General features: G+C 47.2%; 1 protein-coding gene and 1 long non-coding RNA gene across 2 annotated transcripts; one reads left to right on the top strand and one right to left on the bottom strand.

Moving 5' to 3' along the window:
- Nucleotides 1-26,787: 26,787 nt before the first annotated feature.
- Nucleotides 26,788-36,937, bottom strand: LOC115085848. Its single transcript, XR_003854971.1, has 3 exons — nucleotides 36,506-36,937; nucleotides 27,022-27,187; nucleotides 26,788-26,937 (listed from the first exon to the last, which is right to left on the bottom strand). It is a non-coding gene; the product is annotated as an uncharacterized LOC115085848 (long non-coding RNA).
- Nucleotides 31,861-93,522, top strand: LOC115085847 (E3 ubiquitin-protein ligase TRIM39-like). The gene is made up of 8 exons (XM_029592350.1): nucleotides 31,861-32,277; nucleotides 35,163-35,258; nucleotides 35,716-35,946; nucleotides 39,900-39,922; nucleotides 60,471-60,579; nucleotides 88,900-88,905; nucleotides 89,006-89,035; nucleotides 93,382-93,522. The coding sequence occupies exons 1-8, from the start codon at nucleotides 31,864-31,866 to the stop codon at nucleotides 93,388-93,390; spliced, it is 918 nt and encodes a 305-aa protein (XP_029448210.1). The 5' UTR covers nucleotides 31,861-31,863; the 3' UTR covers nucleotides 93,391-93,522.
- The last annotated feature ends 50,657 nt before the right edge of the window (nucleotides 93,523-144,179 follow it).

The following is a 144,179-nucleotide window of genomic DNA, read 5'->3' as shown; positions in this document are numbered from 1 at the left end:
ACAAACCCCCCCCCCCACAAAAAGTAGCCAGAAGCTAGAAATAAGCTAGGAGCAGTGTATACCTAAGTAAAAAAGTTGAGTAGTTCAGCTCAGTTACTCACCTTGGAAAGGTGTTGAGGTAGTGTGATTGGGTTTGAATAGGGACCAACATTTGTTAATCAAGAGAGCAGTGAGTCACACTGGCTGACTAACTGAAGTTAGACTGTTTGTATTTCCCAACCCTCCCACCCCTCGCCCATCCACCCCTAGCTCATCCCTTAATTTATAGGCAGGTGCCACTTTCACAAAAAAAAAAAATCAACAAAAACTTTATTGAGAATTTGATCGGACCCCGGTAGGCCATTACCAGACACATAGTGAATTCACTAATACATTTAAAGGACGTTAGACACATTCCTACTCCCTTAGCAACCTAAAACTTAACTAGGAACTGATCAAAATTGAGATGAAGACAGCAGTCCAGCAGCAAGAGGGGGGCTTCCCAGTCTTTTGCATCAAGTGTCACATGTATGATTTTTTACCCACCGGTGAGAAGTTGTACATGTGCATGCGATGCAAAGAGCTCCTGGCTCTCAGAGAACGAGTCCGATCTCTGGAGGCTAGAGTGGCAGACCTGGAGGAGCTGAGGCAGACAGAGAGGTATATAGATGAGACCTTCAGGGACATAGTAGTCAAGTCCCAACTTCAGACTGGCAGCCCTGGTGCTGCCTTGGAGGAAGAGGGTCTCATGATGGGAGAGCACCAACCAGGTGCAGCAGGAAAGGATCCTGTAGCAAGGACCTGCTCTCCAGGTGATGCATTGTCCTTTCGCACTGAGGATATCTCCCCAAGGCCTACTGCCCAGGAGGGAAGGGTTAGGTCGGCCGTCATAGTTGGTGATTCGATTATTAGGAATGTAGATAGCTGGGTGGCTGGTGGGCGTGAGGATCGCCTGGTAACATGCCTACCTGGTGCGAAGGTGGCGGACCTCACGCGTCACCTAGATAGGATTTTAGACAGTGCTGGGGAGGAGCCGGCTGTTGTGGTACATGTGGGCACCAACAACATAGGAAAATGTGGGAGGGAGGTTCTGGAAGCCAAATTTAGGCTCTTAGGTAGAAAGCTTAAATCCAGAACCTCCAGGGTAGCATTCTCTGAAATGTCAGCCATACCTGTATATAAGACAATGATGTATCTTGTAATAACTGAGCAGGCATTGGCAGTACGTCATGGTTAGATGCTCCAAGCCACTCCCAAGAAACTTGTATCTTTCTTGTATTCTTTTTCTGGCTTTCTTTGCTTTCTATAATAAAGATTATTGAGTAATATAAAGGCTGTGAGTGTTTTCTATAACAAGCCAGCCCGTGCAACGAAACCCCTGAGTGCCTCGAGGCAGTAAATTGGGAACTTCTTGTGAGGTAGGACAGGTAACAACTAAAAAAGTCCCTGCCCTCGATGTGAGGCAGGTAAGGAACTTGGAAGTTGCCAAGACAGCCGCACTCAGGACTTCAACAGCATGGCAGAATGTGTGTTTTGGATGTGCTAGAAAAGCACTCGATGCAATAAGGAGACTAGCATGACCAAAAGGTGCGCCCAAAGAAATGCGTAGTCGCCAGTGCTCATCACATGTAAAGTCCATGTAGATGAGGCTATTAGCAATTACCCCTCACACCCCCCCCCCCCACCCCAGAACACAAAAACTCGCTGGGCGCCCAATGCACACTTTTTAATGTGGCAAATTCAACTCCAGCCCCAGAGGTGGCATTAAGGCAATCCGCGAGTCAAGGACTCATGATAAATTAAAAAATACGTTCCTCGGTGGTTTCTCCTACTTAGTACCATTGTGAAATTTATATTTAGAGCTTGCAGTGTCTAAAACTAAAAGTATATGGGCTGGATTTAAAAAAAAAAAAAAAAAGAAATTCTGGATGCACCATGTACAGCATAATAGCAAAGGGTGAGTAGCTATGGGTGTCCAGGGACCTTAATAAAACCTTCCAGAAGCGGGTTAAAACGGGACACACTTTGAGCACCCGTTGCAAATGTGGATTCCCAATGCATTTGAGCTCTAGGATGCAAAACTCTCCTCTAGCGCGTCCTTTTTTACGCAGTCCCTCATTTGCATGCGCGTTAGCAACACGGAAGCTCAATGCGAGCGCCCGATTCTATGCGCGTCTTGTTGCATCGGCCCCAGAGTCTTCCACTTCCAGTCCTGGAATCTGCACTGACTCAAGCCTGCGAGGCGGCCATGTTGAGCTCCGGGGAGAGGGTCTTGTCATGAAGGTGCCTGCAAGATGCCGCTCTTGGGTCTTGGGGTAGCGGACTTCAGCAGGGAGATGCCCGGGGCTTACTGGCCTTGTGTTTTATCACACTCACACTGTGAACCTGGAACCCCTAGGAGAAGGGAAGATTGCTTAAATCTCTCTTTCCTCGGAGGGGAAGATGTTGCTGACTTTACGGGGCAGTTTGGCAGCCTGAATACAGAATTTGTTCTGTAGTGTAGCATCAGGCTGTGAAATCTTGGTGATGCTTCAGACTGGAACCTGAAAATCTTGATAGTCCAGCCATCGCTCACCTTGCATCAAGGATCTGGCCGGCGAGTGTCCCACCGATTCTGCAGGTGACTGCTCTCAATGCCTTAGGAGTTGTTACGGCAGCTTGGGAGGATGATGGGGACGTGAGAAGAAAGTGAGGAGGACTCTACCAGCCATGAGTAGTTTCCATTTCTTTTCCATGACGTGTTGAGGATTTCCTGCCTCTCGCTTCTGGTCAGAGTGTACATAGATTGTGCTTTTGTTTCATGTTTGTGATCCTCTGATTTGTAACCCATCTGAGTGGTGTGTGGACTGATTTTTCTATGGCAGAGTAAAAGTACAGCATGTCCGACTAGAAGGGATCAAAACATGGGTCTCTTCCCCCCCCCACACACTCTCTCTCCCCCCCCCCCCACACACACTCTCTCTCTCCCTCCATGCACAAAACCCTGAAAAACCTGTCTCCTAAGGGACTACAGTGAAAGGGTCAGATATGTTGGCCCTGAGATCTTCCTGAAGGTCACATGAATACTGACAGAGTCAGGAGAACTGAGGTGGAGGAAGACAGAGAAATTGTTCACCTTAATACAGAGAGACTAATCCCACCTCCATCACTGACTCTGTGTGACCGTGCTTGAGTCAGGTTCTCTCTCTCTGTGCCAGTTCTACAGCTGGGATTAGAACCCAGACACAAGGAGATAAAGTGAGTCACCCAGGATCCTACAGAGAGGCAGTGACAGAGCTGGGATTAGAACTGAGACACAGAGAGATAAAGTGACTCACCCAGGGTCACACAGAGAGGCAGTGACAGAGCTGAGATTAGAAGTGAGGCACAGGGAGATAAAGTGACTCACCCAGGGTCACACAGAGAGTCAGTGACAGAGCTGGGATTAGAAGTGAGGCACAGGGGCATAAAGTGACTCACCCAGGATCAGAGAGAGTCAGTGACAGAGCTGGGATTAGAACTGAGGCACAGGGGGATAAAGTGACTCACCCAGGATCAGAGAGAGTCAGTGACAGAGCTGGGATTAGAACTTGCAAGCATGGATTTTTCCTGCTTCCTAGGTCAGAGCAAACAATTTCTCTCCTTCACTTAGAAGTCAATGTCTGTGACCTGCGAAGGCTGCTGGGATTACAAAGGGATTTTCCTTTTCTTAGCCTCCTGATTCTGACATTTTGTAAAACTGTGTTTATCCTTTCAGGACCTCCCAACGCTGGAGCGAATCAGGACAGGCTCCCACTCCCTCAAGCACTCAGACCTCAGGTTGGAGGGAAAGAAATGCACTGGAGAAAGCAGTTCTCCTCTCACCTTTAATACCAAGCTTTAGAGGGAATAAATGTTTGCAATAAAGCACTAATACCTTTAAGTGAAGCAGCGATGTCTGAACAGCTGAATCAAGCACAGGGCCAGGGCCAGGCACAAGAAGGCAGAGCCGGAGGGGAAAAGGCGGGTTTTGCACTCTAAACGGGAGGCTGCTCCCCCCCACAGTGATGAACGTTTAATTGCATTAATATTAGAACGAGATTTCCCAAGTCCTCTCGAGCCGTAAAAGCTGCAGAAATGGACGTCCCTGGTGCTCAGGGCTCAGTCCTGCTGGTGCTCATGGCCATCGTCAGGGTTGAGCTGCTGGGCTCCTGGTCGGTCTTAGGCTGCGTCCGGTTGCTGTGGCAGATCGAGAGGGAGGACTTGGCCGGGGGGTCTCCGAGCAAGGAAAAGTCAGAGATCAAGGCCTGCAGGAAGCCGGCGAGCTTCTCGTAGTGCTTGTAGGAAGGAGCTTCCCCTGCTTTCATTTCCGCTTCCTCGGCCCGGAACTGGTAGAGGTACTGCCAGATCTGGGACAGGTCCGGCCTGCGCTCCTGCTCGCCTTCCTCCCCGTCCCGCTCGCCGGGCGGCCGGTGGCGCACCCGCAGGATGCGCACCAGCTCCCGGTCGTAGTCCAGCTCCTCCCTCAGCACCAGGTTCTGCTCCCGCAGGCGCGAGCGGTGCAGCTTCAGGATCTGCGCCTGGCGGATGAGCTTCAGGATCTCGCACCTCAGCTGGCAGTTCTCCTTCCGCACCTGCACGATGCGCTGGGCCAGGGAGCAGCTGGCGGCCCGGGCCGCCCTCCTGATCAGGAGCTGGATCTTGTGGCGGGACTCCTTCTCGGACGTGGACTTGTCCTGCATGAACCTGCTCTTGACCCGCTGGACGTTGTCTGCGTGCATGACCCACATGGAGAGCACCTCCAGCTCCAGCTCCTTGATCCTGCTGTTCTGCTCGGCCTGCAGCTCCCTGAAGGGCTGCAGCTCCTCCACCTCCTTGCACGTGGCTGAGAAGCGCATCTGCCTCTCCAGGAGCTGGCTCCTCAGCTCGCTCTCCTTCTCCTTGAAGTGGGCCAGCACCTCCGCCCTCTCGCCCTGGATCCCCTGCAGCATCTGCTGGTTGTAGTCGCTCAGCCGGATGATGGAGGCGTCCATCTTCTGCGCCCGCTTGGCCATGTAGGTGGCGAACACCTTGTTCTCCTCCTGGATCCTCTTGGCCTCCTGGTCCAGGAAGTCGTTGTCCCGCTCGAAGTTCCTGACCCGCGTGCGCAGCATGACCAGGTGCTCGCTCAGCGTCTGGTACTCGCCCTGCAGCGCCAGCTCCCGCTCCACCTCCGTGACCTTCTGCCCGTTCCCGTTCTTGCCCGTGCCGGCCGTGGCCAGCTTCTGGCTGCTTTTGCTAGCGGTTTTGGGCTCGTTTGGCTTTTTCTTCTGAGCCATCGTGCTGTGCGGTCCAGAGCAGCGGCTCCTGCGTCAGAGCTGGACAAAAAAAAAAAAACACCGGAAAGAGTGAGGCAAAAAAAAACAAACTGGGAGGGAAGTTGTAAAGAGAAAGCTGTGACGGATGAATCTGCGTCCTTAACACTCTCGGGGGCCGATGCTAAAACGCTGAACGTGCATGACCGGCGCTAAAAATAACGACCCTGGACGTGCACGCTCACGCAGTCTCTAAACACGTTAACCCACGCGCGCTGAAATTAGCACGCAGCCAGATGTTAACGAGAGATCACAGCATAGTATGCAAATTAGTTCTCACTAAAGCAGACCCCACTATTTACCATGGCCTCATTAACCACTAAAATGTGACCCCTGCCTCAGGCCAGGCCCAATGCCAGGAACCCCCGCCCCTCCCCCGTTAACTGGCTCACAGGGAAAGGGTCGGTAAAATAAAAAGAGGGGGAGATTTCTACCCCCTCCTCACCATAAAGATTTCACTCACCCCTCTCCCCACTCCAGGGGCAACCCAAGAGCCTCTCACGTGATCAAGAGGGGCCCTTACTGTCCTGGAGGTGCCCCCCCCCCCCCCGTGCACAGAGCAAAGAAAGAAGCCGCTCAGATTTTATGAGCCGTCTGGCTGAGCCCTGCTGCCTCCTCCTTACCTGCCCGAGCCCTGCTCTCTCTCTCTCTCTGCCCGAGGCTGAGCGGAGCCCTCCAGTCACTGTGACGTCACGGCCGCCCCTGGGCTCCCCTCCTGTTCTCCTATCTCCCTACTGCCTCCTCCTTACCTGCCCGAGCCCTGCTCTCTCCTTCTCTCTCTCTCTGCACGAGGCTGAGCGAAGCCCTCCAGTCACTGTGACGTCACGGCCGCCCCCGGGCTCCCCTCCTGTTCTCCTATCTCCCTGCTGCCTCCTCCTTACCTGCCCGAGCCCTGCTCTGTGCTCTCTCTCTCTCTGCCCGAGGCTGAGCGGAGCCCTCCAGTCACTGTGACGTCACGGCCGCCCCCGGGCTCCCCTCCTGTTCTCCTATCTCCCTGCTGCCTCCTCCTTACCTGCCCGAGCCCTGCTCTCTCTCTCTCTGCACGAGGCTGAGCGGAGCCCTCCAGTCACTGTGACCTCACGGCCGCCCCCGGGCTCCCCTCCTGTTCTCCTATCTCCCTGCTGCCTCCTCCTTACCTGCCTGAGCCCTGCTCTCTCCTTCTCTCTCTCTCTGCACGAGGCTGAGCGGAGCCCTCCAGTCACTGTGACGTCACGGCCGCCCCCGGGCTCCCCTCCTGTTCTCCTATCTCCCTGCTGCCTCCTCCTTACCTGCCTGAGCCCTGCTCTCTCCTTCTCTCTCTCTCTGCCCGAGGCTGAGCGGAGCCCTCCAGTCACTGTGACCTCACGGCCGCCCCTGGGCTCCCATCCTGTTCTCCTATCTCCCTACTGCCTCCTCCTTACCTGCCCGAGCCCTGCTCTCTCCTTCTCTCTCTCTCTGCACGAGGCTGAGCGGAGCCCTCCAGTCACTGTGACGTCACGGCCGCCCCCGGGCTCCCCTCCTGTTCTCCTATCTCCCTGCTGCCTCCTCCTTACCTGCCCGAGCCCTGCTCTCTCCTTCTCTCTCTCTCTGCACGAGGCTGAGCGGAGCCCTCCAGTCACTGTGATGTCACGGCCGCCCCCGGGCTCCCCTCCTGTTCTCCTATCTCCCTGCTGCCTCCTCCTTACCTGCCCGAGCCCTGCTCTCTCTCTCTCTGCCCGAGGCTGAGCGGAGCCCTCCAGTCACTGTGACCTCACGGCCGCCCCTGGGCTCCCCTCCTGTTCTCCTATCTCCCTGCTGCCTCCTCCTTACCTGCCCGAGCCCTGCTCTCTCTCTCTCTGCCCGAGGCTGAGCGGAGCCCTCCAGTCACTGTGACGTCACGGCCGCCCCCGGGCTCCCCTCCTGTTCTCCTATCTCCCTGCTGCCTCCTCCTTACCTGCCCGAGCCCTGCTCTCTCTCTCTCTGCCCGAGGCTGAGCGGAGCCCTCCAGTCACTGTGACCTCACGGCCGCCCCCGGGCTCTCCTCCTGTTCTCCTATCTCCCTGCTGCCTCCTCCTTACCTGCCTGAGCCCTGCTTTCTCTCTCTCTGCCCGAGGCTGAGCGGAGCCCTCCAGTCACTGTGACCTCATGGCCGCCCCTGGGCTCTCCTCCTGTTCTCCTATCTCCCTGGCGACGGCAGGGTAAACGGCGCCCAGAACATTCCGTTTGCCTCGGCGAGTCCTCCCGCGGAGCAGCCAAGCAATGCCGGGGCTGTTATTCTGCACGCGGGGTCCTTAAAAGCACGAGAGGGCGTCACCGCGCAGAAACGCAGCCCAGCGTACCACCCGTCCCACTCTCACCCCAGAAGGGCATCTCCCAGACAGGCTCACTCGCACTGTTAGGGGTCACCAGCTCTCCGCTCGGCTCCTATAGACAGGAAGCCACCTCTTATATCAATAAGAAGGCCCGAAAGCACCAACCATAGGTGTAGCGCTGGGATTTCCATGCAGGGATGATTGCTCAGATCGTTGCAGGCAGTCAGCAAACTGCAGAGCAGTTACAGTCCGCAGTGCGCCCCCTCCGCAAAGTTTAGATGCACTGCTAGGCCACTGGACAGGCCTCAGTCACAATTCCTAAGGAAATTCAGGAGATGCAAATCGCATCCCAAAATGTCGTTCGATCTTTCTTCAAGGAAAAGAAAAAGCGTGGAGAGGGATTTTCAAAGCACGCGCCCTGCTGCAAGGTCGCTAGGGCCTTTGTACATTTTGCTGGCAGGCTGGATGGGCCATGGTTTATAGCAGTTTTCCCAGGGGATAGGAGCTTGCAGAGATCTGCCCCTGCTTTCCCTGCTGTTTGTAAAGTGCACGCGTGCCCTGGAAAACCCCCAAAACTCTCCGGGTGGTTTCCTCCCGCGTGCTGAGTCGCCTCCGCTGCGGAGTGGGGTCAGGGAACCGTGTGTGTACCGGGAGGGGGATGTTCAGGCGACCCGTTTACCTGCGGAAACCCCCACGTGTGCTCCGCTGAATCCTCGCCAGGACTGGAAAGCTGTTTGAGGAACCCGGGTTTCCAGAGGCTGCGCATCTCTCCTCCCAGGATTTTATAATTAAGTTGGGAGAATTGTTAGTATGGTTGGTATGGGGTAGGTTATGAATGAGGTTATGAGTGAGTATGAATGAGTTTTTAGAGAGATCACGTGATAAAATGTTTTAGGCAAAATATAATCATTGATGATTAATTAATGGTGTATAGAAGGTATATTTAATATGTAATTTTAAACATTTTTTGTAATAAATATTTTTGGGTAATTTGCTTGTAATAAAAATTCCATTTATGATACATGTGTTTTTATTGATAATGATATAGAAAATTTAGTCTTGAATATATAAAGTGCTTGTACCCCACTCTGGTTAGTGTGTTCTTAGTATTAATTAGTAAGTACAGTTTAATCTATATATTGCCTGATTTGTGTGTTTTCTATATAGGTACTGTGACTATGGGCAATATGGACATTGCATCTGAGATGTTCAGTTATACTGACACAGCAGGAGCAGTATTATCGGGGATCCGGCTCCTTGATTCCAATTTAGAGTCTGGGGTAGGTGTAACAGATTGGACTTCTTTTATTAAGTTGAGGAAGAGTCTTATTCGCACAGAATTGCATTCAGCGTCCCTAAATGAATATTGTAAGGTAAAACGAATTCTGCGTGGTCTCCGTATTTATAAGGAGCCTTTTCTATATACTCAGAATGAACAGTTTATTAGCAGATGGAATGCAATACTAAATAAATGCTCATATGATTTAATGCTTTTGATAATTGAGACAGCTAATGAGTCAGTGACAGAGTTAAAAACTCAAAGTTCAGACATTGATTGATGATTTAAAAGCACAGTCTACATTAGAATCATTCACTACCCAATTGACATTATATAAGTAATCTATGGACAAATATTGGAATGAACTCAAACTGAATAAGGTTAAAAAATTCCATCAGGGAGGTGGAGGAGAGAAGGAGCTTGAAATTACCTAAAGCAGCGGCCATACCGGAGGTGAGGAGAAATTCCTGGCCTCGACGGGGCTACTGCTGATGTTTCCTGTTTCTGACGTTCATTGGGGAAGGGCCGGCAAGGGGCCTGCAAAACCGGCCCTTCTGCGGTGCGCAGCCGCTGCCGGCACGTTGCCAAAGAGGTGCGCGGCTTTGTTTAACTTTATTGCAACTTAAAAGAGACCAAGTATGGTGGATGTTTAGCTGATTTAAAGTTAGATTGTTTACCCTTTCTCTCTTGAAGCCTCCACTGTGGATTCCAAGATTGTGGAGTAGAAAAAACACGTGTCTAACGCTCTCTTCTTTACTTGGAAGTTTTTGCTTTGTGGCGAAACCAGCTATGCCGCATACCAAGAGGAAAGGTAAACTGAGGGAGGCACTTGTTACATCCTCCCCAGTTAACCCAACTCAATTAAAACGAGAGAGTTTCTTTGGCGCAGATCCCGACAAAGCTCCTGAGGAAAGAAGCGCTGTGAATGCCGCTATGGAGCTAAATGCGGCTTCATCTGCTTCGGTCATCTCTCTCAGCCCGGGAGCGCCATCAACACCCTCCCCCCCCCACCCTTTGTGGAGAAAAACAACGATGAAAAAAAGATATTGGACCCTGAGAAAAGAATTGTTCTTGAAGGTAGAACACCTGAAGTAAGTGAACCAACTTCTTTGATTTTATTGAATCCAGGGGGGGAAGGCTACTCAAGAGGATCTCAGAGTAGCGTCCATGTCAAGGGAAGAGGGAGGAACCCCCAATGCACACTGAGAAGTGTTAGACTTTGTAGGTTTAGAAACAGATATTAATATTCCTGGGGAAAAACTTGAGAAGCCATTGGTTAGAACTCTGGACAGTGTATGGACTGATATTATGACCTTGGAGAAATCAATATCTACATTAACAAATGTGATAATAGATGTGAATAAATGAGTGGTAAAATCAGAACAGCAGACTGAAACACAAAAGGTTAAAATGGAGGAATTAGAACAGAAAGTGATCCAGGTTCAAAACATACAAGGAGGTTTAATACAAGGCGAAATGGAACATGCAAAGAAGATGGAAAGGTTGGAAAATGAAATGAGATATTTGAACCTAAGAGTTAGAAACTTTCCCCAAATTAGATGTATATCAATACAAGATCAATTTAAACGATGCATGAGGTATTAAAAGTACCCCTGGAAGCTATTCCACCTCTATGTATCGTGTGAGAGAGTGAATCAAGAACAAGTACCTCCTTTACATGACGGATCTGCTTACGTTGAAAAACGTGGAACAGTGCTACGGTAGTGAAATTTGTATTCCCATCTGACAGAGATATGGTCCTTAAGCTATTCATGAGAAACCGAACTGTTCATTATTATAATCGGCAGACACTGATATTTCCAGAGTGAGCCAGCAAAGAAGAAAAGAATTCTTGGCATTAAGACAGCTTGCCGAACAGATTGGAGCTCAGATGATTGTACGCTATCCAAGCAAATGTATTGTAAAGTTGAATGATGTGAAATATACCTACTCTGAACCATCTGATCTTAAATTGTTCTTAGAGGCCAAAATATTACTAGGGAATAATTGATAGTGTTTACACATAGAAAAGATGTTGGGATTTTCTAGTTTCCCGTTTTCTTAAAGAATTTGCTTAATTTATGCTCAACTAAGATCTTGGCCTCCATAAATTTCATGGCACAAGGATAACTATAATGAAAGATAGAAGATATAAATGTTAGATTTGATTAGAGATATTCTTACTGGAGAATGTATAAATATGACTATATCTTCAATCGTTATTTTTGCTTTAGTAAATGATTCTTTGAAAATTGCTGATGTAATTAGATATCCGTATTGTTTATTGGCATTTTTATGTCATGAAAATTAAAATTTAATAAAGTGTAAATTAAAAAAAAATTCCATCAGGATGCGGCCAATTATACCAAACGGTACATGTACCCATGGATGAATAAGTACAGGCCTCCGCAGAAGACACAGTCTTTCGATTCTTCTTCTAGTGACTCATCTGATGAGGACACAGCAGTGCCATCTTATACAAAATTTATCTAAGTCAGTATCCTTTAATTTACTCCCTCAGAATGATAACCAGAGTTTACCAAATGCTTTTTTGCCCCCTCCCAATTCATCAACAGTATAATACTCGTCGGAGACCTGGTATTGTACAGGGTCCACTAGCTCAGTACCCTTTAGATCGGCGGACCACAAGATCACAGCATAAATTGAAAACTAATGGTGCATTTAATCTTCTCAACAGTTTTCAATTTCATTAGTAGAATTATCTCTCCTTCAAAAGGGGTTATTGTTTGTACCTTCCACCAGATATGATGCCTTTCAAACAAGAGTGTCTTTATACAAATTTTTCCTGTTCAATATCTTTGTGAGCAACATCATGGATGGGATAGAAGGTAAGGTTTGTCTTTTTGCGGATGATACTAAGATCTGCAACAGAGTGGACACGCCAGAAGGAGTGGAGAGAATGAGACAGGATTTAAGGAAGCTGGAAGAGTGGTCGAAGATATGGCAGCTGAGATTTATTGTCAAGCGCAGAGTCATGCATATGGGATGTGAAAATCTGAAAGAAATGTATTCGATGGGGGGTGAAGGGCTGATGTGCACAGAGCGGGAGAGAGACCTTGGGTGTTAGTGTCTAACGATCTGAAGTCGGCGAAACAATGTGACAAGGCGCTAGCTAAAGCCAGAAGAATGCTGGGCTGCATAGAGAGGGGAATATTGAGTAAGAAAAGGGAAGTGATGATCCTCTTGTACAGGTCCTTGGTGAGGCCTCACCTGGAGTACTGTATTCAGTTCTGGAGACCGTATCTCTGAAGGGACAGGGCCAGGATGGAGGCGGTCCAGAGAAGGGTTGACCAAAAAGGTAGAAGGTCTTCATCGAATGACTTATGAGGAGAGACTGAAGGATCTAAATATGTATACCCTGGAGGAAAGGAGGAGCAGGGGTGATATGATACAGACTTTCAGATACTTGAAAGGTTTTAATGATCCAAAGTCAATGACAAACCTTTTCCGTTGGAAAAAAAAAAGCAGAACCAGGGGTCATGATTTAAAACTCCAGGGAGGAAGACTAAGAACCAATGTCAGGAAGTATTTCTTCATGGAAAGCGTGGTGGATGCCTGGAACGCCCTTCCGGAGGAAGTGGTGAAGACCAAAATTGTGAAGGATTTCAAAGGGGCGTGGGATAAACACTGGATCCATAAAGTCTAGAGGATGTGAATGAGGAGAAGAGGCATGGGGTGGCTTGCGGGAATGACGGCTACTACCTGGTGATTAATACCCTTATTTAATAAACATACACACGGTTAATGCAACTCCAACATTGTTCTATGCTTCAATGGCAAGAGGAAATGTGGGAAAAAGGATTTGCATTCCCAAGTGTGGGAGTAGCTTGCTTGTTGCGGTAGTTACTACCCCAACCCAAATAAGCCTGATACTTCACTTTCAATGCATATCCAGCATAGCTCTCTGCTTCAATAGTAGGGGGAATGAAGAATAGAGGATTTATATTCAGACAACAACCAACAAGGACTAAATTGCACAGGCTGGGTAAACAAATATGCATGGGAGTAGCTTGCTTATTGCAGCAGTTACTACCCCTAACCAATTAGGCTGGATATTTCACTTTGATGCAGCTCCAACACTGCTCTCTACATCAATGGCAGGGGTGGAAGGAAATTAGAACCAAAAAGTTACCAATAAGGGCCCTGAGCTCAGCAGTCAGAGTAACAGATAAGTATGAGAAAAAAAAGTGTGAAAGCTTGCTGAGCAGACTGGATGGGCCATTTAGTCTTCTTCTGCAGTCATTTCTATGTTTCAATGTTTCTCTATGTTTCTATGTTTAGTTGTATTTCTTTAGAGTTTATTCTTTTGATAATTGTGTTTTGTGCTTGAATTGTTTGTGTTCTTTTCTTTTTACATAGTTTTGCATGGTTAATTGGTTTTGCTTGTGGGTTTGGTTTGGGTGTTTGGTTTGTGTTTGTTCCTTTGTTTCCTTGAATCTTTTGTAGGGTTAATTGTTATGTTTGTGGGTTTAGCTTTTGGTAGTTGTGTATTTTGGTTTGTGTTTGTCCTTTTTGTATTCTTTTGGAGTTAGTAGTTTTTGTTTAGTTTGCTACCTATTTTTGTTTGTTTCCTTCCTCCTATAGAGGCACCACCACCGTGCACAGGACCTGCTAGGCCTGTGCACAGCCTTCTTCTCTAGGTCTTCTGATTGGCCCCCTCCACTGACCACGGTTTACTCCATCCCTATTTTCCCTCTAACCCCTTCCCATCCTTTTATTATTTTATTTTACACAAGCACAATAGGGACCAAGGAGGTTGAGAATCCCAGCAGAGGTATCACTAACACAGACACCATTAAGGCCCCTCCCCATGTCAGCACAAGAGGCTCCACCGCTATCTTGGGGCCAGATTAAAGATCATCACGCCCCGGAAGGGCCCGGCCAGGTGGAGGCACAAGGACTCCAGTGCGCAGCCTAAGCTCACAAGAAAGAAGGAGCCAAAACATGACCAAGTACCTTGTCAGGAGCTGGAGCCCGAGAGTCCAGGGGAGGGGGATCTCTAAAAGATTCCGGCGACTGCCGGAGACCAGAATTACCCAACTGGTCCAGTGAGTACAGTGGGCCCACTGCCAAGGTCAAACTGGAATGGAGGGAGTTCTCTCCATTCCACAGCCGGAAAAGACACCTGTCGTGATGGATCCCCCTCTCCTGCGAGAAGCCCTGCAAGATATGGTCAAGCCCCAGGGAGGACACAGACAGAGACTATGATCCCCAAGAGTGACCCCCTGGGCAAGCAATCCTGGAATAAGGCAAGTGGGAACCTCCTGGGTGATTCCCAAGGTGGACTCCTCCCAGCCTACACCATCAAGGAGCCCATGGGTAGCCCCCATGGTGAGTCCCCCGCAGGAGTCCCCGACCCTCATACTATTCCAAATGCCAGCACATCAAGAGGAGATTCCAAGGCCAGAAATAGGCCTAACCCACCCACCCCTGAACCCCAGGGCAGGATCAGCCAAGACATCAGGGGGTAGAAACCCATGGGGGGAAAGATGAAACAAAAGAAAACAAGAGGGGAGGAACCGAGCTTGAGCATACCAACCATGGCCATAAAATTCAATGCATCTGTCGCCGTTGGAACCCTTCCCACCCATCTCACTGGAAATGATAGAATCAGGCCAGCAACTCTTCCACATATCATCACAGGGGGGTGTTGTGGCCTGAGCCCTAAGCACACCATTCGGTGCGAGATGTTAGTCACAGAAGACATACACGCATACGCCTTGCCACCTGCGCAGATCGTGGGGGCAGAAAACATCCATTCTGCCAGCAAGGAGAGCGGCAGAGCAGTAATCTACCTATGCTCCCTAGCCTCTGTTCACAAAGCCCTGGTTTCCGGGCTAGTAGTGGAAGATATGTTTCACTTTCTAGAGCCCCTTGATGCATAGGGGGTGCGAGTGATTCTTTACAATGTTCCACCGTTCCTGACTGAGGCCGGGCTGAGGCAGCAGTTCAGCTCCCTAGGGGGAAGTGAGGTCATCCATCACAGTACTTCCCTTAGGTTTCAAGACAAAGGCAATGAAGCATGTGGAGTCCCATAGGTGTCAAGCCTGGATAGTGCTTCCCAGGGGGAAGGATGGCATTGAGGGATGGTTTCCTTTGTGGGATGGGGACCACTCCCTCAAGATTTACTACACCACCTTGGAGGACCGGTGCTACCTTTGCAAGGAAGTGGGGCATATTAGACGAGAGTGTCCTTGGACACAAGGACAGCTCTAGAAGGTGCACGAGACTGCCCCCGCACCCAGTCCTCCCAGAGCTGCCGAGCTCTGGGAGGACCCCATTGCCCCTGGGAGAGCCAAACCACCAGTTTCTCTACCAGCCGAGCCAAAGAATCAGCGAGCTGCTCCGTCTCAGCTGGCCTCCAGGAATCACCAACCCCCGTCAGAGGCGAAAGGTGCTCAGAGTGTACCACCCTCTCCTGGAGAGTTGAGTAAAGATCGAAAAATTGGAAATCTTACAAAAAGTAGGGAGAAGAGGACTAAGATGCCCCCAACTGGTAGAGTGGATGTTTCTCCCTCCTTCTGCGAGGTGAGTCAGAGGCTGCTGAGCCCCCACCCAAGAAGGGGAGTAAGGCTTATGCCCTCTCGTTAGGAGGAACATATGGAGGTTGCTTGAGCTCAGCTCCAAGCCAAGGACATCCTCCACACAACCCCTCCTAGGATTCATCGAAGGGGAAGGATAGGATGTTGATTCTAAGTGGGGAGGTGGGTGAAAGGAAAGGTGAGGGAGGGAAGGCATTCAATTGCCCATCTTCTCTGGTTTGGGCAAAGCATGAGGCTACCCCATCCACGCAAAACCCCCCTTCCCCCATCACCTCCAACTGCAGGAGTAACAGGAAGAGGGGACTCCCAGGGCACAGGAGCAACCACGAGACGAGAGAACAGTTGGGTTGGAAGTTTGCCTCAGAGGTTTGCTCTTCCAGCCCAAAGAAAAAGTCCCCACCACCCATATCCAGGCTCCCTGCCCTGGATGCTTCAGGGGCCTCCCTGCAAGGCTGGGATGCAGACAGCTTTCTGGAGCTCATCTGCAGTGGTGCTCTGGAGACCCCCTTCCAATTTGCTCCAGTCCTGGACCTCCCCCTGTATAACCCACTCCCTGGCAAAGACTCCGAGGAGGTGAAGGCCGGAACATCTGCTCTTCCCCACCCGCTGCAGGAGATGAACCCGTTAATCGGGGATGCCTTAGTGGGGGAGAGGAAGACCTCCGGAGTCTGAGCCAGGAGCCGAAGAGAGCACAGAGGCTTTAAGCGCTCTGACTGGGCATTGGCAGGTTGAGCGGTGCATGAGTGGAGGAGCACAGTCACCCCCTCCCGGATGTTCGGTAGCTCCCGTTGTTGAGCGGGGCTTCCGGGTGGAAGAGGATGCAGGAGCTCCTTCTCAATGTGCCCCCCTCTCTGGTGACCCGATGTTTCGCATCCCAGTCCCTAGGGGGAGGTCCATTTCCCCACACAGGGAGGTAGGGAATGAGGTCCACTCCACTAAGGGTGGACTGACGGATTGCGCAGAGTCCCTTGGCCTCCCGGGACCCCTCATTCCCTCAGCTGAGCCGCCCCTCCTCTTACCATCTGAGAGGGGTAAGAGGACCAACATGGGGAGGGCGACCCCTTGTAAGTTGCTGATCCATGTGACCGTACGCTTTGCTGACAGAGAATGGCTTTGAGATTCATTAGCTGCAGGCAGCTGTTTCTGAGCTCACTCTGAAAGAGCAGAGAGCTAAACTTTTCTGGTTCCTTTCCCCTAGGAAGGGGAGAATCTCTCTTTTTCTCTTGTTTTCTTTTCCAGAGGATTTGGAGAGGGATTTGCTGCTGCTACTGCCTCAACTAAGGTAAGCCATTTTCAAACTTTTGCTGAGGAATTTTTCTAGGCTGAGCACCCAGGGGAGGAGCAGTGGCTTCAGTTTTCTCTCTTTTATCACAGAAGCATGAAAAAATATCATAAATAAGACCTATGATTATATCTAATGGTATCCACAACATCTCAGCCAATTGGCATTGATTAAGTATGCCTTTCTATGAGGTCTTTAAATGAATAAAAATTTCAGTATCACACAGTGTATTTCTAATATAATTTTTGGGTCATTAGCTATTTGATGTGTTGCATTAGGTTCTGGCTATTACCCACCTGTTAATGAATGTTTTGAGAGTACAGAATTAGCTGTTACAATAACATTCTACCCAGAAAATACATACTTAACCCCCTCAGACAGCATAACAGATGTACTATACTTAGATCCATGAAAAAGTCAAGGTGTCATCTACAGTTAACATAATCACTGTTTATTGTTATACTGCAAGTTACCTCTATCAATGTACAAACCTATAATGTTATACTGCAAGTTACCTCTATCAATGTACAAACCTATAGTGTTATACTGCAAGTTATCTCTATCAATGTACAAACCTATAATGTTATACTGCAAGTTACCTCTATCAATGTACAAACCTATAATGTTATACTGCAAGTTACCTCTATCAATGTACAAACCTATAATGTTATACTGCAAGTTACCTCTATCAATGTACAAACCTATAATGTTATACTGCAAGTTACCTCTATCAATGTACAAACCTATAATGTTATACTGCAAGTTACCTCTATCAATGTACAAACCTATAATGTTATACTTCAGGTTACCTCTATCAATGTACAAACCTATAGTGTTATACTGCAAGTTATCTCTATCAATGTACAAACCTATAGTGTTATACTGCAAGTTACCTCTATCAATGTACAAACCTATAATGTTATACTGCAAGTTACCTCTATCAATGTACAAACCTATAGTGTTATACTGCAAGTTACCTCTATCAATGTACAAACCTATAATGTTATACTGCAAGTTACCTCTATCAATGTACAAACCTATAGTGTTATACTGCAAGTTACCTCTATCAATGTACAAACCTATAATGTTATACTGCAAGTTACCTCTATCAATGTACAAACCTATAATGTTATACTGCAAGTTACCTCTATCAATGTACAAACCTATGGGGGCGGATTTTAAAAGCCCTGCGCTGGTGCGCCTATGTTCCATAGGCCTGCTGGCGCGCGCAGAGCCCCGGGACTCGCGTAAGTCCCGGGGTTTTTCGAGGGGGGCGTGTCGGGGGCGTGTCTGGGCGGGGCCGATCGGCGCGGCGTGTCAGGGGCGGGACGTGGCATTTCGGGGGCGGGCCCAGGGGCGTGATTTCGGCCTGGGGCAGTCCGGGGGCGTGGCCGCGCCCTCCGGAACCGCCCCCGGGTCGCGTCTCGGCGTGCTAGCGGCCCGCTGGCGCGCGGGGATTTACTTCTCCCTCCGGGAGGCGTAAATCCCCCGACAAAGGTAGGGGGGGGGGGGTTTAGACAGGGCTGGGGGGGGTGGATTAGGTAGAGGAAGGGAGGGGAAGGTGAGGGGAGGGCGAAAGAGAATTCCCTCCGAGGCCGCTCCGATTTTGGAGCGGCCTCGGAGGGAACAGAGGTAGGCTGCGCGGCTCGGCGCGCGCCGGCTACACGAAATCAGCAGCCTTGCGCACGCCGATCCAGGATTTTAGCGGATACGCGCGGCTACGCACGTATCTACTAAAATCCAGCGTACTTTTGTTTGTGCTTGATGCGCCAACAAAAGTACGCAAAGGCGCACTTTTTAAAAATCTACCCCATGATGTTTTGTTACAACGTTTCAGTGTTGTACTGTTTTTTGTTAGGATTTTCAATGTTGCAAACCTCAAATGTTCTTGTTAATACTGTAAAATGTTGTTATAACTGTAAACTGGAGTGAAGGCCAGTACCAAACTTCAGTATATAAAAGCTTACAAATAAAAATAAATAAAATAAATAAATAATGTTTGGGTATTTGCCAGGTACTCAGGACTTGGATTGGTCACTGTTGGAGATAGGATACTGAGTTTGATAGAGCCTTGGTCTGACTAAGTAAGGCATATCTTGGGTTCTTATATGCAAAAGGCAGAGGTGTTCTTTCCTGTTTCTTGAATGCTAAAGGTTGGGGCAGCGTACTGGGAGCCGGTGTCAAATGATGACATCATTCAGTATAATTTATGAGCAAAGTAATATTGGTATATAATGGCAATGGTGTGCAAGCAGTTAGCAAGGTTTCTTTTTTCCAAAATGTTCTGGGTTGGGGAAACCTGACCTTGATCTTTTACATTAAACATATTTTGGGAGGGGCATCACGTGATGTGGTGAGTCTGAGAAGATGCACTTCTCGGAGCTCTGGGTGCCTTCCCCTCAATCATCTGAAGTCTTACCCCGCAATACATCAGAATTGAATGCTTAGCATTGTCCGTGGGATCGTATATGACTATTGATCGCTTTATGCAAAAGTCACCGGGAAGAATGCCCATAAAGGGGGTGAAAAAAGAAAGAGAAAAGCCTGATGAAAGAGGAAGAAATATGGCCACTGCGACTGGGGGAGCTGCTCATTTGGGCCTTCTACATGATCTGATAGGGGAGTTAACTACAACGGTGGTGGCCGCACTGACTGAAAAGCTGTCCACCATCTCAGAACAGATAGCAGAGTTAAAAACTACTCCGACAGACTGTGGCTCCTGTTTGGACACCATGGAGGGCCATCTCTCGGTAGTGGAGGATGAAGCCTTGGCATCCAAAAGCAAAATTCTTAATCTGGAAAAGCAAGTCCATTCACAGTCTGAAAAGATTGATGATTTAGAAAATCGCTCGCAGAGGAACAATATCAGATTGGTGGGACTGCCTGAAAATGTGGAGGATGCTTAGCATGAATGGAATTACAAATGCTGAGACATTTGATGCTAATCAAAATGAATTTACACAAGTTTTGGAAAAGGAGTACTGGCATAGGTATGGGGTTTCACAGGCGTTTTTGGATCATTATTATTCATTTAGGAAGAATTATAAGATAGTATCTATGTTTGGTAGTGGGCGTGCAGGGTATCAGAAAACTAGTGGAGAACCAGGTACACTTGTGAATAATGGAATGGTGTCAAAGGTGATTAGTAATTTCATATTAAGAGGTGATGGGCCAAAAGGGGTAGTCTACAAGGGTGATGACTTTTGTAAAAGGTAGTGTAACTTGGAGGTGAACACAGAAAATATGCAGATGATTGGTGATGCATGTTCATTAAATCTCAAGGTGAAATTAGGAAAAGGGACTGAGTTCTGTGGTCTAACAGCATGTGAAAACAAGGTTGTGCTGTCAATTCCTAGGAGACTGAATAAGCTATCCGGACATAGGTTTAGAGATTACAAACATTGGTGTGAGTATCAAAGTGCTTTAAGAGATTGGACTGCAGTTATTAAGGCTAGAGGTAGTTTAGAAGTGGTAGCAGCAAATGCAGATTTATATGGTATGACTTTTGAGGAGATGCAAACAATGTATGAGACAGTTAATAGTTTTGCACACATAAACAAGCAGCAGTGGAAAGGTATGGTGCAAACATATGTTGAGCCTATAGGAATATCCAGATTGTCGTCATTGGGAATAGAGATGATACATGCAGATTTGATTTCTGTTTTGGAATCATGGCTCCCGGAGGCTCTTAACTTACCTGAGTTACAGGAGCTCAAAGGTTGAGAGATCATCGCCTTGGCATCAGGCAGGATGGGGAGAAAAGGTCCCGGATCACGCTAGCCAAAGTGCTCAACAGACGTTGACCAAACTTAGCTTGCACTTTTACCCCCTCCTCCTCTCTGCCTCTCCTTTTCTCCCCCTTTCTTCACCCCAAAGACTCCAAAATATAGTGTTTCTCCCCCCTAAGCAATGACGCCTAAATTCTCTTATTAGTTTCCCCTCACCCTCCTTTAAGCCTACCCTACCATCCCCCCCCCTCCACCTCTCCCTGTCACTGCCATCACTGGTCTGGTACCTACCAGCCCACCTGTACATTTTGTCTATTGTTAATTTATTTTCTTCAAACGTTCCTATCAAATTTCTCTCTTTCCCTATCCTTCCTACTGCTGTCCTCTCTCCCCTTTCTTTACTGCTCCCCCTTTCCCTTCCCTGTTTATTGTATTTCTCTCTCTTGTTATTTTGTTAGAATGTAGACTGGCATGATTGATTGATTGATTGATTTATTTATTTATTTATTTATTTATTTATTTAAAGTCTCTTCTATACCGATGTCCGTTCGCACATCGCATCGGTTCACAAAAAACAAGAACTATTGGGCGGAGCCCTTACATATAACAGCGGAATACAATTAAGTTTTTTGGGCGGAGCCCTTACATGTAACCAGGTGAATACATTAAACAATATAATGTTAATAAGTCAATAAATATTTACAACAAGAACTATAAACATAACTCTAAAACAAAGTAGCAATGTACAAAGTACAAAAATCAGCGGGCAAAGGCATTCTTAGTCATAAATCGATAAGGCATTCTTCGTCATGGATCGATGTGTAAAATTAAAGAGGGGGTTTATGTAGTGGGGGTGACATGGAGTAGGCTTGCTGGAAGAGCCAGGTTTTCAGTTTTTTTTTTAATTTGGGTGTGTAGGTCTCCAGGCGTATATCATGCGGCAGGGAGTTCCATATGGTGGGGCCGGCGAGAGAAAAAGCTCTGTTTATAGTGGAGGAGAGTTTGAAAGATTTGATGGATTGGGCACGTAGGGTTCCTTGGAGTGCTGGGCGGGTGGGTCTATTGGAGGTGCGGGGGAGGAGGGGGGGGTTGATCCAGTTGAGGTTGGTGTTTAACAGACTTTTGTGGATGATGGAGAGTGCTTTATAGAGAATTCGTGAGTGTATTGAGAGCCAATGTAGTTCGATAAGTGTGGGAGTGATATGGTCTCTTTTTTTAGAGTTTGACAGTATCCGAGCGGCGGCGTTTTGCAATAGTTGTAACGGCTTGGTATGTATTGCGGGGATGCCAAGAAAGAGTGCGTTACAGTAGTCTATTTTAGACAAGATAATAGACTGGAGAACTGTACGGAAGTCAGAGAAGTGTAGCAGGGGTCTAAGTTTTTTTATCGTTTGTAGCTTAAAATAGCATTCCTTAATGATGGATTTAATGTATGGTTTAAAGGTAAGATGATTATCAATAAGGACACCTAAGTTGCGAATGTGCACGGGGAAAGTGGTGGATGAGTATGCAAGTGGGATGTCTGGGAGCGGTTGCCTGTTAGATATGATTAATAGCTCAGTCTTGTTGGGATTTAGAGCCAGGTGCATGTCATTGAGAAGTTGGTTGATGGAGGAAAGACAGGATTCCCAGTTTTTTAGAGCAGTTTGGAGAGAGTCAGAAAAAGGGAAAATGAGTTGCACATCGTCAGCATAAATGAAATGCTTGATGTGAAGGCTAGTGAGGAGAGTGGTAAGAGGAAGCATGTATATATTAAAGAGGGTAGAAGAGAGGGAAGAGCCTTGGGGTACACCTTGATGAAGACTGATGGGGTCAGATTCATTGTTATCCACTAAGACAGTAAAATAACGATTTTGGAGGTACGATTGTATCCAGGAGAGGGCAATGCCAGTGATCCCGATACTCCTTAGTATGTTGAGGAGGACATCGTGATTGACTGTATCGAACGCAGCAGAGATGTCAAGCATGGCAATCAGATAAGAGGATCCTGAGTCGGTTCCTCTGATGAGTGTGTCGTGTAGGGAGAGCAGTAATGTTTCAGTACTTAAATGCTTCCTGAAACCATGTTGGGTGGCTGGGAGGATATTGTTTTGTTCCAGGTGATCGGATAGGCGTGAATTGACTAGTTTTTCAAGGACTTTAGCTAGGATGGGTAGGTTGGAAACAGGTCTATAATTAGACAAAGTGGCGGGGTCCAGATTAGGTTTTTTGAGTAGCGGTTTCACTACTGCTTGTTTGAGAGAGTTAGGTACTGTTCCATGCTCTAGAGAACAGTTAAGAATATTCGATAAAGGCTTGGCGATCACCTTGGGTATAGATAGAAGGAGTTTAGTAGGGATGGTCTCAGAGGGATTGTGAAGAGGGTTTCATTTTTTTTAGGATGTTCTCAACTTCCAGGGAGGAAGAGGAGTCAAGCGAGGAGAGGGAGACTGGCAGGTTGATAGTAGGGAGACAGATATTGAGATTATTGTGAGAAAATTGTGCTGTGATGGCGGATACCTTATTTTTTAAAAATTGTGCTAACTCATTGCAGCGATTTTTCGAGGAATTTGTTGGTTGTTGTGTGTGGGAGTGAGAGGTAAGGTCAGCAACCATAGAGAAGAGGGCCTTGGGGTTATATTGCAGACCATGTATTTTTTTGGCCTAGTAATCACGCTTAGTTTGAAGGATGGAATTTCTATATTCATGCATACGTTGGTAGTATATTGTTTTGGTTGCGGGGGATTGGTGTTTGCGCCATGACCTTTCTGCAGCTCTGAGTTGGGTTTTAAGATTTCTGAGGTCAGGAGTGTACCAGGGTTTTCTATTTCTACGGTTCGGGTTGACAGTTTTCGTTATAAGTGGGCAATGTTTATTGGCAATGCTAAGGGTGAGATTGACCCAGGTAGAGAAGGCGTTATCTGGGGATGTGAGGTCAATTTGATTGTCTATGTCCGAGCATGCTTGTGTGATGGTGTCAACAGTGCAGGATTTACGAAAATTGAAAGATATGGGCTGATGGGGCAGGGCAGGGGAACTTTGGGGAAGGGTAAGTTTGGTCTGAATTAGGGAGTGATCAGACCATGGTACTGCAATGCATGATGGGGGATTGCTTATGTTGAAGGGGGAGTTGATAAAGATCAGATCGAGCGTCTGGCCAGCTTTGTGTGTGGGAGAGTTCACGATTTGTTGGAAACCCATAGCTTCGAGGGAGGTCAGAAATGCTTCGCAGGCCAGGGATTGCGGGGAGGCATCTACGTGTAAGTTAAAGTCTCCTAGGAGAATCGTGGGTAGGTCAGGGGATAATGAGTTTGCAAAAAATTCAATAAGTGGGGATGAATCTTTCTCTAGGAGACCTGGAGGGGTATAAATGAGACATAGTTGTTCCGATGATGTTCCGATGATGATGTTCCGATGATGTTCCGGCATGATGTTCCGATGTTGATGTTGATCGTAACATCGGCATGATGTTCCGATGATGTTCTGATGATGATGTTCCGATGATGTTCCGGCATGATGTTCCGATGAATGTCGGTGTATGAAAATCAACAAATACATAAATAAATAAATAACTTTGCCCATAAAGAGGCAGCGTTGCAAAGATATCGCCAGTAACAGAAGTTAAATACAACAGCACCTCCATTTGATTGTTTCAAGACTATTTCTCAGTCGTATCAGCAAAAAGGAAGGAGTACAACCATGCATGTTCAACATTAGTACAACGAAAAATTAAATTTGCACTGCAATACCCGGAACGGTTAAAGATCTGGCACAACGACAAGAAGAACATAAGAACATAAGAAAATGCCATACTGGGTCAGACCAAGGGTCCATCAAGCCCAGCATCCTGTTTCCAACAGAGGCCAAAACCAGGCCACAAGAACCTGGCAATTACCCAAACACTAAGAAGATCCCATGCTACTGATGCAATTAATAGCAGTGGCTATTCCCTAAGAAAAATTGAATAATAGCCATTAATGGACTTCTCCTCCAAGAACTTATCCAAACCTTTTTTGAACCCAGCTACACTAACTGCTCTAACCACATCCTCTGGCAACAAATTCCAGAGCTTTATTGTGCATGGAGTGAAAAATAATTTTCTCCGATTAGTCTTAAATGTGCTACTTGCTAACTTCATGGAATGCCCCCTAGTCCTTCTATTATTCGAAAGTGAAAATAACCGAGTGACATCTACTCGTTCAATCCCTCTCATGATCTTAAAGACCTCTATCATATCCCCCCTCAGCCGTCTCTTCTCTAAGCTGAACAGCCCTAATCTCTTCAGCCTTTCCTCATAGGGAAGCTGTTCCATCCCCTTTATCATTTTGGTTGCCCTTCTCTGTACCTTCTCCATCGCAACTATATCTTTTTTGAGATGCGGCGACCAGAATTGTACACAGTATTCAAGGTGCGGTCTCACCATGGAGCGATACAGAGGCATTATGACATTTTCCGTTCTATTAACCATTCCCTTCCTAATAATTCCTAACATTCTATTTGCTTTTTTGACTGCTGCAGCACACTGAGCAGACGATTTTAAAGTATTATCCACTATGATGCCTAGATCTTTTTCCTGGGTGTTAGCTCCTAATATGGAACCTAACATCGTGTAACTACAGCAACGGTTATTTTTCCCTATATGCAACACCTTGCACTTCTCCACATTAAATTTCATCTGCCATTTGGATGCCCAATCTTCAAGTCTTGCAAGGTCCTCCTGCAATGTATCACAGTCTGCTTGTGATTTAACTACTCTGAATAATTTTGTATCATCTGCAAATTTGATAACCTCACTCGTCGTATTCCGTTCCAGATCATTTATATCTATATTGAAAAGCACCGGTCCAAGTACAGATCCCTGAGGCACTCCACTGTTTACCCTTTTCCACTGAGAAAATTGACCATTTAATCCTACTCTCTGTTTCCTGTCTTTTAACCAGCTTATAATCCACAAAAGGACATCGCCTCCTATCCCATGACTTTTTAGTTTTCGTAGAAGCCTCTCATGAGGGACTTTGTCAAACGCCTTCTGAAAATCCAAATACACTACATCTACCAGTTCACCTTTATCCACATGTTTATTAAACCCTTCAAAAAAATGAAGCAGATTTGTTAGGCAAGACTTCCCTTGGGTAAATCCATGTTGACTATGTTCCATTAAATCATGTCTTTCTATATGCTTTACAATTTTGTTCTTGAGAATAGTTTCCACTATTTTTCCCGGCACTGAAGTCAGGCTAACTGGTCTATAGTTACCTGGATCGCCCCTGGAGCCTTTTTTAAATATTGGGGTTACATTGGCCACCCTCCAGTCTTCAGGTACAATGGATGAATTTAATGATAGGTTACAAATTTTAACTAATAGATCAGAAATTTCATTTTTGAGTTCCTTCAGAACCCTAGGATGCATACCATCCGGTCCAGGTGATTTGCTACTCTTTAGTTTGTCAATCTGGCCTACTACATCTTCCTGGTTCACAGTGATTTCGTTCAGTTCTTCTGACTCATCACCCCTGAAAACCATCTCCGGAACTGGTATCTCCCCAACATCCTCATTTGTAAACACAGAGGCAAAGAATTCATTTAGTCTTTCTGCAATGGCCTTATCTTTCCTAAGAGCCCCTTTAACCCCTCGGTCATCTAATTGTCCAACCGACTCCCTCACAGGTTTCTTGCTTTGGATATATTTAAAAAAGTTTTTATTATGAGTTTTTGCCTCTATGGCCATTTCATTTCAAATTCTCTCTTCGCCTGTCTTATCAATGTTTTACACTTAGCTTGACAATGCTTATGTTTTATCCTATTTTCTTCAGATGGATCCTTCTTCCAGTTTTTGAAGGATGTTTTTTGGCTAAAATAGCCTCTTTCACCTCACCTTTTAACCATGACGGTAATCATTTTGCCTTCCTTTCACCTTTCTTAATGTGTAGAATACATATGATCTGTGCTTCTAGGATTGTATTTTTAAACAATGACCATGCCTGTTGAACACTTTTAACCTTTGTAGCTGCACCTTTCAGTTTTTTTCTAACTATTTTTCTCATTTTATCAAAGTTTCCCTTTTTAAAATTTAGTGTTAGAGCTGCAGATTTACTTATTGTCCCCCTTCCAGTTATTAGTTTAAATTTGATCATGTTATGATCACTGTTGCCAAGTGGCCCCACCACTGTTACTTCTCTCACCAAATATTGCGTTCCACTAAGAATTAAATCTAAAATAGCTCCCTCTCTTGTTGGTTCCTGAACCAATTGCTCCATGAAGCAATCATTTATTACATCCAGGAACTTTATGTCTCTAGCAAGTCCTGATGTTACATTTACCCAGTCAATATTGGGGTAATTGAAATCTTCCAACCCACGAAGCAAACCTTGCACATAAGCAAGTATCAACAGACAATATTTCAAATGCAATTTAATTGTTAATTTTGCACATTTATATAGACGGCAACTCCACATAAATCAAAGAGTCATTTGTATAAGTCCCCCGACACGGTTCCGTGTTTCGCTTGTTGCTGCATCGGGAGGGACCACAGTATATAGTTAAATCTACAACATAAACAAATATAAATGGCAGATCACATAAGAAGAGGCTACATTGTTAACAGCCAAGATCATAGTTAAAGTACATACCTTTCAGATCAAACCTGGAGCAGCACCACAGCAAGGGTTGGGCCGCAAGTCACCTCATGTACTCTTGATGTGTACCTTGGCCAAGCTGCCTTTCACATACCGTTTAGTATTTATGCTGGCAGCTTGTGTAATCACAGGGTCCATGCCTTTGTGCGTGCTGTGCATCCTGGAGAGTCACAGTAAATAATGAATATTTACTGCTTGCACTAAAGATACCTTTCACAGCCTTATTCCCAGCATGCAGCTTCACACACTGCGTGTACATAGAAAGGTGCCCCATTCCCTTTCTGTGTGTCTGGATGGGCATTCTCTAACCATCCTGACTCCTGGATTGTGCAAAAGCTGTCACTCAGTACAATTTATGTATCTATTTCTGATCAGGCGGTGTGGCCATAGCGTTCCCCACAGCACCACTACCTATTTGCTGGCCTCACATAATCAGCCTACACCAGCTCTGTGTGGGGCATATGAAATTGCTCATCTTTTCGGTGTCATGCAACCAGTTACCTAAATATACTTTGGGAGAATGCCTGGGGCTCCCCATTAATGAATCAGTGTATTTTATATAATACGTTATACCACCTTTGTGTTCCAGTTAGCTGTGCTTGGAGTGAGTGCTCTTACACAGTCTAAAGTGCATTCCCACAGCTGCACAGCTGGACTACATCAGGACTGTGTGGAACAGCATCTGCTGAGGTGGCAAGTAGCAGAGGGAGTGGTGTGATGCTGTGTATCAGGAACACCTCTACAGTCTGACTCCCATGCCTGCACTGGCCTACCTTGTGGGTGTGTAAAGTAAGTTTCAACTAAGGCTTCCCTTATACCTACTGTACACACTCCCAAAGCAATGGCGTATGCAGATGACCAGTGCCATACTGCTTCATATAGTACAGATACAATGGTCAGGCCTACTGATCAGCCTTCAGCTGTGAGTGTGCACAAATTCCCCTTAAGGGTATTCAACCAGTGCTACACTGAAGCCCTAAAAACTATTAGAATGGCATGTGTACAATGTAGTGACCTGTAAATAGTGTAATAGCCTAATAGCATAGCTGTTCGTCATAAACTAGCAATCTCTTTATTGGTCATGTGTGTTTGGTGGATCCTTGGGTGCTGTGGAGATGACCACACCCATGGGGAGGAGCCCCGTGAGGAGCCACAGAACTGGGCTGAACTCTGATTACACAAACACAGTTATATCTTTTATTATACAGCCAGGAAGGGAGCTACCAGAGGTGGCAGTAGAGAGGCAGTCAGGTAGTATCGTTTCAGGGACCTCGGCAGAGGGAGCCCTTCTCTCCTGGATGACGTCAGGAGGTTTCCGCAGCAATAGTCCCACAAGGAAATACTGTGGGTGAGAGAAGACTGTAGTTAAAGTACTCACTAGCTGTAAATAGATGTGCGATTCCACCAGGATGGAGTAGATGATGCAGGCACCATGGCAGGGAGAGCAGGCCCTTGAGGAGTGAGTACCTGATCCCTGAAAAGCACCTGGAAGGAAAGCAAAGGGCCCCCGAGGAGCAGGTACCCAAGAGTTAGTAACCCCGAAGAGCAAGGCGAGAGCTTCCTGCGGCAGCAGGGAAGCAGCAGAGTAGCGTAGACAGGAACGTATTTGAGTCCTTGCTAACTCGTTTGAGCTAACAAATGAATGGTAGTAATATACCCAGATGGTGTGACGTCAGGATGAGGGAACGCCCTCGAGATTCGCGCCAAGGGTGGTACAAAGATGTGGGTTGCACGCGCGCACCCTAGTAGGCCCTGGGAGGAACAATGGCGGAAGGCAGCACCATAGCCGTTCTGGGAACGTCAGAGAGGTCGGCTTGTAGATGCGGCGGTAGCCATCTTTCCCAGGTGAGAGGGAGAAGCCGAGAATAAGATGAGGCAAGAGGGGCGAAGCCGTTGAAGACCGATGGATGCAACATTATCCCACTTCAAAGGGCGTCCACGCTGTTTCCTACCAGGTCTTGGTTTTTGAGGATGCTGCTGATGGAAGTATCATAGCATCTCTTTATCCAGGATATCAGACATTAATGTCCAAGAGTTTTCTTCAGGGCCATACCCTTCCTATGACAGGAGTTATTCCCATACTCTGCCTCTTTTTCTCACATCGAGAACTGCGTCTACTTTGTATTCGATGTGAGTTCATGTTCTTTGTTGGAAAACTCACTGAGTTTCACCGGTTTCAGTACTGATATGTGGAATGCGTTGTGGATCTTTAGTGTAGTGGTAGCTTCATACTATAGGTGAGATTGCCCAGTCGTCGGAGGATGGGAAATGGTCCAATGAAGTGAGGAGCAAAGTGAGCTGAAGGAAGTTTCAGTCTAAGGTGCTTTGTGGAAAGCCAGACTTTATCACGAGGCTTGAAATCTGGAGCCTTACAGTGATGGGCATCATATCCCTTTTTAGTTCGAAGTCCTGCTTTAGTAAGCATCACCTTTGTCTGGGACCACAATTGATGGATTTCTTTGGCAGTGTACTGAGCTACCGGGGACGACACTGATAGTGGAAGTGGCAGTGATGGTAGTCGTCCGTAGACCACTTCGAAAGGTGGTAGTCCGGTACATGTTGTTGGATGAGAGTTTATGGCAAACTCTGCCCATGGTAGCAGTTCACGCCAATCATTCTGGTGGGTGTTCACATAGGCCCGGATGAATTGCTTTAAGGTCCTGTTCATCCTTTCTGTTTGGCCATTGGACTGTGGATGGTAGGCAGATGTAAAATCAAGCGAAATGTCAAATTTCTTGCAGAGTACCTTCCAGAAGTTCGTCGTGAACTGAACTCCACGATCGGAGACTATGTGCTTAGACATACCATGTAACCGGAAGATGTGTTGGATGAATAACTTGGTGAGCTCCATGGCAGTGGGTAAGCCTGGGAGAGCCACGAAATGAGCCATCTTCGAGAATCTATATACAGTTACCCAAATCGTATTATTCCCTCCAGATGTTGGTAGATCAACCACAAAATCAGTGGCAATATGTGTCCATGGGTCGTCTGGCACTGGCAGAGGTTGACATAAACCCCATGGATGACCTGGTGGTGTTTTCTGTTTAGTGCAATTAGCGCAAGATGTGATGTAGGCAAAAGTATCTTCTTTCATAGAGGGCCACCAGTAATAGGCCTGCAACTTAGACAGGTTCCTACACTGACAAGGATGTCCTGATCGTTTGGAGACATGAGCTCAAGCCAGTAATTTCTTACAGAGGTTTTTTTGGAATGATAGTGTTTCCCGCTGGCACAGAGTGGGTAGCTGCCAAGATGACCTTCTTGGGGTCAATAATATGTTGCGGTTCTTCTGGTAAATCCTCGGAGAGGAAAGAGCAAGATAGAGCGTCAGCTCTTACATTCTTGTCTCCAGGTTGATATTTGAGGACAAAATTGAATCTGTTAAAAAACAGCGACCATCGGATACCAAGAGGGAAGTCCCCGGGCATTGACAGGCTCACCAACGAGTCCTAAACGAAGCCCTCGAGACGGGCTGCCTACCCCTTTCTTGCAGGCGTGCGGTGCTCACCCGTGCTGCCTCAAGAACTGGCGCCCTGTCTCCCTGCTCTGCATGGATTACAAGATCCTGGCCAAGGCACTCTCCCTGAGGCTAGTTTCCGTGCTGGCAGAGGTGGTCCACCCCGACCAGACCTATATGATCCCCAGATGCACCATCTTTGATAACATCTTTTTGGTCCGGGATCTCATTCATCTGGCCCGTAGGTCCAGTCTGTCGGCGGCCTTTTTGTCCCTTGATCAGGAGAAGGCCTTCGACAGGGTGGATCACCGGTATCTCATGGGTACTTTGCAGGCGTTCGGCTTTGGACACGAGTTCGTGGGGCACCTCCGACTCTTGTACTCGAGGGCAGAGTGCCTTGTCAAAGTCAACTGGTCCCTGGCGGTGCTTCTGGTTTTCGGGCGTGGGGTGTATCAAGGGTGCCCCCTCTCGGGCCAGCTCTACGCCCTGGCGCTAATTTCTTAAAGTAAAATGTGTGGCTTGACTGCACATTTTACTTACTGAATCACGTGGGAATACCTAATAGGGCCATCAACATGCATTTACATGTTGAGGGTGCTATTAGGTTTAGCGGGTTAACTATTTCAGGCACCGGGAAAGTGCACAGAAAAGCAGTAAAAATTGCTTTCTGTGCACCCTCCGACTTAATATCATGGCGATATTAAGTCGGAGGTCCCGAAACTTCCCAAAAGTAAAAAAAAATAAAAAAAATTTGAAGTCGGCCTGTGGCTGTCAGGTCGAAAACCGGACGCTCAATTTTGCCGGCGTCCGGTTTCCGAGCCCGTGGCTGTCAGCGGGCTCGAGAACCGACGCCGGCAAAATTGAGTGTTGGCTGTCAAACCCATTGACAGCCGCCACTCTGATCCAAAAGGAGGCTTTAGGGATGCGCTAGTGTCCCTAGTGCCTCCTTTTACCTGGTTTTACTGTCGGGCCTCATTAGCATACAGAATCGTGCGCACAGGTGAGTGGCCTGTGCGCGTGCTGGGAGAGTGGGCGTTTGCCCGCTCTCCCACGGACTTTACTGAATCGGCCTGAATGAGAGGACATTTCAGATCTGGGAGACTGACAGATTTAAAGGTTGCAAATGTTGAATCATTTAAAAAATCGCGCCTTCCCCCGCTCAGTGTCACACTGCTGTTTAGCTTCTTTTTACCCAATCTGATACTTTCACAGTGGATCCCGAGGTTTCTTCACGCTGGATTCGTCAATACTGCTCAAATGGTGCTGAATGCAGAAAGCTGATAAATATCTGTCCCAGAGAGACACTCCCTAATGATAAACAAATCCCAAGACAGCACAGGAAACTGAAACCAAAGTATTGCTTTGCTTCTGCAAGAGCCATGGCTGCTGCAAACCCTGCTAAGACTCTGCAAGATGAAGCTTCTTGTCCCATCTGTTTGGATTATTTTACAGATCCGGTGACCTTAGACTGTGGACACAACTTCTGCCGCTCCTGTATCACTCGGAACTGGGAGGGGAGAGACACAAACTTCCCCTGTCCCCAGTGCAGGGAAACCTCCCAGCAGAGGAACCTCAGGACTAACAGGAAGCTGGCAAATGTGACGGAAATAGCAAAAAAGCTTTCTCAGAGCTCAGTGAGACAGAAAGAGGAGAATCTGTGTGAGAAGCACGAGGAGAAGCTGAAGCTATTCTGTGAAGAGGATCAGAGACCAATCTGTGTTATTTGTAGAGAGTCCTGGGGTCACAGATCTCACACTGTGATCCCCATAGAGGAGGCTGAGCAGGAATACAAGGTGTGTGTCAGTATCTTTATTATCACAGTGTGTCCCGGGGTCACAGATCTCACACTGTGATCCCCATACAGGAGGCAGTGCAGGAATACAAGGTGTGTGTCAGTATCTTTATTATCACAGTGTGTCCCGGAGTCACAGATCTCACACTGTGATCCCCATACAGGAGGCTGTGCAGGAATACAAGGTGTGTGTCAGTATCTTTATTATCACAGTGTGTCCCGGAGTCACAGATCTCACACCGTGATCCCCATACAGGAGGCTGTGCAGGAATACAAGGTGTGTGTCAGTATCTTTATTATCACACTGTGTCCCGGGGTCATAGATTTCACACCCTGATCCCCATACAGGAGGCTGTGCAGGAATACAGGAGGTGGTCTCCAGAACTGACCACAGTACTCTCACTGAGACCTCACCAAGGACATGTACAAGGGAATTATCACCTCCTTTTTCTTACTGGCTATTCCTCTCTCTGTGTAGCTCAGTATTCTTCTGGTTTTAGCTATTGCCTTGTCACATTGTTTCTTTGTCCTCTGATTGCTATATACTATCACCCCAAGTTTACTCATTATCCATTGTTGCACTGCATACAAAGTCTGGCTTGTTGCAGTTTCCAGTTCAGTTTTTCTCTGCACATTTCTGTTTATACTCTATAGTGTCTTTAATCTGTATTTGATGAATGCCTGTATCAGACCAAGATGAGGTAAGCAGATGAGTGAGTCAGATACCCCATGTGCTTGTTTTGAAAAAATATCCCAGGTTGATATTTTGGTGCAATCTCCGCCTGCTCTAAACCCTGCCCCATCCACCTATAAACCGATGCTGGATTCATTCGAACTCTCATCATCACTGGAGATTGAATCCCTAATCAAGAAAATGAAGCCTTTGTCACGTCCAACAGACCAGATACCCACCAAACTCTTACTTACTATCCCTAACACCATAACCAAACCGCTGGCCGACATTATAAATTGCTCCCTTACTCAAGGATCTTTCCCGGACGCCTTAAAAACAGCTTCTCTAAAACCACTACTAAAAAAACCTAACTTGGACCCAGCCAACCCGGGAAACTTCCGCCCCATTGCCAACTTACCATTCATCGCCAAGCTAATGGAAAAACTGGTGAACAACCGACTCATAGATTACCTTGACTCCCATAGCATACTTTACCCCTCTCAATTTGGTTTCCGGAAATGATTAAAAACGGAATCACTCTTACTCTCATTAACAGACAAAATCCTGATGGGTTTTGACAAAGGCCAATTGTACCTTCTGGCCCTCCTTGACATATCAGCAGCGTACGATACTGTAAATCATTCAATCTTCATCAAACGGCTAACTGAAGTCGGTATCACAGGATCTGCACTCTCTTGACTCAAATCCTTCCTCCACAACCAGCACTACAAAGTCAGTATAAATGATATCCTCCACAACCAGCACTACAAAGTCAGTATAAATGATAAAGAATCCCACCCCGTCCACTCCAATCAAGGAGTGCCCCAGGGTTCCTCTTTATCCCCTACACTGTTTAATATCTATCTGCGACCTCTATGCCAGCTACTAGAAAGTCTCAACCTTACACGCTTTATCTACGCCAACGATGTACAGATCTTAATCCCCAACACGGAACCCCTCTCCAACACCCTAAACTTCTGGAACAGCTGCCTTCACTCCATCAACCTCCTACTCTCTAGTCTCAACCTGGTACTTAATACCTCCAAAACTGAACTCCTCGTCATCACTCCTAATGAAAACAACCCCCTAGTCTGCAACCCAATCTTACCATCAACATTTCAAGTGAGAGACCTCGGGGCGATTCTGGACACCAGAATGAACCTCAAAAAATTAAGCCACAAGACCACAAAGGAATGCTTCTACAAGCTGCATGTTCTAAAGCAGCTAAGACCTCTCCTACACTTTCAAGATTACCATTCAGTCCTCCAAGCCATACTATTTTCAAAGATTGACTACTGCAACACGCTAATTCTCGGCCTCCCTGCCTCCACAACTAAATCTCTACAGATGCTGCAAAATGCCGCAGCCAGGATCCTCACAAATTTGCGACGTAAAGACCACATCACACCGATACTAAAAAACCTACACTGGCTTCCCATCCACTATAGAATACTGTTCAAGTCTCTGACCGTCATCCATAAAACCATCTATCAACATTCCTCTCTCCAACTAACAATGCCATTCGAACCCCATACTTCCAACAGGCCGATTAGATCCACACACAAAGGAACTCTCCAGGCACCCCCTCATAAATCCGTCATTCACGAGTCATTCCAAAAGCGAGCACTGTCCACCGCGGGACTGCAACTATGGAACACACTTCCCGCAGAGCTTCGCCAGGAACCATGTCTACTCTCCTTTAGAAAGAAACTGAAAACCTGGCTGTTCTCTCAAGCCTACCCCTGAGAAATTGTTCCCCAAACTATTATAGAAAAGAACTGTTATGCTTGAACCACTTAGTTAACTGTCCATGCTAATCAATGGTGTACTATTTCGTTTTACTCTTAGGAGAGCTCGTTTAAACTAATTCTTCTTCTTTCTATTGTCCTTTTTGGTAATCCCTGTTCATTGTAACTTTCTCTCTTCTGGTTATTGGTTTCCCCTGGTTATACTGTAAACCGGTACGATAAGACTTTGTCTTGAGCATCGGTATATTAAAAGAATTTAAATAAAATAAATACATTAATCTGCCCCTGCCCAGGCCCACAGATCTCACATTGTGACTCTCCTAGTGGAGGCTGGGCAGGGATACAAGGTGTGTGTCAATCTTTTTTAAGATTATAAAAACTGGCGATGTTATCTCACATGAATGTGGAAATTCTGTTCTTAAAAATAATATTGAAATTCAAACTAAAGATGTTTATTGTTCACAGAAACAATTTCAAATGCACTTGGAGCCTCTGAGAAAGGAGCTGGAAGATCGTCTGAAGCTTAAATCCAGTGAGGAGAGGAAAGCTGAGGAGCTGAGGGTGGGTGTCTGTGTCTCCTCAGTGCCCTGAACCAGATCAATCAGAGGATCCTAGGATCCATCCTGCCTTGTTACAGAGGCCTGGGAGTATTTCTGGTGCTTATTAGCTGAGGACAGGCAGATTGGGGATCATTTCTGCTCTCTCCCTCAGAGGCCAGGGATAGCTCGGGCCTGATGCTTTTTAACCAGTTGCACTCCAGGATGTACATTTACCCCTTAACCACGTGTGAAGTGAGAGATAACTTTCCTCTGATGTAAGCATTTGATATTTGCAGCTTTTGATTGACTCCTGAGAGCTGTGACGCAGTTTCTGGTGGTGGATCCTCGGGTGACACAAAGCTCAGGAGGGCTCTGGGAACAGCAGAGATTCCTTGTTCATTGCAGGAGCTGCATCCAGAGCTCTGTGCACCTAAACCAGGGCCGTGTTACTGAGATTTCCATCTCTTTGTTCCATGCAGAGCCAGACAGAGATCAAGAGACGGAGGGTTGAGTCTGACTTTGAGGAGATGCAGCGGCTTCTGACTAAGGAGAAGCGGATCCTTCTCTCCAGACTGAAGGAGAAAGAGAAGAAGATTCTGCAGAGAATCGGGGAAAATGTGACCCGGCTAGAAGAGCAAAGCTCCTCCATCAAGCTCCTGATCTCCGAGATAGAGGAGAAGAGTCAGCAGCCAGCGGCAGAGTTACTGAAGGTGACAGCTCAGAGAGATTTCTAAGGAAGTTACAGATCTGCCATGAGAGCTGCTGGAATTCACTTACAATATAAAAACCCTAAAATAATCATTTGCCTTAAAGAACATAAGAACATAAACTGCCTTTGAATATCAGCTGTAGTGATACATAAGGCAGGCTAAAACCCATCAGATAAATCAGTGGGAATCTGAGGTAGGAATAATTATGTGCATAGGTGCAGACAGGGAGATTTTCAGGATTACTTGATATTATAATTGCGTAAGATCAGGAATTAGATCGGGGTCTTGAGTGCATTCACTCAGGAGAATTTTCAGCCACTTAAAAATGCTCCTTTTGATTCAAGAAACAGCAAATCTGAATATAACCGGAGCAATCAGTGGTCGGCTGCTGATATTTTGCAGACAAATGTGTAAAGTGTAAATCTTCCTGTTCTGGCTCAATAAAAACTTCCCAAGCTTTCCTCATCCAGACAGCTAACTTTCCTCCAAATCAGTCTCCAAAACAAAGATCTTTTAAGTATGAATCATTTATTGCATAGATAATTTTTCTATTACTCACAATTGTTGAATTCAGTGTAGCCCCAGGCGAAGATCTTTGTGGCTGGAAATAGGCAGGAGAGGGAGGAACAGGAGTTTCTTGGGATACAGGGTAAGAGAACAAGGGTTTGAAGCTGATTAGTCTTTTAGGATTAAAGCGGTAGGAATGTAAAAAAGCTGTTCGTGCAACAGATGTTACAGGCACGTGTGTCTTCTACATGGCGTGGCTGAGACTGGCCCACAGTCTTGGAGAGTGATTACAGGAAAAGTCTCCACAGGCTGGGGCTAGGGGCGAGATCCAATGGTGGCGAGCCTAGGATCCATGTGACACAGGAGGGGACATGAAGAGCAGTCCCTTCAGCCAATAAGGCACCTGAGAGGACCCAAGATAGATTGAGAAAGCATGCAGACCCTTTCCCAATGGGAGGAACAGAGGGGAGGGGGCTTCTGTTAAAGGCAAACTCCCTTTAAAGGCAAGGCTCTCAGACTTTTGTCCTGGGTTACAGAAAGTGTCACGAGTTCTCAAGAGGGAGGGGCTGTAGTAAACACAGGTAGGCTGCAATGTATACAGACACAAACATGTACCCTTTACTGGGGACAGAACACTTCCTCTCCTGGAAGAATAAGCCAAGTCTTGAAAGCCCGAGCCTGTCCCGGCTCTTGGAAAGCTGGGAAGTAAGTCCTGCGAGAGGTTTTATTATAACAAATCAGAGACAGAGGGAGCATCTTCCAGTAACTCCTGACTCTGCTCTACAGGGTCCCAGATCTTTAGAGACACTGGGGAGTGGATGGGACAAGGAGCACTACCCTCGCTCCCTTCCACCTTCCTTGTTACCCCTCCTCCTCCTCCTCCCTGCTGCCACCCCTCCTCCTCTTCCCTGCTCCCACCTCTCCTCCTCTTCCTCATCCTCATCCCTGGTCCCACCCCTCCTCCTGATCATCATTCCTGCTCCTGCCCCTCCTCCTCCTCCGCCTGCTCCCACCCCTCCTCCTCCTCTGCCTGCTCCCACCCCTCCTCCTCCTCCTTGCTTCCACCTCTCCTCCTCTTCCTCATCCTCATCCCTGATCCCACCCCTCCTCCTGATCATCATTCCTGCTCCCACCCCTCCTCCACCTGCTCCCACCCCTCCTCCTCCTCCCTCCTGCTCCAACCCACCCCACCCCTACTGCACACAAGAAAAACAGGCTCCCTTCCTGGTCCCCAGATGTCTCCTCCCCACTCCTGACTCCCCTTTCAGCCCCTTCCTCTCTCTCTTTAGCACCCCATGTCTATCCCCACCCCCTCTCCTTCACTTTATAAAATTAGGCACACTGAGCCCCCTTGATCGTTAGGTTTGTAACTTTCAGTTTTGCCAGCCTTGGTGCCCTCTGTCTCTGAATTTAACTGAATCTCTCACTTTGAACTTGTTTAAGCATCGCATGAGGTATTATCAAAGGACAAATACAATGTTAATTAGCCTTAAGTGATCGGATGTAGGAGCCTCATTAGGAGAGAGGAGTGCAGCCCTTCAGGGACCAATCCTCACTTTCTTTCAGGGGAATCTGGAATTGGTTTTGGCTGCTTTAGGAAGTTGTTATATGAGGCAGTTGTGTATCTCTGTTAATCTTCTCTGTCTCCTGTGAATAAAATGCACGTGGGCAGCATCTAGAGTGGGGAACAGAGACGTAAATCTGATGTCACCTTCAGTCCCTTCCACTGCTGAGTTACCCCTGGGAGTAAAAGCAAGACCCAGCCCTGATCACCAGCACCGTCTCCTGAAGGAGAAGCTCACCAGAGCCTCATTCTGTCTTTGCTCTCTCCTTACATCTTCCAGGGGAGCTATCATAAGAAAACCCCTCAGTCCAGCCTCTCTCCTTACATCTTCCAGGAGAGCTCTCATAAGAAAACCCCTGAGTCCCAGCCTCTCTCCTTACATCTTCCAGGAGAGCTCTCATAAGAAAACCCCTCAGTCCCAGCCTCTCTCCTTACATCCTCCAGGGGAGCTCTCATAAGAAAACCCCTCAGTCACTGCCTCTTTCCTTACATCTTCCAGTGGAGCTCTCATACGAAAACCCCTCAGTCCCAGCCTCTCTCCTTACATCTTCCAGGGAAGCTCTCATAAGAAAACCCCTCAGTCCCAGCCTCTGTCTTTACATCTTCCAGGGGAGCTCTTGTAAGAAAACCCCTCAGTCCCAGCCTCTCTCCTTACATCTTCCAGGGGAGCTCTCATAAGAAAACCCCTCAGTCACTGCCTCTCTCCTTACATCTTCCAGGGGAGCTCTCATATGAAAACCCCTCAGTCCCAGCCTCTCTCCTTACATCCTCCAGGGAAGCTCTCATAAGAAAACCCCTCAGTCACTGCCTTTTTCCTTACATCTTCCAGTGGAGCTCTCATAATAAAACCCCTCAGTCACTGCCTCTCTCCTTACATCTTCCAGTGGAGCTCTCATAATAAAACCCCTCAGTCCCAGCCTCTGTCTTTACATCTTCCAGGGGAGCTCTTGTAAGAAAACCCCTCAGTCCCAGCCTCTCTCCTTACATCTTCCAGGGGAGCTCTCATAAGAAAACCCCTCAGTCACTGCCTCTCTCCTTACATCTTCCAGGGGAGCTCTCATAAGAAAACCCCTCAGTCCCAGCCTCTCTCCTTACATCTTCCAGGGAAGCTCCTAAGTGAAAATCCCCTCAGTCCCAGCCTCTCTCTTTACATCTTCCAGGGGAGCTCCTAAGTGAAAACCCCTCAGTCCCAGCCTCTCTCTTTACATCTTCCAGGGGGAGCTCTCATAAGAAAACCCCTCAGTCCCAGCCTCTCTCCTTACATCTTCCAGGGAAGCTCTCATAAGAAAACCCCTCAGTCGCAGCCTCTCTCCTTACATCTTCCAGGGGAGCTCTCATAAGAAAACCCCTCAGTCCCAGCCTCTCTCCTTACACCTTCCAGTGGAGCCCTCATAAGAAACCCCTCAGTCCCAGCCTCTCTCCTTACATCTTCCAGGGAAGCTCTCATAAGAAAACCCCTCAGTCCCAGCCTCTCTCCTTACATCTTCCAGGGGAGCTCTCATAAGAAAACCCCTCAGTCCCAGCCTCTCTCCTTACACCTTCCAGTGGAGCCCTCATAAGAAAACCCCTCAGTCCCAGCCTCTCCCCTTACATCTTCCAGGGGAGCTCTCATAAGAAAACCCCTCAGTCCCTGCCTCTCTCCTGTTCCTTCCCAGGCAGCTCTGATTAGGATCTCCCAATGTCTGCTCCTCATCAAACTGCTCTCTGCCTGTGAGAAGGAGGAAGGAGGATCCTCTTTCATTGTATGGAGTTTCTTTGCTCTATAAAGAGGCAGTTATGTGATTGTACAGAGCTGCGTGTGGAATATCCTAAATGTGTATAACAACTGCTCATGATCTGTAGGGTGGAGCTAGAAATAATCTCTGTCTCATTTCTCTTCTAGGATGTGAAGGACACCCTGAGCAGGTACAAGTTACTTTCTCATTTTTGCTAATTGGCTGGATATTTCTTTTTTTGTTAATGGTGTGTGTGTGGGGGGGGGGGGGGAGGGGGCAACGAGGGATCTTATTGATTGTTGATCTGGAGGGAGAAGTGGGATTAGGAATTAGGGAAAGGGAGATAGGAATGACTGAGGAGATTAAGGATGATAAAAAGCATTGATGAATGGAGGCGAGGGGATAGTAAGGAGAATCACAAATTTGTTCTTCTGTCTCCAATTTGGCCCTCCCTCTATTCTCTCCCACCAACACAACCCCTCTCCCCCGGCAGACTTCATCTTGTGACTCCCAACCTCCTCTTTCCCCATCCTTCAATCTCCTTTCAGTTTTGAGAAGAGACAACTGAGGGGGGATATGATAGAAATCTACAAAATCATGAAAGGACTTGAACAAGTTAATGAGAATCAGTTATTTACTCTCTCAGATAATAGAAGGACCAGGGGGGGCTCCATGAAGTTAGCAAGTAGCTCATTTAAAACAAATTGAAGAACATTCTTTTTCACTCAGAGCATAGTTAAGCTCTGGAATTCATTTCCAGAGGAGGTGGTTAGAAGAATTAATGTAACTGGGTTTAAACAAGGTTTGGATAAGTTCCTAGAGGAAAAATCCATAAACTGCTTTTAATTTTTAAGCAATAGTAGCTTGAGATTTGTTTAATATTTGGGTACTTGCCAGGTACTTGTGAATTGGATTGGCCACTGTTGGAAATCAGGATGCTGGGCTTGATGGACCCTTGGTGTGACCCAGTATGGCAATTCTTATGTTCCCACCAATCTCCACCCAATGGATCTCTTTCCAGCCCTCCCTCCCCCAGTGCAGAGAGAGATGTTGAGGTGGTCTCTGGTCTGGCACTGGCAAGAAGCAGTAATTGTATGGACTGTGCTGCCTGATGAATGCTCGCACTCCTTACCCCCTCCCTGATCTCCATGGAGGGGGAGTCTGTGTTCACACAGCATTAAACCTGGGATCCTTTGATTTCTGATCCCTGTGAGATTGTCATGAATACTTTCCTACTCACGTGCTCACTCATATTAACATAGTAACGACGACAGAAAAAGACCAAATGGTCCATCCAGTCTGCCCAGCAAGTCTCCTATGATAGTTACTACTGCTTCTTACTGGTTACCCTCGTGCCTTATGTTACGGGTAGAACTATTTATATCAGATTTTATAAAATCCGTGCTTCTTTTTAAATCTACCCCTGACTGTTTTCATCCTCACTACCTCCTCCGGAACGGCATTCCAGGCATCCACTACCCTCTCTGTGAAGAATTATTTCCTGACATTGGTTCTGAATCATCCTCTCTGGAGTTTCATTATGTGACCCCTAGTTCTACTGATTTCTTTCCAACGGGGAAGGTTTGTCATTTGTTCATCATTAAAACCTTTCAGGTATCTGAAGGTCTGTCTCATATCTCCCCTGCACCTCCTCTTCTCCAGGGTGTACATATTTAGGGCCTTCAGCCTCTCCTCATAAGGCCTTTGATGGAGAGACCCACCATTTTGGTTGCCCTTCTCTTGACCACCTCCATCCTGTCTCTGTCTCCAGAACTGAACACAGTTCTCCAGGTGAGGCCTCACAAGGACCTGTAGAAGGAGATTATCACTTCCTTTCTCTTACTGGTTATTCCTCTCTCTGTGCAGCCCAGCATTCTTCTGGCTTTAGCTATCGCCTTGTCACACTGCTTCCCCAGACACTATTACCCCAAGATTCCTCCCCCATTCCTTGTCACACTGCTTCCCCAGACACTATTACCCCAAGATTCCTCCCCCATTCCTTGTCACACTGCTTCCCCAGACACTATTACCCCAAGATTCCTCCCCCATTCCTTGTCACACTGCTTCCCCAGACACTATTACCCCAAGATTCCTCCCGCATTCCTTGTCACACGGCTTCCCCAGACACTATTACCCCAAGATTCCTCCCCCCATTCCTTGTCACACTGCTTCCCCAGACACTATTACCCCAAGATTCCTCCCCCATTCCTTGTCACACTGCTTCCCCAGACACTATTACCCCAAGATTCCTCCCGCATTCCTTGTCACACTGCTTCCCCAGACACTATTACCCCAAGATTCCTCCCGCATTCCTTGTCACACTGCTTCCCCAGACACTATTACCCCAAGATTCCTCCCCCATTCCTTGTCACACTGCTTCCCCAGACACTATTACCCCAAGATTCCTCCCCCATTCCTTGTCACACTGCTTCCCCAGACACTATTACCCCAAGATTCCTCCCCCATTCCTTGTCACACTGCTTCCCCAGACACTATTACCCCAAGATTCCTCCCCCATTCCTTGTCACACTGCTTCCCCAGACACTATTACCCCACGATTCCTCCCCCATTCCTTGTCACACTGCTTCCCCAGACACTATTACCCCAAGATTCCTCCCCCATTCCTTGTCACACTGCTTCCCCAGACACTATTACCCCAAGATTCCTCCCGCATTCCTTGTCACACTGCTTCCCCAGACACTATTACCCCAAGATTCCTCCCGCATTCCTTGTCACACGGCTTCCCCAGACACTATTACCCCAAGATTCCTCCCCACATTCCTTGTCACACTGCTCCAGACACATGACCCCACGATTCCTCCACCCCATTCCTTGTCACACGCTTCCCCAGACACTATTACCCCAAGATTCCTCCCCCATTCCTTGTCACACTGCTTCCCCAGACACTATTACCCCAACGATTCCTCCCCCATTCCTTGTCACACGGCTTCCCCAGACACTATTACCCCAAGATTCCTCCCCGCATTCCTTGTCACACGCTTCCCCAGACACTATTACCCCAAGATTCCTCCCCCATTCCTTGTCACACTGCTTCCCCAGACACTATTACCCCACGATTCCTCCCCCATTCCTTGTCACACTGCTTCCCCAGACACTATTACCCCAAGATTCCTCCCCCATTCCTTGTCACACTGCTTCCCCAGACACTATTACCCAAGATTCCTCCCCCATTCCTTGTCACACTGCTTCCCCCAGACACTATTACCCCAAGATTCCTCCCGCATTCCTTGTCACACGGCTTCCCCAGACACTATTACCCCAAGATTCCTCCCGCATTCCTTGTCACACGGCTTCCCCAGACACTATTACCCCAAGATTCCTCCCCCATTCCTTGTCACACTGCTTCCCCAGACACTATTACCCCAAGATTCCTCCCGCATTCCTTGTCACACGGCTTCCCCAGACACTATTACCCCAAGATTCCTCCCGCATTCCTTGTCACACTGCTTCCCCAGACACTATTACCCCAAGATTCCTCCCCCATTCCTTGTCACACTGCTTCCCCAGACACTATTACCCCAAGATTCCTCCCCCATTCCTTGTCACACTGCTTCCCCAGACACTATTACCCCAAGATTCCTCCCCCATTCCTTGTCACACTGCTTCCCCAGACACTATTACCCCAAGATTCCTCCCCCATTCCTTGTCACACTGCTTCCCCAGACACTATTACCCCACGATTCCTCCCCCATTCCTTGTCACACTGCTTCCCCAGACACTATTACCCCAAGATTCCTCCCCCATTCCTTGTCACACTGCTTCCCCAGACACTATTACCCCACGATTCCTCCCCCATTCCTTGCCCAGTCTTTCACTCCCCTTCACACACAGCAATTTTGGATTACCAGTCTCTAGATGCAGGACTCTGAACTTCTTGGCATTGAATCCCAGCTGCCATATCTCAACCACTCTTATACTTTCTTAAATCATTTTTCATTCTCTCTATTCCTTCAGGCATGTCCACTCTGTTGCAGATCTTAGGTTCATCTGCAAATGGACAAACTTTACCTTCTATTGCTTCCGCAATGTTGCTCACAAAGATATTAAACAGAACTGAACCCCAAACCAATCCCTGAGGCGCTCCACTTAACACCATTCTCTCTTCAGAGAAGGTTCATAAGAACATAAGAATAGCAGGTCAGAGCTGCGCTGACATCAGCCCACATGAAGGAGTGCGACCTAAGGGGCCTGCCCCTTGGTGTGCCCCTTAGTGTGACCTTCATCCTTCAGAGACACACAGAAGCGTCGATCAATTGGACATCACCCCAGGTATCCGCACTGCAAACTCCTCCTCGTCCACCCATCTCTGTCCATCTCAAGAATTACAATCTTAAGACCTACACCTAGTGACAGCGTTCGTCTCCTCATATATAATCAAATCGCCAGCTCAAGGAGGAGAGTCTCTGCTATCTCCTCGTTCGGGACCTAGTCTCCTCCCGGCAGAAACTAAAACGCTTCTATTCGACCATTCAGAAATTCATTTCCTACTTAACAGCCTCCACTTCCTTGCTTTCATCCTGCCCCTATACCTTGCTGGGATTCAATCTTTAAACAGCCGTCCTCCTCCTCCCACAATCTCGGCTACTCTCCAGCCTCCACTATGCTTTCCTTTCCCATCCCCACTATTAAGAACCTATACAATAACAGAAGAAAGCATAGCACTCTCCCCTCCCCCCAACACAGCAGGCTACTACCTATAATGACTTCCCCCCTCACTCAATTTTTAGGGCTCTCTCTCTTCTCTTTAACTCTCCTCAATGCCCAATCCCTCTAAAAAAAAACCCATTTACTCAATGACTACCTTCTGGACTCACATCCGGACATATGCACAATTACAGAAACATGGCTGAAACCCACGGACATAGCTTTAATCAAACAACTACCAGTTCAGCTCTATGACATTTTTTCTGTTTCCAGACCTAAAAAAAGGGGGGGGGGGGAGGGGGGGCCTGCTCTTAGCAGCAATACCAATCATGTATCTGGACTCGAAATAGCCTTCCTCAAATCAAAACAACTCCAAATCTGCCTCATCTATGCCCTTCCGGGTATACTTGAATCCGATCCATCTCAACAAATTCCAACAAATTATCAACAGCCCCACTCATAAAGCTGGTCATACTCTGGATCTCATCTTCACAAACTCAGCCCTTTCCCCAATTTCCCCTCCTCGATGCTCCCCAATATCTTGGTCAGATCATTATCTGATCACATCTGAACTCTATATCCTGGCCGATTCAGCCCCCCTACCACCCAAAACTACTATCCATTTCAGAAAATCCTGCTCTTCGGAAGACCTCAGTTCCTGCCTCAGCACTGAACTTGCGAACATCGACCTGACCAATGCAAACTCAGCCCTCACCTCCTGGTTTAGAATTACCAACAAGGTGGCAGACCATCTATGCCCGCAGAAGGAAAAAGAGTTAAATCTCTCCCTCAAGAACAAAAAACCCTGGTTCACACCAGAACTAAGGAACCTCAAACTAGAACTACGACATAAAGAACACCAATGGCGCAAGAATCCTAACACAGCCACCTCATCAGCCTACAAATCAGCTATGCACAACTACAGAAATACAATCCTTCGTACAAAGAAAGACTTCTACGCTCGCAAAATCCACCACTTCTTCTTCGACGCCAAGGCCCTGTTCTCTTATGTCAAAGATCTTACACAGCCAGCCTCCATCACCATCCCAGATGACCAAGCCCAATCCAAATCCTCAGAACTGGCTATCTTCTTTCAGAATAAAATCTTAAACCTCCTAGCCCTGCTCGCCGCCTCAAAGACACAACTACCTCCTCCAACTGACCCGGCAAACTTTCGTCCCATAGCCACCCTCCCATTCATCGCCAAACTCTTGGAGAAAATTGTCAATAAACAGCTTTCTGAATACCTTGAGGAACACAAAATCCTCACCCCAGCTCAGTTTGGTTTCCGCAAATCAAGGAACACCGAATCCCTTCTAATCTCTCTCACTGTCACACATACCTCCTGGCCCTACTTCATATCTCAGCAGCATTTGACACCGTGAATCACTCCATCTTAATAAAAAGTTTCTCTGACATTGGCATATCAGGAACTGTCCTCAACTGGTTTAAGTCCTTCCTCTGCAATAGGAAATTCGAGGTCAGAATAAACAACAAGGAATCTCAACCTATTAGTTCATCACTTGGAGTTCCACAAGGGTCATCGCTTTCCCCTACACTGTTCAATATCTATCTCCTCCCCCTCTGCCAGCTTCTCTCAAATCTAAAAGTTACTCACTTTATCTACGCAGATGATGTCCAGATTCTTATTCCAGTCACCGAATCTCTGACAAAAACCCTCGACTTCTGGAACAGTTGCCTACATTCCATCAGCCTCCTATTATCCAGCCTAAACTTAGTTCTTAATACCTCTAAAACTGAACTCTTACTCATCTCGCAGAATGATAATAATCTGGCCCTCAGCAACCTACTGGCTGCTAACTCGACTTCCATCACACATGTGAGGGACCTCGGAGTCACACTCGACAACAGGCTAAATCTCAAAACATTTATCAACAATACAACAAAGGAAGGTTTCTACAAACTGCAAATTCTAAAAAAGCTTAAACCCCTCCTGCACACTCATGACTTCCGCTCGGTCCTTCAAGCTATCATATTCTCTAAAATCGACTATTGCAATTCTCTCCTACTCGGCTTTCCTGCTTCCACCACAAAACCCTTACAGATGTTATAGGTCTGGCAGACGTGTGTAGTCGAAGCGGAAAGATTAGATCCAGTGGGGTTTGCATTAGAGCTTTTTGAATGATTCTGAATTTGACGGGGAGCCAGTGTAAGCTCTTTAGAACCGGAGAAATTTGTTCATTTCTTTTGGTATTCGTCAGAATCCTTGCAGTAGAGTTCTACCGCAAGGATCAGCACACAAAGGCATACTCCATGCTCCTCCCGCCAAGACTGCACTCAGAAAACGCGCCCTCTCCACAGCAGGGCCCACACAATGGAATTCTCTACCACCTGACCTGCGCCTAGAAACCTGCCAAAAGACATTCAAGAAAAAGCTTAAGACTTGGCTCTTCAGCCAAGCGTTTCCCTGAAGAATTGAAGCATGCCATAAGACACTTTACACCTCACCACATTATTTAACACAGTTATCGTTGCTGTTACCTAATGTTATTAATGTTATTACTCTTTCCACCTCTATCCTTGTTTGTGACTCTCACTAGAGTTGCTTCTCCAGGTTAAAGTCCCCTTGTTTATTGTACTTCCAACTACAGTTATATGTAAACGACACGATATGATTTTCATGAGCATCGGTATATAAAAACTCGTAAATAAATAAATAAATAAGAAGTTCTCATACTAGGTCAGACAGTGAGTCCATCACGTCCAGCATCCTGCTTCTGACAGTGACCAGTCCAAGTTACAAATACTAGTCCTGGGGGAATTCTGCACAGAATTTGTGCAGTATTCACCCCCTGGGTAGAATTGCCAAATGCTGCGACGAAAATGACAAGAGGAGACCTTGGCATGCCGTGTACAGAGCGCACCGTTTGCACCGAAGATGAAGGCCCAGGTGAGAGTGAATGTGTGTAGAGAGGTGTGTGTGTGAGGAGAGGGAGGGGAGAGGGGTGTGAGAGAAGGGACGGGGAGGGATGTGAGAGAGCAAAAGGGAGGATGAGAGAGAGAGGAGGGGGAGGAGTTGTGAGAGAGGGAAAAAGGGAGGATGAGAGACAGGAGGAGGGGGAGGGGAGGAGGTGTGAGAGAGGGGGAGGGATGTTCCCAATGTGCCCCGTATATAAAAATACTTAAATAAATAAATAAATAAATAAATAAATAAACAAATACAAAATAATAGCAGGTAATGGACTTCTCCTCCAAGAACTTATCCTATCCTTTTTTAAATACATCTACACTAACTGCAATAACCACATCCTCTGGCAACAAATTCCAGAGCTTTATTGTGCGTTGAGTGAAAAAGAACTTTCTCCGATTAGTCTTAAATGTGCTACTTGCTAACTTCATGGATGCCCCCTAGTCCTTCTATTATTCAAAAGTGTAGATATCCGATTCACATTTACTCATTCAAGACCTCTCATGATCTTAAAGACCTCTATCATATCCCCCCTCAGCCGTCTCTTCTCCAAGCTGAAAAGTCCTAACCTCTTCAGCCTTTCCTCATAGGGGAGCTGTTCCATCCCCTTTATCATTTTGGTTGCCCTTCTCTGTACCTTCTCCATCACAACTATATCTTTTTTGAGATGTGACGACCAGAATGGTCCTGTGGATGGATCGGCCCCATCTCATTTGGGGGGGCGTGGCTGGAGCCTTTTCCTGGGCCCAGGGCCTGATCTCCCTTAAGCTGGCCTCAGGGACATCCCACTCCAGGTCAATCAGTTCCTGGATGGCTTCCATCATCAGGAAGTAACATGAGGCTTTACAAAGGGACCCCAGAATTGGGTTCTTCTTTGGTTCCGCCATAGGGTCCGTGCCTGGAGTACCAGGAGTCTTCAGAATCTGGGAAACAAGGGCTGGTAATTCATCCTTGTGGAATAAACTAAGCATGGTTCGGTATGGTTCCAGGCCTGGAGGGATTTCTCTTTCTTCCAGGGAGCTGTCATCATCATCTGAGGTATCCGGGTCCCTGACCAGGAGACACTTAGTTAGACAAGGCCTTCAAGGGAGGCCGGGAGGATTTTGTGCTTCCAGCAGGGGTTGAGACTCTGCTGCATCCGGGGCTGATTGAGCCTGTGCAAATGCTTGCATCCCTTGGAAAAAATTCTGACCCGGAGAAGGTTCCTGGGTCCATGTTAATCCCAAGGGGAGTCTGAGTTGGGGCCCCTGAGGTGCCCTACTGTGGAGAAGTAATCTCGGAGTTTATCATTTATCAGCTCCAGACCTCCAGGCTTTGGTCCCCGCTGGGCTTCTTCCCAAGCTGTTTTCTGTCTGTTTTTTCTAAAGTTTATTGAAATAAAAAGGGGGAAATAGATAAAGGACGGGGAATGTGTTTGTTTGATTCCCGTCGGTGGCAGAAGGGCTCCAGGTGAGCAGTGTTTCCCCTTTGCAGCTCCCAATGTGTGCCACGCGGTCATTTTCATGTGGAGAGACTGGTGTGCACCTTTGCAGAGCTGCAGCAAGGGAGGTCATTGATCCATTCCCACTGAGCGCGACAACGGCGTCCATTTTGGATTCCTTTGCATGTAAGGCACAAGCTGCAGCAGGGGGAGGGGATCTCCTGCCTGTGCTTTCTCCAGCATATCCCTCAATGGAGGAGACCCGGGGGCCCCAGGGGACCTCTAGGGGGAGGAGCTAGATTTTCTGGATGAGGATGTGGAGGTTCCCTCCCCTTTTTCATCAGAGTTTGTTTTATTGCTGCATAAAGTCTATTTGGCCCATAAGGCCTTGGAGCGACCTTCTTTTAAGCAGAGGATAACAGATCCTCCCCCAGGAAGAAGTCCAGATTTTCGGGGGGCTTCAAGGGCCGCTAGTATTCAGAGGATCCTGGTCCTTCTGGGACAGGGTCCACCAAGGTCGGTTCCTCAGAGGAGTTGGATTGGGGGTTGCCATCTGGGGTTGGTTCTCCCGACGCAAATACGTTTTACTTGGTGCAAGGTCCAGAGGATGACACTGGAATGGCTCCATCTACAGAGGGCGACAATCCTAAGGTGGTTTGCCTGTTTCAAAGAGAGGAACTCAGACTCCTGATCCCTCTGGTTTTGGCTGAGCTGAGAATATCTTTTTTCTGCAGGAGCAGGCTGACCTGGAGAAAGTGGATCCGGTCATGTCCAACTTGAGGGGTCCAGCAAAGACCTTACCTTTTCAGGTCAGTGAAAGAGCTGGTGATCAGGGGGTGGGACACTCCAGAGACTGGCCTTAATGTGAGTAGAGCCATGGATAGGCTTTATCCTTTGCCCGAAGACAATCTGGAGCTCTTGAATGTGCCGATGGTGGATGCCTCGGTTCTGGCAGTTATGAAGAGGACTACCATTCTGGTAGCTGGGGCAGCAGCTGGAGATGCATCTTAAGAGATTTCTGAGGTGTCGGTGCTGGGCATCCGGGTGGCTGTCTGCAGAAGATTTATGCTCCGGGCTAGTTTGCAATGGGTACAACAGTTGCAAAGTGACATTAATATGACACCCCAGGAGTCTGAACTGGTGAAGCGATTGGAAGTGGCGGTCACTTATGGGGCAGATGCTTTGTATGACCTTGTTCACACGTCCTCCTGAACGATGATGTTGGCGGTCCCGGCCAGGAGACTTCTTTGGTGGCGGAACTGGTCAGCGGATGTTTTGATGAAAGCTCAGCTGGGAGCATTGCCTTTTAAGGGCAAACTTCTGTTCGGAGAGGACTTGGAGCAGATGATAAAGAATCTGTGAGATAACAAGGTCCACAAGCTACTGGAGGACAAGCCAAGAGGGTCCAAAGGTTTTCTCCTATGTGCTCTCGCTTTCGGGAGCAGAGCTCTGAGTGTTGGTCAAAGGTAGACCTCGGGGAGGTAGCAATCCTGGAATCAGCCATTTCATGGGTTCTTCTAAGTGTGGCTTCTAAGTATGATAGGATCAGGCTACGCTTTACAATTTGCTCGGCAGCTCAGAAACCTGTTTATGGTATCTCCTTGTACCTTGGCGGAAAAGAAGTTGGTCATTCAGCAGACCATACTGTGGCTTCAAATGTTGGGGGCCATTGTCCCTGTTCCCCGGGACAAGAAGGGTACTGGGCGTTAATCAATTTATTTTGTGTGCCCAAAAAGGAAGGAAATTTTCAACCAATTCTGATTTAAAAAGGACTCTAGTTCTCAAAGTTTCCCATTTCTGGATGGAGACTCTGCGGTCTGTCATAGCAGTGGCGAGAAGCAGGGAGTCCTTGGCTTCCTTAGATCTGATGGCGGCGTACCTACACATAGGGATTCATCCAGATCATTAAAGGAACCACAGGTTTATGGTCCTGGGGAGGCATTGTCAATTCTATGTTCTCCCGTTCAGACTAGCAATGGCATTGAGGACCTTCACCAAAGCGATGGTGGTAGTGGTGCCAGGTCTCAGAAAGGAGGGCCTGCTGGTCCATCTGTATCTGGATGGCTGGCTCATCTGGGTGAAGTCAGAAGTCCTTTGCTGAGGTGTGGTGGAAGTGGTGTTGCATCACCTGAAATTTCTGGGATGGATAGTCAGTCTGTCAAAGAGCAACGTTTCACCTTCTCAGGTGCTAGAGTTTTTAGGCACATGCTTTGATACCCGACTGGAGAATGTATTTCTCATGGAGGAGTGACTGTCAAGCTTCAGGCTCAAGTTCTGAACCTGTTGGAGGCCCGAGTGCCCAGGGTCTGGGATTACTTGCAGGTCCTTGGTTCCATGGCCTCAACCTTGGGGCTAGTCCCATAGGCGTTTGCTCATATGCAATCTCTTCAGAAAGCATTTCTATCCCGGCAGGATCCGATGTCAGAGCAGTTTCATCTCTCACTACCGCTTACAGAGTTTGCCAGGTCCAGTCTTTCATGGTGGCTTGGCCAGGGTCATTTGTGCAGTGGGGTGGATCGTGAGGTTCCTCAAAGGATGGTGGTGACTACTGACTCCAGTCTCTCTGGTTGGGGAGCTGTGTGCCAGTCCCAGTCAATGCCGGACAACTGGGCAGCAAAGGAAGCAAACTGGTCCATCAATTGCCTGGAGACAAGAGCAGTGCAGTTGGCTCTGCAGGAGTTTCTTTCCATTTTACATAACCATGCAGTCAGAGTCCTGTCAGATGATGCAACTATAGTGGCCTACATCAAACGCCAGGCTGATACCAAGAGTCGAGCGGTTGTTCAGGAGGCAGAAATGCTGATGTCCTGGCATTGCTAGCAGCCTTGAACACAGCGGGGTCCAACAATGTGCAGGAGGATTATCTCAGTGGATAACAGTTGGATCCCCAGAGAATGGGAGCTATCGCAGGAAGTAATGACCCTCATTTCTCACAGGGGGGGCGTGCTTCAAATGGATTTGATGGCATCCCAAAGGAATGCCAAGGCACTACATTTCTTCAGTCATAAAAGAGAGCACAAAGTAGAAAAGGTTGATTCCCTGGTGCTTCCTTGGCCACAAAACGTTCTGATCTACATGTTTCCTCCATGGCCTCTGATGGGCAAGGTTGTAAGGAAAATAAAGGTCCACCCAGGAAAGGTGATTATCATGGCTCCGGAGTGGCCATGAAGGCCTTGTTTTATGGACCTGGTTAATCTAGCACTGGATGGCCACCTGAGGCCTGGCCATCTTCCAAATCTTCTGCGGCAGGGCCTTATATTTTCAAGTTAAACGGATTGCTTTTGTCTTGCAGCTTGGATTTTGAAAGGGTGCAATTAAGAAAGAAAGGATATCCAGAGGATGTTATTTCTACTCTGTTGTGAGCTCGCAAGACCTCTACTTCCTTGGCGTATGTCCGGGTTTGGAGAATCTTCAAGTCTTGGTGTATGGAGCAGGCGGTTGATCCTTGTTGAGCATCGGTTGCAGATTCTAGACTTTTTGCAGAGAGCCTGACGAAAGGTTTGTCTTTTAGTTCCCTGAGTGTGCAGGTGTCAGCCTAGGGCTGCTTGTGTGGCAAGGCTCATGGAACAACTCTAGCTGCACATCCGGATGTGGTACATTTTCTCCAAGGGGCGAATCATTTGCGACCCCATGGTTTGTAAGATGTGTCCTTCTTGGAACCTTAAATTGGTCCTCAAGGGTATGTGTGAAGCACTTTTTGAGCCTCTTAAGAGGACCACCATAAAAGATCTGATTTTGAAGATGGTTTTCTTGGTGGCGATTTGTTCAGCCAGAAGGGTTTCTGAACTTCAAGCCCTATCATGTATTTATTTATTTTATTTATTTATTTCACTTTATATACCGACTTTCAAATTCATTTCAAGGCGGTTTACAATAAATTGAGTTGCAGTAGCAACACTCAAATACATATAAAACAGTCCTTACACATTTTACAACACATAAAATTTAAACTATAACATTTTAAATGCCACTTTAAATACAGCCATACAATAAAACCCCACCTCTTCTTCCCCTATCCTCGTATCATTTATCATGTAGCGAACAATTTTTGAGGATTTCAGATTCCGGAGTCTCTCTGAGCATGTTCCCGTCTTTTTTGCCGAAGGTCGTTTCTATGCTCCAATTAAGTCATACAGTGGAGCGTCCAGCCTTTTCAAATTTGGAGAGTGCTAAGTCTCATGCAAAGGAATTAAGATGTCTGGAAGTCAGAAGGGCCTTGTGCGGTATCTTGAGGTCACAAGTAATTTCAGGTTGTCGGATCACCTTTTTGTGCTATGGAGTGGTGCAAAAAAGGTCAGAAAGCTTCAAAGGCACTATAGCACGTTGGTTGAAGGAGATAATTGGTTCTGCATATATCTGTCGCTGTCAACCCATCCCAAAGGGGTTAAGGGCTCATTCTATTTGTTCCCTGGCAGCTTCCTGGGCAGAATGTCAGCTAGTGTCGCCACAAGAGATTTGCAGGACTGCTACTTGGAAACCTATGCATACCTTTGCCAGACACTACCGATTAGATGTCCTGGTCTCGGACATTGGAAATTTCGGTGGGGTACTTCAAGCAGGACTCTCAGAGTCCCACCCCAGTTAGGGAAGGTTTGGTACATCCTAGGAGTCTGGACTGATCTGGCTACATACAGGGAAAGGAAAATTGGTTCTTACCTGCTAATTTTCATTCCTGTTATACCACAGATCAGTCCAGAGTCTCGCCCATTGGTGGAGGGAAGGTTCAGAGAGTCTGCTTGGTTTTGTTTACCCTAATGATTCTGGAGAATTTGAAGAATGGCATAGGTTTCCCATTAGTCTTTTCAAGAAAAGTTCCAAATTTGGTTTTCAATTTATGGATTTTCATCTTTTCCTCTGCTCATCTGGGGCATATTATAGAGCTGATTTATTATTTATTTATTTATTTTATTTAGAACCTTTTATATACTGACATACACTCTGAGTATCACATCGGTTTACATAAAACATGAACTTGGCATTATAGCGCTTTACAGGGAACCAGTCGTATAACATGTAAATGTAAGATAGTGAAAGTTATGTTAGATATTTTAGGCTTAAGTACTGAATAATGCTGAAGAGCTGCAGGGAGCACTTGCTGACTCTTGCCGCCGCAGCAAGTTGAGTTGGTAATGTGAAGGACCAGCACCTGCGGCAGATGTGAGCGCCAGCCAAAACGGCCATGTGTAGCCAAGATGGCCGCAGCAGCTCCGACGGGGGAACCAGTACTGGCCTCAGTAATGGAGGAGGCCCTGCAAAAAATCTCACAGTGGGTCACCGAGGCATTGGATGGCAGGCTCTTCAAGCTCCAGACAGCAATGGAGGACATCAAGGCAGTGGTCGAGGGGCACTCCAAGAGGTTGGACATTGCTGAAGATACTATCTCAGACCTGGGAGACCGCCTGGCTACCACAGAGCATCACGTGGCGGAGCTCCAGGGCCGACAGAGAGAGCTACTGGCTAAGATAGAGGAGCAGGAGGATAGGGGCCGGCGGAATAATTTAAAAATTATTGGCCTCCCTGAAGCGGTGCAGGAGCGGGAGCTGAAGGATTTTGTGGAGAAATGGCTCCCACAACAAGTGGGCCTTGCTTTGACTGACGAACATCTTCAGTGTGAGTGGGTGCATCGTGTGGGCCCTGTTCGTGATGGCCAAGGGAGGCCACGGCCTGTAATGGCTCGCATCCTTAATTGGGATCACAAGACCCAGCTAATGGGGGCCTATTGACAAAAAGGGCTGGCGGAATATAACGGTCAGCGGCTGCTTTTGTTTAATGATTTTTCAGCCAGTACTGCAGCACTGCGGAAAACGATAGCCCCTGCCTATACAGCGCTCCACAAGCGAGGGATCAGATTTGCATTTCTGTACCCGGCGAAACTCAGGGCTGTATTTTCATGTTCAAGGTACTTGTGATGATAATGTTTACTTCTTACTCTCTGAGGCCTAGGCTGGGAGGCCTTGGAGAAACTGCTGTGAATAGGACCTGGGGCCTTCGCGGGCTATGGGATGGAATTTTCCTGTCTTGTCCACATTATGGCACAGGTTAAGATTGTAACTATGAATGTGGATGGTATACACTCCCCGATAAAAAGGGCCAAATTACACGCAATGTTTAAGCGTATGAAAACGCAAGTAGCATTTTTACAGGAAACCCATCTTGGGGATGGTGAGCATGAGGGACTGGGTGGGCCAGTGTTGTTATTCCTCCTGTAATCGTCACCAGCGGGGAGTGGCCATCCTTGTTCAAAAAGGGCTACCATTTCAGCATACGCACACCTGCAGAGATGAGGAGGGGCGCTATGTTGAGGTGGCAGGTACCTTGTATCAGCGTAAAATTGTCTTTTGCAATGTCTATGCCCCTAACATATACTCCCACGCCTTCTTTGTTTCCCTAATGACTGTGCTAGCGGAATTTTCTGATTATAGCTTAGTGGTGGGCGGTGACTTTAACACTGTGGCCAACAAACTTCTCGACACTAATCCGCCCAAGCCTCCTAGTGGGGCGGATGAGGCTGAGGGGCTTAATTTTTTGTGCAGGGAATTGCACCTGATTGACATCTGGTGGGTTTTACACCCACAGGAACAGGATTTCACCTTTTTCTCCAACCCACACCATACGTATTCCAGGTTGGACTACCTGCAGGTCTCGGATCAGTGTTTCCCTAGGGTTCAAGATGCCACCATAAGGACCATCTCCCTGTCAGATCATGCCCCGGTGACCCTGATTCTCAGTTGGGGGGTGGGGGCTAGACCCCCCTTTTCTTGGCGCTTGTGACCTGACCTCTATTTAGATACGGAATTCCAGGGTTATTTGAAGCAAAATTGAGAGGATTATTTGGCTCGGAATATCACGTTGGAGGTATCCCCTACGAAGATGTGGGAGGCTGGGAAGGCGGTCATGTGAAGGGCTGTGATAGCCTATGTGGCCAAGAAAAACTGCTGATGAAATGCCAAGATTTTACGGCTCACTGAGGTTCTCAAAACAGCCCAGCTCACTCAAATGGGAGACTTATCGGCTGATGCTAAGGCACATGTGGATAGGGCTCGAGAAGTGCTCAACAGTTTATTACACCAGAGAGCTTCGAAATCCCTCAAATATTACCAGTACGAGCTTTATAAATTTGGTAATAGGGCCAGCCGTCTGATGTCTCATCTTGTGTGGCCTCGGGGGCAACGGGCATCAGTGATAGGGATACGAGATAGGCATGGGATACAGCAAACTGCTCCTGCTGCGATTGCGGCACGGTTTCTGGAATACTATCAGTCTCTATATGATAATAAGCCCATGAACATGGAGGTGGCGGAGACCTTATTTCAGGGGCTCTCCTGGCCCCACTTGTCACAGGATCATCTTGCCACTTTAAATCGGTCTATCACCATGCAGGAGATCTATGCTGTGATTCACTGGGTAAAGCGGCAGGGCAAGACGGGTTTGGATCGGAATTTTATAAAATCCTATGCTTTATTGTTATGTGCCCCCTACAGTCCTACTATGAGGATCTTTTGCATACAAATACTCTATCACCACTCTCGAACCAATCTGTCATTATTGTCCTACCAAAACCGGGTAAGGACTCTTTAGAGGTTGGGTCTTACCGCCCTATTTCACTGTTGAATGTGGATGTCAAAATTCTGGCCTCTGTCCTTGCTGCTCGCTTAAGTTCTATATTGTCATCCCTTATCTATGCAGACCAAACTGGGTTTGTGGCGGGCTGCCAGGGGGTGCATAATGTCTGCCGTTTGGTAGCAGCGTTAAATTATCAGGCAGAAGCGGAAGCACTGATCCTGAGCCTAGACACCAAAAAGGCGTTTGACTCTTTGTCTTGGGAGTATATGTTTTGGGTGCTGCAGAAGTATGGCTTTACGGGCATAAATCTCCAGTGGTTGCGTGTTCTCTACTGTAACCTGAGTGCTACTATCTTGCTAAATGGCCTGCCTATGAGATCTTTTTCTATCCACTGTGGGGTCCACCAAGGCTGCCCTCTTTCACCCTTATTATTTGTGATGGCCCTGGAGCCTTTGGCTATTTGTCTCCGAAATGAGCGGGCTATTAGCGGGATTAGTGTAGATGGCCATCTGCTAAAAACAGCATTGTTCGCTGTCAACATTTTACTTTTTGTTGGTGGACCACGTACCAGTGTGCCCGACATTATTGCCCTCTTTGACCAATTCCACTTGATGGCGGGTTTAAAAATCAACTATAATAAATCAGAGGCTCTAGCTTTAACAGCCAGTCTCCCGGACACGTAGGGTGGTCCCTTCCCTTTTAGGTGGGCTCCAGGGAAAATTAAATATCTTGGGGTCTGGATTCCACGGGATTTGAAGCAGTTATATGCTTTAAATATTTCCCCTGCATTGCCCGACTACAGTCTCAATTGACTCTTTGGCTCCCTTTGCTGCTCTTCCTGTTTGGGCGGTGCGCCCTAGTAAAGAAGGTGCTGGTACCTAACATCCTTTACCTGTTACATATTATTCACTGTTGGCTGACGGCAGATGATGTCTGGTGCCTGTGCTCTAGTATACAGCGTTTCTTGTGGCGGGGACGCCGTGCGCGCCTTGCTTATACAGTGTTGGAACATCCTAGGGAGCAGGGAGGACTTAATATGCCGGATTTTCGGCTGTATAACGTGGCCTGCCAACTCCGGTTTGTGGGCGCATGGCTCACGGGGTCCTATTATTATTGTGATGCAGGAATGTTGACTTGTATGATGGCCATGGGGTCCCCTTTGAGCCTCCTTCAGATTAGTGCGCGACACTGCCAAACCATGCCATAACCCCACATGTTACTCTACCCGTGTATTAAGGCCTGGCGATGGGTTCGACGATTGGGCAATATGACCAGAGTTAGATCTTTGCTCCTCCCTTTTGTGGGTAACCCAGAATTTCTGCCTGGCCAGGACAGTAGACCAGTCTTTCAATCATGGGCAGACAAGGGGGCACTGTTTGTTTTTCATATGTTTGATCCTGAATCTTATCTTTTGTTGGACTTTGCTACTCTGGCGCGCACCTTTCAAGTACCCATGAATCAGTTCTATGCTTTCCTTCAAGCACATCATTACTTGCAAACCTTCGCCTGGACACCCGCCCCACTAGCGGCCGAAATGAAGTTTGCAAATAACCTTTTTGATACGGCCTACTTGGCGAATACTATTACGGGCTGGAAAAAGCTTGGACAACAACTTCGGGCCGTCCAGCACACAGTCCGTTTGGCAACCCGCTGGTCCACAGCTTTGGACTCTACTATTACCCCACAACAGATTTCAGCTTGGTTCCACTGCCTATATTATGATGATGTTCGGTGGTTTAAAATGTGACTGGCAACATCAGCCCTTTGTATTAAGGGGCGGATTTTAAGAGCCCTGCTCGCCTAAATCCGCCCAAATCCGGGCGGATTTAGGCGAGCAGGGCCCTGCGCGCCGGTGAGCCTATTTTACATAGGCCTACCGGCGCGCGCAGAGCCCCGGGACTCGCGTAAGTCCCGGGGTTTGGCGAGGGGGGGCGTGTCTGGGGGGCGGGCCCGTACCGCGCGGCGTTTTCGGGGCGTGTCGGGAGCGTTCCGGGGGCGGGCCCGGGGGCGTGGCCGCGCCCTCCGGACCCGCCCCCAGGTCGCGTCCCGGCGCGCTAGCGGCCCGCTGGCGCGCGGGGATTTACATCTCCCTCCGGGAGGCGTAAATCCCCCGACAAAGGTAAGGGGGGGGGGTTTAGACAGGGCCGGGCGGGTGGGTTAGGTAGGGGAAGGGAGGGGAAGGTGAGGGGAGGGCAAAAGAAAGTTCCCTCCGAGGCCGCTCCGATTTCGGAGCGGCCTCGGAGGGAACGGGGGTAGGCTGCGCGGCTCGGCGCGCGCCGGCTATACGGAATTGATAGCCTTGCGCGCGCCGATCCAAGATTTTAGCGGATACGCGCGGCTACGCGCGTATCTACTAAAATCCCGCATACTTTTGCTGGCGCCTGATGCGCCAGCAAAAGTACGCCTATTCGCGCGGTCTGAAAATCTACCCCTAAGTGCGGCACGCGAGATGGCACGATGCTCCACCGATTGTTTGCCTGCCCCCTGCTGAGACCCTTCTGGACGGTGGTTCTCGATGTGGTTGGAACCTGTGTTGGAGTGGCCCTCGCCGCTACGGGCCGAGTACTGTTGTCCAGCACTTTGCCTGGGCCTCAACCCGGGTCCATTGAAGGCAAAATTTGAATGCATGGCGATTATGATGGCCTGTCGGACTATATTGGCTGATTGGACGGAGCCGTCGAATGCGCCTTCGGTTGCAGCCTAGTTGGCCAGAATGGCTTCTTTAGTGCAACTGGAACGGCTGGATTTTCTGGCGGGCAGGAGACAACCAGACAGCGTTTACTGTGACTGTTGGACTAAATGCTTTGATACCTTTCCTAGGCCTTTACAAGATGGACTGTACCTTAATGGATACACATTGCTCTGGTCCCCCAAGGGTGGGGGGGGGGGGGGTGTGTGGGGGGGAAGTAAGGTGTGTAAGTGGGGTGTCTGTGGTGTGCCTGGGGTGTGCAAGGTAAGGAGGGTGGAGGGGTGGATAGGTTGGGGAAGAAATTAAAAGCCAGGGGCTGCTGGTACTGAGTGCCTTCTTACTTGTTTGCAGTTTTATGGACTCAATGACTTGTTACCTGTCTTTCGTCCTCCGGATGGACACTGTGTGGTGATGGTTGTACCACTTTCCCTGTTAATAAAAAGTATTTTGACAAAAAAAGAAGAAACAAGGTTGGTGTATGGAAAACTTAATTCTGACAAGATTCGAGCCCGACTCTGGCCGAGTTTCACTCTTTTCTGAATAATGTTTTCCATATACCGACCTTGTTTCTTTTGTTCGCTACACCGGTTTAAGAGGCAGTGCCTGTGAAGTTTCTCTCTGTCTCCATCTGCTGGAAGGGAGGCAAAACCCAGGAGTCTGGACCGATCTGTGGTACTACAGGAACAAAAATTAGCAGGTAAGAACCAATTTTCCTGTACAAATCATTTCCTCTGCCTGTCTCATCTCTATCCCCTGGGGTTGAACATCTCCCAGAATAATCCCAGTGACTCCCTCCCTCCACCTCTCCCATCTCTATCCCCTGGGGTTGAACATCTCCCAGAATAATCCCAGTGACTCCATCCCTCCACCTGTCCCATCTCTATCCCCTGGGGTTGAACATCTCCCAGAATAATCCCAGTGACTCCATCCCTCTACCTGTCCCATCTCTATCTCCTGGGGGTGAACATCTCCCAGAATAATCCCAGTGACTCCATCCCTCCACCTGTCCCATCTCTGTCCCCTGGGGTTGAACATCTCCCAGAATAATCCCAGTGACTCCCTCCCTCCACCTCTCCCATCTCTATCCCCTGGGGTTGAACATCTCCCAGAATAATCCCAGTGACTCCATCCCTCCACCTGTCCCATCTCTATCCCCTGGGGTTGAACATCTCCCAGAATAATCCCAGTGACTCCATCCCTCCACCTCTCCCATCTCTATCTCCTGGGGGTGAACAGCTCCCAGAATAATCCCAGTGACTCCATCCCTCCACCTGTCCCATCTCTGTCCCCTGGGGTTGAACATCTCCCAGAATAATCCCAGTGACTCCCTCCCTCCACCTGCCCATCTCTGTCTCCTGGGGTTGAACATCTTCCAGAATAATCCCAGTGACCCCATCCCTCCACCTGCCCATCTCTGTCTCCTGGGGGTGAACATCTCCCAGAATAATCCCAGTAACTTTCTTACCATGTAGGTGTCAGAAGATGAAGTTTCCAAAACCAGAAGCTGTTTCTACTGACCTGAGATTGGATTTCCCAATGAGATACCCTCAACAATTGAAGAAAGTGATCACAAGCTTGGAGGTAGAAGAATCTCTCTTTTACTTTTGCTTTATTTGTTTGCATTAAATCATTAGCAGTGAGAATGTGGAGTTTCTCAGATGCAGATCTGCAATCTGTCTGTACAGATGAGAGATTGCTGCTCTCTTCCCCTTCCCCTTCCTCTGTTTGTGCTCCTGATCCCGTTCTCTCCCATCTTCCCCGATTCCTTATTTATTCTGTCACTTTCTCTTACATTTGCTAAAATTTCATATTGCAAAGCTTGCCTTATGAACACATTTTAAATGTAAATCTCTGAGCTCTCTCAGTATATTCTATAGAGAGACTTGTGGAGGAAGAGAAGGCAGAGAAGGGGATATGATTGGGATTTATAAGTCACGAGTGGGGTGGAACGGGTAAATAGGGGCGGATTTTAAGAGCCCTGCTCGCCTAAATCCGCCTAAATCCGGGCGGATTTAGGCGAGCAGGGCCCTGCGCGCCGGTGAGCCTATTTTACATAGGCTCACCGGCGCGCGCAGACCCCGGGACTCGCGTAAGTCCCGGGGTTTTCTGAGGGGGCGTGTCGGGGGCGGGCCCGAACCGCACGGCATTTTCGGGGCGTGTCGGGAGCATTCCGGGGCGGGCCCGGGGGCGTGGCTACGGCCCGGGGCGGTCCGGGGGCGTGGCCGCGCCCTCCAGACCCGCCCCCAGGTCGCGTCCCGGCGCGCTAGCGGCCCGCTGGCGCGCGGGGATTTACGTCTCCCTCCGGGAGGCGTAAATCCCCCGACAAAGGTAAGGGGGGGTTTAGACAGGGCCAGGTGGGTGGGTTAGGTAGGGGAAGGGAGGGGAAGGTGAGGGGAGGGCAAAAGAAAGTTCCCTCCGAGGCCGCTCCAATTTCGGAGCGGCCTTGGAGGGAACGGGGGTAGGCTGCGCGGCTCGGCGCGCGCCGGCTATACGGAATTGATAGCCTTGCGCGCGCCGATCCAGGATTTGCGCGGCTACGCGCGTATCTACTAAACTCCCGCGTACTTTTGCTGGCGCCTGATGCGCCAGCAAAAGTACGCCAAATCGCGCGGTTTGAAAATCTACCCCATAGGGAACGGTTATTTACCCTTTGAAACTTCACTAGGACTAGAGGACGCCCCATGATAGTAGCAAGTGGCAGATTTAAAACAAGTCGTAGGAAGGATTTTTCACTCAGGGCACAATCAAGTGATGGAATCTGTTGCCAGAGCATTTGGATTTCAGAAAAGGATTGGAGAAGTCCCTGAAGGAAAAGTCCATAAAGAGTTATTAGCCAGGTGGACTCGGGAAAGCCGGTGCTTATCCCTGGGGGTGAGATACAAGAAATGCATCAGTTACTGGGGGTCTGCCGGGTACCTGTGCCCCAGACTGGCAGTGTCAGGGACGGATTCTGGGCTCCATGCACCCTGGCATTTCTGGGAGGGTTTCATTATCCCGCTTCGTTAGCTGATTCTGTACTATCCCTGCTGACTTAGCCGCATAACTTTACACCTGCTTCAGTCCAGGCCTGAGTTATCTGATGTTGTGTGGCTGAATAACTTGCTATTTATCTGAATATCTTCAAAAGATAACCAGGTAAGTAGCACAGTAAAGATGTAAAAGAAATGTCATTTGTGGGCAGTGACCTGATGTCCACCACCTGCCCCATTATCGGGCGGATTTTAAATGCCCTGCGAGCGTAAATCCGGCCGGATGTATGTGCGCAGGGCACTCGTGCGCCGGCGGGCTATTTTGCATAGGCCGCCGGCGCGCGCAGAGCCCCAGGACGCGCGTAAGTCCCGGGTTTTTAAAAAAGGGGCGGGAGGGGGCGTGTCTGGGGCGTGGCAGAATGACGCGGCGTTTTGGGGGCGTGACGCGGCGTTTTGGGGGCGGCGACCCGGGCGTGGTTTCGGCCTGGGGGCGTTTCGGGGGCGTGGCTGCGGCCTCCGGACCAGCCCCCGGGACCGGAACACGGAGCGGGGCAGCCGGCTGGCGCGCGCAGATTTACGTCTGCTTTTCGCAGGCGTAAATCATGGAATAAAGGTAAGGGGGGGTTTTAGATAGGGCCGGGGGGGTGGGTTAGGGAGGGGAAGGGAGGGGAAGGTGGGGGGAGGGTGAAGGAAAGTTCCCTCCGAGGCCGCTCCGAAATCGGAGCGGCCTCGGAGGGAACAGGCAGCGCGCGCTGGGCTCGGCGCGTGCAGGTTGCACAAATGTGCACCCCCTTGCGTGCGCCGACCCCGGATTTTATAAGATACGCGCGTATCTTATAAAATCCAGCGTACTTTTGTTTGCGCCTGGTGCGCGAACAAAAGTACGCGATCGCGCAATTTTTAAAAATCTACCCTTATATGAACATTGTCCCAGTGGGACGAGCCGTGCAGCCCCCTTCCTGCCATGCACCGCCCTTATTGTAAAATGTGTCGGGGGGGACGGACACCTCCTGTTTCCCCTTCGGTTACTGTTGTAATCCAAGGCTTCCTGTCACCCTCTCTCCCCACCCGCTCTCACAAAACTCTTACCCCCACCATCCCCCCTCCCCCAGACTAGCAAACACCGTGCGGAGAGTGAGGTAACCTCTAACGTGGGAATGCAGGACTTCTGTGACCTCCCCTCACGCCCAACGCACAAATCACACAGCGCATAGATTGGATTAACAAAAGGCTGCAGTTTAATAACCCAAACAGTAACCCGAGCCTTACAAACTTCAGTACCCCTACTCTGCCACACACGAGCCCCCCACAATCTCACACCCCAGCGTTGTGAGGTTCAATCCCTTCCAGTCCACCTCCGCCAAATCGGGTCCTCTCTCCCCCCTCCAGCCGTAGAGGCCCAGCTGCTCGGACACTGACCTCACTGCTCTCAAGCTGCCCTGTGTATCAGCCCCCCAGCTGCACATTTCTCAGAGGTCAAGCCCCCAGCTGCACATTTCTCAGGGGTTAAGCCCCCTGCCAGCACATTTCTCAGGGGTCAAGCCCCCAGCTGCACATTTCTCAGGGGTCAAGCCCCCAGCCAGCACATTTGATGTTTGCGCTGTAATAACTTGGCTCGGGTTTACCACCGCAAACAAGGGGGATACCAGTCACCCCTGTACCCCCACTGCGGCCCATGCCCTCACCTAAAAAACTTTCCAAAGCCTCTCTAAGTGTTATTGAGAAGACCTATCCCCTCCTCTGACAGATGTAAGGATAAATCTTATCAAAACAACCCTGAACAGACATCCAGCGACCAATAGTGTCGCACCCTAAACCCCCCTGGTGACACAATCCATGCACCCAAATAGATAAATCCCTAAGCATAACTTAACCCACTCTGTCTGACCAACCAAACTTGGTTTCCACTAAACTATTCATCAAATAGGCCCAGCATTTCCTTGCCACTCCAATGAATTCATGACAGGACCATTACCCTACATCATTCCCACCTAAATGAATCACCTTCACCAGTACCTCCGGCTCATGTCAGCTCCTTGATCCATGATGGCTGGAATTAGGTGGGCCCATCTCATACCATAAAATCCCATCCAACATACTCTCTGCCCCACTCCGAACAGGCCCAAATGTTCACCAAGCAGCCTTGACATTGCCCAACTATGGGCCCAGTGCACAAAGGAGTGGCCTATGACCCAGGCACACCCCTTCTCAACCTCGCCCACTCAAAATCCTGAAAAACAAAGCATGACAATCATTAAAACTTCGTCCATCCCCTCCCCTACATCTCCTGTCAAATATAGGATAAAATTATTCCCAAATATACCGTTCTCTGTAAAGGCTATGCCTATATATCTTCTGTTGTAAGTTACTTGTAAACCGGCACGATGTGCAAACGGTTGCCGGTATATAAAATAAAATAAATAAATAAATAAATAAAATTCCACCTCCCAATCTGATGGATCTTGTTCACAGACAGGCCAGACTCAGCTGTGATCATGGCTGCCCTCATATGGAAAGAATGCATTTTGTACGCCCCTGTATTCCAGTCCAACCTCTGAATCACCAGCATAAGGACCCTGGCAAATTGAAAATGTGTCAGAGGAGAACCATCCTCATGCACCAAAAAATGACCCTCCACCGCGGGTCTCAGATGCACGATATCCTGGGCACTATGCACCAGACAGGTCAACTCAAAATTTGACCAAAACAGCATAAATGTCTGCCCCTTCCCCTCTGGTCAACCTTAGACCTGTGAATAAGTAAACTCACTGCTTCATCAAATACTCGGACATTACCATTCAATAACCCCAACTCCCCTGGCCAAGCCGCAGACTCTGCCACCAGCTCCCCAACTCTCAAGACCTCGAAAAAAGCAAAGACAAATGCTACTCAGAACAGAATTACCTCATAAAACGACCAACAAATTAGGAGATTCTGCAGGATTACAACCAACTCAGCAACCAATTAAGCCACCTTTTGTTCATGACCGGGCCACATGCTCTTCCCAACCCCTAAGAGCCCTCCTGACCATGAAACTGACTACTGGATTACCCCACCCCACCACCTTCTGAAAGAAGGAGAAACCGGCTATACACACCCACACAGAGCTCAAGGATTACCCAGCCACCTAGGCTCTTAGAATTTACTTCAGTATAACTTCATCCATAACCAGTCCCTCGCCCCAACCCATTGCCCTCAGGAAACTCATCACTGCATCTCTTCCTTTTAAGGATATTTTAAGGATATCTCTTCCTTTTAAGGATATCCTTTTAAGGGTATCTTAATTCACCACTAACTGACGCTCAGAATTTTTCTAAAGAGGGTAATTAATAAATGTACCTCAACATGGTAATTCAATAACTCTGCAAACTCCATAACTCTGTTCACACCATTAATTGGTAAATTTGTTCTCCCTGTTAAATTCCTAGCTCCTTTTCACTGCTCCAAGTTGTGTAATTCCCTTGTTTTATTGTAACTGCAATCTTTTTTTGAGCACCTGTTAATGTTCCTTATTATTTGTTACCTTCCTTCACCTCTTGTTCATTGTAAACCGGCATTGATGCGATTCTCATCGCGAATGCAGGTATAGAAAACTCAAAACAAATAAATAAATAAATATTGCCCAGGGGCAGATTGGCCTATCAGGGGATTGGGCATCCCCCCGTGGGCCGATTGCTCCAGTCATGTTGTCTGCCGTGTGCGGCCGTGACAGAGCCACGCTCGGCAGACCACGTGATGCATCGTGGGCCGGCCTGGGCGGCGAATACCCGGGCCGGTCTGACATCGTCAATGCGTCGCTGATACTGCTCAAATTGCCGGAACCACAGAGGCCTTTATCATTGCCCATGTGTCTTCAGGCCAAGAGACCAAAGGTATTCCAGGACGAAAGCTTCCTCCTGATCTGCCTGAGGAGCCAACAGCAGAAATGAGAAAAGGCATCGGCTACTAGGTTCACCCCCAGCAGTACATGCCTAGCTCGAGCGTTAATAAGCCATTTCAAACACAACTAAACAAATTCCTGCAAAAGTGCAGATACTAACTCGCACCTCGCGGACTGTCTATTTATCACTTCAACCACCCCCTGGTTATCGCACCAAAACAGCATCCTCCTGTCCTGCTGTCCTTGGCCCCACAGCGCCAAGGCTAAGACAATGAGAAACAATTCAAGGAAGGTGATGTTTTTGATGACCCCCTATGCCAACCCACTCTTAAGAACATAAGAACATAAGAAATTGCCAAACCAATTCTGAGCCTTGATACAGGCCTCTCTGTCTTAATATGGGTGATAGGAGCCCCCAACTGCTGGCCTACCTCAACAAAATCCCGCAAAGGTCCTCACGCACACACACACCCCGCTGCACCTACAAATAAAGTTTCATCCAAATAATGCAACATGGTATTCTTCCCTGTCACCTGGACCATCAGGCAATGAACAAAAGAACTGAAAGCCTCAAAATATGCACAAGAAATGGCACATCCCATGGGAAGACAATGATCAACAAAGTATTTGTTCTGAAAATCAAATCCTATCAACGGAAAACTGGAGGGATGCATCGGCAGTAACTGAAATGTTGATTCAATATCTGTCTTGGCCAAACCTCCCCCCAGCTCTCCTAACTAATGCTACTGCCTCATGAAAAGATGCACCCAGGACTGAACCCCATTCCCTAGGGATGAAGTTGTTTGTGGCAGACCCCTCAGGAGATCATAAATTCAGTATTAACCTGAACTTATCTTCATTCTTTGGGACCACCGCCAAAGGGGACAAATGCATCACTGGGAATGGCTGCGTTGTGACAGAACCAATGAGACGTCCAAGACTCTATTCTGACCCCAAGTTGTCTCTAACCACCTCCACATAATATCTGGCAGAACTCGCATTTCTTGCCCTTCCCCTGCCTCCTGGGCTCACATAAGGAATCACAAACCCGCTCTCAAACCCCTCCCTTAATAAAACAGCCTCGTCCTTATTCAGATAAATTTGTAACCAAGCATTCATCTCCTTCACCCTAACCGGTGAGGGTGCCAATGACTGCAGAGCCTCCTTACTTGGTTACCCTACCCACCCCTCCTGTACCCGCTTCTCCTGTGCCCTGCTGACTACATTTGGATGCAGAATCCCTGGCTCCTCAGACTGAGCTCGCATGTCTAAACTTGCAATCCAGGATCAAGCATGTGGCTTTATTAACTCTCCAACAAACCTCCTGTCCCACGGACTGTCCTTTAACCTGTGTACCCACATTGGCCCCAAAATCGTGAAGGGAAGCATCCCTGTCACTCTAATCCTTTACCGATCCACTCTGACCTGCCCCACCAGCTTTAACACCACCACTGTGACCCTTGTTCTTCATTTGGGTCAGCCAGGGATTGCTGACCTGAGTCACCATGACATATACTGGCTCTTCTCCATTCTGTCCTTGAATCACTCATCGTAATTCAACCAAGCCCTTCCCTAACAATCTCTGATCCTATCCCCATAAGCAAGGAGGACCCCATAGTGCGAGGGATCAAAATGACCTCTCGTAGTGGCCAGCCTCAGAAAACATCGCACCCAATTTATCATATTCCGCGGGACTTCCTTAGAACTCATATCCCCCTTTGCCGCCTTCTTCCCCTTCTGTTTGTCTGTCCTAGCACCCCTCCTCCCTTCCAACAACTTGAAAATGTCAATATATGTTCTTTTCCTTATTTTCCTATGTAGACTCCTATGAAGCCCTTCCCATAACTCCATAAAGGCCACCAAAGCTGGATGCCCCCTGTACTTCCCGGGAGCACTGACTTGTTCTCCCTTCAAACCCGGCCTAGATCTGCCTGGAGATGAAGATGAAAAACCTCTGTCCTTAATCCTCTTACATAGAAACATAGACAAGACGGCAGGAATGATAGGTCATTTTGACATAATTGGCATCACAGAGACTTGGTGGAAGGAGGATAACTAATGGGACAGTGCTATATCAGGGTACAAATTATATCGTAATGATAGGGAGGATCAACTTGGTGGGGGTGTGGCACTTTATGTCCGGGAGGGTATAGAGTCCAACAGGCTAAAGATCATACAAGAGACTAAATGCTCAGTAGAATCTATATGGGTAGAAATCCCATGTGTGTTGGGTAAGAGTATAGTGATAGGAGTATACTACCGTCCACCTGGACAAAATGGTCAGGCAGATGATGAAATGCTAAGAGAAATCAGGGAAGCAAACCTATTTGGCAGTGCAATAATAATGGGAGATTTCAATTACCCCAATATTGACTGGGTAAATGTAACATCAGGTCTTGCTAGAGACATAAAGTTCCTGGATGTAATAAATGACTGCTTCATGGAGCAATTGGTTCAGGAACCAACAAGAGAGGAAGCTATTTTAGATTTAATTCTTAGTGGAACGGAGGATTTGGTGAGCAAGGTAACTGTGGTGGGGCCACTTGGCAACAGTGATCATAACATGATCAAATTTAAACTAATAACTGGAAGGGGACAATAAGTAAATCTTTAGCACTAACATAAACTTTCAAAAGGGAAACTTTGATAAAATGAGGAAAATAGAAAAAAAATGAAAGGTGCAGCTGCAAAGGTTAAAAATGTTCAACAGGCATGGTCATTGTTTAAAAATACAATCCTAGAGGCGCAGATCATATGTATTCTACACATTAAGAAAGGTGGAAGGAAGGCAAAATGATTACCGTCAAGGTTAAAAGGTGAGGTGAAAGAGGCTATTTTAGCAAAAAAAAAAAATCTTTCAAAAATTGGAAGAAGGATCCATCTGAAGAAAATAGGTTAAAACATAAGCATTGTCAAGTTAAGTGTAAAACATTGATAAGACAGGTGAAGAAAGAATTTGAAATGAAGTTGGCCATAGAGGCAAAAACTCATTAAAAAAACTTTAAAAAATATATCCGAAGCAAGAAACCTGTGAGGGAGCCAGTTGGACCATTAGATGACCGAGGGGTTAAAGGGGCTTTTAGGGAAGATAAGGCCATTGCAGAAAGACTAAATTAATTCTTTGCTTCCGTGTTTACTAATGAGGATGTTGGGGAGGTACCAGTTCCAGAGATGGTTTTCAGGGGTAATGAATCAGACGAACTGAATGAAATCACTGTGAACCTGGAACATGTAGTAGACCAGATTGACAAACTAAAGAGTAGCAAATCACCTGGACTAGATTGTATGCATCCTAGGGTACTGAAGGAACTAAAAAATGAAGTTTCTGATCTATTAGTTAAAATTTGAAACCTATCATTAAAATCATCCATTGTACCTGAAGACTGGAGGGTGGCCAATGTAACCCCAATATGTAAAAAAGGCTCCGGGGGTGATCCCGGTAATAGACCAGTGAGCCTGACTTCAGTGCTGGGAAAAATAGTGGAAACTATTCAAGATAAAAATCGTAGAGCATATAGAAAGACATGGTTTAATGGAACACAGTCAACATGGATTTACCCAAGGGAAGTCTTGCCTAACAAATCTGCTTCATTTTTTTGATGGGGTTAATAAACATGTGGATAAAGGTGAACCGGTAGATGTAGTATATTTGACTTTTCAGAAGGTGTTTGACAAAGTCCCTCATGAGAGGCATCTATTGTAACGCTCATGAGAGGCATCTATTGTAACGCTCATGAGAGGCATCTATTGTAACGCTCTCTTCCTCGGCATCCCTGCAATACATACCAAGCCTTTACAACTTTTGCAAAACGCCGCCGCTAGGATTCTATCAAACACAAGAAAAAGAGACCATATTACCCCCACACTCATAGAACTACATTGGCTCCCAATAAATTCACGAATTCTTTATAAAGCACTATCCATCATTCATAAAAGTCTGGTAAACTCCAACTTCAACTGGATCAACCCCCCCCTCCTCCCCCGCACCTCCAACAGACCCACCCGCACAGCCCTCCAAGGGACCCTTCGTGCCCAACCCATTAAAACCTTCAAACTCTCCTCTACTATTAGCAGAGCTTTCTCCCTCGCCAGCCCCACCTTATGGAACTCCCTACCCCATGATATACGCCTAGAGACACATACACCCAAATTCAAAAAAAAACTGAAAACCTGGCTTTTCCAGCAAGCCTACTCCATATCCCCCCCCACCACTTAGAATTTCCCCTCTAGAGAATTCCTCTATAATATAATCTTCGAGCTATGACCATGAATGCTTTCGATTTAAGACTAAGAATTTGCCTGCTGTTTTTTGTATTTTGAACTCTCCTATCTGTGTATATAGTTTTTTACTCATATTGAGTTATATTTATATCTAGTTTTCACCCCCTGTTTAATGTACTCTATTGGTTATATGTAAGGGCCCTGCCCAAAAGTTAATCCTGTTCCGCTGTTATATGTAAGGGCTCTGCCCAAATGTTTTTGTTTTTTGTAAACCGATGCGATGTGTCAACGGATGTCGGTATAAAAGAGACCTTAAATAAATAAAAATAAATAAATCTAAGAAAACTAAAAAGTCATGGGATAGGAGGCGATGTCCTTTCGTGGATTACAAACTGGTTAAAAGACAGGAAACAGAGAGAAGGATTAAATGGTCAATTTTCTCAGTGGAAAAGGGTAAACAGTGGAGTGCTTCAGGGATCTGTACTTGGACCAGTGGTTTTCGATATATATATATATAAATGATCTGGAAAGGAATATGACGAATGAGGTTATCAAATTTGCGGATGATACAAAATTATCTGAGTAGTTAAATCACAAGCAGATTGTGATACATTACAGGAAGACCTTGCAAGACTGGAAGATTGGGCATCCAAATGGCAGATGAAATTTAATGTGGATAAGTGCAAGGTGTTGCACATAGGGAAAAATAACCCTTGCTGTAATTACACGATGTTAGGTTCCATATTAGGAGCTACCACCCAGGAAAAAGATCTAGGCATGATAGTGGATAATACTTTAAAATCGTCAGCTCAGTGTGCTACAGCAGTCAAGAAAGCAAACAGAATGTAAGGAATTATTAGGAAGGGAATGGTTAATAAAATGGAAAATGTCATAATGCCTCTATAACGCTCCATGGTGAGACCACACCTTGAATAATGTGTGCAATTCTGGTCACCGCATCTCAAAAAAGATATAGTTGCGATGGAGAAGGTACAGAGAAGGGCAACCAAAATGATAAAAGGGTTGGAACAGCTCTCCTATGAGGAAAGGCTGAAGAGGTTAGGGCTGTTCAGCTTGGAGAAGAGACGGCTGAGGGGGGGATATGATAGAGGTGTTTAAGATCATGAGAGGTCTAGAACGAGTAGATGTGAATTGGTTATTTACACTTTCGAATAATAGAAGGACTAGGGGGCATTCCATGAAGTTAGCAAGTAGCACATTGAAGACTAATCGGAGAAAATTCTTTTTCACTCAACGCACAATTAAACTCTGGAATTTGTTGCCAGAGGATGTGGTTAGTGCAGTTAGTGTAGCTGGGTTCAAAAAAGGTTTGGATAAGTTCTTGGAGGAGAAGTCCATTAACTGCTATTAATCAATTTTACTTAGGGAATGGCCTCTGCTATTAATTGCATCAGTAGCATGGGTTCTTCTTAGTGTTTGGGTAATTGCCAGGTTCTTGTGGCCTGGTTTGGCCTCTGTTGGAAACAGGATGCTGGGCTTGATGGACCCTTGGTCTGACCCAGCATGGCAATTTCTTATGTTCTTATGTTCTAAAGGAGCCAATGATCCACCCAGTCTGCCCAGCAAGCTTATGCCAATATTTGCTGCACTCTGCAGGTTACCCCCATGCTTATCAGTTTCCCAGACTGTAAAAGTCAGGAGCTCGGGTGCTGTTTGAATCCAATTTCCCTTAACCCTTGCCATGGAAGCAGGGAGCAATGATGGAGCTGAATCAAAAGTACTAGGCTTAGTGATTAAGGGTAGTAACATCCGTATCAGCAAGTTACCCCCATGTTTATTTGTTCCTCAAACCGTGAAAGTCAGGGCCCTGGTTGGTTGCTGTAGGAATCCAGTTCCCCTTTTCCCACTGCCGTGGAAGCAGAGAGCACTGATGGAGCTGCATTAAGCCTTGGTACTGTTATTTATTAAGGGTAGGAACCACCACATCAGCAAGTTACCCCCAGTTACCCCCCTGCACCCTTTTCTTTATTCCCATCCTCTCGCCTTTAGGGATCCTCAGTGTTTATCCCATGCCCCTTTGAATTCCTTCACTGTTTTCATCTTCACCACCTCCTCCAGAAGGGCCTTCCAGGCATCCACCACCCTCTCCATGAAGAAATATTTCCTGACCTTGGTTCTGAGTCGTCCTCCCTGGAGTTTCATTTCATGACCTCTAGTTCTAGTGATTTCTTTCCAACGGAAAAGGTTTGACGATTCTACATCATTAAAACTTTCAGGTATCTGAAGGTCTGTATCCTATCTCCCCTGCACCTCCTCTCCTCCAGGGTGTGCACAGTCAGATGCTTCAGCCTCTCCTCATAACTCTTCCAGTGCTGACCCCTCACCATTTTGTTCGCTCTTCTTTGACCGCCTCCACCCTGTCTCTATCCTTTTTGAGTTACGAGCTCCAGAACAGAACACAATATTCCAGGTGAGGCCTCACCAAGGCCCTGTACAAGGGCATTATCACCTCTTTTTCCTCCTGGTTATTCCTCTCTAACAGGCCGATACAGTAAGGAGCGGTAGGAAGAGCTGCGTTAGTGCCGGGCGCACCCGCGGTTGCCGCACGCACAGTCCAGCTCACCTACCGCTCGATACTGTATGTAAATAGCTTGCAAATGCAAGCTGCGTCTAAGAAGCGTCCGTGAAGCGTTAGGCCCGTGCAACCCATTTTACTGTATAGAGCGCTATACAGTATCCTGGGTGCGCTGGCCTAACGCTTCACGGACAGGCTGGTATCTGTCATTTCAAATGACATTTGAAATGACAGGTACCAGGAAGTGGACGGTTCTCCGACGCTCGGGATTGCCAGCCCTCTCTCCCCTCCTCCCGAAGCAAGCAACGAAAGCGGAAAAAAGCGAAAAAGCGAAAAAAAAAAAAGCGAAAAAGCGAAAAAAAAAAGTAGCAAGAGAGAGAGGGGAGAGAGGACGGGCAATCCTACGCTCGGGATTGCCAGTCCTCTCTCCCCCCCTCCCGAAGCAAGGCTGCTTATCGCGCCTTGCTTCGGGAGGGGGGGAGAGAGGACTGGCACTGTAAAGCAACGAAGCAACTTACTTTTTTTGCAGCCCCCCTCCGGAGACGGACATCGGCGAAGATGACCACGGCTCCCCTGCCTCCAGCTGCCCGCGAAGATGGACGCCTGCACGGGCAAAAGCGGCCCCTGTGCGTGCAATTGGGCCGCTCAAGACGTGACGTCACATGCCGTGAAGCCAAACATCGTGACGTCACGCCTTGAGTGGCCAAATTGCATGCACAGGGGCCGCTTTCGCCCGTGCAGGCATCCATCTTCGCGGGCAGCTGGAGGCAGGGGAGCCACGGTCGTCTTCGCCGATGTCCGACTCCGGAGGGGGGGCTGCAAAAAAAATAAGAAAAGAAAGAAAAAAAATTTAAAACTAAATGCTTGCAGCCGGATTTTAAAAGTACTCGCGCGCCGGCACGCCTATTTTACATAGGCTGCCAGCACGCGCATAGCCCCGGGACGCACGTAAGACCCGGGGCTTTGTAAAAGGGGCGGGAGGGGGCGTGTCCGGGGGCATGTCTGGGGTCAGGGGGTGGTTCGGGGCGGGCCCGGGGGCGTGGTCGAGGCCTCCGGACCAGCCCCCAGGTCGGGTGATGGCGCGCCAGCAGCCCACTGGCGCGCGCAGATTTACGCCTGCTTTTGGCAGGTGTAAATCTGCCAACAAAGGTAGGCGGGGTTTAGATAGGGCTGGGGGGTGGGTTAGGTAGGGGAAGGTGGGGGGAGGTGAGGGGAGGCGGAAGGAAAGTTCCCTCCACGGCCGCTCCGATTTCGGAGCGGCCTCGGGGGGAACAGGCAGCACGTGCTGGGCTCAGCGCGCGCAGGTTGCACAAATGTGCACCCCCTTGCGTGCGCCGACCCCAGATTTTATAAGATACGCGCGGCTACGTGCGTATCTTAAAAAATCCAGCGTGGTAAAAGGTGACTAACTAAGGCATAATTAAGCTAAATGAAAGACAAAAGAGTGTCAACTGAGAAACTTAGGATTTATATAGATTAAGAGGGAATAGGAGAAGAAGTAGGCAATAGGTGTCAACCGATAAATTTAAGGATTATATAGACTAAGAGGGTGAGAGGAGATGGGCTGACAGAGAGAATAAGGGGGATGGGAGAAAGGGGTGAGAGGGGAAAATTGGAGGAAATTTTACTGTAGGTACCATAGTTCTTACTAGGTTGTAAGAGGGTATTGGGAGTGAAGTGGTAGTTAAATAGGGAGGGACAGGGTGAGGAAGTTCATTAATAGCAAGGAAGATACAGTAATGGAGGATGAGATTATGAAAAGGCTTGTTTGAACAGCCAGGTTTTTAGGGTTTTTTTAAAGTTTGGGTGCAGTGTTCTACGCGTAGGTCTGAAGGCATGGAGTTCCATAATGAATGTCCTACTAAGGAAAATGCACGTTCTCTGGTGGAAATGTGGTGGAACAGTTTGGGGGGGATCCTTTGTAAGCGGATCTGACGGGTCTGTTGGATGTATAGTAGTGTAAGGAATCATTTAGCCGGTGGGTTTGCTGGTTGTGAAGAGACTTGTGGATGATAGTAAGGCTCTTATGGATTATTCTAAAGTGGATAGGGAGCCAGTGGAGATCTTTGAGGATAGGTGTAATGTGCTCTTTTTTGCGGGTATTAGTGAGGATTCTAGCCGCAGTGTTCTGGAGCATTTGGAGGGGTTTAATGGTAGTTGTGGAGAGGCCTAGGAGCAGAGAATTGCAATAGTCAATTTTAGAAAACAGTGTGGCTTGGAGGACTGTATGAAAGTTGTTGAAGTGGAGGAAGGGTTTTAATCTTTTTTAGAACTTGGAGTTTAAAGTAGCCATCTTTTATTGTGGTGTTGATGAATTTTTTTAGGTTCAACTGGTTGTCCAGTGTGGATAGGACAAAAAAAAAAAAAAGTGATAAAAATAGTACTTACCATGAGAAGGAGTTCAATAAGATAGAGGAGCTGACAGGTAGCTGATATACAGGACTTGATATAATTACTGCTAATAAAAACAAACAAACACAGTTTCTCAGAGAGTACAGCATAGTGCTGCACATCCTTGATGACTGAGGGCTGTAGAAGAGAAGGGGGTTTGGTGGTCACTAAGGGCAAGCACAGATCTAGAGAGAGACTGTCGTGGTGTTTCTGGGGGCTGCTTTGGTCCTGGAAAGGTGAGAGATAGGAAAGAGTTAACTAAGGTAGTTGTTCTGCCCTGGCGAGGCATGGAAATGTTTCTATTAGGGATGTAACTTAGAAGTTAGAACAGAGGTATCTGGTTGCCATGGAGAAAGGCAGCTGAAGCTTTAGTTCTGACTGAGCTTCCTCAGCAGAAGAAGGAAAACAGACAGCTTTAAAAGTAAATAGAATGAAAGACAGAGGGAAGTTTACCTGTTAAGTTACAGTAGAGACAACCTATTAGAAATGTTTTTGAAGTGCTTTTGAACAAATAAAGAGTTTTGAAGGGCATTAAAAATAGAAATACATAAGAAATATTTCTTTTTATTTAGATAGGTACTTTTTATATCAGAAATCTATTTAAAATTAGACTTGATTATGTAATTAGAACAGGCTGAGCTCCCCTACATTTATTAGTTTAATCCGGTTGCTATAGTGATTATCAAAGTTCCCTGATGGTATCTAAGAATGACATCAATGTAGCTTCCTTAGTTACGTGTGAAAAGACCAGAGTAATGATACTATTAGAGGTCAAAGCACTGAAAATAATTTAAAAGTTATACTGAGTTGAAAATAAAAAAGACAGGAAAAAGAATGATAATAAATTATATTTGAAAAGAATGTCGAAGGAAAGAATATTAAATAAAAAAGTTAAGAAATAATTTACTTTATTTAAACAAATAGTGCAAGTGACATCAGAGAGCAGGTATCTAAATCCCTTCAGAAAGTAAGTGGCAGTTAGAAAAGCATAGGCAGAACCTAGACTGACATTGATTAGTAAGGAGGTGTTGTGTTCATACTCCTTAATGTGTACATTCTAATCTGCTTAAAATAGAAAAGAATGTTTAGAATTAGTGAATGGCAAGTATTTTAAGAGAGAATAATTGGGTAAGCATTTGAAAAACATAAAATAATAATAATAATAATTTATGTTTTTGATAAATATAGGTGACTAATATTAGAGAAGCATTAATGATATGCCTAATATGCCTATTGATGTTCAGCTGTTTCATGAGAGAGATACAACAGCTGTATTATAAATATACTATGGAATGATGCCATAGATTTATCCAATGTTATTGAAATAACATGGAACTTATGTAATTAATGCACAGAGGCAATGACAGTTTAATATTTGGAACTGAGCCAAATAAAAGAAAGCTATATATCGTTTGTGCGAAGAAGAGAGAGAGAGTATATGATGACAATACAAATACGTTAAATGTGAAGCTAAAGAAGAGAATTTATACTAAAAGTCACCAAAAATATACTCAAAAGCTACCCACTAGTTATTAAAATGAAAACTTGCAAAGGTAGGGAAAACTTGATTATCTTTTGATTTTTATTAGCTAGAATTCAGTTACAATAAGGTGCAACACCAACAATAAGGTAACACACTGACTTAGTCTACAGAAACTACTTTATTAGGGAGATAGTATCTCTCATTGATTTGTTAAAGGTAGGAAGTAGGCATTAACAGTTAAAAGAAGGAAAAGAAGAAGAAGCAAGGCTATTCAAAGCAAAGAAGAAGAAACAAAGCTATCCATCGTACTCAAGCATCGCATACAAATCAAAGAAAAAGACAAAACAAAGATAAGAAGAAGAACTAAAGAGAACTAAAGTTAAGTAAATACATAAACAAGCTTGTTTATAAACAGTGTTTGAAGTAAAGAAAAGTTACTCACCTGAATAACAGAGACTGAACAGAAGGACTTGTTTAATGAAAAGAGTTTTAAAGTAATTGTAAGATATAAGAAAACCTGATGTAAAGTTATAATAGTAATGGTTATAAATTATACTTATCTGAATTTTTTTTAAGAGGTTAATGGATGTTTAAGGTATTTGAAGTATTGTTTGGTGAAAAGAAAAAAATAAAACAGTTAAAGTAAAAGATAATAATAATCACAACTTTGGCTTTTATCCTTTTTTTTTAATTTACCTCATTCCTCTCCTAATCAGCAGGAGTATAACTGATCAGGTGATAGAGTGTATTTCACTCTATCCTTTATAAATTAACTGATAAGGAAAGAGGATTTTCATATATACCTCTTTACTATTAACACCAAGGTTACCTATATCCTTCCCTCGGCCTGGATATTATTAAAAAGGGAGGGTAACCCATGTAAAGGCGGTTTACACCAGAATGAATCCAAGGTCTCTCACTTGGCGGTCATTCATTGCAGCAGAGTCAGGAGGGGTGAGGTTGTTTTGGTTAGGAGAGATGATGAGTAGTTTCGTTTTGGCTCTGTTAAGGGTGAGATTGAGGCTGGTAAGAAGATGGTTAGTCGAGTTAAGGCAGTTGTCCCAGATCTTGAGGGATTTGGGGATAGATTCAGTTATGGGGATGAGGATTTGGACATCGTCCGCATAGATAAAGACCTAGGTTAGCTAGGAGTTGACAAAGGGGGAGGAGGTAAATGTTGAAAAGGGTCAGAACATAACATAACATAACAACATGCCATGCTGGGTCAGACCAAGGGTCCATCAAGCCCAGCATCCTGTTTCCAACAGTGGCCAATCCAGACTATAAGAACCTGGCAAGAACCCAAAAACTAAGTCTATTCCATGTGACTGTTGCTAGTAATAGCAGGGAGAGGGAAGAACCTTGGGGGACTCCCCGAGTTAAATTTATGGGGGTGGATTCCTTATCCCCTATTCTGACCTTATAGTGGCTATTGTTAAGGAAGGATTCAAACCAGCGATGGGTGGTTCCTGTAATGCCAATTTCGGTGAGACGATTTAGAAGTATGTCATGATTGATAGTGTCAAATGCGGATGAGATGTCTAGCAATGCGAGTATAAAAGATTGGCCCTTATCTAATCCTTTTAGGAGGGTGTCGGAGAGGGATATTAGGAGTGTTTCCTTGTTGAAGAATTTACGGAAGCCGAATTGGGATGGGTAGAGAATATTTTGTTTTTCCAGAAACTTAGTCAGTTGGATGTTGACTACCCTTTCCATGCGTTTTGCTATAAATGGCAGGTTTGAAATTGGTTGGACGTTTGCGAGATCGCCTGGGTCCAGGTTAGGTTTCTTCAATATGGGTTTGAGGATTTCTTGTTTCAATGATTTAGGGATGTGTCCGAGAGAGAGGGAGCAGTTAATGATATCGGCAAGGGGTTTAGCAATTAAGGGGTGGATTTATCAAAATGCGGTAAGTACCGCAAGCGATAGCAAAAGGGGTGTGTTTTATGCTAATATAGCATTTATTGCAAAGAACTAAGGGCCTCATTTTCCAATATCGCATTGGTAACGCATTAAGGGGCGTTTCCCATGCAAATGAGGCTTTTTTCGTGCAGCGGGGAAACTTCGCGTGCCGCGATGTTTTCACGATATGCGCAAATGTCTTCGCGATGCACGATAAAACAACCAAAGAATCATCACACTGCACAGGCTGGTTTATCACGGTTCATGATGTTTCCAGACAGCCTGTTTCAGTGTTCTGGAGAGAGAGAGAGAGAGAGAGAGAGAGAGAGAGAGAGAGAGAGAGAGAGAGAGAGAGAGAGAGAGAGAGAGAGAGAGAGCGAGCAGCTGTAATATCATGGCCCATAGGTAGGTATTTGTATCCCTATGGTAGGCCCACCTAGTAACTCAAGGTGGGAATTAGGTAAGAGTGTAGGGGGTTAGGGGCCACTTTGACATTCTACGTGACACCTACGAACAGAACAGTGGTCTCTTGTGAAGATTTGCTGGCCTTCGGAGTGAGGAAACTCACTCCAAGATGAGATGTGGGCAAGGTTCTCTCAACCTAGCTTGATGTTACCCAGGTAGAGAGTCCATCAAGCTAGGTTGAGAGAACCTTGCCCACATCTCATCTTGGATTGAGTTTCCTCACTCCGAAGGCCAGCAAATCTTCACAAGAGACCACTGTTCTGTTCGTAGGTGTCACGTAGAATGTCAAAGTGGCCCTTAACCCCCTACACTCTTACCTAATCCCCACCTCGAGTTACTAGGTGGGCCTACCATAGGGATACAAATACCTACCTATGGGCCATGATATTACAGCCAGTCTCTCTCTCTCTCTCTCTCTCTCTCTCTCTCTCTCTCTCTCTCTCTCTCTCTCTCTCTCTCTCTCTCTCTCTCTCTCTCACACACACAATCCAAAGGGGTGTAGTTAAAATTGGCATTATGGCTGTGCAATAGCTATTCACAGACAGGCTAACCCAGCCCACACTCCTCCTATTTTCTGAATTTGCATCGCACCATACGATATGGTGCGATTGCATGTGGTAAACACGTTTTCACATGCGTTAACGGGGCTTTTCGCATGCGAAAACACTTTATCGCATTTTGAATGACCCCCTAAGTTTGGTATAGTCAGTAGTATTTTTGTGGGGATGTTGTCCAGTGGGTGTGAGAAAGGTTTCATTTTCTTTAGAAGTGATTCTATTTCAAGGGAGGATGTGGACTCGGAGTTAAAGGAGGCTCCAGAGTTGTTGGGGTTGGTGTTGGGGGGTGAGGGGGAAGATGTAAATCGTAACAAGAGCTTGGAGATTTTGTCTTGGAAGAAGACTGCATGTTCATCACATTTGCTTTTGGCCTCGCTTTCAGGGATGGAGGATGGGGACGTTTTAGTGAGGTCAGCGACACATGAGAAGAGGGCCTTGGGGTCATATTGAAAGTTATGGATTTTGAGAGCATAGAAGTCTCTTTGTTTTGAGGATAGAGGATCTATAGGTGTGCAGGGAAGATTATAAGTTGCCAACATAGTGGCAAAAGGGTCTTTGCGCCATTTGTTTTCTTTAGTTCTTAGTTCATGTTTTAGTTTTTTTAATTTCGGTGTGTACCAGGGTTTTTTGGTATTGAGGGCGGGATTTAATTCTTTAGTCATTAAAGGGCAAATTTTATTAGCGATGTTGATGGTTATTTTGTTCCAAGAGGAAAGAGCCAATTCGGCATTCGAAAGGTCAAGATTTGGAGAGGTGGGAAATTAGGTCTTCTTTGGCGCAGGGTTTTCTAAAATGAATAGTATTTTTGTGTAAGGGTGAGGGGCTCAATTTTTTAATGGTTAAGTTGGCTTTTATGAGTGAGTGGTCCGACCAGCGTACTGGGGTACAGGTAGGGATGTCTGCAGAGGAGATGAGTTTATGAAAATTAAATCTAGGGTGTGTCCCGCTTTATGGGTGGGGCTGGTTATAATTTGTTTAAAATCCATGGCATACATGGATGATAGAAAGGCTTCACAGTTGGAGGATAGGGGGACCTTGTCCACATGGAGGTTGAAGACTCCGAGAATAATGGTTGGGATGTCAATGTTTATATTATCTGCTATAAATTCGATGAGGGGGGAGGGGTTGTTATCTAGTAGACCGGGGGGGGGGGGGGGGGGGGTGTAGACTAGGCAAACTTGCAATTGAGTGGATTTGAAAAGGCCCATTTCAACTTTGGGGATGAAGTTGATGGTCTGAGTGATTACCCTAAGTTCTTTTTTAGCAGCTAATAAGAGGCCTCAGCCTCTTTTTTTTGTGCCTGGGTAGGGAGATGATGTCATAATGTTGTGTGGGAAGTTGGTTTGAAAGAACTAGGTCTGTAGGTTTGAACCATGTTTCAGTTATTGCGCAGATATCAGGTTGCCTGTCTGATAGGAGGTCGTGGAGGATGGGTGTCTTTTTGACTAGCGATTGGGAGTTGATAAGAAAAGGTAATGGTATAAATGGATTATAGGCTTGTATCCTATGCTGCTGAAAGGACTGGGAGAGATGAGGAAAATGGGGTCAGCTTCTTGGCAGTTCAGTCCAGTTGTATGTCAATGGGGAAGAGCACAAAAGGGGCCACACTAATGGGCAGGCCCCTTTGGTCGCGCTCCTTTGGCGCATGACGCCCGGCACGCAGCGCCGCTGGTGAGTGCCCTGATTTAAAAGGCTTGCTGTCCCTTGCCGATGAAATCACAGCCGCGCCTGGCCTCCGATTGGCCTAGGGACGCCGTCGGGTTGGGCCATGAGTTTGAGGGTCAGTCAGAGGGAGAAGCGAAGGAGGGGGCTCTTACACTGACAGGTAGCGCCAGCAGCATTGCCGATGAGATCTCAGCCATGCCTGGCCTCCGATTGGCCTAGGGACGCGGTCAGGTCGGGCCATGAGTTCATGGGTCAGTCGGAGGGAGAATCGAAAATGGGGCCTCTTACCCTGACAGATAGAGCCAGCAGCGCGAGCCCAGGTCGTCCGGTTGAGAAGAAAGGAAGGCGCCGCTAGTGAATGTCCTGATTTAAAGGGATTGCGTCCCTTGCCGATGAGATCACAGCCATGTCTGGCCTCCGATTGGCCTAGGGACGCGGTCAGGTCGGGCCATGAGTTCACGGGTCAGTCAGAGGGAGAAGCGAAGATGGGAGCTCTTACCCCGACAGGTAGCGCCGGCAGCGCGAGCCTAGGTCATCTGGTTGAGAAGGAAGGCGCCGCTGGTGAGTGCCCTGATTTAAAAGGATTGCTGACCCTTGCTGATGAGATAACAGCCACGCCTGGCCTCCGATTGGCCTAGGGACGCGGTCGGGTCGGGACACGAGTTCGCGGGTCGGTCAGAGGGAGAAGTGAAGGTGGCGGCTCTTACCCCGACAGGTAGCGCCGGCACTACAAGCCCAGGTCATCCAGTTGAGAAAGAAGGCGCCGCTGGTGAGTGCCCTGATTTAAAGGGCTTGCCTTCTGTTGCCGATGAGATCACAGCCATGCCTGGCCTCCGATTGGTCTAGGGACGCGGTTGGGTCACGAGTTCGCGGGTCGGTTGGAGGCAGAAGCGAAGGTGGGGGCTCTTACTCTGACAGGTAGCGCCAGCAGCGCAAGACCAGGTCGTCCGGTTGAGAAGAACCATTTAACCATTAGCAATCCCGGAAATCCCTTCACTCGCTGTGTGCATCTTTAGAACCCTTCCCCAGAAACGTCTCCACTCAACACGAGCACCTTTAACACCTTTGCTGAGGAATGTCTTCACTCAATGTGTGCACCCTTAACACAATCCCCCGGGAACATAGTGTGCAACTTTAACACCTCCGCCAGGAATGTCTCCACTCAATGTGTGCACCCTTAACACAATCCTCCAAGAACATAGTGTGCAACTTTAACACCTCCCCTGGGAATGTCTCCACTCAATATGTGCACCCTTAACACAATCCCCCGGGAACATAGTGTGCAACTTTAACACCTCCCCCGGGAATGTCTCCCCTCAATGAGTGCATCTTTAATACCACCCCCACAAACGCCTCTGCTCAGTGTGTACCTTTAACACCTTCCCCTGGGAACACCTCCACTCAATGGAGTCAATGCAATAAAGTGCGTCCAGCCTAGCGCTTGGGTCTACGCGTGTTTTGAATGCGCTAGATTAGCACCCGAAGCTATAAGGAGATTAGTTTGTCCAAAACAAATGCTCAAACAAATGCGTAGCCGAAAGCTCTCATCACATATATAATCCATGTAAATGAGACTGTCAGCTATTACCAACCCTCCACGATGCAGAAAATCACTAGGCACCCAACGCACACTTTTTACTGTGACAGATTCAACTCCAGCCCTAGAGGTTGTGTTAAGTCAATCTACAAGTCAAGGGCTCATAAGAAATTTAAAAATGTGGTCCTCTGTGGTTCCTCCTACTTAATATCATTGTGAAACTTAAATATATTGCTTGCAGTGTTGAAAAATAAATGCATATTTGTTCGATCTAGAAAAAAAAATTCTGCAAACACAATAGCAAGGGGCGTTTAGCTATGGGCGTCCATCACCCTCAGCAGAATTGGCCAGAAGTGGAATAAAAGTGAATGCTCGTATTCGGAGCTTATTGCAATTGTGGGCACCCAATAAACTTCAGCGCTAGAGACAATTTTTCCTTAGCACATCCTTTTTTAAAGGAACTGACATTTAAATATTGCATCAAGTGTCCAGGGGAGGTGGCTTTGTGCACATTAGGTAAACGGGAATTCAATATGAGTGCCCTTCTTAACGTCCATCTTATTGTATCAACACTAATGTGTGCAAATTTAACACCTCCCCCCCAAGAACACCTACACTGAGTGTGTGCAAATTTAATACCTCCCCCCTCAAGAACACCTACACTCAGTGTGTGCAAATTTAACACCTCCCCCCCAAGAACACCTACACTGAGTGTGTGCAACTTTAATACCTCCCCCCAAGAACACCTACACTCAGTGTGTGCAAATTTAACACCTCCCCCCCAAGAACACCTACACTCAGTGTGTGCAACTTTAATACCTCCCCCCCAAGAACACCTACACTCAGTGTGTGCAACTTTAATATCTCCCCCCCAAGAACACCTACACTCAGTGTGTGCAACTTTAATACCTCCCCCCCCAAGAACACCTACACTCAGTGTGTGCAAATTTAATACCTCCCCCCTCAAGAACACCTACACTCAGTGGGGCGGATTTTAAGAGCCCTGCTTGCGTAAATCCGCCCGGATTTACGCGAGCAGGGCCCTGCGCGCCGGGAAGCCTATTTTACATAGGCCTCCCGGCGCGCGCAGAGCCCCGGGACTCGCGTAAGTCCCGGGGTTCTCGGAGGGGGCGGGCCCGGTCGTCGCGGCGTTCCGGGGGCGTGTCGGCAGCGTTTTGGGGGCGGGTACGGGGGCGTGGCTACGGCCCGGGGGCGTGGCCGCGCCCTCCGTACCCGCCCCCAGGTCGCGGCCCGGCGCGCAGCAGGCCCGCTGGCGCGCGGGGATTTACGTCTCCCTCCGGGAGGCGTAAATCCCCCGACAAAGGTAAGGGGGGGGTGTAGACAGGGCCGGGTGGGTGGGTTAGGTAGGGGAAGGGAGGGTAAGGTGAGGGGAGGGCAAAGGAAAGTTCCCTCCGAGGCCGCTCCGATTTCGGAGCGGCCTTGGAGGGAACGGGGGGAGGCAGCGCGGCTCGGCGCGCGCAGGCTATACAAAATCGATAGACTTGCGCGCGCCGATCCAGGATTTTAGTGGATACGCGCGGCTCCGCGCGTATCTACTAAAATCCAGCGTACTTTTGCTTGAGTCTGATGCGCAAGCAAAAGTAGGCTGATCGCGCTTCTTTTAAAATCTACCCCAGTGTGTGCAACTTTAATACCTCCCCCCAAGAACACCTACACTCAGTGTGTGCAAATTTAACACCTCCCCCCCAAGAACACCTGCACTCAGTGTGTGCAACTTTAATACCTCCCCCCCCAAGAACACCTACACTCAGTGTGTGCAAATTTAACACCTCCCCCCCAAGAATACCTACACTCAGTGGGGTAGACTTTTGAAAAAAGCGCAGCAGGCGCAAACAAAAGTACACTGGATTTTATAAGATACGCGCATAGCCGCGCGTATCCTCTAAAATCCTGGATCGGCGCGCGCAAGGCTGCCGATTTTGGGCAGCCTGCGCGCGCCGAGCCACCGAGCCGCGCAGCCTGCCTCCGTTCCTTCCGAGGCCGCTCCGAAATCAGGCGGATTTACGCAGATTTACGTGAGCAGGGCTTTTAAAATCCACCCGAGTGTGTGCAACTTTAACACCTCCCCCCCAAGAACACCTACACACAGTGGGGCGGATTTTAAAAGGAGCGCGAATAGGCCTACTTTTGTTTGCGCTCAGGCGCCAGCAAAAGTACACGAACGCACCGTTTTTGAAAATCTACCCCTTAATACCTCCCCCCAAGAACACCTACACTCAGGGGTAGATTTTCAAATAGCGCGAATTGGCCTACTTTTGCTGGCGCATCAGGCGCAAGCAAAAGTAAGCTGGATTTTAGTAGATACGCGCGGAGCCGCGCGTATCTGCTAAAAACCTGGATCGGCGCGCGCAAGGCTATTGATTTTGTATAGCCGGCGTGCGCCAAGCCGCGCAGCCTACCCCCGTTCCCTCCGAGGCCACTCCGAAATCGGAGCTGCCTCGGAGGGAACTTCCTTTTGCCCTCCCCTCACCTTCCCCTCCCTTCCCCTACCTAACCCACCCACCCGGCCCTGTCTAAGCCCCCCCCTTACCTTTGTCGGGGGATTTACGCCTCCCAGAGGGAGGCGTAAATCCCCGCGCGTCAGCGGGCCTCTTGCGCGCCAGGACGCGACCTGGGGGCGTGGCCACGCCCCCGGACCGCCCCGGGCAGTAGCCATGCCCCGTACCCGCCCCCAAAACGCTGCCGACACGCCCCCTAAACGCCGCGACGACCGGGCCCGCCCCCGACACGCCCCCCTCGGAGAACCCCGGGACTTACGCGAGTCCCGGGGCTCTGCGCGCGCCGGTAGGCCTATGTAAAATAGGCTCACTAAATCCGCCCAAATCCGGGTGGATTTAGGCGAGCAGGGCTCTGAAAATCCGCCCCTCAGTGTGTGCAACTTTAATACCTCCCCCCCAAGAACACCTACACTCAGTGGGGCAGATTTTAAGAGCCCTGCTCGCCTAAATCCACCTAAATCCGGGCGGATTTAGGCGAGCAGGGCCCTGCGCGCCGGTGGGCCTATTTTACATAGGCCTACCGGCGCGCGCAGAGCCCCGGGACTCGCGTAAGTCCCGGGGTTTTCTGAGGGGGCGTGTCGGGGGCGAGACCGATCCGCGCGGCGTTCTCGGGGCGTGTCGGGAGCGTTTCGGGGGCGGGCCCGGGGGCGTGGTTACGGCCCGGGGCGGCCCGGGGGCGTGGCCGCGCCCTCCGTACCCGCCCCCAGGTCGCGGCCCGGCGCGCAGCAGGCCCGCTGGCGCGCGGGGATTTACGTCTCCCTCCGGGAGGCGTAAATCCCCCGACAAAGGTAAGGGGGGGGTGTAGACAGGGCCGGGTGGGTGGGTTAGGTAGGGGAAGGGAGGGTAAGGTGAGGGGAGGGCAAAGGAAAGTTCCCTCCGAGGCCGCTCCGATTTCGGAGCGGCCTCGGAGGGAACGGGGGGAGGCAGCGCGGCTCGGCGCGCGCAGGCTATACAAAATCGATAGCCTTGCGCGCGCCGATCCAGGATTTTAGTGGATACGCGCGGCTCCGCGCGTATCTACTAAAATCCAGCGTACTTTTGCTTGAGTCTGATGCGCAAGCAAAAGTAGGCTGATCGCGCTTCTTTTAAAATCTACCCCAGTGTGTGCAACTTTAATACCTCCCCCCAAGAACACCTACACTCAGTGTGTGCAAATTTAACACCTCCCCCCCAAGAACACCTGCACTCAGTGTGTGCAACTTTAATACCTCCCCCCCCCCAAGAACACCTACACTCAGTGTGTGCAAATTTAACACCTCCCCCCCAAGAACACCTACACTCAGTGGGGTAGACTTTTGAAAAAAGCGCAGCAGGCGCAAACAAAAGTACACTGGATTTTATAAGATACGCGCATAGCCGCGCGTATCCTCTAAAATCCTGGATCGGCGCGCGCAAGGCTGCCGATTTTGGGCAGCCTGCGCGCGCCGAGCCACCGAGCCGCGCAGCCTGCCTCCGTTCCTTCCGAGGCCGCTCCGAAATCAGGCGGATTTACGCAGATTTACGTGAGCAGGGCTTTTAAAATCCACCCGAGTGTGTGCAACTTTAACACCTCCCCCCCAAGAACACCTACACACAGTGGGGCGGATTTTAAAAGGAGCGCGAATAGGCCTACTTTTGTTTGCGCTCAGGCGCCAGCAAAAGTACACGAACGCACCGTTTTTGAAAATCTACCCCTTAATACCTCCCCCCAAGAACACCTACACTCAGGGGTAGATTTTCAAATAGCGCGAATTGGCCTACTTTTGCTGGCGCATCAGGCGCAAGCAAAAGTAAGCTGGATTTTAGTAGATACGCGCGGAGCCGCGCGTATCTGCTAAAAACCTGGATCGGCGCGCGCAAGGCTATTGATTTTGTATAGCCGGCGTGCGCCGAGCCGCGCAGCCTACCCCCGTTCCCTCCGAGGCCGCTCCGAAATCGGAGCGGCCTCGGAGGGAACTTCCTTTTGCCCTCCCCTCACCTTCCCCTCCCTTCCCCTACCTAACCCACCCACCCGGCCCTGTCTAAGCCCCCCCCTTACCTTTGTCGGGGGATTTACGCCTCCCAGAGGGAGGCGTAAATCCCCGCGCGTCAGCGGGCCTCTTGCGCGCCAGGACGCGACCTGGGGGCGTGGCCACGCCCCCGGACCGCCCCGGGCAGTAGCCATGCCCCGTACCCGCCCCCAAAACGCTGCCGACACGCCCCCTAAACGCCGCGACGACCGGGCCCGCCCCCGACACGCCCCCCTCGGAGAACCCCGGGACTTACGCGAGTCCCGGGGCTCTGCGCGCGCCGGTAGGCCTATGTAAAATAGGCTCACTAAATCCGCCCAAATCCGGGTGGATTTAGGCGAGCAGGGCTCTGAAAATCCGCCCCTCAGTGTGTGCAACTTTAATACCTCCCCCCCAAGAACACCTACACTCAGTGGGGCAGATTTTAAGAGCCCTGCTCGCCTAAATCCACCTAAATCCGGGCGGATTTAGGCGAGCAGGGCCCTGCGCGCCGGTGGGCCTATTTTACATAGGCCTACCGGCGCGCGCAGAGCCCCGGGACTCGCGTAAGTCCCGGGGTTTTCTGAGGGGGCGTGTCGGGGGCGAGCCCGATCCGCGCGGCGTTCTCGGGGCGTGTCGGGAGCGTTTCGGGGGCGGGCCCGGGGGCGTGGTTACGGCCCGGGGCGGCCCGGGGGCATGGCCGCGCCCTCCGGACCCGCCCCCAGGTCGCGTCCCGGTGCGCTAGCGGCCCGCTGGCGCGCGGGGATTTACGCCTCCCAGAGGGAGGCGTAAATCCCCCGACAAAGGTAAGGGGGGGTTTAGACAGGGCCGGACGGGTGGGTTAGGTAGGGGAAGGGAGGGGAAAGTGAGGGGAGGGCAAAAGAAAGTTCCCTCCGAGGCCGCTCCGATTTCGGAGCGGCCTCGGAGGGAACTGGGGTAGGCTGCGCGGCTCGGCGCGCGCCGGCTGTACAGAATCCATAGCCTTGCGCGCGCCGATCCCGGATTTTAGTAGATACGCGCGGCTCCGCGCGTATCTACTAAAATCCAGCGTACTTTTGCTTGCGCCTGATGCGCCAGCAAAAGTACGCCAAATCGCGCGGTTTGAAAATCTACCCCAGTGTGTGCAACTTTAATACTCCCCCCAAGAACACCTACACTCAGTGGGAGTAATTTTCAAAGGAGTTACGTGCATAAATGTAACTACTATTGTAGCAATTTTCAAAAGCCATTTACTCATGTAAAGTGCACTTATGCGAATAAATCCTATGGACGATTCAATGGCATATATTGTAGCAATTTTCAAAAGTCCACTTACTCGAGTAAAATGCATTTACACGTGTAAAACCCAGTTTTACGCATGTAAATGCTTTTTAAAATCAGACCCAGTGTGTGCAACTTTAATACCTCCCCCTGAAAACTCCTGTACATAATGGGTGCACCTTTAATACCTCCCCCCTGGAAACCTCTCCACTCAGTGTTTGTATCTTCATTGTTTACCCCTGGAAATCACTTTGATAATTTCCCTATAAGGTCCCATCAACTTTATCCTGATTCTATTGTCAGCATCAGCAATGTAAAATCAGTACAGTTACTACATGAATAATTCTAGGGGGTTTATACGTCTGATGTATATAAAAACAGAGAATTATCATTTTTATTAATATATGTTTATGATTCTATTCTAGCGCATATAAAATGCCAAGTTCTTTCTTTATAACAGAGGAACTGTCACAAGTTCTCTGATGGACGTTTTATAACCTGGAAGCTCTAACATTTCTCTATTTCTTACTGTTTCTTCCCGCCCTGCAGGACTGGGTAAGTTTTATTCACAGTCTGATAAATATATTTCTGCCTAGCACTGTATTTATTTCTCTTCTCTGACCTCTGATCCGTGTTTCTCTTTGTTTTAATTCAGAGTGGTGGATGGATCTTGGCAGATATGCAGGTAAGTGCCTCTGATATAACTAATTATACAAATGATCCAGTCTGTGAATGAGAGCTGCTACAGGGTCTCCTCCAGCCTCACCCTTCCTCTCCTGCCTCCTGCATGCTTCCTGGGAGGGGAGGGGTTGGGGCAGGAAGCAGAGGGCAGTTCTCTGTTACCTGAGATTCAGGGCACGGGGGGCAGAGCCCTGGGTGCTCATGCAATGCGTCCCCTGCTAGGCAGAGTCAGGGCATAGGTAACCCCAGCTCTCTCCTCCCTCAGACACCAGCAGTATCTTTACCCTCTTCCTCCCTCTCCCCTCCAAGCCTGAGCTAAACATTCTCCTCCTCTTCCCCTTCCAACCTCAGCAGTCTCTTTTCCACAGGCTCCCACTCTCAGCTGTGACTCTGCTGCCCCTACAGCCTCCTGAGCTCCTCTGGCTCTACCCCAAACCAAATGTGCCTGATACTTCACTTTCCATGCATATCCAGCATGGTTCTCTGCTTCATCGGCATGGGAGAAAGACTGATACATCACGCATTTCCAGCATAGCTCTCTGCTTCAACAGCAGGGGAAAAAAAACAAACAAACAAACAACAAACAACGGCAGGGGGAAAAAAAAAAAAACAAAAACAAAAAACTGATGCTTCACACATATCCTGCATAGCTTCAACAACAGGGGTGAAGAAAAAAAAAGGATTCGCAATCACAAAGCGAGGAGTAGCTGGCTTGTTACGGCGGTTACTACCCCAAACCAAATGTGCCTGATACTTCACTTTCAATGCATATCCAGCATAGCTCTCTGCTTCTACAGCAGGGGAGAAGAAAAAAAAAAAAACCAACAAGGGCTGTACAACATAGTCTAGGTAAAACAAATAAGCATGGGTGTAGCTTGCTTATCGCGGCGGTTACTGCCCCTACTACCCCTAACTAATCAAGCTAGATATTTCACTTGCATGCAGCTCCATCACTGCTCTCTACATTAATGGTGGGGGTGGAAGGGGAATAGAACAAGGAGCTAGGAGTAACAGATAAGAATGAGAGAAAAAATGTGTGAGGCTTGCTGGGCAGACTGGATGGGCCATTCGGTCTTCTTCTGCCGTCATTTCTATGTTTCTATGTTTCTATGTTTCCTCCATCATTATCACCATCCCTCCATTCCCCACCAACTGAAATCATCCTCCCCCTCCACCTCTGCATCCCCCAGCCTTCTCGGCTCTCATCTGTGGTTTCCTCTCCACTGCTGTCACTGCTTCCCCATTCCCTGCCCTTAACCCTTCTCCTCCTTCCTCTTCCCAAATTCAGGCTCCTCCTCTCCCTGTATCTCCAGTCTTATCCATTTCCTGCTGTTAATCTGCTGCCCCTACATCCTGGGCTGGTGCAAGGGTATTAGGCACCCTAGGCAAACCTTACAGTCTGGCGCCCCCACCCCATACACAATTTTAAATTATGCATTTATAACTTATTTTACATGAAAAATGGCATTCTGAGGTAAAATTAATATACAAGTTGTTGTGATAATTTCATGCACTGTTGTGATGCCAACAAGAAAACTTTGCGTCTTGGAATTCATATGGCATCTTACCTATTATGATATATTTCGGCATGGTCCTCCCGTATCAACACATTACTATCTGCCAACACTCAAAGAATAACAACTCTACCTATGAAAAAGAATACCACAAATATTACACCAGAATCTAAAATATCAATACACCTCCTGTCAGGAAAATAGAACAGGCCAAGCTACTCCAGATCCCTACAGAGAAACCACATGCTAAAAGAATGCTTCATCTCAGTCTTTGCATGCAGAACACAAACCCTCACCAAATACAGAATAAAACCACATAAAGTATAAATAGAAATGTGCAGACAAAAACTGAACTGTAAAACGCATCACGCCAGACTCTATACAGTGTAACAATGGGAAAACAAAAATGTTACCATTCCTCATGAAACAAATCAATAAAATCAAGATATATAAATCAGCAATCATAATTATAAAATCGTACAAATAAAATAAATTTAAAACAGCCGATGAACAGAATATCCAATAATTAAAGACTCATGCAAATTTTGAAAGCTTTACCAAACACCAATAAAATATTTCAAACAGCAGACACATCACATACTACCCAATAATTAAAATGATAGTCAATCAAGAAAAATGAACTTAAAAAGCCACCTTTACTTACCCTCTCCAGCAGTTCTCCTACTCCTTTCCCTTGCAGGCCACACCAGAAGCAGCAGTAGCTGCTGAAGCTGTCCTCACAGTCCTCTTCCTTAGGGACCACAACCAGTCTCTTCTCTCTCTCTCACACACACACACACACACACACACACACAGAAACACATCAATCACACTCTCAGGACCAGTTTCTGTCTCTCACACACCAATCATCTCCCCAACCAGTCTCTCTGTGTCTCTCTCTCTCTCTCTCTCACACACACACACACACCAGTCACACCCTCAGGACCAGTTTCTGTCTCTCACACACCAGTCATCTCCCCAACCAGTCTCTCTCTCTCTCTCACACACACACACACACACACACACACACACACACTAGACATCTCCCTGATCAGTCTTTCTCACACATACACAGGTCACCTCTCTGGCCAGTCTCTCTCAATCACACAATGGCTACCGGTGCCATTGGTTGGCCCCTGTCACATGGTAGGGGGCTGAAGGCCACCGGCGCCATTTTGCTTAGAGGCAGCAGAGGCCCCGGGAGCGGCAGATCACTCCCGGGACCTCCGCTGGACCACTAGAGGGGTGTCGGGAGGGTGGCACTGGCGGGGAGGCAGAGCGAGTCGGGAGCTGGCTGCCTGCCGCGGCGCCCCCTAAGTCTCGGTACCCTAGGCACAGGCCTAGCTCACCTAGTGGTTCCTCCGGCCCTGCCTACATCCTCCTGAGCTCCCCTGGCTCTTCCTCCATTTCTGTCACCATCCCTCTATTTCCTGCTCCCCTCACTCCCCTTCCATCTGAAATCATCCTCCCTCCCCTCCACCTCTGCATCCCCCAGCCCTCTCCCCTTCCCCTTCTCAGCTGTGAATCTGCTGCCCCTACAGCCTTCACTCTCCTCTGCCCCTTGCTCTGTGGTGGCCCCGCACTTTCCGCTCTCTGGGGTAGATTTTATAATTTAGCGCGAGCGCGTACTTTTGTTCGCACACCAGGCGCGAACAAAAGTACGCTGGATTTTATAAGATATGCCCGTAGCCGCGCGTATCTTATAAATTCCGGGGTCGGCGCGCGCAAGGGGGTGCACATTTGTGCAACCTGCGCACGCCGAGCCCAGTGCGCGCTGCCTGTTCCCTCCAAGGCCGCTCCGATTTCGGAGCGGCCTTGGAGAGAACTTTCCTTCGCCTTCCCCCCACTTTCCCCTCCCTTCCTCTACCTAACCCACTTTCCCCTCCCGGCCCTATCTAAACCCCCCCCCCCTTACCTTTGATGGCAGATTTACGCCTGCTGAAAGCATCACCCGATGCGGGGGCTGGTCCGGAGGCCTCGACCACGCCCCCGGGCCGGCGCCACGCCCCCGGGCCCGCCCCTGAAACGCCGCGTCACGCCCCCGAAGCGCCGCGTCATTTACGGAATGCCCCGGACATGCCCCCTCCCCGCCCCTTTTACGAAGCCCCGGGACTTATGCGCGTCCCGGGGCTCTGCGCGCACCGGCGGCCTATGCAAAATAGGTGCGCCGGTGCACGAGGGCCCTGCGCGCATAAATCCGGCCGGATTTACGCGCACAGGGCATTTAAAAGGGCATTTAAAATCCGGCCCTCTGCATCTCCTTCCCGCCTGCGTGGCCAGTGCAGCTTCTCCTGGTCCAGACCCTAGTGCCAGCACCGCTCCCTCCTGCCGCACGGTGCAATTACTGCACTTCCTGCCGCAGGAGCGCATGCAGGGAGTGACACAGACCCCGCCCCTTATACTAAGGACTGCCCCTGCCTTTATTGGGGGGGCTGTGGTGGGGGAGGGGGTTTCAGTGGAAGGGGAAAATAAATGGAAAGAGGAGGCCAATGGGGCTGTGAGTTATAGGAAACCCGGCACTGAATTAGCCAATTAGAAACTCCCTTTCACTAATATTGTCAGGGAAATCAGTCCAATGGGAGATACTGGAGGGCAGCCGGCCAATAGGATCACTGGTATGTTTGAGTCCTGTCAGTGGGTGACAGCCAATAACAGATCTCCTCTCATAGACTAAGTAAGTGACTCTGGAAGCAGCCAATGAGGTTTAGAGGTGGGAGAGTGAGTTGCCAATGATAATTTGAGGTGGGGGGTAAAGGGAACCAATGGAGGTTAGAGGTGTGTGAGGACCAATGAGGAGTGTGTGCTCATGTTTATTAATGTCTCCTCCTCTCTGCAGTGCCTGTGACTCTGGATCCTGAAACTGCACATCCTGGGCTCCTCCTGTCTGAGGATGGGAAAAGGGTCAGAGACGGAGAGACCTGGCAGAGCCTCCCCGACAGTCCCTGGAGATTTGATCGTTATCCCTGTGTGCTGGGGCGTGAAGGCTTCACCTCAGGGAGACATTACTGGGAGGTGGAGGCAGAGGAGGAGGTGGGAGAGGGTTGTATCTTTCAGCTGGGGGTGTGCAGAGACTCTGTGAGGAGGAAGGGGAAGATCTCACCAGCACCTGAGGAGGGACACTGGGGAATGAGGCTGTGGCCTGGAGGTAAATGCTGGGCCCTCACCTCCCCCAGGACCGAGCTCCCCCTGAATAAGTGCCCCCAGGCAGTGGGGATTCTCCTGGACTATGAGAGAGGGGAAGTTTCATTTTACAATGCAGAAAATAAATCTCATCTCTACACCTTCTCCCACACCCTCACTGGCACTATCCGGCCTTTCTTCTGTACTTATAGAGCAGCTCTGAGGATCCTCCCAGTGCCAGGTTATTCTGTTGGGAAGTTTATTTGTATGTGTGGTATTTTAGTGCTAAGTCTGTTTTTCTTATGCTTTAGCTTTTTAGCTTTTTATTATGAATGAAAAGCTATCAAAATAAATCCAAATAAATAAAGTGTCCGGGGTGTAGAGGACAGAATCTGACATTTGGGGCTCACCCTGACAGCACTGCACCAGGAAATTGAGCAGATTAGATGGGGTTTATGGGGATCCTGCACAGAGCAAAGATTGCCCTAAGAATAACACTTAAATAAAAAAGCTTGCTGGGCAGACTGGATGGATCGTTTGGGACTTTTTCTCATTTACTGTGTTGCCTTGTTCTGTATTTCTGTGTCTCTCTATGTCAATCATGGACGGACTCAAAAGGAAATAAATCGATTGTTAAATGGAGTGAAGATGGATTCAAAATCTTTATTACGCTCAGAATACTGGGAACTTAATTTTCTTTTTTTTTTTTTAATTTTCTTTTTATTGCATTATTCATGTTTTAAATACACAACATATGGAGAGCTACAATGTCACATATTACAGAACTTTTCAACAACAGTAAATTCAGTTACGAATATTAAACAGTGTCATCATAGCCTCCATCTTTCCAAGTAATCTTAAAGAAATTTAGAACCCCGTGCTAATTTAAATATTGGAGCTTCACATAAGAAATAAAATTTACCTCTATTTATCTATTTCCCTCTTCCATTTGAATACTTTCATCCCCCTTTAATGCAGCTTTAAGGGGTACAATATCTAGATGGTTCTTAAGCTGATCAGGATTAGTAAAGCTATACCTTTTATCTTTATACCTTACAATACATCTACATGGATACTTGAGAGTAAATTGTGCTCCTCTATCAATCACTTCTTTTCTTAATAATAGAAAGCTTTTCCGTTTATTTTGAGTCATTCGAGCAACGTCTGGGTAAATCCTTATAGGGAATCCATAAAATTCTTGCTTCTGATGTTTAAAATGCAACTTTAATACGGTATCTCTCTCATTTAGGGAGGTAAACTGGACTAATAACCTTGCTCTACTTTCTATTCGAGCCTCATACGATTTTTCTAGGAAATCAGTTAAGTTTAAATCAGAATCTTTTTGATTTTGTGTATCTTTCTCTTTATCAGTTTGTGTTTGATAAAGGTAATAGATTTTTGATAACACAGGAATATTACTACTATTATACTTCAAAATATTCTTTAAGTAACTATTGAATAAGTCCACTGGGAGTGCTAAAGGTGTTTTAGGGAAATTCAACAATCTCAGGTTGAACTTCCTATTTTGATTGTCTAGGAACTCAATCCTTGCTTCAGTCTCTCCCAGTGATCTTATTAAGTTCGTTTGTACTCTTTGAACTTCTCCCATCTGTGCTTCTGAGGATTTTACCTGTTTTTCCAAATTAACTACTTTTTCTTCTAAAGAAGAATTATTTTTTAAAGCCTCTTGTACTGTTTTATTTAAATTAACTATAGACTTCTGAACATTTACCATAATTGCTCCCAGTTCTTCCATGGAAAACTGTGTTGGTATTATAATAGGTATTTCTTTACCATTATCCCGCAGCACATCCCCCCCAGGCTGTACTACTGCCCCATTTTCCCCTTCAATTATTGACAAGGAAATATCCTTGTAATTCACATAAGAATGGTCTCCCATACTGCCAGCAATAGCAGCATCTGTCTCTCCTTTGAAGGGAGGAGCTGGCTTGACTGGGGCACCGGGCGTCAAAGATATTTCTGTGGCCTGTAAGCTTTTCTCCTGCTCCTGGGTTACACTTAAAGCGGCCGCTTCCGGTGTTGATGTGGAAGACCCCTGGAAACAATCCTTAATACTGGGCTGGATCATCTTGCTAGGAGTAGATGTTACTGAGGTTTCTCTCATTTTTGCTTTCCTCTTGGTATGAGGCATAGCAAAACCAAGCAGTCTGAACGCCAAGGAGCCCCAAACGATTATTCCCAGTATAGATAAACAGTTACTTAGCTTTTATGGGGGTTCAGGAGTTGGTTGCAGCCGACAGAGTCCCGTTCCAATCCGTTCCAACCCGGGCTAAGTCGGGCAAAGTCGCACGCCCCTTGGCCGTGCGCGGCTTAGCCGTTGCGCCGGCGGCGTTGCGCCGGAGAGAGATGATTTTTATACTCTCCGGCTACTCCCACAGGTTCCGACGTCACTTCCTGTCTGGGCCTTTTGAAGAAAAAAGACTTCAGGAAATAACTGCAATACTGCTGTTACCAGGTAATTTTCACGGGCCTCTTACGAGCACCCCAGGCGACTCAGTCAGGCTGCAGCGGCGTTGCGCCGGAGAGAGATGATTTTTATACTCTCCGGCTCCTCCCACGGGTTCCGACGTAACTTCCTGTCTGGGCCTTTTGAAGAAAAAAGACTTCAGTAAATAACCGCAATACTGCTGTTACCAGGTAATTTTCACGGGCCTCTTACGAGCACCCCAGGCGACTCAGTCAGGCTGCAGCGGCATTGCGCCGGAGAGAGATGATTTTTATACTCTCCGGCTCCTCCCACGGGTTCCGACGACACTTCCTGTCTGGGCCTTTTGAAGAAAAAAGACTTCAGGAAATAACCGCAATACTGCTGTTACCAGGTAATTTTCACGGGCCTCTTACGAGCACCCCAGGCGACTCAGTCAGGCTGCAGCCGGAACTTAATTTTCTGACGTCACCTGCATCTCATACTTTTGTAAAAACTTTCCAAACATTTCTAGATAAACCTGAAGAGCATTCAGGTCATCACAATGTGAACAGAAGGATAAATGTAACCAGACAGGTTGTTGATCCATAAAGAATGCCCTGAAGGCTCCACATTGTGATTAAGTGAAGCTCTTTTTAGCTTGGTTTGTTGGGTGGGTAAATAGCTGGGACTGGTTACTGTCGGGCCGATTCAGTAAAAGTCACAGGAGAGCTGGCAAGCGCCCACTCTCCTGACGCGCGCACAGGCTTGCCTTTGGCAGGCGTTAATTTCTGAAAGTAAAATGTGTGGCTTTGCTGCACATTTTGCTTTCTGTATTGCACGGCAATGACTAATAGAGCCATCAACATGCATTTGCATGTTGCGGGCGCTATAAGTTTCGGGGGGTTGACCGCACGTTTTCCACATGCTATTAACCCTTACGGGCGGATTTTAAAAGCCCTGCTCGCGTAAATCTGCCTGGATTTACGCGAGCAGGGCCCTCGCGCGCCGGCGCGCCTATTTTGCATAGGCCGCCGGCGCGCGCAGAGCCCCAGGACATGCGTAAGTCCCGGGGTTTTTTGAAGGGGGCGTGTCGGGGGCGTGTTGGGGGCGGGGCGGAATGACGCGGCGTTTCGGGGGCGGGACGCGGTGTTTCGGGGGCGGGACCGGGGGCGTGGCGCCGGCCCGGGGCGTGGTCCAGGCCACCGGACCAGCCCCCGGGTCGGATGACGGCGCGAGCAGTCCGCTGGCGCATGTAGATTTACGTCTGCTTCTAGCAGGCGTAAATCTAGGGACAAAGGTAAGGGGGGGTTTAGATAGGGCCTGGGGGGGGTGGGTTAGGTAGGGGAAGGGAGGGAAAGATGAGGGGAGGGCGAAAGAAAGTTCCCTGCGAGGCCGCTCCGATTTCGGAGAGGCCTCGGAGGGAATGGAGGCAGGCTGCACGGCTCGGCGCGCGCAGGCTGCCCAAAATCGGCAGCCTTGCGCGCGCCGATCCAGGATTTTTTAACATACACGCGGCTATGTGCGTATCTTATAAAATCCAGCGTACTTTTGTTGGCGCCTGCTGCGCCAACAAAAGTACGTGATCGCGCTTTTTAAAAAAATCTACCCCTTACTGTATAAGGGGTAAAAATAGCGCATCGAAAACGAGCGGCCAAACAGGGGCTAACAGTGCACTCAGCCTGAGCGCACTTTACTGCATCCTACTCCGAGTAGGAGCAGAAAGCCTGCATTATCTGTGCCTGCAGGACCCTAAGAGTGAGTATCAGTCTCTGCATGGAAAGTGACAGCAGTATTGTGAGTTTATAAATACAGCACATCTCTGCCCTAAATTACACACCCATGGGTTTATGGGCAATGCAGGGAGCCACATAATTCCAATACCCCTTTTATAAAAGCACAGACATATGTTTTATTTGTTTTTTATTTGGGTTTATTTGGTGAATTATGTGGCAGGAGTCGCGGTGTTTATAAATACAGCACATCTCTGTGCACACGCATTCTTCCAATGCAGGGAGCCACATAATTCCAATACTCATTTTATAAAAGCACAGACATATATTTTAGATTTATTTATTTAGGTTTATTTAGTGAATTATGTGGCAGGAGTCGCAGTGTTTATAAATACAGCACATCTCTGTGTACACGCATTCTTCCAATGCAGGGAGCCACATAATTCCAATACCCATTTTATAAAAGCACAGACATATATTTTAGATTTTTTTATTTGGGTTTATTTAGTGAATTATGTGGCAGGAGTCGCAGTTTTTATAAATACAGCACATCTCTGTGCACACGCATTCTTCCAATGCAGGGAGCCACATAATTCCAATACCCATTTTATAAAAGCACAGACATATATTTTAGATTTATTTATTTAGGTTTATTTAGTGAATTATGTGGCAGGAGTCGCGGTGTTTATAAATACAGCACATCTCTGTGCACACGCATTCTTCCAATGCAGGGAGCCACATAATTCCAATACTCATTTTATAAAAGCACAGACATATATTTTATATTTTTTTATTTGGGTTTATTTAGTGAATTATGTGGCAGGAGTCGCGGTGTTTATAAATACAGCACATCTCTGTGCACACGCATTCTTCCAATGCAGGGAGCCACATAATTCCAATACTCATTTTATAAAAGCACAGACATATATTTTATATTTTTTTATTTGGGTTTATTTGGTGAATTATGTGGCAGGAGTCGCGGTGTTTATAAATACAGCACATCTCTGTGCACATGGATTCTTCCAATGCAGGGAGCCACATAATTCCAATACCCATTTTATAAAAGCACAGACATATATTTTATATTTTTTTATTTGGGTTTATTTAGTGAATTATGTGGCAGGAGTCGCAGTGTTTATAAATACAGCACATCTCTGTGCACACGCATTCTTCCAATGCAGGGAGCCACATAATTCCAATACCCATTTTATAAAAGCACAGACATATATTTTAGATTTATTTATTTAGGTTTATTTAGTGAATTATGTGGCAGGAGTCGCGGTGTTTATAAATACAGCACATCTCTGTGCACACGCATTCTTCCAATGCAGGGAGCCACATAATTCCAATACTCATTTTATAAAAGCACAGACATATATTTTATTTGTTTGTTCTTTGCATTTATTACCCACCTTTCTGAAGAAGAAATTCTTGTTGTACCCAGGGTCCAACAAGTAAACTGGCAACACATAATCCAGGATTATTTGCAGCTTGACATAGAATAAGGGGCAGAGCATTATGTCAGAACTTTAAATCCGTATTAATACCTACGTTAGAGAAATATACAATGACACAATAAATGTAACTTGCGCTCAGTGCTCAGGGCTCTGAAACCGAACGCTATGTTTTAGCAGCATGCTCGGGCTCTAAGTGGCGAGTTGGCAGTTCATTGCAGGTTTCTCAGTCACATTTCCATTGGAGGAAGAGTCTGCATTAAAGGACTGGTGGAAAAGCCAAGCTTGTGTTTGCTTCCTGAAATGGGAGTGGGTATTTGGCAGAGCTCTTCTAGGAGGGAGTTCCATAAGGCAGGAGCTGCTCCCGAGAAAGATTTTAATAGAGGTGCCTTGTGAGTGCCTTAGTGGTCTGGGGATGTGCAAAGGACAGTCTCTCTCTCGAGTAGTTATGCCCGTCTCCTCTTAGGACATTGACACTCATTCCCTGTATGTACCCGGATCAGCCCAGACTCCTGGGTTTTACCTCCCATCCAGCAGGCGGAGACAGAGAGGTTTTTGTGGACTCTGTCGTATAACCCTGAGGTGCCACCTAGAGTCTGTCATTATTCTTCTGTCTCCAGCAGGTGGTAGAGGTGCTGTCCTGAGTCTGGTGTGTGGTCAGGTTTAGGAGTTTGGTTGTACCTTTCATGGTGGTTATTGTGAGGCTAAGGTCAGGTTTAATTTCCTCTTTATAGCCTCCCAGGGGGTTGCCAGGTCCTGGTGTGGCCATCCCCCCTGGTAATAGAGGCTTTGGAGCAGAGGGTTGAGGACCCTGTAACTGCCCACTGCAGGTGAATCCCGGGGGTCTCGGGCTCTCACATTCAGTCTGACCTTATCCAGGCTTTAAAAATAAATAATAAATAAATAAAAGGGATAGTATTTCTTTAAATTTCTCCAGCTCTGCCGGCCTAGCTTTCTCTCAGCTGGTGTTAGCGTGCGATTGGGTTCAGACCGCGGACAGCTCCCGATCGGGGTTTTTCTTTCTTTTCGCCACTTCTCTCTCCTGCCGGGCTAAATTTAGGCCGCTGCTCATGCCGCGTGGTGTGGCCTGTGCCGCATACGGCAGCACGCGTGTGCATCTCTCCCGGGTCGGCATTTGCACAGAGTGTTTGCCAGGGGAAGAGGGCTCCTCGGGGGTTGCTGCCTCGGCAAAATTGAAGGGCAGTTATCCTCGATCGCGTCAGGGGGCTGAGGTCCCAGTTTCGTCGCGGCAGGCCCGGATCTGTTCCAGCTCAGCGTGGGAATGGAGGCCATTTTAAGGACATTCAGAGACCAGGAGAGAGCAGCTATGGGGGAATATATGTATCTCGTTATTATGCCTTTTTGCAAGTGCCATGATTTAGATTTCCTAAATTAATGATATAATTTGAGGTTATGCAATTTTCACACTTATAGATAATTCCAGTCCTAATATTTCTATTATGTGATTGCTTGAAATGTTCTTCTATCTCTATCTATAAGCTAGTTTGTTTACATTTGGGATTCTAGAAGGGAAGATATAATATTTCCTTATTTCTGGTCTTTTATTTTACTACATTTCTTCCTTTTCCTGTGCAAAGACTCACACTGATGGTTTAGCAACCCTGCAAAGTACATTATTTTGTTTTAGACCATTATTTTGTTTTAGACAGAGTCAGCTGTCACTTGTTTCTATAGTTATCCCCAATTACACTCAGGCTTACCACCGATCTAAGAGGGGTATTAGCCCCGCTTCCCCAGCAGCACCCGAAGATGAAGCAGTACAATTAGCCCTCAACTACACTAACAGCTTATACCCCTTGACCAAAACTCGTTTAGAAGCCTTCCCATCCACAGCTGGGTCACCTCTTGGACATTTGAATTAGGAATGTCCATACAGCAATTGTTTTCACTGCTACATGTTGTTGTTATAATACTGCATAGCACTATCAATACCCTGCAGGACTAGCATGATGTATTGGACTTTTGCTATGCCTTTGCCTACTATGCATGCGCCTCTGCCTTCGACGATTTAGATCTTCCATCGCTGCAGCCATACCCAGGATGCCCGAACTGAAAATTATGGTCAACTCTTCATCTGCAGTGCAAGATCAAGTAACTACTATACGTCAGTGCTTAATGATGGACATGCATGAGCTTCCCCATGAATTAAATGGGTAGGGAAAAACAGTGGGCTTAGCCAAAGACAGGTAAGATTCCTTCACCTAAGGTTAGTTTAGGATGTAAGGGACAACCTAAGACAGGCACCCACGGCCCCACCCATATGTGAAGGGTTTCTAGGTGTAAACTCTTCAAGAGGGGGATGTATGTGTGTGGTATTGTGCACTGACTGTCTAAAGCACCTCTTTCTGCTGTATACTAGTTTTTAGACTAAGAAAACAGAGGACCCTGCCTACGTGCTGGAATGCAGTGAGCCAACACCCCAGACCCATTAGCTGATTGGTCTAATACATTCTCAAATGAAATGGACTGCACTTATCTAGAAACAACACTCTGAATATGCTCTGATTGGTCAGTATGAAGGGTATATAAGGTTATGCACATTACTGGAACATTGGGTGACTAGGTGATTATACCATTGTATAGACCTGTTGTTCCCCGGAACAAACTATTTCCTCGTGCTTTGTTCCAGTCCCTGTCCCTGTCCCTATCCCCTTTGTTTCTGTCTTTCTCTAATTAAAGTTTCATATTACACATTGCTCCAGTGGTTTGTTTAGAATCAACAATACCTAATCTGTCTCTGCCTATGGTGCTCCTGTTCACGGACTTTTAGTAACAGCAGGTCCTTCACAAATGTGAGACAATTGGACTGTAGAGTGAGTTTCCCTTTCACACAGGGATCACAGACTGTGGCGAGCATGTATGTCTGGTCTTCTGTTAAAGGCCTTAATCGCTTTTGTACCTCATTCTGCAAAAAGTCCAGACAATGCAGCACCTCTGCTGTCATTCCCTCTTCCTGTTTAAAGCCCTCCAAATTTTCCTCCAGAAAATTAACTATAGGGATGATGTCAGCCAAGGTGGCACTTCTGGAACTCAGCTCCTCCATGGCATCCTTGAAGGGCTGCAGGATTTTTACCAGCTGACTCATAACTAACCAATCGTGATGCCCTAGGGGACCTGTGCACACCTATGTCCATTGCCGCAGAAAGTTCATGGAGCGGTGGCTGCTGCTCCACTAACCTCTGCAGCATCATAAAGGTGGAATTCCACCGGGTGGCAATGTCTTGAATGAGACGCTTGTGGGGCATCTCCAAATCAGTCTGCTTTTCTCGGAGAACCTGCCCCACCTTCACTCTTCTGTGTGCTGCTATGTTCCTGCACTTGTGTATTAACATATGCAGGTATTCATTCTCTTGGTGATTGGACTCCAACCCCAGAGCTGACTTCATTACCAGGTGCAGAGTGTGTGCAAAACATGGGATATTCTGAAAGTGCACATCGCATATTGCCTTTACCATGCTTTCACCATTGTCTGTGACAAAGAGCCCTGCCTGAAGATTCCTGTCTCGCTTGTGTAGCTGCCAACCCGCCAGCATCTTTCTGATGCATGCTAGAATATTGGCTGAGGTATGGGCCTCGTCCGTCAGGTGGGTGTGCAGTAAAGCCCACCTCCACCCTGATACTTGTTCACTAATAGAGCTGCTGCCTGCCCCTGCCTCAGCCAGGTCCCACCAGTGTGCTCTCAGGGAGAGGTAAGAATGTGCAGCATTCATGGCGGTCCAGATATCGCAGGTGAAATGGACACTCCCCTCTGCCTTAGCTAGCAGTGTTTGAATGCGACTGCGTGTGACGGGGTCTATGTTCCAACCTGGGAAGGTAGGCCAAAGGCCCAGGAACCAAAGATCCTAGAAAGAGGGGGAAGAAAAACCTGGTGACACAGAGTCAAGGATGCACACTGGTTACTTCCCCCTGTAACCATAGAGAGAGAAAAACTTCAGGTGTGGGAAATAAAGGGTGGAGCCTATTTTTCAAGGCAGGGAAAGGGGGAGAAAAAGCAACAAAGAAGGGAAAATCCATTCCACTGGCGCCCCCTGGTGAGGGCACCAGGGACCAACATGAAGAAAAAGCAGAGGGGGGGGGGGATGGTAGCCTGAAAACAAAAAGGCCACACGATAGTATGTGGCCTATATCACCCTCTCCGAATCCCATAGCACCTACCTTTCGCTGGGGGGAGCACAACCGCAACCCCTCACCTAATAGCCGGCCAGGGTCTGGTCATCCACACACCACAAGGAAGTGGATAGCCAGCGTCCACAGTACACCTGCACTGTCTCCCGGATGCCAGCCGCTGCAAACAGGCCAGCATCACCTGAAAATGGGGAGGGGGGGGGGGGGAAGAGGGGAGGCCGACAACATCAAGGGTAGGGGGGCCCACAATATGCTGCCACGTGGGCAGGGGATGGGGCGGGGAAAGGGGGTCGCCGACCAAAAAATCATGCAAAGGGGGGGATCCCTCACCCCTTATGCTGTGTTCCTTAGCGAGGGGTTGAGGGGAGGTGAGGGGAAGGGACACCCAAAATGTGCAGAAAAACAAAAGTTAACTACAACACAAAAAACTAAAATATGAAGGATTAACTCAAAAAGAGAAGGGAGGGGAGCAGAGCACCCCGTTCACTGCCCACTGGCGGGTAAACTCCTCCACCCGCCCGGTGGACAGCACGCAGAAGTGCTCTGCTTTAAGCCGGGCATGCACCGTCGAGCAGAAGAGGACCTCACAGTCGAGGGACCGCCCCTCGGCCAACATCTCCTGCCGTGACCGCCAGACTGTGGATCTGGCAGGTGACAGGCGATAGTTGACCCAGGTCGTCCCTCTGGTGCAGAGGTTCCCTCCTGGGTGCGTGCCTGTAAATGAGGTGGTGTGGGGTGAAATGCAACCAAAATCCCAAAAACAAACCCTTCAAAAAGGATAGGAATGGGGTGAGTCTGGGACACTGAAGGCCCAGGTGGAAAAGATCCTCCTCCTGCCCGTATCTGAACAGACAGGAGGGATCCTCCCGGAACACCCGCGCCTTGAACCGGCCGGTGGCCACGGCCCCGTGCGCCAACCTCCAGGAGTGGTCCCCTTCGTAACTGGGGATCATCCCGGAATAGAATGACCCCCAGCGGGGAAAGATACCACCGGTCGATGCGGGAGCGACGCACACGCTCCCCCTCCACCCGTACCCAGGTGAAGCCAGAGCGGGCATCCAGGTGCTGCTCGTGCCAGACGTCCACCAGATCGCCGCGCAGGATGGCCTCCCGAAGAATGACCACCTGCCCGACCCTGCACTCACTGGTCATCCCCCTGCGATTGAGCAGGCCGTGGGTGAGGTTGAAGTCACCCCCGAGCGCCACTTCCTCATCGGGGTCCAGGAGGTCAGACACCTGGTGAAAGAATTCCGTTTGCTCGACTGCGGGGCAAGGAGCGTACACGTTGACTAAATTCACCGTGCAGTGGTCTTGCACCCACAGCTTCACGTGCAGAATCCTGTCCGGCACGACAGCCTTGATGCTCAGCACCTCCATCTGCGAGACCTGCAAAATCAAGATGGCCACCCCGCCAGTCGCTCCTTTGTCATGACTGAAGGCCATCTCGCCGTCCTGCTCCAGACGCCAGGCCGCTTCGGCATCGGGAGTGGTATGGATGTAAAAAGGTCAACAAGTATCCACCGCGCTTGAGGGCGGAAAGCACCCAGTGCCTGCGGAACCCGGTCTAGCAGCCGTTGGCATTAAAGGTGCAGAACGTTAAAGCCATTCTCTGTCAAGAGGTGGGGTTTCGGGTACGTGCATGACTGGCCCCGTCACAGAGCCGGCCGGAGCGCACACGGTTCCTTGTGATCGACGATGAAAATGCTCTCCTCGCCGGGGCGAGAGACGGCTTGTGGGCGACATCATCCACTTCACATCTCCCACCTCGATTGAGCCACAATGGACCTACCTCCATGGTTGAGGGGTTAGAGCTATCTGTGGGGGAGAGCGGGAGCCGAGAGGCCAGTGTGTCCCATGCCAACGTGCGGCCCACTTTCCTCGGCCGCACGTCCACACACACTCGCCCCTCTCCCCCTCCTCCTTGCTGCTGGATCCCCAGGACCCGACTCTGGGGGGGACCGTGACCTATTCCCATGCACCTTGGAGTGAGCTCTCTGGAACTGAGAGCTTCTCCGGCGGTTCCTCTGGGAGGAGGAAGGCTGACTGCCCTCACCCGCCCCCCCACCCCCCGCGGGGCTCTAACCTGCTCTCCTGGGTGCCGGGCCACCCGGGGCAGGGGAAGAGGGACGGGAAGGGCGAACAAAAGAAAGGAGGGAGGGGATGGGAGAAAGGAGGGGAGCGAGAGGGACGGGGCAGGAGGGAGGGGGTTAGTAGGGAGAGGGGAGATGGCGGGAGGAGGGGGACGGATGGGGGTCCTGGGGACGGGAGTGGGAGTGGGAGGAAGAGGAGAGATGGAAGGGTGAGGACGGGAAAGCAGGGTCCGGGGGATGGGGCGGAAGAGAACGGAGAGGGACCGTTGGCCGCCCACTCTGAAGGGGGAGAGGGGGAGGGAGGCAGAAGGGAGAGGACTTCCCCTCTTCCAGGTTGGAGAGAGGGGGGGGGGAAGTGGAAGGGGGGGAGGAAGGGAGAGGGTGGAGAACCCCCATCATCAGCTCAGCCAGGGGCAGGCCGGAGGGCTCCGTGGCCCGGTCGGGACCCCACGGAGACAGGGCCCCTTCTGGAGGCGGAAGCCTGGCCAGACCTGCGTCCTGCAGAGCTGGGGCGGGAAGGGGGCAGGTCAGGGAGCAACAGCACCTCCTCTGCCGGAGGTTCCCCCGCTTGGCCTACTGAGCCATCCCCAGCCGATGACACTGGAGGGGGAACCAGGATGGAGACAGCGGAGAGCTCGGTGGGGGTCGGTGGAGGGGGCTCCTCAGCCGGGGGCGGCAGAACAGGAGGTGGCTCACCCGCCTCCTGATCAGGAGGGGGCGGAGGTGGTGGGGGTCTTTTTGCAGGGACGGGAGGGGGCAGGCCTCCGGGGAGGCGGGCAGGGATGATTCTACCTGTCCCTCACCCTCGGATACCACCTGGATCCCGTCCGACAGGTCCCCGGTGTTTTACCCGCTTCCTGAGGAGTTCCCGCCTTCCTGGCCCTCGGGTCCAGCTCTGGCTCCCCGCCCGGGACACCGGGCCGAGACTCCGAGGGCCCGTCCTCCTCGCCCACGGCCTCCACGCAATGATGACCGCTTCGGCGGGTGGCAGCGGACTCGGAGAAGGAGGAGGGGGTGCCTCGGATGCCTCGTGGGCAGGGCGGGGGTCCCTGGCGCTAGCTGGTATGGGGGTGATGGGGAGAGGGCAGGTTCCGCTCCCGGGCCGGGCCTCTCCTCGTCCAAGGAAGGGTCGGCCCGTCGCCCAGGGCCTCTCCCCGCGCAAGTTTCCTCCGCTTCTTAGATAAGAGAGCGGAGGGGCTGGCGGGCTCCGGCTGTGGAGCGGGCAGAGGAGGCGATGGTAATGCCTCCATCTCCTCCAGCACACTCACGCAACCCTCGCCCATCAGCGGGAGAGACGAGGCCGCCTCATCGTAATCACCGCCCACGTCCACGAAAAAGCCGGGAGGGGGGGGGGGGGCGGTGCGAAGTCGGAGGCGAGGGGCGGCCCTATTTCCCTGTCTATGGGGCCCGTCTCCCTCGCCTTGAGCTCTCCCTGATCTAAAATAATGATGTGGGCCTCGGAGCTCCCCTCAACAGCGGGCTCCGGGACAACAAGGGGCTGCAGCTCAGGGGCAACCGTGGCCTTGGACATGTCCAGTATGAGGGTGGAAGGGGTGGGTGGGGTGTCGGTGACCCCATGCTGACCGCTGGCCTCGGAAGGGCCCCCTCCAAGGGCAGCCGCCCTCTCAGCCCTGGCACGTGCCCACTCGGCCCTGGCATGTGCCCACTCCCTCTTGCTGCGTTGCCTGGCAGATGGTGCCGCAGTCACGGGGAGAGGGTCGGGGTCGGGCCCGTCCGGTCGGACATCCTCGGTGGCGGGGTGGGTGGCAGCCAGCTGAGGGGGTGCAGAGGAGGTGAAAGCAGCGTGGTGGTGGAGCCCCGATGGTCCAGTGGGGCGAGCACGGGCGCTGCCCCGCCCCGGGTGGACGCCCTCGGGGGAGCCGCGCCTTCCGAGGGGGTGGAGGAGCCAGGGAGTCTGGGCTGGAGGAGGTGCTCTGCCGCCCTCTCCAGCCGTGAAAGCTGGGAGAGGAAGGCAGGGTACACACGACTGGAGTGCCCCAGCCGGCGGCAGTGATGACACTGCACCGCTTCCGCTGTCCAAAGATCTTAAAGGGGACCCCCTGGAAGGTGATAACCTTCCACCCCTCAGTCTTCCCTCCCTCCCTCCCTCCTCTGGCAGACGAACCCACACCTGCCAGCGGAAGGAGGAGACGTGGCGCAGCGTCCACTCCCGGTGGCCCACGGGAGTTGCCATTATAGGGGAGGTGAAACTCCCCAGGCCATCAAAGTGGAGCCGGAGGAGGGCGTCTGGAATGTGGGGCGGGATGTTTGAAAAAAGCACCCGCGTCCCTTGCCCCACGATGGGCTCCACCACGGCCTTGTGAACTGAGGCGAGGGACCGGATGAAGAGCACGACCTTGCTGTGCATCCTCCCTGCCGCCACGACCTCCTTGGGCCCAACCAGCTTGGCCAGGGTGGCCAAAAAGTGGAGGGGGTCCGAGGTGGCCAGCAGCTGGCAGTGCAGGCCGTGCCGCAGGGTGAGGCTGGAGGAACCCGCCACCGAGGAGTACAGGTTGAAGGACCTCGGCGCGGGCCCTCCCCCAGCATTCGCTCCCTAGAACCTAATCAGGGACAACGTAGATAGTGAGGGACTTAAGTGGTTCCTTACATATGGAATGGCCTGAAACTACAACAATTCAGCTGGAAGTCAGGTAAAAAAAAAAAAAAGCTCCGAGTTGGAAGTGCCCTGGCTCTGATGGAATAACCCATTCTTGGCTCAAATATTTAAGCTTTTACCACCAAGACTTGGATAACTGCAAAAACTAATTGATCAGACAGCCAGAACTATCTCCACAATGGTTAATAATAGCAAAAACATTCCTCCTTCTAAAGGGAGATTCAAATGTCCCCAAAAATTAAAGATCAATAATATGCCTGCCTACGATCTATAAGCTTTTCACTGCAATAGATGCAGTTAGAATATACGAGCACATCAACTCTACTAGCATTATGGCAACAGAACAGAAAGTTAACTAAAGAGGACCCTATGGCTCTGAAGACCAATTAATCTTGAATAAAGCCATTGTGACTGGCTGTACTGATAGATGAAACCTCAGTATAGCATGGATTGACTATGAGAGCCTTTGACAGCATCCAACATTATGATAATAAATTGACTTAAAATGTACAAAGTGAACCCTGTGCTGATTGCATACATCAAGTTCACCATTAAAATGTGTAGGCTCTATGAAGACTGACAATTCATCATTCCTAACAAGATCCAGTGAGGAATATTTCCTGCAGATTCCCTGTCACCACTTTAGTTTTGTCTGGCATTAAATCTGTCGAGCACTCTAACTCCTTTGCGATATGGAATTAACCTTAGCCTTACAGCTACCGATCCCCTACCCCTGATATTTAATCACCTATTTGTGGATGAGTTGAAACTCTAAAACTCCTGTGTCACTCATTTAGTAGAACGCAGGGAGTGAGCCTTAAGCCTATCAGGAACAGACTTACTGCAACCAATGTATGTGGACGCGATTGCGCTCTTCAACAATTGGGCGATAGTTGTCTTGGATGCCCGAAGACCCTTCTTGGGTCCCTGCCACACAAACAGGTGATCCGACCTCCGAAAATCATTAAGGACCTCCAAATACCGCAGGAGTACCCGGACATCCAAACGCCTCAAGTCCCGACCTTGAGAAGAATGGAGCTCCTCCTCCGAAAAGGAAGGCAATTCCAAGTAGTGAAGAGTTTCTCAGATGATATCAGGATGACTTCTTGCCTGGACAAATGTACTAAGGCAAATTTCCTTAGAGGAAAATTTAGCAAAACTGAAAACATCTCCCTGACTGAAGATTGCAATATAATGGAATTGGACTAGGAAGGTGTATATAAATATCTAAGAGAAGAGGAAAATAGAAATATTTGGCATAAAGTAATGAGAGAGAACATCAGTTAGGAGTAGTGTAGGAGACTGAAGCTGATGGTGAAAAGTGCCTTAACAGCGCAGAATAAGACAGAAGTTAACTAGTTTGCAATTCCTGTACTATCATACAGCTTTAGAATAGTAGACTGGCCCCATAAATATCTTGAAGAATTGGATGTCAAAACAAGAACTCCTCCACGCCATCAGGTAATCTATAAGAATCCATATATGCTGATGAGGAAAGAGAGAGGAGATGACTTTGTGTGATACAGAACAAATTTATTTATTTTATTTATTTATTTATAGGTTCTTCTATACCGGGGTACGTATAGCAATACATCACCTCGGTTTACAGTGAAACATTAATTTAGCAACAGGCTTTACATTTAACAGTATAAAATAAACATTAAAAACAATTAATAGCAACAGGCTTTACAGAATAACATGGGTTTCAAATAATTAGAGCATGAAAGTGTGATCCAACCAACCAAAATTATATTCTAGGAAATTCAAAAGAAGAAAAATTGCAGAGCTTACTGCACATTCAGCAGGGCTTATCACGTGCTCACAAATTGATGTTATGATTTTGTCATATCCACTATTTTAATGGCTCCAATCTTATTCTAAATAAATTCAAAAATTAAAACGTTTAAAAAGATTAAAGTATTGCACTTCTAATAAAAAGCTGTTCATAAGTATTGTATGAAATTACAATAAAAATATAAAAAAATAAGAATATAAAAATAGGAAATGCAGTGAGAAAAGTACCTGTTACTGTGCACTTCAGCAGCAAGTGATTATACAATGTAGTATAGGCTTTTCGATGTCACCTAGTGCTTTGTTTCTTTACAATACATCTGATAATTGAATCCTGCCAAAAAATAACATAATGACAGTAACATGGGATCATAAACAAGTAGATATCTATTTCATGTCGGCATAAAATTGTACCGTGAATAGCTTTGTAAATAAACAAGGGTTGGAGCATCCGGTGTCCCAAACTGCAACAGAACTAAAAATAACTTATGTTGTAAAACTTATGCCAAGATTATCCTTACAATTAATTGAAGTGTGTGCAAACTACAATGCCAATACAGTATTTACTGAATACGCTGTCACACAAGCATATACTTTTCACCCGAGCATACCGGCTCTTAATAATGTAACCGTCTCTTTTTAGTCAGTAAGGAGGTCCAGACAACTGATCCGTAAAGATAGACTTTTATTGCCAGCAAGATGCAGCTAAGACAAAGGCTCAGTACAACTGCATGCCCCTCCCCTTCAGGAGCAGACTCTTATGCACTTTACAGTTCTTATCTTTTACACATGCGTTCTAAGCATTGCTGAGCAAGCATATTCCGGCTGAAGGGGCTACTGACCCCCTCCCTAGACACCCTGGAACTTTCGTGAAACTTCTCCCATGTTCTGCAGGAGAGGCTGCTGGGACTTGCAGTTCTGGAAAGGAATTCGCGAGTCTGCAGTAATACAGCCCATCACATAATACATCCATTGTTCTAATCTAGGTTACAGCAGTGAAAGCTTATCAGAGAATAAGAACAGCGAAGCCAAAAAAATGAAAATGTGCAATGTGCTGACAGAGAGTTTCTCAATGTCCTAATTACAGCTGTATTGCAGACTGTAAGTAAACCCGTCATGAAGCAGGGAATTCTGGTACATGAAGTCCTTTGTCAGGTTGAAGCGTTCAGACTCCTTCATTCCCCCCTTTGATACTTATCATTCTCTATGAAAAGTATCACACCATCACAACGCAACTGTGGAGCTGAAAGAAACAGAAACAAGAAAAATTAGCAATTTGAGTTCTCAGGGGGCCCTAATTTCCCAAACAGTCCGATGGTTTCTTCACGGGTTTGAGACGGATGGGCCCTAATGGCTCCACCCCCCTTTGTAGCCCGAACTTGTCATGTATGTGTAACATACCTCTAGGAACTAGGGCAGAGAAATGTTGAATCATCATTGTGACATGAAAAGACTGACAATAGAGTGCTGTCTCTTTAAGAGCTGAGGGGGGGGGGAAGGAGATTCAAAATTTGATTGTATTGAGCGTGTGCGAACAGATCACTGCTCAGCTTGAACAGAGTTCCTGCCCTGCTCTGAACTAATAAATATTATCTGTGCTGATTAAGGTGAGCAGCCCTCTATAATTGTATTCATGTGTAATGTATTTATGTTAGTTAACATTGTTTTGAGATGTATTGAAGTTGTTTTTTTTTACTTTACCTAAAGAGATTTATAAAAATTGGATTGTATTGAGCGTGTGCGAACAGATCACTGCTCAGCTTGAACAGAGTTCCTGCCCTGCTCTGAACTAATAAATATTATCTGTGCTGATTAAGGTTCTCTTTTCTGGAACCCTGCTGTGGACGATTTGGGAGTAGTTGAACTGTGCCCTGTCAGGATTTGAAGCTCTTCTTTTGGATAGAGGCTGCTGTATTGTGGATTTGGCAGTTGAAGCAGCAGTACTGACGCCCTCTTCAGCTCTAAATTCAAATGGACACACAGTAGGATACAATCTGGGACTTTGCTTGTTCAGAGACTGCTTAAGGTCGGGTGCTATATCACATGCTGATTCTGGTTGAAATACTTAACATGAGTTTATGACAAAGTTGAGTTTTCCCTTGTACTATATACATGTGTTTATATGACAAATGCAGATGCTTAGGAAGTGAACAGATTTATTTCAGTCATTCATTCCAGTAAAGATAAAACTGTTACTCACTAAAGAGCGTGTGGATTCATTTCTGATACTGGGTTGGGAATCAAAGTGCAGGTTTCAGACACAAGGAGTCATAAAGAAAATTGAACTTTAAGGGTTACAACAAATTCTGGCGCATCAACGTGGGGCGGTGTTTTGTTTTGTTTTGTTTTTTTTTTTCTCTCTGTCTGACCTGCTACTGAGCGACCCAGCATCATTAGTGAAGTGAGCACAGTATTCTCTTTGTTTCTTTCTCATACAAAATGGAGTATTGCAAGTACTATGATTGTATTCCTGATAGATCTGTTATTCTGAGTTCTGTAAATCCTGAAATATCTTTAGCAAGTGTAGAAGATGCCGTAAGCCCAGCGGGTGTAGTTACAAAATTGAAACGTTTAAGAACTGAGTCATCTGATCAAGTTTTGTGTGAGTTTGAAGAACCGCTTTCTATAATTATTTTAGAAAGAATGAGCTTAAAAGGGGAACTGGACAGTCAGTGGATAATTTTACCTGTCTTAGATGAGACAGTATCAGAACAGGATGTTGAGTCAATGTCCCCTGAAGCATGCACTGACCCACTAGTGAGTGACATACTTTTAGATATGACAGATCGACTTCAAGAAGAATTAGCATATATAGCTGACAGTCATAAAATCAATATTCAAGATCTGAGAAAAAGAACATCTGCTCTCATGATTGAGAGTTTGGGGTCACAAGAAAAAGAAACACGAGATATAGATCAATCACCCCAGAGTATATTGCAGACTCCAGTTAAAAGCCGAAAAAGAGTCCCCAAGTGCTTGGATGCTATGCTAACCCAAAATCCTGTGGCAGTCAATTCTTCTCAATATTCCATTCCACCAATTTCTATTCCTGCGGATGTTTCAAAGGTTATAGTGGAGCATGTGATCAAAACTCCTAAGGAAAAGGGCGCAGAGTTGAATCATACGTACTACAAAATTAAAGTCTTCTCTGGAAATGTCCCTAAACCTAGTAATGAAGGAGACTATGAAACTTGGCATATTCAAATTAAGCAATTACTGCAGGATCCAGATCTCACTGCAGGTGCAAAAAAAAGGAAATTAATTGAAAGTCTCCTTCCTCCAGCTTTAAATATTGTCTCTTACATAGATAAAAGCGCCACAGCAGAGCAGTGTTTAGAGGAACTGGAGAAGGCATATGGCAGTGTAACTAATGGAGAGGAATTATTTTTTCAATTTATTGAAACTTTCCAGAATGGCAAAGAAAAATCTTCAGACTATTTGAGAAGGCTTCAGGTCCTGTTACAGAAAGTCGTGGAGCGGGGAATTTTCTTTGGGCTCGCCCCAGACAGGCAGTTACTACAACAGTTTGTACGTGGGTGCTGGGAGGAGACCCTGATTACCAGACTGCAATTGAGGGACTTATTAGAGAGCCAGTTGAAGAAACTGCCACAGTACTCGGAGCTGCTATTTAAAATCAGAACGATTGAGGAAGAAAGAAACATGAAAGAATCTAGGAGGATACGTCAATTGGGAGTTACCCAGATTAAACCTGTAAGCAGGACTTACCTAGCAAATGACATAAGCATTGCTCAACATATGACACCAGAGGCAAGTGAGTTTAAGGTGGGATCTGAGTTGGGAACATTTTCAGGAGAAGATAATGTTTTGCTCGCCCCATTGATCACTCATTGTAGAGCTGCCAATTCAGAAATAGTAAATAGCCCTGTTGCAAACAGCATGATGCGAAGAAACTCTTGGGTAGAGAAGATGCCTCAAAAAGGGAGGCATCATCCCAAGATACTTTCATTTTGCTATAACTGTGGAGAGAATGGACACATGATGGGAGAATGCATCAATTCTGTAAATGCTGCTCTAGTCCAACAGAAATTGCGGGAAAAATTTGAAAAAAAAAAAATACCCAGCATTAGGCAGGTTTCAAATACTCCTTTAAACTAAAAAGGTGCTTTTGCGAGGGGCAGACAAAGGCACCAAATACAATTCAGATAAGTCCCAAAAGAAAAATATCCAGTGATCATATCCCACCATGTCCTCTACCAGATGATGTTTTGAAACGCCTCGTGGGAAAGGTTTGTTCTGCAACCGCTTATTTGGATGGTGTGCAGTGCCCTTGCTTAGTGGACACTGGCTCTCAAGTGACGTGCATAACACAAACCTTCTATGAAGACTATTTATCACATCGGAAGCTATACCCGCTAGAAGACTTACTTTGTGTTACGGGTGCAGGAGGTCAACCTGTTCCTTATCTGGGGTATATTGAAGTTGAAGTACAGTTTCCCAAGGAGGCCTGTGGAAGTGGGAACAAATATTCTGTCCTTGCTCTAGTCTGTCCCGATCAAAAGAACAAACCCCTGCCTTTAATAGTGGGAACAAATATTCTCAGACATCTAATACATGACTGTAAAGAACTGGCTGGCCCAAATTACCTTAAGGAGTTAGCCATGGACAAAAATTGGGTAACTACATATCAGACCTATGTTTCTCATCAAAGTTCCAATCAAAGAGTTACTAGGCCAATGATGGCTAGATTGACCAGCACCAGACCAATAGTGTTCGAAAGGGATGAAGCGAAGGAAGTGGAATGCATTCTGAGAATGCCCAGACATGGTCAGAGTTTGTCCATATTGCTTGAGGCTTCAGAAAATTATCCTCTACCCGGAGGCTTACTAGTACAACCTCAACTCATCCGAACTGGCAGTAAGTCGCACACAAAGGCTAGGGTGCTATTGAAGAATATATCGGATTGTAGCATCAGTTTGCCTCCTAGAAGGACATTGGGTGTAGGTGAGCCAGTCGATATAGTGAGGACCATGAACGTTACAGGCTCGACCTATAAGGATGGTGCTAAACTAGAATCTATTGGAGAGGGTAACATGGAGTCTGAGAAGGTGTCGCTAGACTTCGGAGATTCTCCAATATCTGAAGAGTTTAAACAGCATATAGAAAAGAGAATTAATCAAGAGGCAAAAGGAGCATTTTCCTGTCATGACCTTGATATTGGATGTATTCCAGGAATAATGCATAAAATCACCCTGTTGGATCCAACTCCATTTAAAGAGCGCACACGTCATGTATCCCCAGCTGACTTTGAGGATCTCAGGCAGCACCTGAAGGAGCTATTAGCCACAGGAGTGATTGAGGAGTCTGATAGCCCTTATGCTTCACCTGTGGTATTGGTTAGAAAGAAGAATGGTACCTTGAGGATGGTTGTTGATTATCGTAAATTGAACAACATAACCAGAAAAGACTCCTATCCGTTGCCTCGAATTGAGGAGACATTCACTCTCCTATCAGGTAGCAAGTGGTTCTCAGTACTAGATCTCAAGAGTGGGTACTATCAGATTGAGGTAGAAGAAATGGATAGGCCTAAAACTGCATTCACCACACCCTTTGGAAACTGGCAGTTTAAGAGAATGGCTCAAGGACTGACAAATGCTCCAGCAAGTTTTCAAAGAATGATAGAGAAAGTAATGACTGATATTAATCTACATGAAGTTGTGGCCTTCTTGGATGATCTTATAATATTCTCGGACACACTGGAAGAGCATGAGGACCGATTGATGAGGGTGTTACAACGACTGTTGAAATGTGGATTGAAGCTCTCTCCATCTAAATGTAAATTCTTTCAGAAGTCAGTGAAATATTTGGGTCATCATATTTCAGAAAAGGGGGTGCTCCCCGATGAAGAGAAAATTTCAGCCATTACTAAGTGGCCACAACCTAAAAACATTAGAGAGCTGCGATCTTTTCTAGGATTTGCGGGCTATTACCGAAGATTCGTGAATCAATACTCACGCTTGGTGAAGCCGCTCAGTAATCTGTTGGTGGGACTAACAAACAGTCGAAAGGATAGGAAAGAAGCCCGGATTCAAAGTCAGCAGCTATTGGGTACGCGGTGGACCTCAGAATGTCAGAAAGCATTCGAAATTATAAAGGAAAAACTCACGGTTGCCCCTGTGTTGGCTTTCGCAAATTGGAAGCTACCTTATGTATTACACACTGATGCCAGCACTACAGGGCTAGGCGCTGCACTTTACCAAATTCAAGAAGGAAAACTGCGAGTGATTTCATATGCCAGTCGTGGGCTCACTAAAAGTGAACGGAATTACCCTATCCACAAATTGGAATTTTTAGCCCTTAAATGGGCAGTTTGTGAAAAATTTCATGATTATCTATATGGTGCAGAGTTTAAAGTAGTGACAGATAATAACCCTCTGACGTACGTCCTGACGACTGCTAAACTGGATGCCACAGGTCATCGATGGTTAGCATCCCTCTCCCTGTACAACTTTGACATCGGATACAAATCTGGTAAAGCCAATATAGATGCTGACGGGTTGTCTAGGAGACCACATGATCCTGAAGAAGATGATGAAGAATTTTTGAAATATGAGGAGAGGGTTGCCAAGATGCTATCTCGTGTGAAGACAGATCTAGAAGGAATGGACACTCTATCTAAGGTAATATGTAAGGCGGCATTCCAGAAGCATGATGTCTCTATTTTGACACATATTTCAGAAGATTCGGGAGACTACGACACTCCCATTACACCTCATTCTACTTCCAAGTTTGAGTGCAGCCCTGGTGCCTTGGTGGAAATCTTACCTGCAGGAGGAGATGCTGTTCCAGATGATTTTGATGACCCGGACCTGTGGCCTGGACAACCCACCCTACCTGGGTTTACCTTGGGTGACTGGAGAGTGTTCCAGAGGGAAGATCCATGTTTATCCCGAGTCATAATGATGCTGGAGAGAGGTGAGAAATTTGAAGATCGAGACAGGAATCGGGAGCATCCAGAATTGCGATTATTCTTCAGAGAATGGCAAAAACTATGTCTTCAAGAGGGAGTACTTTTCAGAAAAGTGATGAGGAGTGGAGGACCACACCAACAACTTGTGATTCCAAGAAAATATCGTCAGAGAGCTCTGGAGGGGGTACATGATGAAACTGGCCATCTGGGTTGTGAACGGACCTTGGACTTAGCACGTGCACGTTTTTATTGGCCGAGAATGGCACATGGGGTAGAGCAATGGGTGAAGACATGCGAAAGATGTGTGCGGAGAAAAGCTAGAGCAGAAAAAGCAGCCCCCTTGGTAAATATAAAAGCTTACGCCCCCATGGAGCTAGTTTGCATTGACTTCCTTACCTTAGAGCCTGACGACAAGGATACACGAAATGTTTTGGTAGTCACGGATCACTTTACTAAGTATGCTCAGGCATATCCCACTAGAGATCAGACTGCAAGAACTGTTGCTGTTACCCTGTGGGAGAATTTCATCTGCCACTATGGATTTCCAAAACGAATCCATAGTGACCAAGGAGCCAATTTTGAATCTGAACTCATTTCAGAGCTATGTAGAATAGCAGGCACTAAATCCAGAACCACTCCATATCACCCTCGAGGAAATCCAGTAGAACGCTTCAATAGAACCTTAATAGAAATGTTGGGTACATTAGAGGATAAGCGTAAGGAACATTGGAGAAAATATGTTCGGCCACTAGTACATGCCTATAATTGTACTCGGAATGACAGTACTGGAATTTCTCCGTTTTTTTCTCATGTTTGGAAGAGAACCTCGACTTCCAATAGACTTATGCTTCGGCATCAGTCCAGTGGGTCATAACGCTAAAACTCATCACCAATATGTACGAGAGTTACGTCAGAGGTTGAAGTATGCATACGAGCTGGCTACTCAGGAAGCTGAGAAACATCAACTAGCCAACAAACGCAGATGGGATGCGAAAGTAATGCCATCCTCAGTGGAAGAGGGTGATAGAGTATTGGTCAAGAATGTGAAGTTGAGGGGCAAACACAAATTGGCTGATCGGTGGGAGTCTTCAGTGTATATTGTGGTAAAACAAATTGAAGGTATACCAGTCTATGTGGTGAAGCCAGAAACAGGGGATGGACCCGAAAGGACGTTACACAGGGATCTACTGCGCCCCTGTGGATTTATTTCTGGAAGAGAAGAGGCTGATATTCACTGTGAACCATTCAATAGTACCAAGCAATTGATGAAAAAGCAGAAGGAGGATGCTGAGGATAGTATGGATGGCTCTATCATGGAGAGTGGAAGTTCAGATCCAGCTGAACTGGAAGAGAGTCCAATTACTGGTGAAATTCAGTCAAATGGAACATTAAATCCTAATGCGGAGGAGTTTCATCCAGAGTCATGGGAAGAGGATCCTGTGGAAGTTAGTATACCAGTAAATCATAACAATTCATGCGATTTGAACAGCTCAGTCAATGAAGAACAGCGTGCATCCTCCTCGGGGAAGAGGAAAACTCTTGATGAATCAATGACCAAAATAGGACTTCTACCGTTACCTCAAAGATCGCAGAGACCAAGGAGACTGCCTAGTAGATTCGATGACTTTGAAGTGCAATTGCCCAAGGGGTTGCACAGCCACAACATATTGAGACAGTCATATTCAAGGAATCCATTGGAGACGTGTATATCCATGCAGCAACTAAGTAGTATGATGCAAGAGATATTGAGCAAACAAACAGAGTTAATATATAAGCTGTGGACATAAATACCTGCCGGGGACGTCAGGTTTTAGGAGGGGACCATGTAACATACCTCTAGGAACTAGGGCAGAGAAATGTTGAATCATCATTGTGACATGAAAAGACTGACAATAGAGTGCTGTCTCTTTAAGAGCTGAGGGGGGGGGGGAAGGAGATTCAAAATTTGATTGTATTGAGCGTGTGCGAACAGATCACTGCTCAGCTTGAACAGAGTTCCTGCCCTGCTCTGAACTAATAAATATTATCTGTGCTGATTAAGGTGAGCAGCCCTCTATAATTGTATTCATGTGTAATGTATTTATGTTAGTTAACATTGTTTTGAGATGTATTGAAGTTGTTTTTTTTTACTTTACCTAAAGAGATTTATAAAAATTTGATTGTATTGAGCGTGTGCGAACAGATCACTGCTCAGCTTGAACAGAGTTCCTGCCCTGCCCTGAACTAATAAATATTATCTGTGCTGATTAAGGTTCTCTTTTCTGGAACCCTGCTGTGGACGATTTGGGAGTAGTTGAACTGTGCCCTGTCAGGATTTGAAGCTCTTCTTTTGGATAGAGGCTGCTGTATTGTGGATTTGGCAGTTGAAGCAGCAGTACTGACGCCCTCTTCAGCTCTAAATTCAAATGGACACACAGTAGGATACAATCTGGGACTTTGCTTGTTCAGAGACTGTTCTCTTGTACTATATACATGTGTTTATATGACAAATGCAGATGCTTAGGAAGTGAACAGATTTATTTCAGTCATTCATTCCAGTAAAGATAAAACTGTTACTCACTAAAGAGCGTGTGGATTCATTTCTGATACTGGGTTGGGAATCAAAGTGCAGGTTTCAGACACAAGGAGTCATAAAGAAAATTGAACTTTAAGGGTTACATATGGGAAGATGGCCCAGGATAAAACATGAGGATGGTTAAACAGGTTCTATAGGCTCAGAGGAATACATGTACAGTGACAGAAGCTGCGTGGCTGTTTTGCGTTCAGCAATGTCCTTCATCACCCGACGAAGGCGGTTTGAGCAAGAAAGGAATAATTCAGGGTCCTAAAAGACAAAACAGAATTAAACTGGCTGGGATAACAAACAAGCTCTTAAATCCATCGATCATGGAAAACCAACCACGGAATCCATTGGTCCAGTCCCATGCACTATTCCACTGCTGGACAGGGACGTGTGCCATCTTGACCATGCGATCAGTGATATCTTGGATAACCTTGCTTTGGTCATCTACCTGTAAACAACAATTGGAGAGGTTAAATGTTCCAGAAACCCTCCTTCCTGGGCCAGAGGGTAATCTAAAACCAATCTATTCTGGTACACTGCAGTCATAATTTTGGTATTTTGTTTTGCCCAGAGTTTAAGAGCGAGAGCAGTCGTTGGTGATGAGCTCCAGGACTGCCTGAAGCCTGATTGTTCAGTTGTTTTCCCTCTATAATGCTTCATGCACTTGAATTGTAAGAAAGGCATATTTAGAGTCTGTTTAGATATTTACAGTTTGTCCTTCTGCCAACTGCAGAGCTCGAGTAAGGGCAATTAGTTCAGCTTTTTGTGCAGACGTTCCTGGGGGAAGAGGTTGAGCCTCAATGATTTCATCTTCGGATACAACAGCATATCCAGCAGAACGTATCTCATGAATGATTTGGCTGTTCCCATCAGTGAATAAAGTCCAAGCTCCCTGTCAGGGTTGATCCTTCAGGTCTGGTCTACTGGAATGTATTGTAGTCATGACTTCTTCACAGTCATGGGCAACTGGTTCAGGTGCCGGCATAAGAGTGGCCGGTTTCAAGTTTTTGCTGTCCTGTATTTGAAGTTCAGGTGTTTCACACAGTAAGGCTTAATACTTGACGAGACGTGAATTAGTCATCCATTTTGGTCCATGGGTCTCTGGTAGTCCTTGAATAGTAAGAGGAGTTGTTACTTGTAAAGTCTGTCCAAATGTTAGCTTAACAGCTTCGGGTATCAGTAAGCATGCAGCAGCAATGCTTTGAAGGCAACCTGGCCATCTTTTTGCAACATTGTCCATTCCTTTTGACAGATATGCAACAGGTCGTTCCTATGATTCTAGAGTTTGAGTCAATACCCCAATGGCCATGCCTTTCTTTTCATCGACGAATAGATGGAATGGTTTCATTACATCTGGCAATCCTAGAGCAGGTGGTTCAATCAAGGCATCTTTCAGTTGTTGTAAGCTTGTCAGTTCATGGGTTTCCCACTGAAAAGGCTGAGATTCTGCCTCCTTTCCCCGCAGCTTGTCGTACAGGGACTGGGCAATAACAGCGTAGTTAGCAATCCACAGCCTACAGTATCCTGCAGCTCCAAGGAACGCTCGGAGCTCTTTCTTGCAAGTGGGTACAGGTTGACCTCGTATTGAACTGGTACAGGATATTCCAAGGCAGCGGGTACCTTCCCGGATTTGGAATCCCAGGTATTCTACTTCCAATTCACAAATTTGCACCTTCTTTTTACTTGCACGGTATCCTTTTGAGTACAACGTCTTTAGTAAGTGGAGAGTGGCTACTGCACATTCGTGATACGTTTCACGAAACAACAGAAGGTCATCCACATACTGTATTACTGGCCCATACGTGACTTGGTACATCTTCAAGTCTTTTGCCAGTTGCTCCCCGAACATCGTGGGTGAGTGCTTAAATCCTTGCGGTAAGCGAGTCCATGTGTACTGCTGCTTGATTCCAGTTTGTGCATTTTCCCATGTGAAGGCAAAGATCTTCTGGCATTCTTCTGCTACTGGAACGGAGAAGAAAGCGTCTTTGAGGTCAATGACACTGTACCACTTGGAGGTAGGGGAAACTTGAGCCAAGATTGAGTATGGATTTGGTACAAGGGCTACTAGATCTGCTACTTGATTATTCACTTTCCGTAAATCTTGTACAGGTCGGTAGTCAGAAGAACCGGGTTTCTTTACGGGCAGTAGAGGGGTGTTCCAAGCGGATCGGATTCGCCTGAGAATACCCAAATCATACAGTCTTTGCAGATGTATCTGGATTCCTTGCCTGGCCATATATGGAATGGGGTATTGAGGTTGATTAATCACCTGTGCATTCTGTTTCATCTCTATCCATCAGTTGTCTTCGTTTTTGTTGAGGGGGGTGTTGTTTTCATATCGATGTTCGATGGTTCGTTCGACTATGGGAAGATGTAGTCTCCATTCTTCTTGGAGGGGACAGATGAGTATCACTGGATGGTCCCCGAAGGAGGCTTTAACTTCCCCTGTTGGTTGAAATCTCAATGTGGTCTGAGGCTTACACAGCAGGTTCCATCCGATAAGGGATACCATGGTCCCGCCTACTTGTATACTTCAATCTTTCTGCAGAGGGGCAGTGAGTACCTGACCTGAGGCACCCACTATAGAAACAGTCTCTTTCGTCGGGGGGGCCGATTGGTGCAGTCATGACAGATCGTTGGCCTCTGAGTCCAACAGGCCCCTGATTTTTGTTGTGTTACCTCGTGGATCTCCACCAGAGGGTCAGTGGGGATTCTTCCCTCCCGATCTCTTCAGGCTGTATGCTCCTTGTCGCCTCCCCCGCCATCTGCCAGTGGGGGTTGTCCAATCTCCTTCCTCCTCGGCCCCTTTGTGTCGGTGCAGGTCCATTTTTGTCGTTAGTATTCACTGCAGGGCTCCCGTATTTCTTTTGCCATTCTTCACAGTCTCTCTTCCAATGGCCTTCATTTTTGTAGTACGCACACTGATTCTTTCCCAAAGGGGGGGTCTTGTTCCCCCTCCTCTTCGCGGTCTGCCATTGTCTTGGCTCCTTCCCGTCCCGAGTGTCCTCGAGAGCGGTGGCTAACAGTCACTTTCTCCTTCATGTCTCTACTTGCTTCTCTCTTTTCTCTTCCACTTCTCTATTTCCACATACTTGGTCTGCTATAGCTTTTAACTGGCTGAGGCTCATGCCCTCAAAGCCTTCGGCCTTCTGCAGGTTCTTTCGGATGTCAGGTCTATTATTAAGTTCCTGGTTGCAGGGACGGGCCCCTTTTCTTCTCTTCCTGATCCCTGTTCCCATACATCTCAAAATACGATGAAAAGATCACAGTCCATCTGGGAATTGAATAGGTGACCTGCGCCTGGAGGCAAATCAATTCTGACGAGGCTGAGAAGCTGCAAAACATTGCTTCCTTCATACTTGTAAGTTTGGCATTGGGTTAATTCAATAAAGTCAACCTGGATCTGCAGGCAAGGATCCAGGGGGGGCGCTTTAGGTGTGCAGGAGTGATGATCAAACCCTTGGAAGCCTTGTACCAATTACATTGCAAACACTAAGAACATATGGTAATAGCCAGAGCCCAGCCCCCACCAGAGGTAAAAGAACATAATTGCAATATATATATATATATATATATGTGTGTGTGTGTGTGTGGGCCACTACTTTATCATTTGGGCCGACTCATATTTGCTCTTGTTCCTAATCTTGCATAGTGGCCCCTTTTCTTGCCCACAACTTCCAATAATCCTTATCTTGCGCCTGCCACTGAATCAAAATTTGTAATATTAAGTCTTTGTTTTCTCTGTGTTTTTTTGTTTTTTTTTTTACAAACGGCATCCTGTAATTCCCACAGTCAGAACTGCAGCTGTCTTATCTTGCCGCTTGCTATGCTCTGTATATTTAACAAAGCTTTAACAAAGGTCCCATTCTTAATCATTTCTCCTCTAATTTTCCCAGAGACAGCTTCAAAATAAACTGCGTCAGCAAAAGAGAGTTCATACTTTATCATGCGTTCCAATGTAACTTTTAAATAACAGATAATATATAGGAGACAAGTAAGAACAATAATTAACATGGTATTAGAGAATAGAAAGATAAGCATAGGGAGGACACTGGGATAGAAGATATGAGAAAACTAAAAACTTCTGATTAGCAATGCCAGCATTGAAACGCACAGCCATATTGAATGCCTACGCACTACGTACTGGCTCAACGTCTTTTTTTTTTTTTTTTCCTCTGTCTCGATTCCCTCCTCTCTCCTGTAATTATCTCTGCCGTTAACCCTTAACTGCCATCAAGTTCTAAACTTCAACACCAGTAAATGCATTCTCCAGTAATCAAATCAGTATTTTAACTTAACACTGTAAATTAATTTGTTGTATAGTAGTCTTGTGCAGCATCTGTAAACCAAAATCTCTTCTTATTAGGGTTTAAAACAATTAAAAATCCCTGGTACATGTGCTTGCAATTCACAGATAGCAGTTACATACATTACATTCCTTAATTAATAATTTGAAAACCCAAACGTACCAGAGAAATGTTATAGGGGTTAAACTGTCCCGCTGAGAAGCAGTCTCTGCCCAGCCAAATTAATTAACTCTCAAGCTCCCAGCAGCAGCTAACTGCCGCTGTTCAGCACACATATACAGATAAATAATTCACAATCACTTTTAATAAGTTTTCCTTAAGTAAAAATAGTCTGCATCACCAGAGTAGATCAAAAGAAATAATGCATTTGATCACAAAAAGAAATTTGTCTAACCGATCTACCACAGTAGAATTTTTTTTTTTTTTTTTACACGTACCTTACAGACAGACAGACACTGGGGACTTCCGGTTCCCCATTTTGCGTACTTGAGTTACCATTACGAGGGCGGCTCCCTCTACTAGCTTCTTTGCCCACGACAGAGGATTTTCAATAACTGCAATCCAAGCGGTTATGTACGGTATATCCTCAGGGCAACCCGGATTCCCTTCTTGTATAACTATATTCTGGACCCTTGTGGCCGTTTGGAAATTGAAAGTTCCTGCCGGAGGCCAATTTACACACAAACTGGGCCACCTATGGGTACATTGTTGAATCATTCCGGGTTTTGTACATTTATGTCTATTGAACACTTCACTATAGTGTTCCGTCATGACTTTTAACGGAGTCGACCCGCTCCCTCCCATTAGGATAGAATTCACAGACAAGGGAGGGAAAGGAAAACGGATAGGTAAGGGGTCCTTATCCGTCAGACACAAAAGGGTCACACTCGCCCCGACTAGGACGCGGTCAGCCCGGCCTAGAACTGCGAGGCCATTCACTCTCTTGCACACAACAAGAAACCTATTCCCACTATCGTATACGTTTACTTATTATTTCCATACATATCATCCGCGTGGTCTTCGGAATGTAATTCCTACTAACACACTGCGTGGGGTGTGATCAAGGCCCCCTCGGTCCGCCAGGAAAAGACCGGGCTATTTCCTTTGCTAGCTAGTCTTTACTTATTTCCATATACCCATAATACTCGCCTGCAGGGGTCTTCCGATCGTCGTGAAAGCCTTCTTCCTGGATCATCAACCCAGAGGTCCCGGCAGAATTTCTGTGGAACGATCCCCTCAGAAACCTGATCGCTGAACTCAGCGGTGGCCACTCACCAGGTGTATCAGGGGGACTGCTCCGCCACCAAACTACCGGACCTTCTGGAGAGCTAAAATAGCGTCTCCGGTACCTCCTGGCTGGCTCGCCAAATGTAACCGTCTCTTTTTAGTCAGTAAGGAGGTCCAGACAACTGATCCGTAAAGATAGACTTTTATTGCCAGCAAGATGCAGCTAAGACAAAGGCTCAGTACAACTGCATGCCCCTCCCCTCCAGGAGCAGACTCTTATGCACTTTACAGTTCTTATCTTTTACACATGCGTTCTAAGCATTGCTGAGCAAGCATATTCCGGCTGAAGGGGCTACTGACCCCCTCCCTAGACACCCTGGAACTTTCGTGAAACTTCTCCCATGTTCTGCAGGAGAGGCTGCTGGGACTTGCAGTTCTGGAAAGGAATTTGCGAGTCTGCAGTAATACAGCCCATCTGCACCAGCTGCACCAGTAATACAGCCCATCTGCACCAGTAATACAGCCCAATCTGCACCAGTAATACAGCCCATCTGCACCAGCGACTCTGAACGTGCGAGGCCTGCGCAGCCGGCGCCGAGACCCACCGGGGTAAGGCCCTGTTCGCACCCTTGCCCCCGGCAGCCCCCAGCGCCGACCACGAGGCACAGAGCCGCGATCCGAGGCGCCACCCTCAGCCCTCCTCCGGGCCGCGAAGCAGCCAATCCGCGCCGACACCAGCCGCCAATAGCAGCAGGGCCAGGAGCCCTTTAAATCGACCGCGGCGACGGGGATTTCTCCCTTCTTACCTGCACCAGCGACTCTGAACGTGCGAGGCCTGCGCAGCCGGCGCCGAGACCCACCGGGGTAAGGCCCTGTTCGCACCCTTGCCCCCGGCAGCCCCCAGCGCCGACCACGAGGCACAGAGCCGCGATCCGAGGCGCCACCCTCAGCCCTCCTCCGGGCCGCGAAGCAGCCAATCCGCGCCGACACCAGCCGCCAATAGCAGCAGGGCCAGGAGCCCTTTAAATCAACCACAGCTCCTAGGCGTCGCACGCCGAGCGTCGCACGCCGAAGGAGCACGACAAAGGGGCTAGCCCCTTTGTCTCGCCCCTTCGTTGCAGCCCCGATCACCACCCAGGGAGTTCCTACAAAGGGGCGCGCTACAAGGGGCGCCCCTTGGAGTGCCCCAGGTCCAGGGCCTACTCATTTAGAAGTGAACCTCCTCAAATCCTTTTAAGTCCAACTGACCTCCGGTCTATCACGCGGCGATACCACCGAAGGAGGAACAGCTGAAAGGACGAGCCTCGCAACCGACGCTAGGCACACCGGGGTAAGGCACTCTCTAGACTACTTTTTACACTCGCCCTAACCCGCCGAGCCACGTGGTTCGCACCTCCTGGCACCTCAGAAACATACCCACACTACAATCACAGACAGACAACTCTCCAGGGCTTCAGCATCCACTCAACAACGCCAGACTCAGAATAAGCAAACTTCACAGACTACTCAACAACGACAGACTAAGACTACTCAAACTTCACTCTTGCCCCTACTTTGGCAGCTCACAAAAGCATTCATCCAACTCCCATTCAACCTACAGCAGCATTCAACCAGCACACAGCCAACTTACAGCAGCATTCAACCAGCACTCAGCCAACTTACAGCAGCATTCAACCAGCTCTCAGCCAACTTACAGCAGCATTCAACCAGCTCTCAGCCAACTTACAGCAGCATTCAACCAGCACTCAGCCAACTTACAGCAGCATTCAACCAGCACTCAGCCAACTCACAGCAGCATTCAACCAGCACCAAACCAGCTCAATACAGCATTCATCCAACTCTTATCCGACCTACAATAGCATTCATACGGCCATTCCCCTGGTACCTATAACAAGCATTCATTCAACAGACAATGCTCTGCCGCCCACGCACCTACAAATCCCTCATCCCAATCATGATTTCCCCTACCACACAGTTTCTAGGTCTCACCTTATTTACCATCTTCCTATTTAACGCACAATCAATTACCAACAAAACTTTAATACTTAACGACCTACTGCTGGACTCAACACCGGATTTTTGCGCCATAACAGAAACATGGCTCAAACCCACTGACATCGCAATTATTAACCAACTACCAACACAGATCTACGACTTCTTCTCTATCCCAAGACAAAAAAAAAGAGGAGGGGGTATCTTTCTAGCTGCCAAAAAATCCCTGAGGTTCTCTCTCTATCCTATCAACACAAACACCAAATTAGAACTAGGATTGTTCAAATCAGAAGATCTCCAAATCCTTCTAGTCTACGCCCCTCCAGGCCTGCTAGAGTCAGACACCTCTCCTATTCTAGAAACTATAACTTTATACCTAAACCTTGACTCCCCAGCTATAATCTTGGGTGACTTCAACTTACATGTTGACAAAATTCCCCTTTCAACGAACTGCGAAGCCTTCCTCACCGCAATGTCCGCAATGGGTTTCAAACAACAAATCAACAAACCCACTCACAAAGCAGGACACACACTCGACCTCTTCTTTACAAATGCCGGCATTTCCCAAACAAATCAACCTGACTGTCAACAAGTCCCATGGTCAGACCACTCCTTAATCTCCACCAGCTTTTCCCTACTACAACCAGATTCCAAGCCTGACTCAAGACCTTCTTTCCTCTACAAAAAAACATGTAACTCTGAACTCCTCAGCAAACTTCTAGCCCCAGAATTACCATCCATCGATGTTTCTACACCTAACAGCGCTCTTCAATCATGGTCCAAAATAACAAAATCAGTAGCAAACACACTTTGCCCACTGACCACCAAAAAACACTCTTCAAAGGCATCCAAAAGACAACCCTGGTTTAATGATGAGCTGAGAAATCTCAAACAACTACTTCGGCAGAAAGAAAGAAAATGGCGTAAAGCCCCTTCACCAGCCTCACTCTCAGACTACAAACGCACGCTCCACCAATACAAAAGCAGTACACAGAAAACAAAAAGAGACTACTATGCCCGTCAGGTTCATCACCTCATCTTTGACTCAAAAGCCCTATTCGCCTTCGTTTCCAATCTCACTAAACCTATCACTCCTGATATACCACCCGAATTCTCTCAGACCAAAGCAGACGAACTGGCTCTCCATTTCAGCAAAAAAATCTCTGACCTCCTCAATCAACTATCACTAACCACTAGCTCCCAAGACAACACATACCTTCTCCCTAACAAAGATATACAGCTTAAAGCATTCGAACCCATCACTCTCACAGAGATACAATCAGTGCTGAAGAAAATGAAACCTTCATCACACCCTTTTGATCAAATTCCTTCCAAAATGCTACTTCTCATTCTTGATACTATATCAAAATCCCTTGCCGAAATTATAAACTGTTCCCTCTCCCAGGGTATCTACCCAGATGATCTAAAAACAGCTTCAATCAAACCCCTCCTAAAAAAACCGAATCTAAATCCAAGTGATCCCAACAACTTCCGCCCTATTTCCAACCTTCCATTCATAGCCAAAATAATGGAAAAATTGGTGAACACCCAACTTTCCAACTACTTGGAAGACCACAGCATTCTGTCTCCAAACCAATATGGTTTTCGAAAAGCTGCAAGCACAGAAACACTACTTCTTGCACTTTCAGACTTCCTCCTCGCCGGCATCGATAAAGGCAAAGCATTTTTACTAATCCTCCTCGACTTCTCGGCGGCCTTTGACACCGTCAACCATTACCTCCTCTTAAAACAACTGGCAAATATTGGAGTGACAGCTACTTCACTAACATGGTTCAAAACCTTCCTGGAAAACAGAGGATATAGGGTCAAAATTCACAATACAGAATCCCAATATCACCACTCCACCAGAGGGGTGCCACAAGGTTCATCCCTCTCACCCACCCTATTTAATGTATACCTCCTACCACTCTGTCAACTACTCACAAAACTAAGCCTTAAACACTTCCTCTTCGCGGACGACGTACAGATTGTGATCCCTATAAAAGATTCAATCTCGTCAACAATGGAATATTGGGATAGTTGCTTATTAGAAATCAAACACCTCCTTACCAGCTTAAACCTAGTCCTTAATGCGTCGAAAACGGAATATCTCCTTATAGCACCTGAAAACAACATCACGCTCTCAAAGCCACCTACCCTCCTTCAAACCACCCATGTAAGAGATCTAGGAGCCATCCTAGATAACAGTCTTAACCTCAAACCATTCATAAACCGAACTACAAAAGACTGCTTCCACAAATTACATATTCTGAAAAGAATAAAGCCACTTTTCCACGCGCAAGATTTTAGATCAATCCTGCAAGCAATAATCTTCTCCAAACTAGATTATTGCAATTCTCTACTACTAGGCCTCCCAGCTTCTTACACCAAGCCTTTACAAATGGTACAGAACACAGCAGCTAGAATACTTACAAACTCCAGGAAAATCGACCATATCTCCCCCATCCTCAAAGACCTTCATTGGTTACCGATCCACTTCAGAATTATGTACAAAACCATCATGATTATCTACAAGAACATCCATCAACACACTCAACTTGACTTACAAATCCCTTTTAAAAAATACACATCCGCCAGACCCATCAGGGAACATTACAAAGAATCACTTCAGGTACCTCATGCCAAAACTTACCAACATAAATCCTACAGTTCAAGAGCTCTTTCATCAGCAGGTCCAATCCTTTGGAACTCCATCCCACCGGACTTAAGACAAGAACCATGCGCCCCAACTTTTAGGAAGAGACTAAAAACGTGGCTTTTTAAAAAAGCGTTCCCAGAACTGGATTAAATTCCCCACCCATCAGCACAAACACAAAGTTAGTGAACTGTAATAAACCCACTAACTTCATACGCAGTCACAGCATCTTATTATTATACTTCACAACAGCATCATATTTGATCATTTTTGCTACTCATCTATATTTTTATAATACTATACATATTTATTAATTGATACAGTTGGCTAAAATGTTAATATTCTTCCTTCAATTTCCTCCCCCTTTCAGATCCTAGTTATTTTTCCTTGTTTTTTGTAACTTTCTCACATCCTAAATATTGTTATTATATCTGTTAAGTTTCATTCTATATGTGACGTTGAATTGGGAAATGTTTTACTATGTTACTCTCTGCCTTTACTCACATTGTTAATTGTAAACCGGGTTGATGTGATTCCTATCATGAAACTCGGTATAATAAAAATAATAAATAAATAAATAAATAAATAAATAATACATCCATTGTTCTAATCTAGGTTACAGCAGTGAAAGCTTATCAGAGAATAAGAACAGCGAAGCCAAAAAAATGAAAATGTGCAATGTGCTGACAGAGAGTTTCTCAATGTCCTAATTACAGCTGTATTGCAGACTGTAAGTAAACCCGTCATGAAGCAGGGAATTCTGGTACATGAAGTCCTTTGTCAGGTTGAAGCGTTCAGACTCCTTCAATAACAGACGGGGAGAAGCGAATATAGTTGCTTGAGAAATAAATTTAAAAATTACAAATTATAAAAATTCAAGTGTACTAAGCACAATCTCTCACCCGTTCTTTATTGAACGAAGGAGAAATGAATCGAGTCAATTAAAAAAGGGAAGCGGGTTAAATTATTCTAAAACACTGGCGACCAAAAGTAAAATTCTAGGTACACTGAAAGATAAAAACTATTTCAGCACATACCTGTGTCTTGTATTTAACCAATTTTCACCGCTAGAAAGCAGAGTATCGCATACAGGGACTATTTATGCGAGACCCCGTGATGTTTCAAATTTTGGCGCAAATAAATAAATAAATAAATAAACAAACATAAAACGCGACTATTCTCTAAAATATTAAATTAATAAAATTATGTATTGATTGTATGTTAAAATAGCTGGCATGCGATCAAATTTAAAAAATAGTTATAAAGCAACAAATTAGAATGCTAACCAAGTGATCCTGATAGAGTCTGACTGTTATCAATAAAGCTGTATGTTTAAAAAAAAGTTTAGAACAATCTAAAAACTGGCGTCAAAAAATGAATTAGGTTAAAACTGGACATAGTGCATTATGTTTAAATTATTCAAATGGTGCTGACAAAAAGATAAGGATAAATGTAAACATAAATATATCAAAGAGCCGTTGTCTAGAAAAACCACAATGGGTTGTACTGCTGCACATAAAACTGTATGGCTAAAAGAATATGAATGCGGGGGAGATATGATTATAGATCTTGTATAATTTGAAGTGTGTTTGTAAACATGAATTTTAAAAAATTAAATAAGATAAAAAATAAGAAAACAGAAAATAAAAAATAAAAATGAATTATAATAAAAAGCCAAAATTATGAATAAAAATCCATAAATTCTAAAATGGATTATAATAAAACTTCCTTAAAAAATGTTAAAAATTAGAGCGTCAATGGTGGCGGATCACACACAGCTATGAAACCTTAATAAAAATTAAAAAATTAAGAAATTATGGCAACTATCAAATAACAAGAATTTGTTAGTGTCTGTGGGTTTCCGATATACATCTGTGTCAAAACCTCTAGTATGAGAAATATATTTGTTGAATTAAAACTCCTCACCTTTTTTTCAAAGTTGTTGTACACCTCTTGAAGATTATTGCTTTGACTGAAAAGTGTCAGAAAGCTCTGTTGTTAAACTGGTATTTAGCAATCTGTAGTTATTTAGAATAGTTGTGGGTGGATCCTTGGACCAGTGGCAGGTGACCACTCCCTCGGGGGAAATCCTGAGAGGGACCACTTGTCAGGCTTAGTGTAGGAGACAGACACACACTAGTTCTTTTATTAGATAATATAGTAAACCACCAGAGGTGGCAGTAGTGAGCTGGAAGCGCCCGGCTGGGCTGTAGTTCCTCAGGTACTGGAACAGCAATCCCAAAGTGGCTGAGCTGTAGAGAAACTAAGAAAGTGAGTAGGCAAAGCATGCGGCATTCAAGAACAAGTCCTTGATGGTAACACTCACACAATAGTCTCTTAAGGCAGCCCAGGAGATGGTATGCATTAGGCCCTCGAGGAGCGAGTACCTGGACCCAGGAAAAGCTCTGAGAGATAGATGGAAACTCACAATGTTGTAAGCAGCGATGACTTCTTAGCAGAAGTGGTATTCAGGAGCAAGTCTGGGACATGGGCCCTCGAGGAGCGAGTACCGGTTCCGGACTGCGACCTGCAAAGAAAAAGAGAGAGCAAGGCCCCCGAGGAGCGGGTACCTCTAGAGAAGTCTGAGGAGGCAGAGTAGCTGGGGTTGCGGAGAGCAAATCCCATCCGCAGCGACCAGGAGGAAGCTAAGTAAACGAATCCCTTGCTAACTCCTCTTGTTGGCGAAAACTGAGATCTTAAATATCTGGAGCTGGTGAAGTCATCTCAGGGGGACACCCCTGAGGTTCACGCCAATGCTGGTACATCAGTCAGGCCGCGCGTGCCCTTAGGCATCTGGTCAACATGGCGGAGGAGGGCGGCATGGAGACGCCGCAGCAGCTAGCCTTTCATCAACCCCGAAGGGAGTCGCCAATGAGGTAAGGTGGGCAGAGCGGAGACAGGCAGTGACGGACACAACAGTACCCCCCTTCAAAGGGCAGTCTCCTCTTCGGGTACCAGGTTTACGTTTTGAAGGATGCGCGAGATGGAATCATCGAAGCATTTCTTTATCCAAGACATTGGTCTGAGGCTCCCACGAGTTTTCTTCGGGGCCAAAACCTTCCCATTTTAGAAGGTATTCTAAAGTCTTGCCTCTTCTATGAACGTCCAGAACCTCTTCAACCTTGAACTCTAGGTCATCTTCTGCATTGATAACAGGTGGATCTTGAGATATAGAGGATAGTTCACTAAGAGTAGTATCATCTTCGTCTGGAGATACTGAAGAACATTCACTTGTTAGTGTATTGTCTTCATCTTGAGATATTGAAGAACATTCACTGGTTAGTGTATTGTCTTCCTTTCTCCCAAAACAAGTGTCCGCACCAGCTGACGACTTAGATGGTCAGATAAAATCCTTCTGGAGATTTTCTTCTATGTCTTCCAATGTTGCCTTATTCTCAATTGCTGAGAGAGAGTGCACCTGTCCTTTCGGAGACTCAGTTTTAGACTTCTGTCGTATGGCACAGTCATAGGGCTCCTGAGGAGGAAGAATATCAACTACTTCTTTGGAGAAGATATCCCCGAAGGGGGTGTACTGGAGATGCAATCCCGGTACTGCTGGAGTCGCAGGTATGCCAATAATAGGCGATATCTCCTTAAGGCATTTCCCATGACATTCTGGGCCCCAGTGGGAGAGATTTAGAGATGCCCAGTCAAATTGGGATTGGTGTACTTGTAACCAGGGTAACTCCAGGACGATAGGGTGCACAGCCTTTTCCAGTACGAAGAAAGAGAGTGATTCTGTATGGAGAGCTCCGGTACGGAGAGTAACTGATTCCGTTTGACAAGACACATCTCCCGGTAAGGGCTCTCCATGAATGGATGATAATTGTTGTGGTATTTTCAACTTGATGAGCGGAATCCTCAAATATTCCACTAGACTTCTGAGAATGAAGTTGCCTCCTACCCCCAAGTCTACCAGGGCAGGAGTCTGAACCGTGACTGGTCCGTAGGTCAAGGAGACTGGGAGAGAGAGCGTAAGAGAGGGCACCGTAAGCCTAAGAATAGTCCTCCTGCAGGACTTTGGCCCATCCGTGCTTTCAGACGAATGGAGCATGTAAAGACATCATGGCCGTGCTGACCACAGTACATGCAAAGACCGCGCTTCTTCCAAAATCTTCTCTCCTTGGAAGTCAAGTGTCCATCAACAATTTGCATAGGTTCATCTGTATAGGCAGCAGGGACTACTGGAACCATCCAAGTTGTAGAGACAGCATTGGCCTGTTTCAACCCAGGTAACACCCTAAGCTGAAGTTCCTTCACCTTGTCCCGGAGAAGAAGATCAATTCGAGTAGCCAGGGATATTAATTCATCCAGCGAGTCAGGTGTTTGGCGAGTGGCCAGCTCGTCCTTCAAACGGTTATCCAGGCCTCTGCAAAAGAGAGTCTTGACACATCTGGGGTCCCAGCGAAGCTCTGCTGCAAGAGCTTTAAACTCAATGGCGAATTCATCCAATGATCTGTTGCCTTGCTTCAAATCCACCAAAGCAAAACCGGCTACAGAATTTTGAGCAGGGTCCTCTAAAATGGATTTAAATAAGTCCATAAATCCTTCTATGTCCTGCAAAATGGGGTCCTTGTGCTCCCACAAGGTAGTCGCCCAAGACAAGGCCCTACCATCCAAGTAAGAAAGGATGTAGGTAGTCTTGGAGAGAGCAGTAGGAAATAAAGATGGTTGTAAGGTAAAGTGCATGTAGCACTGGTTTAAAAAGCCCGGGGTCTTCTGTATTTCTCCAGAGAAGCGGATCGGAGCCGCCAGTGTTACAGCAGTATTACAAGTTACCTCTTGTAACTGACTTTCATAGTTAGAAGCAGTACTTTGAACCTTCTTTATGTGTAGCTGATGAAAAGCTGAAGCAAGTTTTTCCAAGATGTCCTGTTGTTCCGCAATGCGCTGAGCCAGGCCCGGTATAGCCTGCAAAGTATTGAGTTGTGCTGGATCCATGTAGTTACCGGTTCCGGACTGTGACCTGCAAAGAAAAAGAGAGAGCGGGTACCTCTAGTGAAGTCCGAGGAGGCAGAGTAGCTAGGGTTGCGGAGAGTAAATCCCATCCGCAGCGACCAGGGGGAAGCTAGGTAAATGAATCCCTTGCTAACTCATCTTGTTAGCGAAAACTGAGACCTTAAATATCTGGAGCTGGTGACGCCATCTCAGGGGGACGCCCCTGAGGTTCGTGCCAACGCTGGTACATCAGTCGGGCCGCGTGCCCTTAGGCATCTGGTCAACATGGCAGCTTGCAGCGTCGAACCGGACCGGGGACGCCGGAGGAGGACGGCATGGAGACGCCGCAGCAGCTAGCCTTTCATCAATCCCGAAGGGAGTCGCCAACGAGGTAAGGTTGGCGGAGCGGAGACGTCGGGCAGCGACGGACACAACAAAAAGACAGACATGAAAGCTGCTGACACAGACAAAATCAGTCCAATTGTAACCGTCTCTTTTTTAGTCAGTAAGGAGGTCCAGACAACTGATCCGTAAAGATAGACTTTTATTGCCAGCAAGATGCAGCTAAGACAAAGGCTTAGTACAACTGCATGCCCCTCCCCTTCAGGAGCAGACTCTTATGCACTTTACAGTTCTTATCTTTTACACATGCGTTCTAAGCATTGCTGAGCAAGCATATTCCGGCTGAAGGGGCTACTGACCCCCTCCCTAGACACCCTGGAACTTTCGTGAAACTTCTCCCATGTTCTGCAGGAGAGGCTGCTGGGACTTGCAGTTCTGGAAAGGAATTCGCGAGTCTGCAGTAATACAGCCCTTCACATAATACATCCATTGTTCTATTCTAGGTTACAGCAGTGAAAGCTTATCAGAGAATAAGAACAGCGAAGCCAAAAATGAAAATGTGCAATGTGCTGACAGAGAGTTTCTCAATGTCCTAATTACAGCTGTATTGCAGACTGTAAGTAAACCCGTCATGAAGCAGGGAATTCTGGTACATGAAGTCCTTTGTCAGGTTGAAGCGTTCAGACCCCTTCATTCCCCCCTTTGATACTTATCATTCTTTATGAAAAGTATCACACCATCACAACGCAAATGTGGAGCTGAAAGAAACAGAAACAAGGAAAATTAGCAATTTGAGTTCTCAGGGGGCCCTAATTTCCCAAACAGTCCGATGGTTTCTTCACGGGTTTGAGACGGATGGGCCCTATTGGCTCCACCCCCCTTTGTAGCCCGAACTTGTCATGTATGGGAAGATGGCCCAGGATAAAACATGAGGATGGTTAAACAGGTTCTATAGGCTCAGAGGAATACATGTACAGTGACAGAAGCTGCGTGGCTGTTTTGCGTTCAGCAATGTCCTTCATCACCCGACGAAGGCGGTTTGAGCAAGAAAGGAATAATTCAGGGTCCTAAAAGACAAAACAGAATTAAACTGGCTGGGATAACAAACAAGCTCTTAAATCCACCGATCATGGAAAACCAACCACGGAATCCATTGGTCCAGTCCCAAGCACTATTCCATTGCTGGACAGGGACGTGTGCCATCTTGACCATGCGATCAGTGATGTCTTGGATAACCTTGTTTTGGTCATCTACCTGTAAACAACAATTGGAGAGGTTAAATGTTCCACAAACCCTCCTTCCTGGGCCAGAGGGTAATCTAAAACCAATCTATTCTGGTACACTGCAGTCATAATTTTGGTATTTTGTTTGCCCAGAGTTTAAGAGCGAAAGCAGTCGTTGGTGATGAGCTCCAGGACTGCCTGAAGCCTGATGATTCGATGCAATTAATACTGCTTGGAAGGGTTCCTGAGTTGCCCCTTTTTGCTGCTTCATCTGCTCTCTGATTTCCTTGACAATAGGGTTTGATTTCCTGGTGTGTGCTTTGCAATGCATTACAGCCACCTTGCGAGGTAGCCAAACTGCGTCTAGTAATTCACGTACTTCTGATGCATTGTTCAATTGTTTTCCCTCTATAATGCTCCATGCACTTGAATTGTAAGGAAGGCATATTTAGAGTCTGTATAGATATTTACAGTTTTCCTTCTGCCAACTGAAGAGCTCGAGTAAGGGCAATTAGTTCAGCTTTTTGTGCAGACGTTCCTGGGGGAAGAGGTTGAGCCTCAACGATTTCATCTTCGGATACAACAGCATATCCAGCAGAACGTATCTCATGAATGATTTGGCGGCTCCCATCAGTGAATAAAGTCCAAGCTCCTTGCCAGGGTTGATCCCTCAGGTCTGGTCTACTGGAATGTATTGTAGTCATGACTTCTTCACAATCATGGGCAACTGGTTCAGGTGCCGGCATAAGAGTGGCCGGGTTCAAGTTTTTGCTGTCTTGTATTTGAATTTCAGGAGTTTCACATAACAGAGCTTGATACTTTACAAGACGTGAATTAGTCATCCATTTTGGCCCATGAGTTTCTAGTAGTCCTTGGATAGTATGAGGAGTTGTTACTTGTAAAGTTTGTCCAAATGTTAGCTTAACAGCTTCGGGTATCAGTAGACATGCAGCAGCAATGCTTCGGAGGCATCCCGGCCATTCTTTTGCAACATTGTCCATTCCTTTTGACAGATATGCAACAGGTCGTTCCCATAAGCCTAAGGTTTGAGTCAATACCCCTATGGCCATGCCTTTTTTCTCGTCGACGAATAGATGGAATGGTTTCATCACATCTGGCAATCCTAAAGCAGGTGGTTCAATTAAGGCTTCTTTTAGTTGACGTAAGCTTGCCAGTTCGTTTCCTTCCCACTGGAAGGGTTGAGATTCTGCTTCTTTACCCCGCAGCTTGTCGTATAGGGGTTGGGCAATAACTGCATAGTTAGCAATCCACAGCCTACAGTATCCTGCAGCTCCAAGGAACACCCGGAGCTCTTTCTTGCAAGTGGGTACAGGTTGATCTCTTATAGAACTGGTGCGAGAAATCCCCAGACATCGGGTTCCTCCACGTATTTGGAAGCCTAAATACTCTACTTCCAATTCACAGATTTGCGCTTTCTTTTTACTTGCACGATACCCTTTTGAGTACAACGTCTTTAGCAGCTGAAGAGTGGATACCGCACATTCGAGGTACGTCTCTCGAAACAACAGAAGGTCATCCACGTATTGTATGACTGGCCCATACTTTACTTGATACATCTTTAAGTCTTTTGCCAGTTGCTCACCGAACAGCGTAGGTGAGTGCCTAAACCCTTTAGGCAACCGAGTCCATGTGTACTGCTGCTTTACTCCAGTATCTGCATCTTCCCATGTGAAAGCAAAAATCTTTTGACATTCCTCCGCCACCGGGACGGAGAAGAAGGCATCTTTCAGATCAATGACACTGTACCACTTTGATGCAGGAGAGACTTGAGCCAAGATTGAATATGAATTTGGCACGAGGGCTACTAGATCTTCTACTTGACTATTCACTTTTCTTAAGTCTTGTACTGGTCGATAGTCATTAGATCCAGGCTTCTTTACTGGCAACAAAGGGGTGTTCCAAGCAGATCGGATTCGCCGAAGAATGCCCAAATCATACAGTCTTTGCAGGTGTATCTGGATTCCTTGTCTGGCCATATATGGAATGGGGTATTGAGGTTGATTAATCACCTGTGCATTCTGTTTCATCTCTATCCATATGGGGGTAGCGTCGATAGCTATTCCTCCCGGGTTCTGCTCGGACCATACTTTAGGCACGCTATCCATCAGTTGTCTTCGTTTTTGTTGAGGGGGGTGTTGTTTTCATATCGATGTTCGATGGTTCGTTCGACTATGGGAAGATGTAGTATCCATTCTTCTTGGAGGGGACAGATGAGTATCACTGGATGGTCCCCGAAGGAGGCTTTAACTTCCCCTGTTGGTTGAAATCTCAATGTGGTCTGAGGCTTACACAGCAGGTTCCATCAGATAAGGGATACCATGGTCCCGCCTACTTGTATAGTTCATTCTTTCTGCAGAGGGGCAGTGAGTACCTGACCTGAGGCGCCCACTATAAAAACAGTCTCTTTCGTCGGGGGGGCCGATTGGTGCAGTCATGACAGATCGTTGGCCTCTGAGTCCAACAGGCCCCTGATTTTTGTTGTGTTACCTCATGGATCTCCACCAGAGGGTCAGTGGGGATTCTTCCCTCCCGGTCTCTTCAGGCTGTATGCTCCTTGTCGCCTCCCCCGCCATCTGCTAGTGGGGGTTGTCCGATCTCCTTCCTCCTCGGCCCCTTTGTCTCGGTGCAGGTCCATTTTTGTCGTTAGTATTCACTGCAGGGCTCCCGTATTTCTTTTGCCATTCTTCACAGTCTCTCTTCCAATGGCCTTCATTTTTGCAGTACGCACACTGATTCTTTCCCATAGGGGGTCTTGTTCCCCCTCCTCTTCGCGGTCTGCCATTGTCTTGGCTCCTTCCCGTCCGCGTGTCCTCGAGAGCGGCGGCTAACAGTCACTTTCTCCTTCATGTTACTTGCTTCTCTCTTTTCTCTTCCACTTCTCTATTTCCACATACCTGGTCTGCTATAGCTTTTAACTGGCTGAGGCTCATGCCCTCAAAGCCTTCGGCCTTCTGCAGCTTCTTTCGGATGTCGGGTTTCTATTATTAAGTTCCTGGTTGCAGGGACGGGCCCTTTTCTTCTCTTCCTGATCCCTGTTCCCATACATCTCAAAATACGATGAGTCATTAGTGAGAAGTTCCAACACTGCTTGTAGTCGGATAATACGATTTAACATATAGATTGGAGTTCTATATCCATAAGAACCATCTTCAGCCCAATTGGCAGGGCCAGAAGCTGCAAAACATTGCTTCCTTCATACTTGTAAGTTTGGCATTGGGTTAATTCAATAAAGTCAACCTGGATCTGCAGGCAAGGATCCAGGGGGGGGCGCTTTAGGTGTGCAGGAGTGATGATCAAACCCTTGGAAGCCTTGTATCAATTACATTGCAAACACTAAGAACATATGGTAATAGCCAGAGCCCAGCCCCCACCAGTGGTAAAAGAACATAATTGCAATATATATATATATATGTGGGGGGGGGGGGGCCACCACTTTATCATTTGGGTCGACTCATATTTGCTCTTGTTCCTAATCTTGCATAGTGGCCCCTTCTCTTGCCCACAACTTCCAATAATCCTTAACTTGCGCCTGCCACTGAATCAAAATTTTTAATATTAAGTCTTTGTTTTCTCCGGTTTTTTTTTTTTTTTTTTTTTTTTTTTACAAACGGCATCCTGTAATTCCCACAGTCAGCGCTGCACATGCTTGGCTGTCTTATCTTGCCAGTTCCTTAAAACAGGGAGTAGCTCTGCATATTTAACTACTGCTAGCCAAAGAAGCAACAAGAAAAACTTTAACAAAGAACCCATTCTTAATCATTTCTCTAAATTTCCCAGAGACAGCTTCAAAATAAACTGCGTCAGCAAAAGAGAGTTCATACTTTATCATGCGTTCCAATGTAACTTTTAAATAACAGATAATATATAGGAGACAAGTAAGAACAATAATTAACATGGTATTAGAGAATAGAAAGATAAGCATAGGGAGGACACTGGGATAGAAGATATGAGAAAACTGAAAGCTTCTGATTAATGTCAGCATTGAAACGCACAGCCATATTGAATGCACTACGCACTGGCTCAACGTCTTTTTTTTTTTCCTCTGGCTCGATTCCCTCCTCTCTCCTGTAATTATCTCTGCCGTTAACCCTTAACTGCCATCAAGTTCTAAACTTCAACACCAGTAAATGCATTCTCAGTAATCAAATCAGTATTTTAACTTAACATTGTAAATTAATTTGTTGTATAGTAGTCTTGTGCAGCATCTGTAAACCAAAACTCTTCTTATTAGGGTTTAAAACAATTAAAAAAATCCCTGGTACATGTGCTTGCAATTCACAGATAGCAGTTATCAAAAGAAATAATGCATTTGATCACAAAAAGAAATTTGTCTAACCGATCTACCACAGTAGAATTTTTTTTTTTTTTTTTTTTACAGGTACCTTACAGACAGACAGACACTGGGGACTTCCGGTTCCCCATTTTGCGTACTTGAGTTACCATTATGAGGGCGGCTCCCTCTACTAGCTTCTTTGCCCACGACGGAGGATTTTCAATAACTGCAATCCAAGCAGTTATGTACGGTATATCCTCAGGGCAACCCGGATTCCCTTCTTCACTAACTATTTTCTGGACCCTCGTGGCCGTTTGGAAATCGAAAGTTCCTACCGGAGGCCAATTTACACACAAACTGGGCCACCTATGGGTACATTGTTGAATCATTCTGGGTTTAGTACATTTATGTCTATCGAACACTTCCCTATAGTGTTCCGTCATGACTTTTAATGGAGTCGAACCGCCCCCTCCCATCAGGATAGAATTCACAGACAAAGGAGGGAAGGGAGGACGGATAGGTAAGGGGTCCGTACCCGTCAGACACAAAAGGGTCACTTTCACACAACAAGAAACCTATTCCCACTATCGTATGCGTTACTTCTTTTTCCTCTTTTTATGCGCGTGGCTTTCGGAATGCAATTCCTACCAAACCACCGCTTGGGGTGTGATCAAAGCCCCCTCGGTCCCCTCACGGATGGACCGGTTATTTGCTACTCTTTTAGCTATTCTTCACTTTTCCCATCATTCCCATAATACTCGCCTGCAGGGTTCTTCCGATCGTCATGAAAGCCTTCTTCCCAGATCACCAGCCCAAAGGTCTCAGAGGATCTCCGTGGAATGACCCCCTCAGATACCTGATCACTGAACTCAGCGGTGGCCACTCACCAGGCAAGTCTGGGGGATCACTCCGCCACAAAATCCCCTGGACCAACTGGGGGGCTAAAATAGCATCCCCGGTACCTCCTGGCTGAGGCTCGCCAAATGTAACCGTCTCTTTTTTAGTCAGTAAGGAGGTCCAGACAACTGATCCGTAAAGATAGACTTTTATTGCCAGCAAGATGCAGCTAAGACAAAGGCTTAGTACAACTGCATGCCCCTCCCCTTCAGGAGCAGACTCTTATGCACTTTACAGTTCTTATCTTTTACACATGCGTTCTAAGCATTGCTGAGCAAGCATATTCCGGCTGAAGGGGCTACTGACCCCCTCCCTAGACACCCTGGAACTTTCGTGAAACTTCTCCCATGTTCTGCAGGAGAGGCTGCTGGGACTTGCAGTTCTGGAAAGGAATTCGCGAGTCTGCAGTAATACAGCCCTTCACATAATACATCCATTGTTCTATTCTAGGTTACAGCAGTGAAAGCTTATCAGAGAATAAGAACAGCGAAGCCAAAAATGAAAATGTGCAATGTGCTGACAGAGAGTTTCTCAATGTCCTAATTACAGCTGTATTGCAGACTGTAAGTAAACCCGTCATGAAGCAGGGGAATTCTGGTACATGAAGTCCTTTGTCAGGTTGAAGCGTTCAGACCCCTTCACAATCAATGCAGCAATAATTTAACAATGAATAATCAAGCTGCTTAGCATACCATTTCTGGTCAAAAAACAACAAAATTCCATACAATCAATGTATAGAAATAAAATCCATGAATTCTATTAGGAAAGCAGAGAGAAGTCAAACATTGAAAGAATAAAATCCAGACTCAGCAAACTCGCCCTCTCAGTAACCCTGCATCAGAGGAGCCTCTGCTCCGCATGGAGCACTCCCTCACTCTCTGTGTCCCATGGTTGTCGTGGAGGCCCTGGAATCTTCCTGCTGCATTATGAGCACAATGTCCTCAGTACAGGGGAGAAAATACGCTGACTCCTCCAAGCAGCTTACACGGGAATGAAACTGCAGCTTAAAGTAGGATCCCCCATTTCAAAATGACTGAAGAACAATGTCATCTTCCCAAGAAGCTCTGAGCCTCTCTTGCAAAGTTGTGTGAAAATTTAAAGGACTTTCCCTTCATTAAGAGGAACAGAGTCACATCCTGCAAATGTGGAGGTCCAGGAATAGATGTGAGTGGCCAAGAAGAGCAGTGAAATCGGAGCGGCCTGGAAGGGAACTTCTCTTCCCCCTAACCTGACCTTTCCCATGCCTTCCCCTAACCTTTCCTCCCCTAGCCCTATTCTAACCTCCCCCAAAAGTTTTATTTTACCTTTTGTGCCTGCCTCTGGGCAGGCGCAAGTTGCGCGCACCGGCAGGCAATCCTTCGACACAGCGGCAATGGCCGCTGTGTTTCAGGCCTCTGGCCCCACCCCCGGACTGCCCCTTTAGTAAAGCCCCGGGACTTCCATGCGTCCCGGGGCTTTACGCGCGTTGCCGGGCCTTTTTAAAATCCGGCCCTTAGTGTGTGTTACTTCTTTTCCCCCATGTGCATCACTTTGAATTTGTTCACATTAAATTTTGTCAGCCTTTTGAATGCCCAGTCTTCATCTTGTAAGGTTCTCCTGCAACTTTTCACAATCTGCTTGTGATTTAACAACTTAGAATAATTTTATCTCATCTGCAAATCTGATCACCTTACTCATCATTCCCTTTTTCCACATCATTTATAAGTAGATTTAAAAGCACTGGTCCCAGTTCATATCCCTGAGGCACTCCACTGTTTACCCTTCTCCACTGTGAAAACTGACCATTTAATCCTACACTGTCTCTTATCTTTCAACAAGTTTGCAATCCACAATAGGATTTTTCTCCTATCCCATAACTCTTTACTTTTCTCAGGAGTCTCTCATGGGACACTTGCCTTCTGAAAATCCAAATACACTACAAGCACAATTATCCATATGTTTATTAGCCCCTTCAAAACAAAAGTAGCAGATTTGTGAGGCAATACTTCCCTTGGATAAATCCATACTGGCTGTGCCCCATTAAATCTTATCTTTCTATATGCTCTGAGATTTTGTTCTTTAGAATCGTTTCCACAAAGGAAGAGAGAAGGTAGGAGAGGGAATGAGCTGCAGAATGAATGCACTTATTAGGTGGTTAGAGAAGCTTGTACTCTATGCAGGAAGGGGTAGGATGCCAATGTAGTGACCTGAGAGGAGGAGTTACAAGGATAATACTGGCAGAAGTTAAAGCTGATTGCAGTGGAGAGAAATGGTTCAATAGGAGATCTACAAGAAGCAGGATGCAGACATCTAAGTGAAATAGCGCAATAAATGATGGTAGATAAAGAGCAAAGTGGTGCACCCAGTCTGCCCAGCAGGGTGTTTAGGGTTGTAACTGCTGCTCCATGCAGGTACCTTCATACAGAAACCTTACCACTTTACTCCAGTACTTCATTTTCATTCTTTTGCTACCGGGGACCCTCTGTGTGTATCCCATGGCCTTTTGATTTTGTCACCATTCGTATCTTCACTATCTCCTATGGGAGGGTGATCCAGACATCCACACCAGCCTTCCTATGAATAAACATTTCCTGAAACACAAACAAAAGGAAGTAGAGTGTATACAAACATATTTTTAAAAAAATGTTTATGAAAGGTGACATATAAGGTACAATAACTTTCACGGTCATGGAATTCAAGTGATTCGGCACCACTTGTTATAATCACACGCCTTAAGAATTCTCTTGAATTCAACAAAAGTGAACAGTGTGTATAAAAGAGAAATGCGATCCTTTTGCCATCTTAGAATGACGCAGAACCCAAAATGTGTGATCTAAAATCTTATTGCTATCTGAACACAGTCTCAAACAAGTAATTTCATTAAAATAGTCAATGTCCACTCAGTCAATCTC

The sequence above is a fragment of the Rhinatrema bivittatum genome, chromosome 2 (assembly GCF_901001135.1).
Source record: "Rhinatrema bivittatum chromosome 2, aRhiBiv1.1, whole genome shotgun sequence".
Taxonomy (NCBI): Eukaryota; Metazoa; Chordata; class Amphibia; order Gymnophiona; family Rhinatrematidae; genus Rhinatrema; species Rhinatrema bivittatum.
Note: the sequence above shows the minus strand (reverse complement) of the source record. Positions and strands in the feature narration are given on the sequence as shown.

What these genes read in the sequence shown, in the direction of transcription:
- LOC115085847 (XM_029592350.1), top strand. Translation starts at nt 31,864, where the DNA reads ATGGCTGCTGCAAACCCTGCTAAGACTCTGCAAGATGAAGCTTCTTGT. An exon ending in GGAAAGCTGAGGAGCTGAGG is followed by an intron (nt 35,259 to 35,715) that starts GTGGGTGTCTGT and finishes TGTTCCATGCAG; the next exon opens with AGCCAGACAGAGATCAAGAG. An exon ending in CAGCGGCAGAGTTACTGAAG is followed by an intron (nt 35,947 to 39,899) that starts GTGACAGCTCAG and finishes TTTCTCTTCTAG; the next exon opens with GATGTGAAGGACACCCTGAG.